We start from the raw sequence: 108,379 nt of genomic DNA on the forward strand, positions 1-108,379 counted from the left end.
TCCCCTCTTCCTCCCTGGTTTCAGTTCCCCCTCTCTCTGCCCTGCCCTTCTCAGGTCTGGGGCCTTGACCTGCTTTGCTCAGTGACTACCCTGGGGGAGGAGGGTGTGAGTGCTGAGCTTCCTTTGTAGGTGGGTTAGTGGCACTAGGTCTGGATGAGTGGGCCCCGGGGCCTGCCCAGCCCAGCCCAGCGGTAGAAATGTGTACTCCTCCTGGCCCAGGTCTGGGAGTCATAGAGGGCTGGGGGTGAGGTGGGGGCCGGAGGAGTTCACTATCCAAGGATGTGCTGCCATTGTCACCAGCCTCTTGTGTGGAGATGCTTGCAAGGACACAGTGACATGAAGTGTAGTCTCTGCAGCCCCGTGAGGTTGCGGCACGTGTATTCACACATTCACAATCATACAGAGGTTCAAATATGGACAATGCCCCACGCAGACACAGTCGCCTCTCAGAGACACAATGGACACACACACGAACTCCTGCAGGATCCGTGACACATGGACCGGGACACCTGGTGGCACGTGACACACGCCGCCCCATCACATGCACACAGCCCAGCCTTGGAGCTTGGCTGGGACACAACGTAAGCAGAGACTTACGTAGGGACAGAGCAAGACGCAATCACACAAATACATCCTGTAGGATGTACAACCACCACACTGCGGACACAGATGCAGAGGCAGTGCCATGACAGACACATTCCTCACAGCATCGGAGCCCCGTCAGGAAATGAAACAGAGACTCCGGCCCCGACCCACCGACAGTTATACAAACATCCTCCAGGGGGTCACGGTCACAAACAGGCACCATGTGCACGCACAGGGCCTGACACGTCACAGTCCCACCCAGACACATACCACACACGGAGATCTGACACGTCAGGATCTCGCAGACCGCCAGGCGGTCGTGCCCACTCGGCCTGACATCTGCCGGCCCCACACGCTCAGGCCTGGGGAGTCCCACACGGCCCTACGGACGGTAGCCGACCCGTCATACTTAGACGCACTGTCACTCCCCGGGTCCCAGACGGAGAGTCCCGCACAGCCAGACACACCCCCGGGGCCGTGGCCCTCACACGCCCAGCTCGCGCCACGGCCCAGGACAAGTCCCGGCCGCACACCAGGCCGCGCGCTCCCGCGGTCGCCGAGCCCTGGCCGCGCCCTCGGGCCACACCCCGCCCACCCGCCCGGGCGCCGGGGGCAGGGAAAGCCGCGGGCTCAGCACCTTCCCGGCCGCGGGGGCGGCTCCTGCCCCGCCCCTCCCGGCACCTGGCCCTGCGGGAAGGCCGAGCAGAGCCCGGCCCGGGCAGCCCCGGCCCCCAGCCAACCGCAGGGGCAGGCCCGGGGGTTCGGGGCGCCCTGCTCCCCTCCCCCGCCTCTGCAGGCAGGCCGGGCGGCGAGGGAAGTCGTGGGGGGGAGCCTGGGTTCCGGCTGGAGCCCCGGCTTCCCGTCCTGCCCCCAAGGGGCAGGAAGCAGGGCCGGGGGAGGCCAGCTCAGGCCTTCCTGCCCCCTCCCCCAGACAGGCCTGGGACCTGGGACGGGGTCAGCGTGAGAGGGAGAAAGGGAGGGGGGAAGTGGGGGGGGGAGAGAAAGCCCCCTTCCCCCTAGATCTCTGGACATCCAGCGTGTTGGTGTCTTTCGTGTTTCTAATGTGAATTTGTGTGTGTGTCCCAGCAAGCTTTATGGTGTGAGTTTTGTGTGTCCAGCATAGGGGTCTCTAACACACGGCTGGGTGCCTGACGGCTGTGTTGGGTATGCACCACGGGGGATTTTCCACTCGTGTGTCTCCAGCACGGGTTCAACTCGTGTGTGTGTGTGTGTGTGTGTGTGAGACTGTGCTGCATTTGTTGTGCCTGCACCTGTGTTTTGTATTACTGCTGCACAAGCCGGTGTGCACTCTGGGTTCTGTGTCTGGACACTGTGTGACTCGGCTAGTCTGTGTGTATGAGTTGGTTTTATCTATCCCTGGGGTGTGTTGTGTCTGGATTTTTTTCTCAGCACACTTGCTCTTCTTTTCTGGGTGTAAATTTGCACATTCTTAGCATAAGTTTGATTAGAAGTGTGGGTGTTTTCCGTGTATGTTTATGGGTCTGTGAGAAAAGTGTGTTTCCAGGAGGTATTGTGTGTGTGTGTGTACGTTGTGTTTCCTACTCAGGATGTTTTTACTGCCTGTGTGTGACGGTTCCCAGTGTTTGTGTCGGTGGGTGAGTAGCTTCTGGGTTACGTTTTGTGATCAGTGTGTGCGCCGCTGGTATTCCGAGCATGTTTGTGTGTCTACGGGGTGTGTCTCCCACATGCTTGCTGTCCTCCTCCCAGTGTGTCCATCTCCGGGACTGCTGTTCTCAGCCTCTGTGGGTGTCTGTGAGCAGGTGGTGTCTGCATTTTGTGTCCCCACACGTGGGCTGATGACTTCAGTGTGTGAGCAGTCGTGTGGGTCCCTATTTTGCGCTATCACTCTTGAGTTTTCGGTGGGGTGTGTTCACGTTCACGAGCAGCTGCACGCGTGGGGCTGCATCTGTGCTGGTGTTTCCGGGGAGGGGGGGGCATCCTGTGTCCCTAGTGCAGCCGCTGGCATCCCGGGCGATGCGGCCTCCATGCTGAGTGGAGGCTGTGTCTGTGGCGCGCCCCCTTGCCGGCTGGTGCCACGTTGGCTCGGGCTGGCCGTGGCAGGCAGGGCAGGGCAGGGGCTGTGGTGGGCACTGGAACCACGCCCGGACCTCGGTATAAATATCTTGGGCTGCCGGCGGCTGTGTTTACTTGGCCCCAGCCCGGGGGCGGCAGCAGCCGGGCAGGTCTTGGGGGCGGGGGTGACCAGGCCACAGCACAGTCACTTCCTTCTGGCCAGACAGGCCGCAGCCTCCCTGCTCCCTTTCTGGGTGGGGGCGAGGTGGTGACCCCTCATTCTGGGCTCCCAGGGGCCACCAGTGAAGCCCTGACCCCGACACCCCCGCTGGGCTTCCCAGGATCTGGGAGAGAGACCAGCAGAGATGGGACAAGGGCGGTGGGCCAGGAGACAGCGGAGAGAGGGGTAGGAAAAAATGAGGGTGAAGACGAGGGGAGGAGGGGGGCCTCTGACAGAAAGGCACGGGGACGCGGAGCCGGAGAGGGAGAGGGAGGGAATGACAAGGAGGGAGAGGAGAGAAGAGGAGGCAGAGGCCCGGGCATAACGAGAAGCGATGGGGAGACGATGACGGAGAGCTGCAGAGACAGACCGAAAGGGAAGACGGAGCTAGGGGAGAGGCAGAGGAAGGAGACAGCAGCAGCAGGGAGAAGGGACAGCGAGGCAGGCGGCTGGAGGGGATGAGGAGAGAGGGGCAGGACGCAGAGAGGTGTCAGACATGGGGGATGGGGTGGCAGCCAGCAGAGCCTGCCCAGGAGACAGACAGGAGACACGGGGGTGGGGGCCGGATGCCCTCGGAGGGGCTCTCCCCTCCCTGACTCAGCCTCTCCGCCCACCCCAACCCCAGAACCAGGAGTGGAGGGGCAGGCGCCTCTCTGGGCACCTCCAGGTCTCAGCGGGTCTGAGGCTGTGATGGGGGAGTGTCTCCGGGCTCCACCTCAGTCTCTGAGACAGACGCTCCTTCTCTGCCATCTGACTAACCCTAATTCTGACTCAACTGCTGTCTCTCATCACTTAAAAAATGTATGTAACAAATTTAGGTATGGCACAGTGTATCACAAATTTAATGATCAAATGATAGACTGGTGAAAAATGTGCACGTCACCCAGGGCTGATGCCTGTATTATGAAAGACCTCTCACAACTTGAGGGCATCAATGCAAGCACCTGAGAGAAAAACATCTCTCCCAGTTGTGAGTCCAGCGGGCTGGATCGCCTTGGGCCTCCTCTGGGAGACACCCTATCAGTACTGACAGTTTATACTGCACGGGACCTCTGTGATGGTTCAGTGACTCAGGTACTAAACACTAGATGATGCCGTCCGTCTGTGCATAGGAAGGACAGTGCCTAGTGCGCCAGGAGGGCCCCAAAGGTGTTAGCTGCCGTTATCCTCAACAGCCAACTCTCCTTCAGTCGTTACCCCTGAAGAAGTCTGTGCGTCTGTCTACTCTGCATGGCCCTGAGAGCGGACAGGCAGGCCAGGAGGTGGTCTCCAGGACTTACGAGTCTACACCCGAGTTTCCATCTCTGATGGCCACGTGGCCTCGAGTATGTGACATCTCCTTTCTGGGCCTCCTGTGACCCACATACGGAATGGAGCTGAGCCCCTCGTTCGCGGGGCTGTGTGGAGGATTCAGTGCGGCATCAGGCACCTTGCTGGGACCTGGCACAGGGCAGAACTGCTCAGTAACCGGAAGTTTCCTTATTTAATAGTCTGTCTGAACATCCCTCGGCCTCTGTCTAGCTCTCACTTTCTATGTCTGGCTCTAATTCCAGTTGAGCCAGAGGGCAGAGGCGAGGCCTTGGGGTCAAAAGCTGTGGCCCCAGGAGTCCGTGGGGTCTCCCCGGCACTCTGGGCCGCATGCTGGAGGAGGCAGTTTTGAGGGTCCTTCAGGCCTGGCTCACAGGAGTGAGGGGTCCCCGGGCCCCACCTCTCCAACACATGGCCTGTGTCCTCCCCCGCTAGCAGCTGGCCCCTTCCCTGCGTATGTCTACTGGGGGAGCGTGAGCTGGGTATGGGGGCATGGGAAGGCGGGATGCCTGGGTTCCCACAGGCCAGTGGCTGAGTCACCAGGCGGCCATCTGGCTCCCATTAGCCCAGGGCGGCAGGGGGCTCCGTGGGGCCGGCTTGGGGCAGGGATGCTGGGGCCGGCTGTGTGTGTGTGTGTGTGTGTGTGTGGGATGACTCAGGACCCATGATAACAGCCTGTGCATATTTGGGAAGTGTAAACAGGAGAGGGAGAGGGAGGTGGAGGAAGTGAAGGAAGGGAAAATTGTGGCTGGGCAGAGGGGGGCTGGTGGGGCTGGGAGGGGAAAGCCCCTCCTCTCCCTCTATACACCCCCCAACCTGGCAGGCCCACGACCCCATGCTGCCCCTGCTCACCTCTCCCAAACCTGGGTCCTGAGGGAGAGGTGAGAGCCGGTGGCCACCCCCAAGGTCGCCACACTGCCCGCAGCGAGGCCCGATTACTCAGCAGTCAGGCTCTGTGGCCCACAGCAGTCAGGATGGGGGATGCTCAGGGCCTTGCGGGGGAGGGGGGGTACTGAAACCCAGAGATAAAGGCTGAGAGACAGAGAGGGACAGAGCCAGCACAGAGGCTGCGAAAGATGGACGTGTATAGGCAGGAAGAGCCATGGGCCCAGAGAGGGAGGCCGAAGGAGATGGAACGCAACAGAGGCAAGGAGGTGCGAGTGTGAGACTGAGCCTCAAGCACAGAGGGGCAGGAGAGCAGAGGCGGGGCTGCGGAGGGCGAGGCGGAGCACCGCTCTGGGTTCCACCTGGCCAGCTCCAGCGACAAAGGGCCCCACTGGCCTAGGTCAAGGGGAGGGTGTTCATCCTGCGCCCTGCTGTGGGGACAGAGGCCGGGGCACAGAGAGGAGGGGGACAGAGAAAGACAGAAGGGAAAAAGAGGGAGGTGGAGAAAGAGGGAGAGACACAGAAAGCAGGAGACAGAAAGGTGGTGAGAAAAAGACTGAGAGAGAGGAGAGAGGAGGGAGAGAGGCACCAGGGTTCAGGGGGAGAAGGAAATGGAGAGCAAGGGGGAGGGGGCCGCGGAGATGGGACCAGACCCAGCGAGGCTTGGTGGTAGAGGGCGGCCACCCCGCTGTCGCCTAGAGAAAGTCACTGAGCTGGCCTGTCATCAGCGGCCTTGCTGGGGCGGGGGACGGGGTGGGGCGGGGTGGGCAGCCGCAGCCATCAGTCCCCGTCCAGCTCTGGGCTGGGTGCGTCCTCGGGCTCCTCCTCATCGAAGTACCTCTCCTCTTCATCCCGGGCCACTATGTCCAGGTTGTCGAAGTCAGGGTTGTCGTCCACGGTGCTGCAGGGGGAGGGAGCGGTCAGGGGCCGGCTCTGCCTGCACCCCAGCCTCCCCGCTTCTGTGGAGAGGAGCTGGGGCCTGGGGCCCCCTGAAGTGAAAGGCCATACGCTGGCAGCTGTAAGTCAGAGCGAACTTACAGCTGAGTTATGTTGGATCTCTCAGGGCTTCAAACAAAAGGCAACATTTTCCAAAGCAGAGATTTTACATGAAAACTTCTGGTTTCTCTTAAAAAGCCAGAAGATGTGGTGACACATGGGCCCACATCTGGGCCCTGAGGCAGTGGTTCTCAACCAGGAAGATTCTGCCCCCCCAAGGAACATTTGTGATAACTGGAGACATTTTGGTGGTTACGAGTTGGGGGGCTGCTACTGGCATCCAGCGGGTGGGCGTCAGGGATGCTACTGAACACCCCCCCCCCCCCCACAGGAGAGTCTGCACAAAGCGTTACCCAGCCCCAGAGGCCCACAGTGCTGGAGCTGAGAAACCTTGGCCCCAGGCAACAAGTTGTGAGAGGACCCCCGGCTGTGCTCCAAACCCTACCAGGCTCCCTCACACTCTCTTTGGTGCAGGAAGCCCTCTCCAATCCAGCCCCGCCACCCCTGATGAGACCGCCTACCCCTCACCCCTCACACACCGTGCTGCTCCGCTGTGCCCCTCAAGGCTCTTGCACCTGCTGTTCCCCCGCCAGGAACGCTCTTCCCCAGGGTATTTATGTCGCTTACCCCTCACTTCCTGCAGGTCTTTGCTCCAATGTCACCTGCTCAGAGAGCCTTCCCTGGCCACCTCATCACCCTGCTCCCACCCCCAATGCCGGGACCCTGCTTTGTCTTTCTTCCTGGCCCCATCACCACTAGATGTTTCGCACCTCCAGCACCTCCATTCCGCTCCTTGCTGCCTTCCTCGCCAGAGTGGGACTCCTTCAGGGCAGGGAACCCTTCCATCGGTTTTGTTCCCTGCTTGATCCCCAGAGTCTGGACCCAGCAGCGCTGAGCACCTGGTGGCTGAATGCAGCTCAGCAGCTGCCCCGCGGAGAGGGGACAGGCTTCAGTCCCCACCACTCCCCATTCCTCACACCAGGGCCGACTTCCTCGTGGGCACCTGGCTTTATGACAGCAGTGGTGCCCTTACTGAGGGCTCCCCACAGCCCGGGGACTCTACTCGCTGCTTTGTGTGGAACACAGATCAGTCAATGTAAAAGCGGATCAGCCAGACTCGCCTCTGGAGCTGGGGATCCCGGACTGGACCAGCGATGCTCTGGTACCAGGCGCTGCTGTAGCTGTGGCGATCATGACACCACCCCCCGCGCCCCCGCCGCCATTCTACTGACGAGGCCCCGAGGCTCTGCTTGTTCATATGTCATGGGGGCTGGGTTTGAAACCACACCTGATGTTCCAGACCACAAGGCGAGGCTGCCTCCGTTGACAAACCATTTATCTTTTCCTCCGATACTTCACTCGCCTGTGTCCTTTTCCCTGATGGCAAAATCCTTTTCCAAAGCAGGTGGCCCAGGTATCTTATCCCTGGGGTTCTACTGGAGGAACGAACAACCAGCACTGCAGGGGCACCCACCACAGGCCCCTCCACGCCAGGCATCACCCTGCCAGGGATCACTTCCTGCAGCATGAGGAGTCCGGGGTCCTGGGGGACACTTAGGAAGCTTGGGGTAGTGGCATCCTACCAGGCCACCACCACCATCCACCCAAATGGGACTGTTTCAAGTGTTTTATCATCAATACGGAGCTGGATGTCAGCCCTGCTCACCCCCCTCCTTCAGGTGAGGGGACTGAGGCTCGGAGATGGACAAAGCTACTCCAAGGTCACCCACTGATCTCTGATCTGAAACCCTTAGGCTGTGTGACCCCAGAGCCCATGTCCTGTGGGGTGCCGGGCTGGGGGACTGGGGCGGGGGGCGCGGGGAGGGCACGGGAGCACCTGTAGTCAAAGTCTCCATCCTTGCCGTCCAAGAAGTGCTGGTGCATCCGGCTGGTGAACTCTTCCCGCAGGATCAGCCTCTCTTCTGAGTCGGGGACCCAGGCCTCCGAGTCTACGCCAGGCCTCTGGTCTGCAGGGGGCGACACCCAGGGTGGGGTGTGTGAGGACTGTGTTGAACACACCCCCGCAGAGAGCTGCATCCTTCGTGCTGGGCGGCACTGGGAACACAGCAGTGACCGAGACGGCCCCGTCCCTACCTTCCTGGGGCACACACCGAACACGTGACAATACAGTGCTCTGGAGGCCGCAGAGCAGGGTCGGGACCTGACGCCTGAAGGGCGGTGAAGGGAAGGCACTCCTGGCAGAGGGAACGGCATGAGCGAAGGCCTGGAGGTGAGGGACTGCTTGGTGTCTTTGAGGAGTGGGGACAGGGATGCTGGAGAGGACGGGAAGGGCCAGGGCACTCGGGCAGGCAGGGGCGGGATGTGATGTCTGCTCCCGCAGGTGGGCCCAGCCTAGTGCGATGGAGCTGAGACACGCAAGCCTGGGGCTGGGGTGTGCCGACACCGGGGCCTCCCCACTGCCGGCCCTCACCTTCCTCGTCGCTGTCCTCCTCCTCTTCCTCCTCCTCCAGGCAGGCCTCCTCCTCCTCCTGCTGCTGGAGCAGCCGCTGCTGCAGCTCCCGCTCCTGGTAGGACTGGAGCAGCAGGTCGGAGAGCGGGCAGGCGGGAGTGCCGGGGGGGCCGGGCTTGGGCGGCTGGTGGGCCGGGGTGCGGGCGCTGAGCTCCTCTAGGGTCAGGTACTGCCCGATGTACTGCTCGTACAGCAGCGGGGCCCGAAACCGCATCTGCTCGTCGCTGAAGTACTCGCCCCCTGCGCGGAGGAGACAGGGTGGGCGTGGAGTCAAGGGCCTGCCGGCGAGGCGAGGGGCTGGGCGGAGGGTGAGTGTGCCTGCGCAGACCTGTGTCCACCCAGGCGTGGGACCGCGCTGACAGGAAGCCGTAGACACACAAGTGTGAGTGTGATCGTCCACAGTCAGGAATGTACGCAAACACGCGCAAACGCCTGAGGTCGTGACCGTGAGAACTCAGGCACGTGTCGAAGCACGTGTGCGCGACCAGGCCTGTATCTACGTGTGGACTCGTGTGTCCAAACATGCAGGGTACACAGTCAGGCTGCTGGGCGTCCTGGCCTGAGGCACTGGTGGCCTAGGGCCGTGTACAACTGGGCAGGATTCACGTGTGTGTGTGTGTGTGTGTGTGTGTGTGTGTGCGCGCGCACACACACACTGCTGTGGGTCCCTGCATCTGGGAGCTGGTGTGCAGGACGTTGCGGACAGGTATACTGTGCACGGAAGCCAGTATGTAGACTGTGTGTGCCTGTCTGCTGAGCCCCGTTCTGGCTGTTGGTGCACACGCCTGGACACGCCTGCACTGCTGGGCACATAAGTGTACATCTTCATGGAGCAGACGTGTGTGTGCACAGCGTTAGGTCTGGCAGGGCATCTGCCCAGGTGTGGGTGTCCCTGTTGGTCTTCCAGACCCCAGATCTCACCTCTCCCCAGAGCGTTCCTCTCTGCAACTACCCCTTCTGTGGGCCTGGCTTCCCCACTCCCCAAACCCAGGGCCTTCATACCTCTCCTGATGTCTCTTCCTGCATAGGCAGCTCTGTCCCTCAGATAACAGTTAAGCCTGCCCAGCCCCTCCCACCGCTGGTCCTAGCCCCGCCCTCAGAGCCCAGGAATCCTGTGACCATCCCTGTCCTGCCCTCCATCTTGCCTTCTCTCTCTTACCCCCCTCTCTCTGTTCCCAATGTTTCCCACCACATTCTGTTTCTCTCCCTCCTTCTCCCTATCTTTCACTGTCACGCTCTCTCTCTGGGTCTCAGTTTCTCCCTCCCCTCCTCTGCCCCTCTGTCTCCACCCATCTCTGTCTCTCTGGCTTTCTCAGTTTCTGCCACCTAACCCCACTTCTTTCATTCACTCATCCTCCCTCCTCTCTTCATCCCTGCTCCTCATCTGTCACTGTGTTCCACTCTCTCCGGATCCCTTTCTCTACAGCCTGTGCCTTCTCCCTAACTAGAATCTTAACTCACTCTCTCCTTCATTTGCTCTCATCTTTTAACATTAGTTCTGGTGTCTTTGGTCACAAAGCTGCTTGTAATTACATCATGGTCAAAAAGGTACCAATCTTACAAAAATAATAAATAAATAAACAAATAAAAAAGAGGAAGGTACCAATGTTTTCCTTCATGCTTTTCACATGTGTTTTTTTTTCAAGAGGCCTTTGCCTGCCCTGGGTCATGAACATTCTCCCCTAGGTTTCTGTCAATGCCTCTGTGTACAGTGTGAGGTAGGGATCTAGTTTCCCTGAGGGATAACCAGCTCTCACAGTGCTGGATACTGTGTGTCCTCGGCCTGCTGGTCTGAAATGGCACTTCTGTTATCTACTAAATTCTGACCCTTCTCACTGCCTGTCCCATTCTCTTCCCGTGGGTCCCTGTTTGTCTCTCCCTATCTCACCCTGTCACCTCACATTTCTGTCTCCGTCTCTCCCCGGGTCCCTGTCTTAAAACTTATCTCCCAGGATCTCTGTCTGCGTTTCTGCTCCTGCATCCTTGTTTCTTACTTCCTCTGCTTCAGTCTCCCCTCCCACCCAACCCGGCCGCCCCCACACCTTGGATGAGCTCACGCAGGGCAGCGTAGCGGCGGTTACGCAGGCGGGTGCGCAGGGTGCGGGGTCGGGTGCTGCCTTGCCGGGCCACCTCGGCGCAGTAGAAGTCCGCGCGGTGGTCACCGCGCAAGTGGCCAAAGCAGGCCAGGTGCTCCTCCCGGAGGCCCGTGCGGAAGCGCTCCAGGAACACCAGTGGCTTCTCGTGGTACAGCTGGCCCAGGATGGCCACCTTCTCCTGCTCGGTCAGGTCGGGCTCGCCCTGCTGCTGGCTGCACACGGGCAGGCGGCTGGCAGCCACGGCGCGCAGCATGGCACTCACTGCCGCGTCCTCGACCTCTGGGGGGTCAGTGTCTAGGGCCCTTGGCGCTCCCTCTGCTGCTTCTGCCTTGTCCTGGGGTCTGGATGGGACCGGCGTCCAGCTCAGCTCCCCCCAGTGCCCAGGACTGGGCTCCGCGCAGCCTGTGGGGAGAGGGGAGATCAGTCAGTCCAGGGATGGGAGAGCGGACGCGGCAGTGGGTGAAAGGGACTGGGTGCTCACTGACTCACTCATTTCACATTTATTGAGCACCTACTATATTCTGGGCACTGTTCTAGGCCCTAGAGATACCACAGTAAGCAAGAGATTGACAGTTTAGTGGGGAATGCAGACGTGAAAACATAGTTAGAGAAAACATATAGTGCGTTAGGTGGTTCTAAGAGGTGTGTAGGAAAATAAAGAGGGAGGGAGGAGGGAATGGGGGTGAGGCTGCAATTTTAAATGGACAGTCAGAGAAGGCCTTGCCAAAAAGGTGACATTTCAGTAGAGACCTGAGGTGGTGAGGGACTGAGCCATGAGATTTCTGTGGGAACTGGCAGAGGGAACAGCCAGTGCAAAGGCCCTGAGATAGGAGTGTACTTGGTGTATTTACTTGGTCATTGACCACTTCATTTATTGATTCACTCAATTTTGCCTTTTCCCTTGCTCACAAAATGATCAATACATTCACCAACTCGTTCACTCACTCACTCATTCATTCTCTCCTACTCATTTGCATATCCATCCAACCACTCTTCAGCAACTCTAAATCTATGCCGGGCCCTGAGCTGGGCAATGCTGAGGGTCCCCGGAGGGATCCGGTTCAGCTCCCAGGGAGCACCCTGTCTGATGGGGGAAGACAGGCAAGGTCAAAGACAGCACAGGCACTGGTAACAGAAAAGCTGAGTGCTGGGCAAAACCTGGCGCAAGCTTCTTCTCAAAAGTGGTGGCAACTGGAGCAAGGCAATAAGCAAGCAGGAAATAAGTGAAGACAGGAGGTACAGACAACTCCTTTAGCTTGGCTGGGGTGGGGAAGAGAAAGAGGGTGGTGGTTATAGGCACAACGGGTTTCAGGGAGGGTTTTAATGACTGAGGCAAGAGAAGACTGGGCTGGACCAGGTAAAGGGGTTGTGGAGGAGGGGACAGGAGGGGGCCGTGGTTAAAAAGACGCTTGTGAGGCCGAGTAGGACAAGTCATTGGAATGAAGGGCTGGGAGGCGAGGGAGGTATCCAGTTAAGGTCCAGGGCTCTGGCCAGGGGACTGGTCAAACTGTCCCTGACACAGAGACATGGATGAGGAGCAAGTCTGGGGGAAGATGCTGAGGCCGGTTTGGGACATGGATGGTATGACAGGCCCAGGAGACATCCAAGGGGAGGCATTTACAAGACTGCTGGTACATGGGAGACTTCTCAGGAGAGAAGTGTTGGGCTGGGGACTGAGTTATGGGCGTCGTCAGAGCAAAGAACAGAAGTAAAGCTGAAGGAAATAAGAAGTCGTGGGGAGGGTGGGGGGAGTGTGTAAGGTATGAAAAGAGAAGAGGGGCCAAGAAACAGTCCTGACTGGATGGGGAGAAGACATGTCTGTGAAGGAGGCTGTGAGAGGCTAAAAAATGGCCCCCAAAAGATAGTCACGTCTTAATTCCTGGAACCCGTGAATGTTACCTTACGTGGTCAAAAAAAAAAACCCAAAAACAAAAAAAAAGAGGTCTTTGCATATATGATTAAATTATGGATCTTGAGATAGGGGGATTATCTTGGATTATCCAGGTGGGCCCTAAATGCCATTACCAAGTGTCCTATAAATGCCAAGTGTCCTATAAGAGGGAGATTTGACACACACAGAGGACAACACAAGGTGAAGATAGACAGAAGCAGAGATTGGAGTGATGTGGCCACAAACCAAGGAATGCCAGGAGCCACCAGAAGCTGGAAGAGGTGAGGAATGGGTTCTCCCTTAGAGCCTCTGAGGGAGCTCTCCACGGCCCTGCTGACACCTTGATTTCAACCCAGTGATACTGACTTCAGACTTCTGGCCTCCAGAACTGTGAGAGAATAAATTTCTGTTGTTTTAAGCCACCCAGTTTGTGGTCATTTGTTACAGCAGTCACAGGAAACTCATACTGGCTGAGCAGGAGGAGCCCAAGAGATAGGAAGGATATCAGAAGGAGTGGTGTCACAGAAACCAAGGGAATATTTTCAAGAAGGATGGAGGGGTCAATGGCATTGAATTCTCCAAGTAGCCTAATAAGGAAAAAACTGAACAGGGTGACTCAGTTTAACTACACAGGGAGGTCACTGTGGACCCCGATGGGTGCAGTTTCTGAAGGTAAAAGCCAGACTTTAGTGGGTGGGTAGTGAGGAAATGGAGGCAAGTGTGCATGACTCTTTGGAGAAGATAAATGGTATCTGGAAGGCAGCATGGAATCAAGGGATAGATTTTCTTTTTAGGTTAAAGCTTTTTTCTTATTATTATGGAAACTTTCAAACATGCACATAAGTAGAGAGTACAATGACCCCCTCCCCCCCCCCCCATATTCATCATCCAGCTTCAAAAATGACCAATTCTTGTCCAGTGATGTTTCAACCAACCTCTCAATCGCACCTCACCCCACACGGGATTACTCTGAAGCACCAGGATAGAATTTTAAGATGAGCAAAACAAAAGCATTTTAGGTACTGATGGGGAGGCATCAGGAGAAATAAAGAGACTGAAAATGCAAAAGAGAGAGATGGGGGAGCACAGAAATGGATTAACGACCCTGAGGAAGCAGATGGGACTGTGGACTTTCGGAGAAGGGGAATTAGAATGAAATGGGGGGAACCGTTAGTATGGTCTAAGCAGAGTTTGCATGGGACAGGAGGAAGCAAGGGAAGGAGTTAACTTGAGAAGCACGGTTGGCTGGGACAATGAGAGAGCCCAGGACAGAGAGGTTTATGCTAGCCTGAGAGCTTGGTAAGGAACTGGATTAGCCTGGGACACGGAAAGAGCCAGCTGGAACTTGGAAGAGGTTAATTTCGGGCGAGGGGATGGAGTAAAGGAGGTCAGCCTGCAACGAAAGGGGTTAATCTGGACAAGGTGGTGAAGAGGACAGGTAAGGCCGAGGGCAGGTGTTCCCTTTTAAAGAGTCCTCCTTCGCCTTCACGGGGAATCATTTCCCAGTGACACCGCAACTCCACCCTCCAGCCGCCTCCGCGTGGCCAGGACCTCACCTTCACCGGGTTCCGTCGCCGCCGTCGCAGTCGCAGTCACTGTCGCTACGGTTTCCATCCCGATTCTCTACGACTTGTTACCTGCCGTGGCAGGCCCCACACACCAAACCCGCCCCAGGTCCTCAGCGGCCACTTCCGGCCGAACACAGTCCCGTGGCCGGGTGCCCCGCGGCCCCAGAAACCAGAGTTCCGGGACGAAGTTGGATTTTCCTATGCGCATGCGTGCTTCCGCCCGGCCCCGCCCACCCCAGGCAGGAAAAGGGCGCCAGGGTCAGATAGATCCTTCCGGCACGCCGCACCCCCGCAATCTGAACAGCTACGAAATTGGACTATCAGGAGGGAAGGCTTGTTCACCCTGTGCACTGCTGTGACTCGAGCCCAGCATGCTTAATTTGGGGATGAATGGTTTGAATGACCACCCTCCAGGGCCTCTGAGGGCTTGGGCTCTGGTTTAGACCCCCGTCTTATTTCTTCACCACCTCAAGAATATTTACTAAGCCTTGTCGCTTGCTTCTGTCACCACACCCAGTCCCTGCTTAGCATGAGATAGGTGGTGAGATCAGAGACTCAACTTCCCACTTTGTGCTCCGAGGACCTGAAGAATCTTCAGGTGTGGAGAGACTTTGGTCCTGATTTGCCCTAGGTGACGGGTAGGGACTCACATTCAAGTGTTACCAGTGCCGAGTGGGCAGGGCTGATGGACCCAGAGGTCCAGCTAAGGGAGCTGCCCACCCCAGCCTGGAGGGCCCAGGGAAGGTTCTTTTCTGAGAGTAAAGGACACCCAAACTGAGACCAGAAAAATCAGGAATCAGGATAAGAGGGAGGTAGAGAAGGGTCTCATATAGGAGGATGGGCAAGGCAAACCCCCGGAGAGGAAGGCAGACATCAATAGTTCTGGTTGCTTCTGTATGGCCAGGGAATAGGAAAGGAGTTCTAACTTGAAGGTCATGATCGGGCTGCAAGGATTGGAAAACCTCACAAATCTTTATGCAAAATTCCACGTACGTATGTATTTCCAAGGCATAAGTTCATGGCATTTAGATTCTAAAAGGGATTTGTGATTCCCCTAGAACAAACTAGTGATCTTAAGTTTGAAAGGGGAGTGGTAAAAGGTAATGCCAGTGAGGTCACCAGGGGCCAGGCATGTGGAGCCTGTAAGCCATATTAAGTAGCTTGAGCTCCTTTATCCTGTGGGGAGCGAGCAGGGGGTTATCAGGGTAAGGGACTGGAGGTCAGAGAGATCTGTGAGAAGGCTGATGCAGTAACCCAGATAATAAGGCCAAAGGCAGAGGAATAACTTCCCACTTGCATTCCCAGGATAAGGGATCTGGAGGAAAGTGGCTCATTTGTCACTTGGGTTAGATGGGGACTGACTACACTTAGACATATTGCCAGGGGAGGCCAGCAGAGGGCACTGTTGCCCAACACATGGACCTGCAGGGAAGGGGACTTCCCAGCCTAGAGGGCCTGAGGCCCTCCCTCAGTAGGGAGAGGCCACTCTAGGATTCCCTTTAGCCCAACTAGCCATCAACCTTGGCTCCACCTCATGCTCAGATGCCTCGCATCTGACCTCAAAAGTAGTCAACCTTCCTCCTCCCTGTTTTGTAGCCTGTGTTCCCTTCACAAGGCTCTGAGACAGTTCCTGTGAGGGAAGAGATGGAGCTGAACTGGCCACTCCTGTGCCCCAGCCTTGTCCCTCACAAGGGGCCAGGAGCACAGCATGCCTAAGGGGATTGAAGAAATGACTCAAGTTGCTGGGGAAGGAGGATAGGCTGTGGGGATGCAATCAGAAAGTCTTTTATCCCAGCTCATTCCTATCTTTGAAAAATTTCCCTTCTCCATGAGGCCCTCACCTCAACCCCACCCCCACCCCAAGCTCTCACAGCTGACCTTGGCGCTGTCACCATTCCATGACAGGTCCGTGTTACCTCTGGACTGAGAGCCCCATGAGGGCAGGGTCCAGGACTGCCTTGGTCATGCTGTGTCCTCCTCAGCACTGTCCAGAGTGAGTGTGGGTAAGAAACAGAGCAAGTACCTAACACTTACTGGCTGGATAAAGCAGCTCCTGGAATCCCCACTAGCCTGGATCCAGGAGCACGGTCAAGAACCATCCTAAGCCCAGCACACAGGCCAGGCCTAATGTGGATGGGCAGTCACACCAAGGGATGACCCCAACAGTCCAGCCCTAGTCTCCAACCATCACCCTACCTTGCTTGCTCTCTGCCTAGGGACTTGTTCCATCCTTTTCTACTCACAAATGCCGGGAGGGATTTGGGACTGTGGGTGGACTGGAAAGGGCAGAGACCAGAGAACCACGTTAAAAATGAACTAGTGGATTTTAAACTGAGGACCCCAGGTTTAAGGGGGCATCCCCAGCACCAAAAATGGGGACAGGCACACAAATCCCACAATCAGTGTTTAATGAGTAAATAATGTCCCCTTGAAAAGGCCCCCACCCCAATTAAAGGCCAACTGCAGTAACACTTCAGGGTTGAAACCTTGCTTCCTTCCTGCTAGGAGGTGCCATGTCATTTATTGAAACAAAACAAAAACAAAACAAAACAGGGCAAACACATTTCTTAATAAGTGCAGTTTGTTAAAGTCCTGTTAAAACATATGGGTCAAGGGGAAGTAAAAATAATCAGAGGATCACTGTAGGAAAAACCTTTAGGTCTGGCACCTGGGAGACCTTTGGAGAGGAGGCAGTGGGAGAAAATTCACGTTCTGAAAGGAAGGAGCCCCCCAACTCCCTTCTTCCCTCTCACCCGATTAATCCCACCAGAAACTACCAAGACGCCCGGAATAAAAGGTTTCAAGTTCAATAGTCACACTCTCTCCAAATACAAAAGGCAGGTACAATTCAACGCAACACAGAAGCTTGTGTGCAAAGTTACGGGAAACTGAGACATTGTATAAAAAGTTAGGTTAAAGATGATTCTGTGGTTTTGTTTTGTGTGTGTTTTGTTTTGAGGGTGTGGCTCTTCCTCGGTCACCTGAACTCAGCAAAGAAATGGTTATCCTGATGAAGTATCAACAGCCGACCCACAGTAAAAAGGGACAAATTCTAAAAATTAAAAAAAAAAGCATAATTACCAAAAAAATATGTCGCTTCTTCCTCCTTCTGCATTTTGCTTTTTTAAACTTGTGTGTGTTTTTAAGTTTTTGATTTTTTTTTTTAAATCCTGAAAAGCAGACAGTTAAAACAGCTCCTGGAAGAATTTACAACCAACTGCATGAGAATCTGGGAAGCTGAGGGGCTGGAGCAGGGCTGGGACCAGAGGACAGGAAGGGCCCCTCCCCACAGCCCTGTAGCCTCACTGTATGACCAAGGGAGGGGGGGTCTTTAGTCAAAAAGGAGGAAGGGAGGAAGAGGAAGAGGAGGGGGGTGGCGGGACAAACAAAATAAATGGTCATTGTTGCCTGTTTGAATCCGGAGGAAAATGCCCGGCCCTGTGTGGGGGAAGAGCCCCTTGGAGGGGAGGCAGCCCTGGGAGGACCCGTCCCCCAGCACCACGTGACCCGGTGGGGGTGGACAAGGGGGGCCAAGGTGGGCGCTGGTGGAGGAAGCCGGCAGGGGCCTCCAGGACACACTGGCTACTGTGTGCTTGTGCCCCCCTGAGTGTTCCCGGAGTAGCCCCCGTAGTCGTAGTTCCCGTAGTACGGCGGCCACTGGCCCTGGTTCTGATAGTACTGGTTCCACTGCTGGGCATACTGGGGAGAGAGAAACCAAGAGCACCAGGTTGTCGTTCATCCAGACCCACATCTGGCTTCTCCCCTGACGCGACCCTCACCCATGGTGGAGATGGGTACGGTGATGACAGTCAACACATAGGTCTGACAGAGAAATCAAGGTACCTTGGGAGGATAAGTGAATGAGCTGATGTCACATGGGTGGGCAGTTAGAGACTGAAGCCCAGGTCTCCTGGCTTGCCAACCTAATGCCCTTTCAGGTATAGCTAGATACCATGTTCAAAATACTCAAAAACAGGTATGGGGCCAGCATCAACCAATCAGAATGGACACTGGCCATGGCGCTGAAGCAGGGTTTGAGGCCCCCGCTGAGCACTCCGCTTGCTGCACTGGGGAGAGGAACTAGGACGGCAGTTACTTAGCAGCCAGTGTAGAAGTGTTCAACAAACGGCATGGCTATACTGTACTAGGTGCACACCAGCCCAAGGCCGGAGGGCTGCCCAACCTTTTAGGGATAAGCAGGGACACGGGTCTGGGAATACACATCCCTGTGGGGCCCCTACAAGTCTCCCCATTCTCCCCCCCTCCGCTTCTGGCACTCACCTGTTGGTACTGGTTATAGCTGGGCTGAGGGTAGGTCTGTGCGGTGGGGGGCGGCGGAGGGGTGTAAGGGGCTGGGTTGTAGCCGCCGTAGCTCCCATAGTTGTAGGCAGGTGGTGGCGGAGGTGGAGGTGGTGGAGCTGTGTAGCCCTGGCTGTAACCTCCCTGGTTGTAGGGAGGTGGCTGGCTGTAACTCGGCTGGAAAGTGGAGGGAAAAAAAACAGGTCTCTGTGAAATAGCCAGCTCAGCTGGGATGGAGGAAGGGCCTTTGTGAGCAGTGGGTCCACAAAGGAACTTCCCTGGTGGAGGCTGTTTCAGGGCTGAGAAGGAGGTGGGTCAGCTCTGTGACATGGCAGGACAGGGTAGGATCAAGAGCTACATTCTGGACTCTAATCCCAGCTCTGAGACCCTGGGGGAGCAAGGCACACAGCATCTCTTGAAATCCCAGGGTTTTTTTTTTTTTCTGTAAAATGAGAATTACAACGGACCCACCCCTTTGGATTGCCTTGCGTATTCATGAAGCTTACGTGCACCATCCACTGGGCACAATAAATGGTGGTATTTGTTACAGGAAGACCTGCTAAGAAAAACAGTAGTGGCAATTTCCTAAGTGCTTCCCACATCCAGACTGGATCCTTAACTCCCCTAATCCCCCCATCAACTCTCTGAGGCAGGCTCCATTGGCTTCGTTTTACAGAGAAGGAAGGTGAGGCTCAGGGAGGTGAAGTCACTAGGCCCAAGCCACACAGGTAAAGTGGCAGAGCTGTGACTTGCCCCCAGGTCCGCCTAGTTCCAGAGCCTTACCTGCAAAGCTATGATGTCATCTTCCCCTCACAACAAACCCTGGAAGTGAGTTCTACTACTAACTCTAGTCCTTTATGAGGAAAACGAGGTCCCAAGAGGTGAAGCTGTTTGTCCAAGGTCACAAAACCAGAACGCTGTGGGGCTGGGGTTTGAATTTGTGTCTGCCCAACTCCTGTTCTAGGAAATATTCTGGTTAGACCAGGACTAGAACCGTTCATCTGTGTCTCCTGGCAGCTGCCTCCAGGCCTGGAGCGTGGAAGGTGCACAGCAAATGGGGACTGCTCTGTTTAAGGGGCCTGTGCGTACCAGAGCTGAGCACTGGCTCTCTGAGAACTCAAACCGAGCCTGGAGCTGCTCCGCAGTGAAGCTCTCAGGGCAGAGGTCAAGTCCTCATCAACCTCAGAGTCTGTCCCTACATCCCGAAGACAAGGGGATCAGCCCCTTCAAGCCTAGGTTGAAGGGGTAACTCCAATTGAGTGCTTTCTTGGGGATTCAGCGAGGCCAGTGACACAGCCCAGAGAACGCAGCCAAGAGAAATGTACTTGCTTGTGGGACCAACACATACAGCCCGCCCTGAGAGGGACGACAGAACAGGTAGGTCCCCGATTTACTCTGGGTCTGGAAGGCATCTGGGAATATCTAGGGTCTGTCTAAGCCAAAAGCACTGGCAGGGAAGGCAGAAAGGGCAGGGCTGGAGGTAAGAGTGAAGACCTGTGGCTGGAGCACCTGTTGGTGATCTCCCTGGACCCACCTCCTCTCACCTGTTCACACACACATGCACGCACGCACGCTTATCCTCTCACCTGTGGAGGGCTGTAGCTGCTGACAGGAGGGGTGCTGGTACTGGCGCTCGAGCCAGGGAGGCTGCTGCTCTTCGTGTAGCTGCCGGCCCCCGGGGGGTTGCGAGCAGGGCTGTAGCTGGGTGGCGGTGGAGGCTGCTGCGGCGGCGGCTGCGGGGGCGGCGGCTGCGGCGGCGGCTGTTGCTGGGGAGCCCGGTTGTAGCTGCCTCGGGTGTTGGAGTTGTTGTTATCCCGGCTGTTGTTACCCCAGCGGTTCTGGTTGTAGCCACCACCTCCACTGCGGTTGAAACCTGCATTGGAGAAGCAGGTGAGAGGCCCCGCTGTTCTCAGTTTGGGACCCTGAGGAGCCGGGCTGTCTTGGGGACTGCTGTAGCTCCAGTGTGACCAGGCACAGAGCAGGAGCCCGGTCCCAGTGGACGAGTAAAGCACCCCCTCCGGCCTTCCCCAGAGTCCTGGGAGCACTCCCCCATGCCGCCCTGGTAACACTCAGTTGTCACGGCCTGCTGACAGGTTTGTCTTGCCCATTGGACTGAGCCTGGGACCAGGACTGTCTTAATTTCTACTGTGTCCCCAACATCTGAGCACTGGGGACAGTCCTTTTCAGGCTTGGCCAAATGGGCTGGCCTCTTCTGAGCCTTTGTGCAGTTTTCGTGAGCCCAGAACCCTTCCCCCAGCCAATTCCTACTGGCTCCTGGACCTCAGCTTAGACATCAGCACTTCAGGAGGCCTTTCCTGAGCCCTGCTCCCCTGCAGGCTGGATCAGGTATCACTGGAGCTCAAAGTACCCCTGGGCTGTGCCATTCAGCCCAGAATCCTTCTGCACCGTCACTACAGGGTGATATAGTGCCTGGGTCAAGGCTCTGTCCCCAAAACCACCCAGCACAAGACTGAAGCAGAGTAGGGCATGCTTATTAAATCATGATCACACACTTCAGAGATAGCATAACTTAGTAAGAACCTGGGCTCTGGATCCATCATCACTTGATCCCAACTATGGATTCAGCTGGGTGAATCCTGGGCAAATTAACCTCTCCAAGCCTGTTTCTCCATGTGTTTTAGAAGCAAAACCAGTCCTAATATTTGCCCTGTGCCAGGTCCTGAGGTGGGATCCAGGACTGGCAGTAAACTCGGTCTGGCCCCTCTTCTCAAGTAGCTCATGGTCAGATGAGGGGTGGGAAAGATTCATAAAAATAATAGCGATGCAACATACAAATGGGCAAGGGCTTCAGGAGCAATGTCCAGGGGGAGCATGACAGTGGGAGAGTTTCCCTGAGGCCCCAGACTCTGATTTATCTTAGTTCTCTACCAGAGTTCAGCCCACAGCGGTGACAGGGAAGCGTCATCTGCGGACTGAGGAAGCAGTCACAGAACGCAACCCTGAACCAGGAACCAAAGGCAGGGACAGCTCAGTGTGCGATGACTCACCTCCTCGGTAGCCGCCTCCTCCGCTGCCTCCTCCGCGATTCTGGAAGCCTCCTCGGTTGCCCCCGGGGGGACCTCGGTTGTCATAGCGCTGGAAACCGCCGCCACCCCCACGGCCCCGGAAGCCGCCACCGCCTCGGTTGTCAAAGCGCTTTTCAGGGGGTGGCCCAGCCTTGCGGCCTTCCTCATTGTATTGCCTCACCAGCTTGTCTGCTTCCTCTCGCTGCAGCTCAATGAACAGCACCTCGTCCAGGAAGTCCCCAACATCTGGCAACGTGAAGTTGGCTAGGAGGAAGGGAGGGAGGGCCCCAGAGGGAACAAGAAGAGGTGGTCAGCACCTTCTGAGGTCTGGTCTCCTTCACCCCCAGGACACTGGCCTGCCAGAAGGGAGGAGCAGGAGGGGACTGCAGTATGAGCGACAGAGGAGAGACAGGATCCCAAGCTCGGCCTCCCTGACAACAGTAAGGGGCTAACAAAGACCCTCTCCTCCCTTTCCTGAAGAGGTGGCTAAGCCCCACCAAACCGATGTTTTATATATAACCCAGGGAGTGAGCCTGGCAGGTGGAATCATCATCCTTATTTTTACACAGAAGCAAACTGAGGCTTGCTCAGCCAGCCCGCCCAGTGGGTGCCAGAGGCAGACGACCAACCGTGCAGGTCTCTCGGCACCTGTTCCCACACATCCTCTCCCTCATCCTGCCCCAGCCCCATCTAGTCTGAAAACCCTGCCCCAGGAGGGATACAGGCAGCTTTTCCATTCACAGCTGTACTAGACAGAGAAGGGACAAAGCAGAAGCACAGAAAGAAAGAACAAGATAAAAAAAAGAATAATCAAGGAGCTGGGAAGGGAAAAACCGTGCGAGACCCTTTTTCTCTTAAGGACCCTGCTGCGATGTTCCTCTGGGAACTGCTCATCTCCTACCTTTCATTTCTAAGACCGCGTGATCTGGGACATCCTTCCCTTCTTCGTCGGTTCGCTTTATTGTTCGGTCTTTTAGGTCCTCATCAGTGGGACAAATTACAATAGCTTTGCGCTGGAAGCCTTCAAATGGTCTCATTTTTCGTCTCTGGGCTGACCCATAAACATTTGTCTAGGGGTAGGTAACAGAAGAGGCAAGAGATGGTCATTACAAGTTGGTTTTTTCCTCTGTGGGGTATTATGTAGGCCAGGGACTGAGAAAGGGATACTAGTTCTCCTAAGCAGAGAAACTCAGGAAACTGCTCCTCTTCACTTTTAAGATTCTTGAGACTACCCTCAGAAAATGAACTGACTTGGGAAGTGGCTGCTGACAGTGACAGGACAAGGGATTCCTAAAGTTTGGGCTTTGCTTTTGTAATCCTATTTGTTCGTGGTATTGTGCATTACAGCCCCCTCGGCCCCCATTCTAAAAGTAACACATGCTCACAGTAAAAAAAATTCAGAGTACAAGCTGTAAAGTTCAGAGTAAGAATCCTTTCATCCACTACTGCCACTCCTACTTCCCAGAGATGACCTGTATTGAATTTCTTATGTATTTCTAGAAATATCTGTGTGATTTTTAACACTAATGGAATCAAACAACACACACTCTTCTGAAGCCTTTTTTTCACTTAATGTTTCTCTGTCATTTTTCTGTGCTGGTGTTCTCCTTTTTTTCCTTTTGGGCCGCACCACGCAGCTTGCGGGATCTTAGTTCCGACCAGGGATTGAACCTGTGCCCTCGGCAGTGGAAGTGCGGAGTCTTAACCACTGGACCGCCAGGGAATTCCGTGGTATTCTCCTTTAATAATATTTATAGAATGGATGCCATAATTAACCAGCCCCTTTGACAGTTGTATAGATCGTTTTCATCAACACTGTGGTTCTTTTATTCCCTTAGTCCTGCTCTGAAACACCAGACTCACCCACAAGCTTCTAACCAGGGAGCTTGACAAGGCAATAACCTGTGCTTTTAGCAAGTGCAGTTTTGCTACTAACTTCCTCTTCCCTTCTTCTAGGTGATGGTTAGGTGCTTCCTGGGCTGGTGCTGGCATAGAGCAGTGCTCTACGACACATCTGATTGAGAGCCGTAGTAAAGACAGCTTCCGTTCACTGAATACCTCCCACATGCTGGGCCCTTTGGGACTGGTGCCCAGATCTGTCAAACCCCACTGCTCCACGGACTCAGCCTGTGTACCTGAATCACTCGGACGCTACTGAAAAAGAGAGTGGCTCAAACCCCACCAGAGTATTCCCCAACCCCAGTCTCTGGAGGTGGGACCCAGGCACCTGTATGGGTATCTTTTCCCATTCAGACACTCAACAGAACTGGAGTAATAAGTAATGTTGCATTTAAACAACTTTTAGTAGCTCTGAAAGGTACTCAAGGGAGAAGCCACAGAGGGGAAGAGATGTGTAAAGGGGCATGCACAAACAGACAAAAAGTGTTGTATTTCGCAGCTGCAGCCTGGCGGGTGGAAAAGCCCAGCATCAAGGCCTAGTGTGGCCACTCACTCACCGTGGCCAGTCCTGGTAGTTGCTTCACCTGTTAAAATGGAGGGAAAAAAGCCTCCCTCCTGGGCCTGGTGAGGACTGAGCGGGAAAAGGACCACAAAGCAACTGACCAAGTGTGAGGAACTCCTGGAGTGGGGGCTACATTGTGGCCTCCAGGGCGGAAGCTGCCTGGACAGAGGCAGGTAGCGCAGGGGCGATGGCTCAGCACATCCTGGCTCTAAGATGACTTGGTCAAGTCAAACTGTGTGGCCCTGAGTGAGTGACTTCCACTCAGAGCCTCAGTCTGCATACCTACTAAGTCTCAAGCCCTGAAAGGGGAAAACAATAGGAAGTTCATATGGTCACTATTAAGACTGAAGGAGCTCATGTGAGTAAAAAGCCCTTGGTTAGCCCAGGGTCTGGCTCACAGCCAACACTCAACAAATGGAGGTCACGGTTGATATGATGTGGCGTCACTGGGTGGGGTGCACTGGATCTTCTTACTGTAAGGTTGAGTTGAAGCAACTCAGACCAAGGGAACGTCAAGCTATAGTGACTTCCCATCAGAAAGGCAGGGACGGTGAGACAGGGTGGAAAGAACACAGGCTCTGGGAACAGGCTCGAGGTTGAAATCGCAGCTGTGCCCTCTACTATTTGTGAGGCTGTAGACAAGTCACCTAATTAGTCTGAGTCTCAAATTTCTACATCTGAAAGACAGAGATCCTATCACCCTCCTCCTGGTTCTGGTGAGGATTTACAGATGTGAAAATGGCAGGGAAAGAAGTCTGCAAATATGACCAACAGGACTGACACTGTCCTAGGAGAGGCTTCCCAATGGAAAGGACCAAGGAAAGTTAAGTTTGAGGAAAGGATGAGGCACAAGACAGCCTATTCCAAAACACAAGGAACAGGAAGCTGGGTTATGGGTCAGCCAGAGGCCAGGGACGCCAGTGCACACCTGTTGGGTGATGTGGGCTGTGGGTACACCTGTTTTCTAAACCAACCCAACCCTGTGGCCCTGACACACACAGCAGGCAAAGATGGTCTTCCCTGCTCCCCAGGGAAAGTGTCTCAACATTAACTGGGGGTGGGGGCCCGCAAAGTGGGTATGTGTGGTGGGCATACACGTGTTATCTGTGCCTTGAGCACTGGCCCAAGGAGAGGCCTTGAGCCACAAATGGTTGAAAAGCACACAAGTTACAAAGGAAAAGTCAAGTCCTTCTCCTCACTGCTCTTCCTAGACTCCATTCCTAAAAGCAAATCAGGTGGCATCTGGTCACAGGAAGACAGAATTTGCTTTCCTCTAGCTAAATAATGAGGTTTTCTCCTGGCACAAAACCCAGAATAGGCGGGTGCCAGGGGTGACTGTGGCCCCAGCCACTCTGTGGACAATCCATTCCACTGTTTGCTTGCCCATAAGAAGCGATCCTATTTTGATTCCTTTGAACCCCAAGGACATGGATAAACACCTCTTGGTGGTCTTCTATGGATGAGACCTACCCCGTCAATGTCCTGATGAGGGGACAGAGAAGAGAAGCATCACTGCCAAGAGGGCTAGTCCCTGCAGCTTCACAACGGGAGGAATGGGGGCAGAGCAGACAGCACTCATCAACAGCTGGCCTCTGTCCTGGGAAGTGGCTAGACTCTGAGGAATGGCTCCTCAGACATTCTGGAACTGAGGTGCTGAGAACCCTCTTGGTGACAATTTTCAAGACCGCGCCTCCCTCCCCTCCCTCCTCGGCTTGAGGAAGGAAAGAAGAGCATCTAGGCCAGCCAGCAGAAATGCAAATGCTTGGCTTCCCTGGAGGAAAGGGAGTTAGCTGTCGGTGCTGTTGCCACAGCAAACACAGTGAGGTCAGAGCCCCTGGGCTGGCCCGGCGCTGCTGTGGTCACTGGGGGCTGCTGGGGGCCGCTGCTAAGAGACCAGCACAACAGCAGGTCGGCTCTTCCGGCTGTGCAGGTGCCCTCTGCCTAGCTCCTGCTTCTCCCAGTCCCACGCTGCTTGAAGATGCTGACCCTGAGGAGGTCTGGGGCCGCCTGTGTTCCCTGGGCCCAGGCTACTTCCATTCCCCAGTGATGTGGGCCAAAGGACAGGGGCTGGGTTTCTCAGAGCAGCCGTGGGGGTAGTTTTGGTGTGTGACAGTCTGGGGGAGTAGGGAGGAACACAGCAGGCCGCTCACAGCCTGAGGTCTCTAAGAGCCCCTCTGTCCCCTGTCAACTCTTGTCCCCCACCCACAACTCAACAAGGTCAGGCTGGCAGCAGGAGAAACAGGGTTGGATCCCAGGGGAGCAAACTTAAAGCTGGTGACGCAAGAGTTCACTCTAGGCTCAGCGTGAGGTGAACCCAGTAGAACGAACCACTTGTGAGGGAAGAGACTTCGCCAGAGTGTCAACAATGGAATGGGCTGAGGCTCTGGGGGTGGGGAGGAGAGAGGAAAGAAACATCCTCTTCTCCAACGCCTGCCAACAAGAGGCAGTTTACTTTGGGTCTCCACTGTAGCCCCGGGTTTCTGTTTCAGGCAAAGGCGTGGCTCTTGCTAAAAGGGATGCAAAGCAGGACTACAACCCTTTGTTCTGAGGGCGAGGCAAGGTCGCATGTTGTCATATCCAGCCCTGCCTCTGAGCACTGCCTGGCCTAGCTCTGGGCTGTTAGACTCCTAAGAGAACTCCTAGGCTGCAGACCTCAACCCTGGGGGTGGTTTGGGCCCTCACATATGGCCCTGCAGGGGCCTTCTCAGAAGCCTCCAGGAAGGCAAGTTTGCTGCCTCACAGAGGCCAGCTCCTACTCTGCACCTTGGTAGGCAAGGGACAGGCCAGGCAGCGTTTCATTCCAGAGGATTTCCACTGGCAACAGAGCCACGTGAAGCAATGTGGCCTACCTCTTCTTTCTTTTCTTTTTCTCCTCGGCTGTTCCACTGCTCTAACACCCACATGATCTGAAGAGGGTACTCAGGTCACCATGGAACGTAGGTAAAAGCCCCAACTACACGGTTCACTTGGCCTAGCTTGGCTTCTGAAGCTACGTTCTCCTCCCCTCTCAAGGAGGGGCATTTCTGAGGTCAAACTACCAACAGGAGACCCAGAAGAGCCGAATGTGAGGAGGTCTGACCACCCAGGAAAAACCAGAGAAGAAAAAAGATGGTGCTGGGCTGAGATGCAGGGGCCGCAGGGACTTTGCCTGTAGTACCAGTTTCTGCTCTGGGAACCCCGTGTAACTCAGGAGACAGCTGAGCATCAACTTACCCTCGCTGCCAAGGCTGCTGGGGTAGGAAATGCCAGGGTCTGGCCTGGGGCCTGCTCTGTATCTCCTACACACACGCTCACCCACCCAGGGTTTTCTGGAACACACTTTTTGGGGTTTAAGCCAAAACAGGTCGAACCACTGGCTTCAGACCGCTTCCCAGGCCTCAGCAGTCTCTAGTTTCGGGCCCCAAGTCAATCCTCCAATCTGTGGCTAACCAGAGAGCCCTGCTCCCCCACCTTCAGAGTTTAGGTTCTTTGGCCTCGCTGTTGGCCTAGAACACTTGCCCTGACCTGCATGTTCCTCCACCAGGAGGCCAGCAGCCCTGAAGACCGCAGGTGCACCTGGAACAGCCCTGGACCCTGTCCCTGAGCAAGGCAGCGTAAGCTGAGAGGGCCAATGCCAAGTCTTCACTGTGCTCAACTGTTCTGTGCCTGGCTGAGGGGCTGGGGCCCTGACCTCTAGAGAAAGCCCACTTTGAAACGCTGGACAGAGATGTTAAGACAATTATAACCCCTAGGATTATAAACTTTCTCCACGGGCCACATATTTGAAATGGGTTTCACAGCTGATTTAACTAGTAAACTGAGAAAAAGACAGGCAGGGAAGACTTGCTGGGGTATCCAAAAAAGGAATTCTCAAGGTATTAAAACACCACTGCTCTCTCTTTCAGGACAGAATCCCACTGGGGCCAAGCTGGACCAGAACTCCAAAATGCCCTGACAAGAAAAACGGGGCACAGGGAGGCCAGGGCTAACAAACAAACGAACAAACAAAGTCTTCAACGGCGGAGAAGGCTGGCTGTATGCGTTACGGACGGGGCTGAGCTGGGGCAGCAGCCCTGAGTAGCTCTTGGACTACCCTGTGCCCAACCGTCCCCTTCCCCCATAAATATATTCTAAACTTTAGCCCAGTTAGTAGTTTTTTAATCAAAATTTACTATTATGGGATCATGTCCTGTCTTCTTCACAAATGTGAGTCTTCAGGGTTCAATCCCATGGTTGCGGCATTGGTCACTGGATAAAAGTAGTACACCTTTTCACGTCTACTTTCCAGAAAAGCAGAACCCAGAGTAAATCTCACATCTCCACCATCACAGAAGAATGCCAATTGTATTGCATAGCCTTGGCCAACTGAGCATAACTGTCTCATCAGCAAACCAGATTTCTACTCTCAGTACCTAACTGCTTGGCAAGATCATTTAATTTGTCTGTCATAAAGAACTATCACCAGCCAGCAGCCATTTTTTGTCTTTAAGAATAAGTTCTTACTATGTACTCCTTTCAAAGGCTGGATATCGAGGCATCAATTTTTCAACTCTAAACACTAGATTACCAGTATATTATAAAAGGATATAATGCAGGAGCAGCCAGATGGAACAGACGCAAAGGGCAAGCTATGCGGGAAGCGGCACAGAACTTCCATGTTCCCTGAAGGTGCCACCCTCCCCAAATCTCCACTTGTTCACCAACCCAGAAGCTCCTGCTTAATTGTTTAATTGTTTTGTGTAAGATGCTCACTCCTATGCAAAACCACCTTGATCCCCTGGAGTTTTCAACCACTTTTCTTTCTTCCTTTTTTTTTTTTTTTTTAAAAAAAAGGTTGGAAGTTGGCTTTAATTTAATTTACTTATTTATTTTTGGCCTCTCCATGCGGCCTGTGGGATCCTAGTTCCCTGACCAGGGATCGAACCTGGGCCCCCTGCAGTGGGAGCGTGGAGTCCTAACCACTGGACCGCCAGGGAAGTCCCTCCAACCACCTTTCTGATCAGTCAACCACTAAAGCCAGCTCCACCCTCATCAGAAGCCCTTTGAACTCATGGTAACCAAGTACCCAGGACCACACATACGGAAGGCACTCCAGTTAAGGCTGCCAGGCTGGGGGTGCTACTTAGTTTACATATTTGCACACTTACAGGTTTTTAAGAAAACATAAATACAAGGCTGAGGGGGAACAGAGGCTTGTTTGTACATCCTCAAATACAAAATCTGCTACTTGAGAAAGCCCTCAGGACAAACGTCAAGGAGGTCTCATAGGTGGTAAACATGAAGCACTCATTACTCTGAGACAGGGATCTTTACCCATGTTTGGGTCACTCATACTTTTGAGAATGCCGAAAGCCATGGACGATCTTCCTATCCCAACTCAAAACTTTTTAGTTAAAAAAAGAACATATCTGGGACTTCCCTGGTGGTCCAGTGGTTAAAACTCCACGCTTCCAATGCAGGGGGCATGGGATCCCTGGTCAGGGAACTAAGATCCCACACGCCATGCAGTGAGGCCAAAAAACAAAACAAACATATCTGCATCTTCATACAAAATTCTGTGTTTAATTTCAAAAGTTCCCAAATTGCCTAATGTTAAGAACCTTGCTCTTCATTGAAATGCAGGTAAAAAATACATGACATAGAGGTACCTGACAGTCATAAAACATGCTAAGGGAAGCTGGGACACACCTATTCTGTAGGTTAACAACCACCTCCAGCTACTATGTGCCAGTCCCCATGTTAGGTGTGTGGGCACCATTTTGAGCTGTGTTTTACAGACCAGGAGACTCAGAGCATAAAGTCAGCTGCCCACAGGCACGCAGCTAGGAGGCGGCAGAGCTGGGATTCAAGCCCAGGTCTGTCTGGCTCAGAAATCCATGCTTTTCCACTTCACAAAATTTGCTCTCACAAAATGTTCTTTTGTGCTGCTTGGGGCCTGAGCTAGGTCTGGATTGCTGCTCCAGACCCCTGCTTGCAGACCAGACTCAGAAAGCTGTGTTAAGAGTCTGGGACTGTGCCATCATGTGTGGCTGACCTCTAACCAGTACTGCAGTCCAAGAGCATTATGGGGAAAAAAATACAAGGACCAGAGAGGAATTCCCAGGCACCCAATGGCCCCCTCCCTCTCCTGGGGCGTGACAGTCACCAGTAAGTACCTGATCTAGGATATAGTTGCGTTTCTTCCGGGCAGCGATCTGGATGAGGCGGTTGAGGCACTGGGTGGCCTGCTGGATCAGGACGTCCCAGCGGCCGGCGTAGTTCCTCTGACGGCGTAGGCCCATCACCTGTGGGCAGGGGGTGGTGAGGGGTGGGTGCTCCTGTTTGCTGAGCAGTATTCAGGGAGTGGGAGGTGGATAAGGAGAGACCAGGGGCTATCCTTACCCGCATCTTATCCATGATGGCATTGGTACCCAGGATGTTGTACTTCTTGGAGGGGTTGGAGGCTGCATGTTTGATGGCCCATGTGGTCTTACCAGCGGCAGGCAGGCCCACCATCATCAGAATCTATAACAACAGGCCCAGGAGGGACACTGTGAACCAGGAACAGTGTGTGGCATGGCAGCCTGGCATCACCCTGACTTGACGGTGACCGTGAGGGTGACTCTAAACCTCATGGCCACCTCTGGGAAATGGAAGCAATAAGAGCGTCTACCTCATAGTACTGTTGTTGGGATTCAAAGAGATGAGGGTTGTCAGACTCTCAGCAGAGGGCCTGCTCTTATGAGTATTTACATTTGTTTAGGCAGGATTCAGGGGCCTCTGAAAGGGAAAGGCCCACGGAATAGGCACAAGGAGTGGTACAACCTTCCTGGAGTCTCAGATGGGGACAGACTGTATGCATAAGGACGAGAATCATTTCTAATCAGTACGTTTACAATTTGGCAAACACTGGATGTAACCAAAATGCCCAAAAAGAGGAAAATAGTGAGGCTAATAACAATGAGTTTCAAAAGAGGTGTTCATATGGTGGGACAAAGCTCACAAAATAACATTAAGTGAAAGGGCAGGATATCAAAATGCTTATACCATAAGATCTCAACTGTAAGTGTGTGTGTATAAATGGCACCTAGCACAGCAAAAGGCATAGGATAAGCTCCAAAACTTTCAAAGGAAACTTATTTGTGGATGGTGGAATTAAAGGAAACTTTAATTTTCTTTATATTTCTTAATTTTCTAGAATAAACACAAAATCACATATATCAGAAAGAAACATTATTTGAGGACAAAGACCACCAGTACAGCTTCTGCAGCCAAATCAGCTCTAAGTCCAGTTGCCATTTTTGTCCTCGGAGAGCCTTGGATGGGAGCGTGGAGCTGCACAACCTCCTCCAAGAACTCGCTCACCAGGAAGTGCCTTCACACCCTCTTCCGCTGGGAGGAAAGACTCCTTTTCCAAGATTCTGACCACACCCGAGGAGCAGTGTGGCAACTTCCTTTTGGAATCTTTCTGACATTTAGGTGTCTTGCTTTGGTCCCTCCCTCTTTGGACTAAGCCGCACACCCACAGCCCTCACCTCACTCTCACAGCAGCGTTCACCACACTCGGCTGCTGAATGTCTCCCCTCTGTCTTGGCAGCAACATGGCTCTGGAGAGGCGGCCACCAATTCAGGCTTCCGGGCCCACTCACCTCACACTCTGCCTTGCTCTTTGGTCCGACAGTGCCCCGGACTCGCTCACTCAGGGGAAGGCGCTGGATGAAGGTGAAGCCTGGCAGGACAGAACAGTAGGGCTCCGCCCTCTGCCCGAAGTTGAACTCCACTGCACAATTCTTCACCAGGACATGAGGGTAGAGGGCCTGACCCCCTAAGGCTTCCTTCTGGATTCGGAAGGCAATACCCATCCACTTCCCATTTTTGGTGAAGGAAAGTTCCACGTCATTTCCACATTCAAAGTCCTAGGAAAAAAAGCCAGAGAAAGATAACTGCCAATGTTCTGCTTAAGGCACTGGGAGGCACAAGTCAGAGCAGATGCAGGGAATGAAAACAAAGCTGGCGTCCCAGATTCAAGTGCGTCCCTCCTCAATGTACAGATGCATCGGGAAGCACCAGGGAACAGCTCAGACAACATGCAGCCCAAAGCCCTCCCTGCCCAAGACCCAAAAAGCTGGTGGATGTGAAGTGTGTAATTTTAGGAAGCTCCAAGTATTTGAGTCTTGTGCCTAGCCTGAGATGGAGAGGAAGGCAAAAGCGGTCCTGTCCATTCTCATCCCCAGCAAGATAACAGATGGAAAGAAAGCCACAGCAGGGCCTTTTAAGTCAGGCCCAGCTCTACACGTGCATTCATTTATATGCTCTTCTTGATGCTTATGTCTACAGTGATCCGGGCCTGACACAGCTCAGAGCCTAGTGGGGAATTAGACAAGGACACCATCCTAATTCAGTAAGAGCACCTACACAGGAGCAAGATTCTCTGAGGAGGAAGTCAAGTCCTGAACAATAAACGGGAATGAGCCAAGTCTGGGGTGAGAGGAGAGAGTCCTAAAGAGAAGTGTTGTTTGTGCACAAATCTGGCAGTGAGAGAACGTAGGGTCAGACTGGCTGAAGCATACAGGATTGGGGGTTGGGGGTTGGGGAGTAATTTCAGGTACAGCTGGAGAGCCAGGAAGGGACCATACTCATTAATTCAACAATTTACTGAGTCCTTACTGATCAGCTTAGTGGTTAAGATCCTGTTTTGGAAGGCAGGCTGCTTCAGCTCTACCATTTACTCCATCTTCAGTTTCCTTATCAAAAAAGAAGGGCCAGGGACTTCCCTAGTGGTCCAGTGGCTAAGACTCCAAGCTCCCAAAGCAGGGGGCCTGGGTTCGATCCCTGGTCAGGGAACTAGATCCCGCACACCGCAACTAAGAGCCCTCACGCGGCAACGAAGATCCCGTGTGCCACAACTAAGACCCGGCACAGCCAAATAAATAAATAAATATTTTTTAAAAAATTATTAAAAAAAAAAAGAGGGGCCATGATAAGATTCTACACTGCATAGAGTTGTTCTGAGGATTTAACAGGTGAACGTGCTTACTACGGAGTGAGTGCATAATGAATGCGTGCTCTCATTCCAAGATGCCAGGCACTGCTCTGGGCTAAAGTGGTGGGGAGGAGACATGGTCCCTGCTCTCAGCGAGGGAGGGGCTCTCTGTTACCTGAGAAGTTTGGATTCGTGCTGACAGCAGCAGAGCAGAGCCCCTGACTTGTTTCAAATAGGGGAATGGCCTGGTCAAACTGTGTTTCAGAAAGATCACTTTGGCTGCAGGGTAAAGGTTAACAATTACGGGAGACTCAAAACTTGGGATCATACAGGAGATGGAAGCAAAGGTCGGGTTCCTGATAGAAAAGTACAAGATGTGGTATTCCCTCCCTTTTGCATGCAGAGACCACCTTGCGACTTGCCCTTTGAGAAGCTGTGGAAGCCCCTTCCCCCAAGGGGCCTCCTCACCACCCTCCTCAGTGCTCACAGGACACAGTTCTACACAGTCCTTTATATCTGTAAGTGTCCGTAAGCGCCCACACAGGTCGAGACCACGCAGGGCAGACACACAAACATCTGTTGGACTAAATCCTGCCTCGATCCTCACAGCACGGTCCCTGCCATGTCTTCTCACCTGAGCAAGAGTGGCCCAGGTCACCTTTGCTCTACTGCGGAAATGAACATCGTGGGGGTTAGCCTTCCTTACGTCCACCAGCTTCACTATAGGAACTTACCATGTTGTACACAAACCAGCACCCGCAACTGACAAACCCACCACCGACAGCGCCAACTGTCAAAGAGGCAAGGGTAGCTGTGTCACTTCTGCAAAACCATTCCTGAGTGCCACACCAGGGCCTAAGGACCCAAAGTCCTTAAGCCTGGCATTATTCAAAGTGTGCCACTTCTGTAGCCTTACCTTTCACATCTCCTAGTGTCGTCCCTGAGGTTCCAAGTATTTTACTCCTTATGGTTTGCTTAAGTGAGTTATACTGTTCTCTCTACCTGGAAGGCCGTTTTGTCCTTTCTGTTTTGTGAATGTTGAGAACTCAAGTTCTGACACAAACGTCCTCCCCACCAGTTCCTTCAGGTCACTGATTTTTCACACCCCTTCTAACCCTTCACTCTGAGTCTTTTAAAGTGATGGCATTCTTTAAACAAAGGAAACTGAACATAGAATCTTAAAAGTAGAAGTAAAAATGAACAGGCTGAAGCAAGAGTCAGGCCTAAAGTTCCAAACTACCACACACTCACAGAACCTCACGCTCAGATGGGACAGAGTCTGGGGAACCCAGTCACATGCTGATGAAACATTAAATTGCTACAACCTCCCTGGAGTACAGTCTTGATGGTAGCTATCAAAAATTAAAAATACACCTTTGACTCAGAAGTTATACTTTCAGAGGTAAATGTTACAACCATATTCCCACAAGAATGCAAAGATGTGCAAATTGCTCATGCCAACACTGCTAAATGTGCTCCAAAGGGAAAGTGGACGAGACTAAATCACACAGGATATCCATGTATGGGAACACGAAAAGCCCTCCAAGATACTCTGGTAAGTGGGAAAAAGATAAGCTGTCACTGCAGCACTGACTTCCAGCAAATAATTTCCAGGTCCACCAGGGGAAACTGACACCTGCATCAGAATACTAGGCAGCTACTAAGTAAAAAGGTGAGAAACTAACCAAATGTCCGTTAATAGTTTATGTCCGTTAATATAAATATGGTAGATCAACACAATGACTACAGACTATATAAAAGAACGAAGAAGTCCTCTGTGTAGCGATATATTAAAAAAAATAACTCTAAGATATATAGTTAAACAAAAAAAGATACAAAATAACATGTATGATATGCTACCTTTTGTGTAAAAGAAGAAAAATAACAATCATCTTTCTTGTATTTTGATAAAGAAATCCTGAGTACCAGTGGGCTTACGTGTAGGGGAGGTCATATGTGAACCATGGGTGGAGGGGGAAGGTCTGAAGAAGACTTTATACTGCATACCTTTCTGTATTTCTGGATATTTGTGGATACCACAGGAATTTATTAACTATTCAACAATGGTTTAAATTGAGCTAGATCTATACTCTCTGTGCATACAGGGAAAGATAGCTGAGATTTACTGTGAAATGGAAAAAAATGCAAGGTCTGGAACAATGTGCAGAATATAAACATGGTTAATTTTTGTTTAAGAAAACATGCTTTTTATTAAAAAGATAATGAGGTTGTGAAAGACAAAGGAAGACTGAGAAACTGTTTCAGACTAAATAGACATGACAATAGAATGCAATTCGTGATCCTGAACTAGAAACCAAATTGCTCTAAAGGATGTTGTTGGGACAGCTGACAAAATTTAAATGTGGACTATGGAGTGGGTAATAGCACTAAATCAATGTTAAATTTGATAACTGTACTGTGGTTAAAATAATAGCTCTATTCTTAAGAAATGCAGGCTAAAGTATTAAGGACTAAAGACACAATGTAGGCAACCTACTCTCAAACAGGTCAGATAAAAATCATATACATACATGTACATATATTTGGGAAAAAAGGTAAAGCAAATGTCAGAATCTGGACAGGGCTCTATGAGAATTCCATGGCTTTTCCTTAAGTTTGAAATTATTTCAAAGAGGGGAAAAAAAAGAGTGCCTGTGTACCAATATGAGGACGGAGAGGGAACAAAACCAAGAAGAAGCATCCACCTGGGTAGCCACTCCTCCCTGGGGCGTCATGGCACATTTTACAAACATTTAACTTCTAGTGATAATAGTGTTAAGTAGTATTTACTGAGCATTTATTATGTGCCAGACCTTGTTGTAAGTGCTTCTAATGGGTTAACTTAATGACTTCACGTGAAATTCTAGGGTAGATGCAAAGATTCTCATCGAGAGGAAACTGACATACAGGGAGGGCAGTCCGGGGCTGTGAATGGAAGAGCAGGGACTGGGTCTGGGTCTAGGGATTCTGGCCCCAGAGGCAACAGCCACACTCCACAGCGCTGCGCGAGCTGGCCACTGCTCTCGGGGACTGAACTTCAGCAGCAGTTCAGGCACCCTCTGTCTCGTTCTGCTTCGCATCCATCCCCACCGTCCTCAAAGGCAACGCACTATTGGAAGCCTGGCTTAACCAATGTGAGGTGAAGGAAGGAAGAAGTTTTGGGATGAGATGATGTTAAAGTGGGACAAGAGCCAACATCACTGCCTTTGAGAACAGAGACAGGCTATTCTGTAGCAAAGGAAGATAAGAAATTCCTCAGTCTATTTAGAAAATGTAACTCTGGTATCTAAGAAGGGAGGAAGGTTGTGCACACCTGACATCCCCAAACTTCTTCAGGGTGCCACCTGACGGCTTTGCACAAAAGACCTGAAGGGGTAGAATGGCAGAATTTCGCACAAAATGACTGCAAACATTCCAGTGCATCAAAGAGAGAGAAAGAGGTATGGCGAGAGTGGTTGGACACAGGGCAGACAATGGACAGAGGTATTCTGAAAAAGAAGTCTGCAGGTTGACCTGACAGGACCAACATTCGGTTCTGCCAACTCCCACAGGCTGCCAGCACTCACCGCAAAGCAGCCAATCACATCATTCTCTGCAAACTTGTCTCCGTAGTTTTCAAACCGGCTACTGGTGGACTTCTTCCCAGTGCCTCCATAGCCATAGGAGAAAGGCTCTTCGCCTGATGGAAGAAACAGGCAAAGGCAGGTTAAACCTGCGATGGTTACAACAGCCTTTATGGCTGTCATGTAGTTTTAAATAAAAAAATCATTTTCTTTACTAGTTTTACTAATCAGATGCTTTTGGCAGGGAAGGTAAGAAAGGTTCCGTTGAAAGGAAGCCCCTCGTTATGCAGAACTTCTGAGGGCTTGATGGCTTTAGATGTTAAGTCTGGGAGTAGGAGCTGAACTGAACTGCTTTGCACAGAAAGGGAGAATTTGGAAAAAAAAAAAGGGAGGAGGGAAGAGAGGAGCTGGGATGGAGGAAGGTTGTATACTGTGATGCATCCCTTCGCTGTGACATTCAATATTCAGTTAAGTCTCCTAATGGCGTCAACTTTTGGTCAGAAATCAGTAAAAGGATTTTGCTTCTGCAGACCATGAGGTCTAACCCCTAGGAAAGGTACTGGATTGCCTTAGGCTACAGAACTGGGTGCCGATGCAATATGACTGAGACCCCAAGGGCCCTGGCTGACATCTGGGTTATAGAGAGATCCTAGGCCAGGAACCCAAGGAGCATCCTGCCAGTAAAGCAGGAGCCAACAGCATGAATTCCAGGCCCAGTTCTAGTATGAATCAGCTGTGTAACCTTGGACATCTGCTCCACTGTTCTGGGCTTTGTATCTTTACCTGTATCAACTACTTTCCACTTATTCCTCAAAACTGAAAGAAAGATAAAAGGAGATGACACATGGATCTTAAATAAAAACTGCTAATACGTATCAAAATGAAAAGTGCTCACTGTTTTTAACCTAGCATTTCTACTTTTAAAGATCAGACTAATTACACACAAGGACAGCTCAAGTGTTTAACAGCAAAAATTTGCAATCAACTTAAATGACCTACAAAACATTGATAAATAAGTGATACAACTGTAAAGTGAAAAATTATGCAGTGGTCAAAAAAGCTATATTTATTTACAAAAATATACCCATGGATATTAAGTGGAAAAAAGCAATCAGGTTACAATAGTCCGTATAATGTGCCCCATCTGAGAAACACAAAGGACAAAGGAACTGTCTGGAAGACTACAGATGAAAATGTTAACATTGGTCGTTATCGCACAGGTTTAGAAGGATTTTCATTTTTCTCCTCTGTAATGGCCTGAATTTTCACAAGGAGCACACATCATTTTCACTTTTTTCTTTACACGTTATTTTCATAATCAGAATGTTTTTATGACCAAGGAGGAAGGTCTCAGCATTGGTCACTGAAATCAGTCACTTGGGGTCAGAAGGTCACTGAGGCCTGGGGTTCTGTGAAAATTCAAAACCTCTCAAGGCAGCCCCTGCCTCTCTCCACCAGCCAGCCCTGGCCCCACTGGTCTCTGCTTTCTCTTTCACTCTGGGTTAAGCTCTGGACAGAAAATTCCAGATAGGATTTAATGGGACTTGAGGAACTTATTACTTTCAGCTTGGTTTGAGAACAGGAGACAACTGGTCTTTTTTTTTTTTTTTTTTTTAAGAAAGGGAACAGTTTTCTAAAGAGAACTTTGGACCCTCTTCTTAAAGATGCAGGATAAATTTTTGTAGAAAAGTTGTTATATCACTGTGGTCCTTCCAACTGAATCCTGTATGTCTGAAGATGGGCAGCAGCACAAGCCTAATCCTTGTTGTCTGTTCCATCCCAGGGTAGTTCTGTTCTGGGTCCAATGCGGGAAAGAGAAACTTAGGAAGCTTGAGAATCCAGGGACAGAGGCACCTGCTCTACTCTCTGATTGTTTGGCTGACCTCCTCTTACCTAGCTGAGTGCTGCAGGAGTCCAGGGACCAACCAATACGGACAACGTGTGGGTCGGGCTCTGTAGATGGAAGGTGCTTCACAGAGATTTCCTCATTGATCTGGGAACAGAGAACGAGAGGGCTCAGAAGTGATTCTCTGGAGGCTGATGGGTTACGAGGCAATACAGGAGGGAAGTGCGCAGATGTTAAAAAAAAAACAAAACAAGAATGGCTTTTGTTGCTGGGGAAAAGGTATCCACACTGCTCTGAAGGGCCTGTTGTACTGAAACCAGGGCCTCTAAAGGGCTTAGGAGAGTTCAGGGCCACAGAGAAGGGAATTCCAGAAAGTTATTTTTTAGTTTTAACACTTGCTGCAGGGGAAGCAGGGACTCTCATAACATTTGGTGTAGAAACATAAATTGGTACAATGTCTTTGGAGTGCAAGTTAGCAGTCTTTATTAACTACAAATGCACATGCTCTATAACCAAGCAATTCAACTTCCAGTTTATCCTATAGATACATACACACAAAAATATTCAGTGAGGCAGTGTTTATGTTGAAAAGGAAGGAAGGGAGGGAGGGAGAAAGGAAGTAGAAACCACCTGTAAGGCACTGCGCACATTATGGCACATCCCTGACACAGAATATGATGCAGCGGTTAAAAAGAATGAGGCAGGGCTGATACACTGGGGTATGGAAAAATGTCCAAGATACAGTATTAAGTAAAAGCAGCAGAAAGAATAAAAGGTACCTTCTGGGGACTTCGCTGGTGGCGCAGTGGTTAAAAATCTGCCTGCCAATGCAGGGGACACAGGTTCGATCCCTGGTCCGGGAAGGTCTCACACGTCGTGGAGCAACTAAGCCCGTGCGCCACAACTACTGAGCCTGCACTCTAGATCCTGCGAGCTACAACTACTGAGCCCACGTGCCTAGAGCCCCTGCTCTGCAACAAGGGAAGCCACCGCAATGAGAAGCCCACGCACCGCAACTAAGAGTAGCCCCTGCTCGCCGCAACTAGAGAAAGCCTGAGTGCAGCAATGAAGACCCAATGCAGCCAAAAATAAATAAAAACTTAAAAAAAAAAAAAAGGTACCTTCTGACTTAACCTTTAATTAAATCAGAGGTTAGACGGTCTAATAACCAATATCTATCTGCATTAGATTGTGGCTTTCGGTAAGTTACCCTATGTCACTGACTTTTGCACACACATTTTTCACATTTTAACATCTCCAAAGTCAGGATATATCTTACAATTGATGTGTGAAAGCCCTCTGTCAGTATAATTGGGAGTGTTTCTCTACGAGTAGCACAAAACAATGTGCAACTTAGAATCAACGTCTTAGCCAAGCAAATACGATAACCCTTGGTCTTAGCTTCCACCTCTGAAAAATGGGGGACAACAGTACGTATTTCATGATGATACCGTGAGGATTAATGGAGATATCCATGAAAAGAACTTGGCACTGTATCTAGCACATGCAATGTGTTCTGTAAGTATCACCTATCATAAGTAAGTTTGGATGTGCAAAGGATACACAAGAAATTGTTAACACATAAGGTATCTCTGGAGGGTAGGATGGGGATTGGGAGGAAGTGAGTATACCTCCGGTTTTTACCCTATACTCTTTTGTGCCTTCTGAACTTTATTAAACACGAGCACATATTATTTTCATAAACATAACCGGACGTGGAACTGTGGAGAGATGATGGTAAAGGATGACCTGATGGCAGAACCTTTCTTTTTCCTGCTCTTCCCTGGCCTCCCTTTAATTGGTGATGAGCAACTCTTTCTAGCTCACTGTTCTTCCAAACAGCTCCTTTTCCCAGGTCTACAAGTACGTCATCCCTAGAATGGTTGGCTACACAATTCCTGGGTCAAACCCCATCAAGGAAAAATCTGATGAAGCAATGTATGGTCGGCCTGCTTTCCCCATACATTATTTAGCAATGACATAGTTCTGAGTTCGTTTTACTTTTTTTTTCTTTTTGCTGGGACACAGTCCATGCTCAATCAAATCTCTTTTGCAATCATGGCTCTGACCAAGGTGGTTGGTGACAGGCTATTCCAAAGGATGGACCTATTTTCTGTCCCTATCCCGTCTGGTTGCTCCCACTCACCTTCATCTCAAAGCACACACGGCCCCTTCTGACCCCATAGCTGGCACGGGCTCCTGACCACAGGTATGCAAAACCTTCAATTGTAAGTGGGTAGCCACTACTCCGGTCTCGGGCCACCTTGAAGTGGAGGTCGCAGTTATCTGTGGAAGAAAAAGCCTGTATTTGGCTGATGTTTTAATGGTCCCGAGAGGGACAGTCACAGGCAGAGGTAAGTTCCCCAAGAGTGTTAACCAGGAGTACACAAGCTGACACACTGTGGGGGCAGGTTCATGAGAAGCCAGCCGCATCCCCTAACCAGTCTCCCTTTTAGCACAAAGGCCCTGGACTACTGCAAACTGGCCTGCACAGGATGAAAGCAGCCACTCCACATAGGAACGAGGGTTCTTCACCTGGCTGAGGTCCCAGGATGGCTGTCAGGGGGGGCCCCTGGATATAATACACACATACTTCTAATGGGGATGTACACTTGCTAGGGAGAGGGTCCATATTCTTACCAGTTTCAAGGGATTTTAGAATTTAAAAAGGTTAATCCCCACTGCCATACACTTCAACCATCTCCCATGCTAACTCTATTAGTGTGGAAGCCAGACTCCTGCTGCCAACAGCTGCACAAACATCTGACCCTGATCCACACCCACCACCCAGGACCACTGTCAGGTGCACCACAGACTCCCACCTCCTCGTGTGGGCCTAGGACTCTCCCCCCTCTTCAAGTCTTTTCTGACCATCTCGTCCAGTAGGCTCTCTCCTTTCTCTAAAGGCTGAGTGCCATGGTCTGTACAACTGGCATTTGATCAGATGCTGCTTCATGGACCACCGCCACCCAATACTTTAAAAAATGTTTAGCTTTACTCTGGGTATACTGTCTTTGAGATCTTGTGATAGAAGGGACTGTGTACGAGATGTCTTTATCTCTTCCAAAGCATGTAGCCACTGGTCTATAAACATGAGCTACGTAAAGAAGTACATGAATGAACTGCTGTTAACTTTCCGCTCTGTTGAAAAGTGCAGTTCTCAGACTTGATTGGGCTTCTGGGTGTGTTTAAAAATTCGGATTCACAGGCTCTACCACTTAGAATTCGTCTTAGGAGGTCTGAGGAGGGACAGGACCTCTATATTCATTCCCCCAAGTGTTTAGATGCACAGTCAAGGGGAAAGCCACTTATCCAGAGGAAAGAAAACTGAACTGGAGGAGACCAGGGCAGGCCAGGTTAATGCCTGAGAAGACAAAACGGCATTGGTTTCACCAGGAACGTGAGCAGCTGATGGAAACTGGGGAAACGGCCGTCAAAGAGTTAAGTTTCCTCAGCAGCACTCAGGTTCCCTTCCCGCTTAAATGACAACCCTCCGTGTTTACAGGGTGCTAGGGTTTTCCAACTTGCTCTGGTATCCACTCTTTGATGAGTGTCACTCAAAGTCCTCTGAGGTATTAGGGCAGGATTATTCCTCCCTGAAGAGAAGCTCAGAGAAGTAGAATGACTTGCCCAGAATCTCAGTTAGAGCTGAGAGCAGATCTTCTGTCTCCAAACCAGCACCCTCATTCCAGAGCTCTGCTGTTTCTCACATCTGGACTAACACTGGCTCTGGATGGTGCCGGGCAGGAATTCTGTGAAGGTTAAGGCAGCCTCCCAATACTGACTGGAAGGCAGTATCAAACAGGCACTCCAAAGACTCACATGTGTCGATGGCAACAAGGGTGTCGTCAAAGTCATCTTCATCCTCTTCAGCGGGAGGCTGAGGAGAGCGGCCCCTGTGTCATATAGAGGTATTAAGTTACATGAGAACGGACGGACAAGGGAAGAAGGGAACTGAAGGTTCTGCTTGAATTTACAAGTGGCCTCCAAGCTGCTTCCTGGATTTCAAGTTCTTGCCACAGAGGTTAGCAGAAGAACTCTGGAACCTTATATCCTTGCAGTGAGAGCAATGACTGTTAACTCCTAGGGTCGGGTCAGGGACTGAAGAGGGCCTGCTCTGCTAACAAGGGCCATCAGAATCATTTAGAAAGCTTTTCCAAGAAGACTCTTCTCTCACACCCCCAGATTCTGATCCACCCCTTTACACGCTGAGAATTACCTCCATGCTGAACTGTGTTACCAGTGGGAGGCTATGGTAGCCCAAAGAGTACTGGGCTAGGAGTGGGAATCTGTAAGAATTTAGATAAACCTTTTATTACAATTTGTCCATATTCCAGGCTTCCTAAAACTCCACATCTGAAAGGATTTGAAATGACCCATTTTTTTCAGTCTCTTTCTCTTCAAAAGTGTCCTAAATTATGAACAAGAGACACTCCTACCAGAATACTAAAAGGGACTATGTGAAAATACTGGTGGTTTCCAACATATGGGAATAAGGGCAAGGGGTGGAAGCGCGGAGTCTAACGTCCAGCGTGCTGCCTGGGGCGGGCTGGACGGTCTCAGCCCACCATGCGCTCAGACCAGGTACACTGTGCCCGTCTAGCTCCCGGCACTCCCCCAGCAGCAGGCGTCCCTTGGGTGAAGTGCCCTTCTGACCCTGCCAGTCCAAGGCTAGCACAGAGCCTGGTGCGAAGAGAGATCATCACATGCTAACTCTATCCTAGGAAGCTTTCTCTGTCACCCCTGGAGGAAAGCAAGTGCTCTTCCTCTGCTCTCCATCAGCAAGTAGCTCTAGGCCTCTGTTCTATGGGGGGTAGTAGGAGAAACTCATAAGAGGTGGGTTCCATCTCCTGACTTTAGTCACAGCCATGAGACCCAGGCCCTGTCTTAAACAGTCACAAGCTAATTAGAGGATGAACTCCACCAGATAGGAAATGAAATGTGTCAGATGACCAGCTCAGATGAATAGAGAAGGAGTGATCATTCCTAATTTCCCTGAATGGAAAAGGCTTCACACAGGAGCTGAAGGAGGGAAGGAGGAAGGGGTAGGTCTGGGCCTGGGGGCAAAGGGAGGGAGAAGGCTTGTCAGGAAAGGGAAAAGGAAATGACCAGGGGGGAGGCCACTCCCACCCATGAGCTCCTGACCCTCACGCAAAACCCACTGTCCAAATCACCTGTGCCTCCAGGGTCTAGTCAAAGGGTGGTCACGTGTGAAAGCACTATGAGTGCTGATAATGAATGAATGAATGAACAGATGGATGGAAGGGGTGTGTTTTGGAGTAGATGAGGAAATAAATCTTTCTTTCAACTGAGGGATATCAAGCAACCGTTAAGAACAGAACCCTGTGCTGGACTGCAGGGCAGTGGGGCAAAGGACTGAAAAGGCATGCTGGCATCTCACATGTGTTTGAACTTTACCCTGCAAGTAATGGGAAGGGAAGAACTGAGGGAAGGACCAAATATTTAGCAAAGTTGAATCTGGTAGCGAGTGCAGGAAGAACTGGGGGAGAGTGTGAGGGCAGGGAGAACTCTGCTCTGCCCCTCCCGGCTAGTACGAAGGTGACGGGGGCACCAGGCTACAGACATAGAGACCTACTGGAAAACGGGTGACTACTGCCTCACAGACCCACCTCCTATCCTCTCGGTGCTCGAAATACCCCCGTCCCCGGTTTTCTTCGTAAGGCCTCTTGCGACTCTGGAACTGCTGTCTGTCAGGTTTGAGTTGAGATGCTTCGGGCGGGAGGAAGCTGGTGGGTGCCTCTTGCTTCATCTCTGTCTTCACTTCTACTGTCAGGACAAATCCAGGTGGTCAAGACACTCAGAAACTCCTCAGCTATCACTTTTCTGGTCCCCTTTACCTCAGGAGACACTGGCAGGATCCCGACTATGGTGATGAGGTCTGGGCACAGGCAGCTGGCTGAATTCAGCGGAAGCCTGCTGAGGGAGCCACGACGGCCGTCCTGGGTAACAGGGCTGGAATAAAGCGAGGCTGGGGATGGCCATCCAGGCACATCAGCACCAGCAGTTGATGGGGTAACAGATGTCAGTCAGATAACCCTCAGGCTTCGTGGGGAGGGAGCGGGGACTTCAGCACTAAACAAGGACAAGCTCGCTGAGGGCCTACCCAAAGGTGAATGACTGCCTTGGCTACCTTGCCAAAGGCCCCAGGAAAGTTGGCAGCTACCTTGGCCTGCACCAAGTGGGAGGGAGCCCCAAAGACTTCTAAGATTCCACAGTTCCACATTCTCTAATTTCTCCTCCCAAAGAATCTCTTCACTTCAGTTCTTACAAAGTTTCTTCAGTCTAGCAATGGAGGGGAGAAAGTCAATTCAACAGTGTTGTGGTCCCACAGCTAACTCTACCGGCTTTAATCACTCTATTACAAAGCCCAGAATCATTCCAGAAGGGAGGGTCTGCAGTTAAGCCAGCCCACAGGTGTGATGGTCTCATTAAGTCACACCACAAATAGGAAGTCAGGATGGGATAACATGCTGTGGACCACAGGAAAATCCCAGTCTCAGGCAGACTCCAAGAATCCGTGCCTACCGAGAGAAACCCGTGGACGCAGCCCGCCTCGTCTCTCTCACAGCACCTCTGGATGCTGTGGATCACTCACACCCACACGTTTCAGCATTCAGCTCAAGACCACTTGGGTCACTCCCTGGCTTTGGCATGCAGACCAAATCTCTCAGAGAAGGCTCCTCGTTTGCTAGGGCAGAGATGGTGCTCACTCACCTGAAGAGAACTTCCATGGTTCCCAGCACAGCGCTGGGCTCACAGGAGCCCTTCATAAATGTCTGCACGGAAAATACTCTCCTTGGGCCGAATGATCCCACAAGTCTCACAGAGCCTGACACAAATCTACGGTTTAACCTACATTCATTAAAATCCTGAGCCACCCACAAGAAATGTCGGGGGATTTCACTTTGTGGATGAACCAGAATGGAATCAGATAGAACCAGCAAGATTCACTAAGAAAAGGCACTAGGGCCACAGCACAGTGAAAGGAGCACAAGACTGGGAGCCAGTCCTGGCTCTGTCATTACTCAGCGGTAGGACCCTGCTTCCCCAATACTAGGACACTACTGGTGAGGAGTGCTGCTTACTGACCAAGAGCAATGGCCCAGAAGCCAGTTTCCTGGTTCCAACCCCGGCCCTGCCACCTCCCCCATCCGTAAAATGGGGAGACAGCTACATTACAATTGTGTTTCCCAAAGTGGCACTACAGGGAACTTTGTTCTACAAAGACACATTTACATGCTTGGGAAATCCTGGGTTTAAACAATGTGACACAGAGTTTTTCCCGATCCAGGACTTCTCAGCATCTTTAATGCTCTAATGAGCACAGTGACTCTCCCAGAGGTGGTATAGAATACGCTGCATTTTTCAGATGCGTTTGTCCAAGGAAACTTTTTCTGAGAAGTCCCTAATAACATCTCCTGGAATGATACTCTTCAGAACGTGGGAAACACTGGACTAGATTTAGAAGGTCCTTTCTGGCTTCCACATTCTAAGATTCTAAGACTCAAATATTGGCCTCCAGGTCTCAACTCTCTAGGGTGTTGGTACTAACATCTGAAAACATACCTTGAAGACTCCCCTCTCCTAACACTTGGGAGTGGGACTAAGTTCTTTCCTTCAAAAAGACCTTGCCAGAGTGACAAAGCCCAAGTGGAATGCCCGAGAGAAAGATGCAAAGTCTCTGGGAAGATAGGCACTAGGCAGAAGGTAAGGGCCACCACACATAGATTCCATTTCCTTCAAGAGAGACAGATGACGGGCGTTTTCCCACCTGGGCGATAGGCCGGCTGCTGCTGATCCATCTCCAGCGCTCTCCTCTCGTAGCCTGACTCGTTCTCTTTCTTGATGACCTGCGCCTCATAGAATTGGTTCTGCATGGTAATATTGTCCATGACATCTTAAAACAAAAAATGGCCAGTTAGAAGGGTGTTTCTTGGGACTAGAGGTAGCTTTTTAATGCAAAACGACACCATCCCCACTGGGGACAATTAGTCTGCCAGAGGCTAAAAGGTGTGATAACAACCTCAGATGGAAACCCACCTGGGCAATCAGGGGCCCCAGCTGCCTGAGGACATGCTCTCTTGCCCTTCAAAAGGTTGGAGATCTATCTGTGATTGGGTTCTACAGAATCCCAACATACAAAACCAAATGAAGCAGAACTGCTCTGGTTGAAGCAAGGAGATGGGAGAGTCAGAGAAGGGGTCCAGCTTGAGCGCGCCCTCTAAGCCCCCACTAGGGTGGGGGGTAACTCCACGGACACCTGGGATTCCATGGAGCACAGTTTAAAAATTACCAGCCTAGCTGTCCTCTGATGTGGTATAATGCTTGGAGAGTTACCTTTAGGGTACAACCTTAAAAACTGTTCAGAGCACAAACCAGTCCTCTGTCCCACCCAATTCACTATTCCCACCTGCATAGCCACCCCTCTTTAAGAATCTCTTCCACCCTGCAACAGCTGTAAAGATCAGGGGTAACCATCTCAGTTGAAGAGGAAATGGGGGAGGAAGGAAAGGAACTGTTAAGAAAACAGGAGTCATGATAATAGTGGCCTTCAGACTCATTAGGGATAAATCCTAAAATATTTGGAGTTAGGTGGGAAGGGTTTCAGGAAGGTGTCTTGTGGGTCCAGGAAGAACTCAACTGAAGGGTGGCAAGAATAACAATATCAGGGAATTCCCTGGAGGTCCAGTGGTTAGGACTCAGCACTTTCACTGCCAGGGCCTGGGTTCAATCCCTGGTTGGGGAATTAAGATCCCGCAAACTATGCGGCATGGCCAAAAAAACAATAAAGAAAGAAAGAAAGGAAGGAAAAGGAATAATAACATCAACTATTTATGGAGTACATACTACATACCAGATGCTGGGATACAGCTGAGAATAAGCTTGCCTCACTAAAACCTTCAGTTTAGTAAGACAGACACACGTTAAACAAATACGTAAGCACAAAAATTATGATTGGGTTAAGGGCTATGAAGAAGTACCAGGGGCTAAGATCAGGGACCCAGAAAGTAAGAGATAAGCCTTTACTCAAAGGATACATAGGTGATGATAATTCAGTGACGAGAATGGAGAAAACATTCCTGGGCTTGGGATGACACATGTGAGAGCTCAGAGGTGGGACTAAAACCTGAAACTCCCTCAAGAACCTTGTAGGCAAACCCAGAGAGAACTCTGGAAACCTAGGGTTAGTAGTAAGCAGGTTCTCCACCCCAGGGGCAAGCTTTGCTAGGTGCCTCCAGAGCCCTACTAGTGGCTGTGCCAGGACTAGTGAGGCAGAACCACAGGGAAGGGCAGACTATTCTGCTGCTTGCTAACTGATTGGATCCTTTCTCAGAGGACAAATATATCTGGGCGCAAACCAGGTGCGGCCAAAGGGAGGAAAGTCACAGATCACGTGGTCTGCTACAGGTCTGTTTACCAGGGTTGAAGGAAGGGTTGGAGGGGGGCATAAAAAGGGACCCAAAGGATTTTGTTGTAAGGAGTAGGGGAGAAAGGAAGACACAAAATAACTCCTTAATTAGAACACAGGGGACCCTTTCAAACCATTTTCTTTCTTCCAGGCTCCAAGCACAGTGTTCTTCTCGCCACGGAAGCCTCACACCTCTCTTTCTGAGAATCTCCTGTGCTCACAGAGGAAGCTGTGCTCAGAGAACCTAGGGTTCTGGGGCCCTTCTCCACTCTCTGAAACATCCACTTCCTAATAATAGACAGGTCCAGTGCGAAGCCCCTTATGAACATAATCTCATTCATAACAACCCTGGGGGTGGTGGGGACACTATTATTATCCCAATTTTACACACAACGGAACCAGGGCTCACAGAGGTGAAGCGACTTGCCCAAGACAAAATCTGAGTCTAGAGCCTATGCTCTAAAGCACATCACTTTTCTTTGGAGCCGCCTCCAGCCATTGGCCCTTCTTCCTAGGCATTCCTGCCAGGGTCTCGCCTGCCCTAGGCAGGCACACTGGGCCACTCCTTCCTTCCTTCACAGGTCTCTGCAATGGGAAGTACTTTTCCCAGCATCTGAGTCCTAGACAATCGCTCTCCACCCCAAACCTACCCTCAGATTGCCCTGCTCCAGGAGATTCCATCTCTCTTCAACAAGTAAATACCCAATGCCAACCCCAAATCCAGTCTCTTCTCTGACCCCCTTGCTCTCCCCATTTCCTTAGCCCTATGGCTGAGGATACCCTCTTTTCAGAGAAACAACACAAACTCTGAATGCCAAAGTCCTTTCTACTTACTCTTCAACCTCTCCGATCCCTGTCCTGCTAGAAAGCCACCCTTTTCTAACTCCAGATTTAGTCCCTCCCATACCGGGGTCGCCTCCCTTCAGAAAGTAACAGATCTACTCCATCCCCTCTCCTTCAGAGTCACACCTTCTGGCTGATGCACAGGTTCACAGCTACCCCTTGAGGCCCCCTCCAATCCCTGGGCACAAAAACAACTGCTTCTGGGGACCAAGGAGCCCTCTTGTGGAGATGCTCAGCCCCAGAAACACTTCCCCCTACTCCACCCTGAGGTCCCCAGCCAAGTCAACAGGTTTTCTTTCACCCTCCACATCCTACACACTCTCCCCTCCCCTATATTTGACAGACCAGCTACACACTCCTGTGCTAGACACAAGGATCCTCTATCCCCTAGATACTCCATCGAGTATCTACTTGTTATCTACCGCCCCCCCCACCCCCGCCAGCTACCCTTGTTCTCCAAACATCCCATACTGTTAATCTAAGACCATTCAGCAGTAGCCACTGCGTTATCTGTTCTCAGAGCCTTCCCAGTTCTAGACCTCCAGGTCTCTCACCCAGTGAAGCATCCTTCTCTCCCCCACCAGCTTCTGGACACCAAGGTTCCATATACCTCCTCTACAAGTCAACCAGAAGGTCCCCAGATTGCCAGCATCAAATGCCCAGGTTGCCCCTGCCTCAAGGTTGGCCTTTCAGCCCCGGATCTGAGTCCCCCAGGCCATCCTCAGTCAGATGGGAGTCCCCCCCTAGTACAATCACGTGGTGGTCTCCCACATCCCCTAAGTGCTCCCCAGTCAAACACCAGAACACACAGTCCATCAGACCCTCCCCGGCCAGACACCAGCACTCCATTTTAACCAACCCATAAGAATTCTCGGTACCACATCCAGCAGCAAACTCCAGGATCCTCCATCCTCAAAACTCTCCCAGCCCTGAAAACACGGCTCCCAACGCCCAGCCCATAGACTGGGCTAGCATGGCTCCCAAGCCTACCCAGCTGCAAACCCTAAGATCACCATTTCCAAGATCCTCCTCGGTCCCCCGATAGAAAACCTCCTGTTCTTCCGACTGTCTCCGGCTCCAGAAACCACGGCTTCCGGTTTCCGAGCCCTAGGCTCCGGAATCCTCTACACCCCCGGACCTTCCTCATCTCCGAAACCGAGAGCCCCCACTCCAGTATCTCCCCTGCACCGAACACCAGGATCCACCCCCTGGTCGTCCCAAGGGCCTTGTCCCCAGATCCTTTTCAGCGGCGGATGGCGCGATCCCCCGATCCTCAGATCGTCTCCCCGACCTCAGGCGCCGGGATCCCGCGTCCCACAGCCCTTCCTCGGCCCGGACTCCGGGCCCCCCGGCCCCCGCCCCGCGCACTCTCACAATGTCCGTCCGGCCCCGAGTAGCCGCAGGGCTCCGGGTGCGGCTGCAGCCCGGGCGGCGGTGGCTGCGCGGTCCCCTCCAGCTCGGAGCCCCCCTCGGTCTCGACCTCCTCGTTGTTGTGCCCAGGTCGCCCCGGTTCGTCGTCGGCCTCGAGCTCCCGCTCGTCGTCGGGCTCCTCGGCCTCCAGCGCCGCCTGCAGCCGCTCAGCAAGCTCGGCCTTGAGGCCGCGAGTGTCCAGGCCGCGGCGCTGCAGCTCCTCGCGAAGTTCGTTCACCTTCAGACGGCGCACATCCATGGCCCGGGCCCCCGGGGCGGCCCCCGAGCCCGGCCCGGCCTCCCAGGGCTCAGTCCCCCTTAAACCTTTCCTGTCAGGAGGCGAAGGGGGAAAGGGGGGGGCCCCCCACTCCAATGGCGGCGGCGGCGGCTCAAAATGGCCGCCGCCACCGCCTCCCCCCTCCTCCGTGGCCCCGTGCGATGCAACACGGGTGCCAATTGGCCATCGCATGCGGGCAACGGGCGCGAACCCCGGGGCTCAGCCAATCAGAGCGCGTCTTTCAAAAGAACGTCAAAGAAAGGGCTTAGGAGCTGCCGGGGAGGAAGCGTTGGCCTACGTCGGTGCCGGGGCCGAAGCGGGAGGGCGGGAAAAGGAGGGAGGAGGAGCGCGCGGTGATTGGGTAGTGCCCGCGCGCCCGCTCACGTAGGGTCAAATGAGGGAAAGGGAGTAAAGATTTGGACCAATCAGTGATGAGATCTCAGAATGAGCGTTTCTCCCCCCACCCACGGCCTTTCCTGTGCGGTCCTTTCATCAAACTAGTGTCTCTGTAACACATATCTTGATTGGTCTAAATCTCCCGCCCCTAGAGGAGTACAAGCGGGTAAAACCACTAGAAACCAATCAAATGGAGGGTCGGCAGACACCCCCGCCCCCATTTCACGATTGCCTTTAGGAAACCGGAAAGAGATGAATTCACTAAGGACCTGCCCCTTGCCGTTAGGGCGGTTTCAAAACAGTCTGTCCACCAATCTCAGTTACTGTCTTATCTCACTAAAGCTAGTACAGTTGCATCGTTTTAGGAAAACCTACCCGGATTGGCCGTTCTGGTTACGGTCGGCCTTACGAATATTGCTGTAGAGGGAAGTATACGAAATCGAGATTAAGTAGATAAATTATTCTTAATCTGGAAGAAACTCAGTTGCCTTTATGAAAAGCAACCCTTTGACTTAAGAGAATCCTGAAGGTTTGAAAATAGAGGCTAGACTAACAGCGGGAGAAAAGTTGTAAAGGGAATCGCACTCTCTCCCCTTTGATAGTACATCTCACGGGGCGCCTCTTTATAGCTGCGCTACCGTCTTCCTCTATGGTTGGTATCATACGTGGAATGGGCACTCTGCACGCGATCATAGAGCCTTGCCCTCCGGAAAGACCTCCACAGTTTCAGGGGTCTCTACCCCACATCCTCTAAACTGCTGTTCAGTAGATCCGCCTGTTCGGTGTCTATATTGACAAGCTCAAACACACAGGTCCGTAGTTAAGCCTCACTCTACTAAACTCCACAGAGTTTCACAATGTCTAACACTGCACCACCTGTCGCCTCTAACTCAAAAGACACAAAGCTTCTGTAAGGTACACTACCGAGATACACAATGCAAACGCCCGCTGCCCACTGAGCCGTACCTAAAGCCCACAAAAGCCACACAAAACCTCTACTTAGACAAAGGCGCACACACAACACAGATAAACAAATGGCGTGTGTGGGATCAGAAGCATCAATTCAGGGGATAATACACCAAACTTCGGTATAGATGAGCCCACTAAGGTCGCCACAGGCAGGCAGCTTCAAATGATAAAGACACACAGGACAGTTACACTACAAGCTTACACCACGGCAACATAGACACACAGCACCCACTCAGAAGCGGGACAGACACTCACGTGGGCCCGTAGGTTCCAGTCCAGACACCCCGCCCCTCGCCCACGTCCGACTTCCTCTCTCCTCCCAGCTTTCCACAATGATTTGTTCTAAAAAAGTTTGTGGCCCGGATTGAACCGGTCTCGGTTCGCAGGAGCCACCACCTGGGGGCGTCCGGGCGCTGCCAAGGATTCCTCCATCTGCTGCTGGACACACCCAGGAACTTGTGCCTGCGATGCTTGCAAAACACAGTGGGCTTGTCTTGGCAGGAGTCCCTTTGCGGGCTCGTGATGATTGGAGGTGCTCTGTGCCTGTGTTTCTATGTGAATCTGAACGTTTGGGTGTGTGAGTGTCCTCTACGTACTCAATATTTCTGAGTATTTGTGTATGTATCTGTTACTCTAGTTTCTTCCTATTCCTGGTGACTGCCTGCCTGTGCATGTTTGTAAACATGTTTGTATCTGTGTAATTTTGTGTTTCTCTGTGTCTGAATTTGTGTCTCTGTATTTGTGACCAGGTGTGCTTGAGTATGTCCATTAATTCATGGGTCTGTTACTTTGGAGAGGGGTAGGGTCTCTGTGTGACCCTGTGAATATCTATGTGCCTATTCCTCACTAGGGGTTTCAGTGAGTCTGCTTTTGTTTGCCTGTCTTTTTGTCTATGTATATGTTCATTTCTACCCTCTTGAGTGAGGGGAGAACTCCAAGACCCCACCAAACCCTCCTTTTTACTGGGGAAACTGAGTTGCCAGGGAGAGGGGCCATATGACAGCTAAGTGGAGACAAGAGGAGACAGAAGCATGGTTACAAAGTTTTATGTGATCTGAGCCCCTCTGGAGGTTTCAGAGTCCACACTCTGTTCAGGGGGCATAAGGGACTGGCTCAGGGGGGCAGCATGGTCCCAGAGGAGGGAGTTTGTCCTTTGGGGAAAGGAGGCATCCTTAATGCATTGCACAGGCTTGAGGGTGCACACCCCACATAAGGGGAAGAGGAAGCAGAGGTGGCTAAGAAGGGAAGGATAAAACTATCCCACAAAGGATAAAACTATAAGTTTAAAACCTTGGAATTGTATCTTAGAATTCTAGACCTGTAGACTTTTAGAATCTTACAACATGTGAATCTTAGAACTATAGTGCCTAGAATCTTAAGACTTAGAACTGTGAATTCTTGGCCCCTTAACTAAAATCCTAGAAAGACAGAATGCAGCATAGAAATTAAAGGTGTCCAAAATTAAAAATGATTAAAACTTTGGCATCTGGTTAGTCACCACCAACTGTAGAGTCTTATACCATAGATGCTGAGGATCCAGAATCTTGGACCAATAGAATCTAGAGTGCCTTGGAACACAGAACAGAACAACATTAGAATCTTAGAGTTTAATAATCTAGAATCTTGAAGCATATGATCCGGAATCTTAGACATAGAGAATCTAGGTTCTTAGACTAGGTCTTGGAACATTGCATCTTAGAACATTAGACCTTAGAACCTCCATCTTTAAACTCTTAGAACTTTCTAATTGCAGATTCTAGCATTTTAGATCTTTAGGATCCAGAATCTCATAACAAAAGTTTCGAGGACCATAAAGCCTTAGAACCTATAACTGACCAGCATTAGAATCTTAGAACTTGAGAAGATCAAATCTTGAAGCTTTATGATCTAGAGTTTTACAGTCAGAGAAATTATACTCTATGAGGCTTGGAACATCAAATTTTAGAACATCAGACCTTAGAACCTCCATGTCTAGAATTGTAGAATTTTTACAATTGTAGAATCTTACACTCTAGGGATTCAGAACCCTAGAAAAATAAAATCTAGAATCATAGAGCCTTAGATCCTAGAATTAGAATCTTAGGGCTTTAGAACCTAAAATCTTGTGGGCTTTATCAAGAATCTTAGAACCAGAAAAGTCTAGAGCCATAGAATCTCACAGCCTTAGAATATAGGCCTTAGAACTTCCATGTCTAGAACCTTAGCACTTTAGAATTAGAGACTTTGGAATTTCAGGTCCTTAGAATCAGACTCATCTTTGAAACTTAGAACCTCTGAATCTAGACTCTTTAAACCTTAGAATCTAGAATCTTGGAATGTTAGACCTGGGAGGACCCTTAGGGATTGCAGTCCAATCCCTTCCTTTTACACATGGGGACACTAAGGTGTGGAAAAGGGAGAGGATCTGTCTGGGATGGAAGTGGAATGGGTAGGAGGAGAGGGCTAAGGTTGGGGGTAAAGCCTGGAGTGGGAAAGTGAGGGGGGGGTTCCCCCAGTGGCAGTGCCTAGCTTGGGTCCTGAGAGGGAGTCCCAGGTGGAGGGTTGTCTCAGGCGCCATCCTCCTGCCCTGGGGGTGCTGGGGAGCTCCTGTCAGCAGGCAGGGCGGGGCCAGGAGCTGTAGAAGGGCAGAGGACATAGCGTCCAGCAGGATGGACCTCAGCGGCGGTGAGGCAGCTGCAGGAATCCTTAGGGTCAGGCTGAGTTAGGGGGTCAGCTCCTCCAGCAGCTCCAAGTGGTTCAGGATGACCCCCACCCTCATCCATGTTGACATAGAGGATTTCGTCTGGCTCCTGGGCAGGGGGCAGGGCCTTCAGCGTATTCTCCAGATCTTCCCGAAGCTCTGCAAAACTCGGCCGGTCTCGGGGGTTTAGCTCCCAGCACTGGGACATCAGGGCATACCTAGGGTAGCAAAATGAGGAGTGGGAGACTGAACAGGGGAGCATTCTGGGAGTTTGGGGGTATTTTAGGACACTCAGAGGACTGAGGGTATTACAAGGGAGTGGAGGAAACTGTAGCAGTTCGGGGGGCATCTATGGGGACTTGGAAATTCTCAAGAGTTTCTGAGGTGGGTCCTGGGACAGACACACTCAGGAACTGGAAAAAGTCTTGGGAAATCTCTCTGGGTAGGGGGTGATGTTCTAGTGAGGGTTTGCTAGAGTAAAGCTTCCCAGTGTGGTTCCCCAGAACAGACTCTAGCATCAAAGCTTTGCAAGCTGTATTGGTTTAAAATATGTACTCAGGGACTTCCCTGGCGGTCCAGTGGTTAAGACTCTGTGCTCTCACTGCAGGGGGCACGGGTTCGGCCCCTGGTCTGGGAACTAAGATCCCGCATGCCACACGGCGTGGCCATAAATAAATAAATAAATAAATAAATAAATAAAATTAAATATGTACTCAAATTCTTTGACATTCCTCCCTTCAAAAGATGGAGGCTACCTTCCCTCCCCTTGAGTGTGGGCTGGATTTAGTCACTGGATTCTGACTCGGCAGCAATGATAGTGTGTGTGATTCTGAGACTAAATTGAAAAGGTATTGTGGATTCCTCCTTGTTCTTTCTCTTGGAATGCTCATCTGGGGGAGGCCAGCCACCATGTCATGAGGAAACTCAAGCAGCGCTATAGAGGGGTCCACGTGGCAAGGGACTGAGGCCTTCTGCCACAGCCATGTGAGTGAGCCACCTTGCAAGAGATCTTCCAGTCTCAAACTTCAGATGGCTTCAGCCCCAGCTGACATCTTGACTGTAACCTCATTAGAAACCCTGATCCAGAATTACCCTGCTAAGCTGTTCCCAGACTCCTGACCTTCAGAAACCATGCGAGGTAATAAATGCCTGTTGTTTTAAGCTACTGGATTTTGGGGATATAGATAACTAATACACCAGCTATGCAGCCTTTGGCAAATGATTTTCCCTTGACGTGGGCCTCAGTTGCGCATCAGCTGCCTATGGGAATAATAAGGGTGCCAACCCACTTCATATGGCTGTAGTGAGGACCAAATGACTTAATGCACGCGGAACACTTAAAACCATACCTTCTAGTAAATTGTATAGAAATGTTAGCTATTCTTCCTGCCCTCAGCTCTTGGAGCACCCAAGGAGGACCTGGAGAGTCTGAAGCCCCAGGCTCTCCCCTCCTGACCCAAGGAACATCTTCTCTTTACCCCCAAAGTGCTCTCCTCTGTGTGTTCCATGGGATGGCAAAGTTTGATAAGCACCACCCTGAAGGATTCTGAGAACATCTCACAGGAGCCTGGAGAGTTTGGAGAAGCTCATTATAAGGGTTTGGCAGAGGGCTCTGGGTGTTGAAGAGCACGTGGAGGGGGGGGGTAGTGTGGGTGCTCAGGAGCCTGGGAGGAATTAGAATTCTTTGCGAGCGGGGACGTGTCATTATTCACTGCCCACGGATACCTGGCCGGGGTAGGGGTGCTGCTCCAGCCTGCGTTCCACACACAAAGCAAAGGAGGAAAGGGCACCTTTTGCTAATTCATGCCTCATGGGCTAATAGTGGTTCCGTGGAGCATGGGTGAGGGGGCAGGTGGGTTCCTCAACAGTCTGAGGGATCCTGTGGTTTTAGAGGGTCCTGGATATGTCAGGGCCATGCGGGGTGCTCAGGGTTTTGGGGTAAAATCTGAGATGGGGGGAGGGGATACTAAGGGTCCTCACAGTCCGTCCAGACAGTCCACAGGCTGCTTCAGGCGGTTTCCCTGGCGCAGGTAGTCATAAATCTCGCTGTTCTCCACTCCTGGATATGGGGTCTGGCCTCGAGTGGCAATCTCCCACATTGTCACCCCAAAGGACCACTGTGGTGGGGCAGAAGGGAGAGAATTTAGGGGGGGTCTCCTGCACAGACACCCTCACCCAACATACAGATTCATGGGTATCCCCACACTTACGTGGACACAGCTATCTTTGTGGGTGCATCACAGCTATTCACAGAAACACTTTGGTACAGGTACACAGTTACAGAGGCAACTTGTGTGCACACATAGACCTGCCCACCCGTGCAAACAATTATACGATCCATGGACACGTGGTCTCGGGTCACCCTCCACACCCTGGCTATACACATGTATACACTTACCACTGCCCCTCCCAACCTAAACTGTCTACATATCCCATGTAGCAACCTGTCACCATGCACCCATGGGCCTGTGCATACCCCCGGCATGTCCACACCACCGTTCACAGATGCCCACCACACGTGGTCCATGTGGCGGACCCCTGCGCAGGGAAGCCCTCACGTCCCTGTGAGCCCAGGTCTGGTGTGAGATGATCAGGCCACGCCCTCCCCCTGCTCCCCACTCCTGCCAGGGGTGCACGTACCACATCGCTCTTGCTAGTGTAGACGCGGTCAGCCAGGCTCTCGATGGCGATCCACTTGACTGGCATCTTGGCGATGCGTCCCTGGCGGTAGTAGTCCCCGTTGTAGATCTTCTTGGAGAGCCCAAAGTCCGCCACACACACCGACATGTTCTCGTTCAGCCTACCAGATTGGGGAGAGGAATGGGGTCACGGCATCAGCCCCCTCCACCAGGAAGCCTGCCCTCACTCTCAGACACGTCTCCATCTCTTGCCCTGGCTGTCCTGCTTGGGGCTGGGGATCAGTCTCCCCGCCTTGCCCCAGACTGGGAGGGAACTGTGTTACTTCTTATACCCTCTGTAAAAGGTGGGTGGGAAAAGGGCTGCTATGGACCTTCCCAGCTCTGGCTTTTTGCCAGATTCTAAGGTCCTTCCTAGGCTCCTTGGGTTGGAGTCTGATTTTTTTTTAACTGTGTTTTTGAAGTATACTATATACACAGAAACATGCACAAATCTTAAATGAAGAGCTCACTGAATTTTTTTTTTTTAATAAATTTATTTATTTATTTATTTATTTTTGGCTGAGTTGGATCTTTGTTGCTGCACGCGGGCTTTCTCTAGCTGCAGTGAGCAGGGGCTACTCTTTGTTGTGGTGCATGGGCTTCTCATTGCAGTGGCTTCTCTTGTTGAGGAGCATGGGCTCTAGGCGCACAGGCTTCAGCAGTTTGACTCATGGGCTCCAGAGTGCAGCCTCAGTAGTTGTGGCGCACGGGCTTAGTTGCTCTGTGGCACGTGGGATCTTCCCGGACCAGGGCTTGAACCCGTGTCCCCTGCATTGGCAGGCGGATCCTTAACCACTGCGCCACAGGGAAGCCCGAGCTCACTGAATTTTCATAAACACACCCAGGTAACCAGAAACCAGATTAAGAAACAGAACATCGTGGGGCATCTGTGCAATGGAATACCACACAGCAAAGAAAAAGAACTACTGATACGTACAATGACATGGACTAATCTCAAAACTTCATGCTGAGCAAAATAAGCCAGACACAAAGGAGTCAAAATTGCGATTCCACTTACATGACATTTAAGAAGAGGTGACAGAAGTTGATGGGGACAAAAGTACAGAATAGTGGTTACCCCTTGGGGGCAGTGACTGGGAAGGGCAGGAGAGAGCCTGCCAAGGGCCTAGAAATGTTCTTTATCTTGATCTAGCGGTGGTTGTTTCCATGGGTCTATAGACACGTAAACATTCATTGAACTGCATGCATAAAATGTGCATATTTTAGTGTATGTAGAATAGACATCGATTTTTTAAAATGAGAAAGAAAGATTACTGGTCCTTCCTTCCTAGCGTATAATTACCCCTCCTAGGGTGATTAAGATCTTCACTTCTAGCAGCATGGATTACTTGTGCTTGTTTTTGTGCTTTATATAAATAGAAGATTCCCTGATTCTTGCATCTGAGTTTCTGGGATTCTGTTTTTTTAAGAATTGATGATTTCGGGGACTTCCCTGCTGGCTCAGTGGTCAAGAATCCACCTGCCAATGCAGGAGACACGGGTTCGGGCCCTGGTCTGGGAAGATCCCACATGCCGCAGATCAACTAAGCCCATGCACCACAACTACTGAGCTTGCGCTCTAGAACCCGCAAGCCACAACTACCGAGCCCGTGTGCCACAACTACTGAAGCCCACGTGCCTAGAGCCCGTGCTCCACAACGAGAGAGGCCACCGCAATGAGAGGCTCACGTGCAGCAACGAAGACCCAATGCAGCCAAAAATAAATATTAATTAATTAATTAATTAAAAAAAAAGAATTGATGATTTCTACCCAGGGTGATGGACTTGGGTAATGACCAACCAGAACAGACCCTGGAGGCCCCTAGTATGCTAGGAGTTAACCTTTAACTGCTGTGTCTGGGGGGAGGGGGGTGGAGATGGGTGATATACAGGCATCTAAGCTGGCGGCTGTGGAGCACATGGGAAGCTTGGGGAAGTGGCCAGTTGCCAACTGGTAAGGAAGTATTTTAATATTTTAACAACTTAACAGAAAACGTGACAGGTGCACAACAATTGATTGTCCGCTCTGATTTTTGGTGTCACTGTTACATTGTGGGCTTGACTAGGATCAGCCCACGTTACAGAAATAAAAGAACTTCCATTTTGACTGAGTCTATTCATGCCTTTAGACCTCCTTTCCAGTTTATAGGAAATAAAGGGAACACAGGAACAAGGCAAATGCCACCACAAGGAAACAGACACAACTTATACATGGGACATCCTACAAGAAAACTGGCCTGATCTCTTCCAAAAGAATATGCCGCAAAACTATACACAGGTAGTGGTGGTGGAGGGTAATTCTAGATTAAAAGGGACCAAAGGGGTACAACAACCAAACGCAATCTGGGAACTTTGCGTAGATCCTGGTTTTGGGGGAAAAAATATCCCAAAAAGACATTTTGGAGGACAATCGGAGGAACTGGAACATGGATATGATAGTAGGTTGTGTTACAGAATTAGTGTTAATCTTCTTTGGTGTGATAACAGAATTGTGATTGTTTAAGCATAAGTCCTGATTTTAGGAGATACCTACTGAAGATTTAGGGGTGGAATGTCACATCTTGGCAACTTACTTTCAAATGGTTGAGGGGAGAGAGAGAAAGAGAAGAGAGGACAAATGTGGCAACATCTCAACAAAGAGGAGATATGGGTGTTCATTGCACAATTCTTTCAACTTTTCTGCAGATTTGGAATTTTTCACAGGAAAAAGTTGGGGTGGGGGGTGGAATTCCCTGGCGGTCCAGTGGTTAGGACTCTGCACTTCCACTGCAGGGGGCACGGGTTTGATCCCTGGTCCGGGAACTAAGATCCCACATGCCCTCGCGGTACGGCCAAAAAAAAAAAAAAAAACTGGGGGGTGGTGCGGGGGGGAATAAAGACATTTGTGAACATTTGCATGTCTTATAGAAGATTCTCTGATTCTCTTTTTTTTTTTTTGGCCGTGCTGCGTGGTTTGTGGGATCTTAGCTCCCCGACCAGGGATCGGACCTGGGTCCTCAGCAGTGAAAGTGTAGAGTCCTAACTACTGGACCACCAGGGACTTCCCAAAGATTCTCTGGTTCTCCAGCTCCTATTTCTGAGTCCAGGAGTGTAATGAGACTAACATTCTAAGCCTGTGTGTACACACACACACCTCGCCCTCACTTTAGCCCTGGTTCTGGCCTATTTTCTGCTTGTCCCTTGGCAGGGGGTGTGGTCTCTTTATCCAGTGTGGCCCCTCCCCAAGGGTAGCCCCAGGTAAGACACTCAGCATGGAGGGGGACAAAGATGAAGCTTAAATGTCACCACCCTCATCGGTCACCTCTGCCCTTTTGTTCACCACATGCTACCCACCGAGCCCTCCCTCTTGTCACTTTTCTTCACATCCCAGTACTCCTTCAGGATCTCGGTTCAGGGCCCACCTCCTCCAGAAAGCCGGCCCCAGCCTCCTTGCTCACCTCTCTATTCCACGCCTGAGCTCTGACCTGCCTAAAGGCTGTGTGTGTCTAGCGCCCTCTTCCATCCTGGGGAGGAGGGCGGGGCGGGGGGCGGTGTCCCGGAAGGAGGGGGGATTCCTGGAAGGGTGGAAACTCACATGCAGTTCCTGGCGGCCAAGTCCCGGTGTATGAATCTCTTGGTACTCAGATACTCCATGCCACTGGCAATGTCTGCCATGAACTTCACCAGCATCTGAGTGGGCAGGAACTGGGGGGGCCGGGGCAGGAGGGAGTAGAGGTCAGCAGAGTCCCCGAGATCTATCCCTCTTCCCTTCCTCCGTCCTAGCTCTGCCCTGCGATGCTTTCCCAGGGCTCCAGGAATTAAATCCCACCCCTTTCTAACACGGCCTTATGTCATCCCCTCCTGCCTTCCTCTCTGTCTTGATCTCCTATTGTTCTTGCCCTTGACATATGCTCCAGCAGGGAGCCCCCTTTCTGGTCTTTAAACAAGCCATGCTTGTTCCCACCTCTGAGCCTTTGCACATGCTGTGCCCTCTGCTGGGACTGCTTTCTCCCAGATCTCCCCACCTCCCACCAGCTGGCTCCTCCTTCAAGTTCCCCTCCTCAGTGAGACCTTCCCTGTGCACCCAAATTAATTGCCTGGCCTCCCTGTCACTCATCCGGCTCTATTTCCTTCCTAGCACTTAAATTATCTTGCTTATTTATTTAACTTATTTATTGTCTGGTCCCCCCACTGGCAGACAGCTCCATCAAGCAGGCTCCTGGTCACCTTGGCCTTCCCAGTGTCTGAGCAGCGCTGGGCACCTGCTAGGTGCTCCATTAACACTTGTGGGCCAGACAATAAAATGCTCTCACCACTGGCTGGTCCCCAAGCCGGGAATAGAGAAGGAAACTGTGTAGGTCTCCGTGTTTCATGAAAGGTAAGATGACCACGGGTGCCGGGAAGCCCTCTCGTTCAGAACCCTGGAAGCAGACGCCTGAGTGTCCCCAGGCAGCCCTGTCACTGGAGTTGGGCAGAAGGGGAAGCCACCCCCTCTCCCACCTTCTGTCTCTCCCTCCCTCTCAAGTCTGGCCTCCACATTGTTGAGGAGGGGGGTGATGGACCAAGCTTCAGAGAAGCCATTTCCAGCACTGTTCCCAGGGTTGTTTCTCCAGCCCTCCTGGGGACCTCAGCTATTTCTGGGAAAGGTCAGATGTCACATTCCAAGCTGAGGGAGAGAGGAAGGGGGGAACTTGCTGACTCTCAGGGAGCGGGGAGGAGGAAGCCTGGAGGTTTGATTTTCTCAGTGCCCAAGGGAGGGGTCTTCCCTCTGCTGCAGCCTCCACGGGGCCTGTCGACCCCCTAAATCTGCCCTCCCTCACCAATGAGCCTCATGACGTTGGGGTGGTCGAATTCTTTCATGCAGACGGCTTCACTCAGGAAATCCTCCAGCTCTGACCTTGTGCAGATGGCAACTTGGGGGGGAGAGGAAGGTGGATGAGGAGGAGGGGTGGGGAGGGAGGACTCTTTCCCTCCTCCTCCTCGGCCTCATCACCACCATCATCCTCTTCTTCTTTATCAGACGTGATTTGTAAGTACCAGGTGCTGTATTCAGCGCTTTACATCTATTAACTCATTTAATCCTCTGAGGAGCTTCTATTACTTTCCCCATTTTAAAGATGGGGAGGGGCTTCCCTGGTGGCGCAGCGGATCCGCCTGCCAGTGTAGGGGACATGGGTTCGAGCCCCGGTCCGGGAAGATCTCACTTGCTGCGGAGCAACTAGGGCCGTGCACCACAACTACTGAGCCTGTGCTCTAGAGCCCGACAGCCACAACTACTGAGTCAGCGTGCCGCAACTACTGAAGCCCACGTGCCTAGAGCCCGTGCTCCGCCACAAGAGAAGCCACCGCAATGAGAAGCCCGCGCACCGCTATGAAGAGTAGCCCCCGCTCGCCACAACTAGAGAAAGCCCGCGCGCAGCAACGAAGACCCAACGCAGCCAAAAATAAATAAAATAAAAATAAATAAATTAAAAAAAAGAAAAAAGATGGGGGAGACCAAGGTACAGAATGGTTAAGAAACCTGCCTAAGGGCACACACAGCTAGCAAGAGGACTAGGCAGAGCTCAAACGCAGGCAGTCTGGCTCCGGGGTCCATGTGCAGCTCTGTGCTAGGCTGCTTCCCAGCACAGTTGCAGCAGCCCTGGGAGCCCTACCTTTGTCCCTGTTTTGCAACTCAGGACACTGGCTCATAGAGGCAAAGTGACTTGCTCAGCGTCACACAGCTGGGATTCAAACCCAGGTCAGGAACATAACCTGGTGTGCAAGAGGCACTCAGTAATGAATGAGGGAATGCGTGATAACTCCATAACCCAAGCTTTTAGCCGCTGTGACTCTGAAAGGATCATTTCTCCCTCACCTCCAGTCCGACCCTCTAAGCTTCATCCCTATGTGGAAAGGACTTGGCCCTGGACTTCCTGTGCTGTGTGAACCTGGACTGGCTCCCACCCTCTCGGATGATGTAAATAATACGGTTTTAGTCCACATTAATTGTGAGTTCAATGTGCCAACCCCAGCATTAAGTGCTTTGCCACACAACACCCTAGGAGGTAGGGACGTTATGATCCTTTTCTCCAGATGAGGAATGGGAGGCTCCGAGAGGGATAGTCACTAACCTGAGATCACACAGCGAGTAAATGATGAAGCCAGGTGTGCCTCATTCTCGACCTTCCCCTGCCCTGCTATGCATCACAGGGGGCTGGGCCCTCTGAAAACTACATTTCCCAGGCTCCCTTCCCTGCTGTTTCCTGTTGGAGTCTGCCAATGGGAAGCACTGATGGGAGATTGACAGGTGGGCGAGTGGAGGGGAGAAGTCAGGGCATTTCATCCTCTCTCTTTCTGCTTCCAGTATTGCCTTGGTGGTGGCTGTGTCTCCTTTGTGTTTCGAGCCCCCACAAGGTAGCCCCTAACTCTGTGATTCCTAAATCCCATCAGGGAGCTCTGGCTGTGGGCTCTGGTAACACCACTTCCTGCCTCTGCCCTTCGGGCCTGGGGGTGGAAGTGACATAGTTCTGCTGCTAATTGTCTCACTGCTCCCAGCTGTTCCTTCAGTTTTCCCTACACCTTTGTAGTAATCTCCCTGTATTAAGTTCCCTCTGTTGAAGGACCTGGCAGGGACTCCATTTCCTGTCCGGAAACACTGACGTTCTGTGGTTGGGCTAAACTGCTGTTACCTTTCCAGTTCTTCTGCTTCCTTAGGGGAACAGGGAAGGGACCTGAGATTAAGGGATGGGGATCCCGCATGTGTGCACATGCATGTACAGACTCACTCTTCATCGTCTTCACAGCCACCTTGAGGATGGAGTCATCCTGGTTGAGCTGGCCTTCCATCACAGCTCCAAACTCTCCTGTGGGGGACCAGAGAGAGATGCTGACCTCAGGGGGGCGCCGTAGGGACTGCATTTCCTGTGGTTGGGCGGGGGTGGGGAGGACTTCATGGTTCAGGGAGATATGTGTGTGTGTGTGTGTGTGTGTGTTATGGGGGGACTCACCTTCTCCCAGGGTCTTCCCCAGGGCCACCTTATGCCGGTCCACCATCACATCCCGCAGCTTCTCCTTCAGCTCTTCACTGATGCCCAGGCTGTTCACTGCATGGGAGGTAGGGGTAGACAGAGAGCCATGGAGCAGGGCTGACATCCAGACGCCACTCGCCAATAGGGATACAGGCGTGCTCATTTTATTGCGCTTTGCTTTATTGCACTTTGCAGATATTGTGTTTTTTACACATTGAAGACCCGTGGCAACCTTGTGTCGAGCGAGTCGATAGGCGCCGTTTTCCCAATAGCATTTGGTTGCTTCGTGTCCCCGTGTCACATTTTGGTAATTCTCGCAATATTTCAAAACTTTTCATTATTTTTATATTTGTTATGATGACCTGTGATCAGTGATCTTTGATGTTACTACTACAATTCACCGAAGGCTCAGATGGTGGTTGGCATTTTTCAGGAATAAAGCTACTTAAAATTAAGGTATGTACATTGTTTTTAAAGATATAATGCACACTTAGTAGACTGCAGTATAGTGTAAACATAACTTTTATATGCACTGGGAAACCCCAAAATGCGTGTGACTCGCTTTATTGCGTTATTTGCTTTATCGTGGTGGTCTGGAATCAAACCCACCATATCTCTGAGGGTATGCCTGTATACCCATTGTTAAAATGCTGAAATACTTCTGCATTCATTCAAAATTAGCTAATGCCCAGAGCACCCCCCCAGCCCCACCCTAGCTTCTCCTCTAAACCCCCTGAATCTTCCCCCAGAGCAGCAACTAAAGGGTTAGAGCCTGGCACATAATCTTGCACCAGTGGGCACCCTGATTGGTTAGCGTCCTGCCGTACCAGACGTTTCTTAACTGTTTATTGAAGTATAAACTGCAAAAATCATAAGTGAGCAGCTCAATGGATTTTCACAAACCAAACACAGCAGTGTAACTAGCACCCAGGTCAAGAACAGACCATGACCTGCCCTCTCAGGAGAGTCCACTTCCCTGACTTTTCTTAGTCTTTTAGTCTTTTCTGTTTTGGGATGATTAGTCTTTTCTGTTTTGGGATGTTATAAACATGGAGTCACATAATATGTTCTCTTTTGTGTCTGGCTTCTTTCACTCAACACAACGTCTATGAGATCATTGTAATGTAGTTGTTGTGTGTAGTTGGATTTATTATTTTCACTGCTGTGTAGCAATCATTTTCCAACTTATTGGCCTCAGGACCCCTTCACATTCTTAAAGTTATTGAGGCCTGAAAAGAGCTTTCTTTTATGTGGGTCATCTATACACCAGTATTTATTGTGTTCAAAATGAAAACGGAAAGATTTTCTTTTTCTTTTTCTTTTTTTTTTTTTTTTTGGCCTCGTGGCACAGCATACAGGATCTTAGTTCCCCGACCAGGAATCAAACCCACACCCCCTGCAGTGGGAGCACGGAGTCTTAACCACTGGACCGCCACTGCCAGGGAAGTCCCATGGGTAGATTTCCAAAACACAAGGATACACAAGCACGTGTTCAATCAATCAACAGGACGATGACATCATCACATATTAGGAAGCCTCTGGAAAGCTCCATGGAGTGCTTGCAAGGGAATGAGAGTGCGAAAGGGCAAAAGATGTCTTGGTGTTAATATGAAAATAATTTTGACCTTGTGGACCTCCTGCGAAGGTCTTGGGTACTCCCGGGGACTCAGGTCACACTTCGAGAACTGCTGCTGCACGTTATTCCATTAGATTGCTGTGACCTCCTCAATTCCTCTTTCTTCTCCTTTTCAATAAATGTCTTTCCCAGCCCCTTCTGGTGTCTCCCTGGGGCCCTGGCAGTCTTCTCACTGTGTGCCAGGAAGATACCTAACTCTGTCCCTTTTCTTTCTGGATCTGTTTCCCCAACTGGAGAGATTAAGAGATTGGACTGGATGGCGTCTGAGGTCCCTCCTTAGCTGGGACCCTCCACAATGCTACAATCCTCTGAGTGTCTATAGTTCTAAGATTCTATGATTTTTAAGATCCTAAGGGTCTATAGCCCTGGATTATAATTTTTTAGGCCAAGATCTATTCTACCTCTCTCACATTCTTTAATTCCAAGAGGCAGTTAAGAGGATGGACTTGAGAGCGAAACTGCCTGGGTTTGAATCCCAACTCTCCAGCTCACAAGCTGTGTGGCCTCCAGCAAGTTACTTAACCTCTCTGTGCTGCAGCCTCCTCATCTCTGAAGTGGGGCGGGGGGATAACGTACCTAACTCATTGGGTTGTTGTGAGGATTAAATTAAGTGACGTGTAGAGCACTTAGAACAGCACCTGTCACAGAGGAAGCGCTAGGGTTGGCTGTTATCATCAGCATCATAATCATTTCATCAGCAGCATCTTCTTCATTGTCATCTTCATCATCTTTATCATTATCATCATTATTACGTTGTTCTAAGATCCTATGGCTCTAAGTTTGGTCTTTCTAAGATTTACTATGTCTAAGATTCAATTATTCTAAGGTTGTGTGTGGTTCCACAATTCTGTTGCTCTTAGGGTCTGTGGTTCCAACATCCTAGTATTCCAAGGCCTTCAGAAACTTTTGGTTCATGCATCTGCAGAAGCCCAGCAGGCCCAAAGCTCTATACTTCTTATCCCAAACCCAGGCAGGGAGGCATGGGGTTCACTTACAGGTGGCTTCAGTGGTCCGACGGCTGTAGGACTTGCGAACACGGTACCTGACCACCAGCTCGCCCCTCTCCATTGTTGGTTCGAACACCTCTCTGGGGGGAACAGAGAGGAGATGAGGGCAGGGCAGAACCATGTGGAACCCCCTCCTTCCACCAACAGTGAGAGCGAGCGCCATCCCCCCACCCCAGGCCTGCCCGCCCTCTCCTCCAGTGTTTGCTGAGCAAGTCTTGGACGGCTACCTTCTGCCTTCCATTCACTCCCCAGAGCCTTGCCCTCATTCTGATTCTTGGTAACCTCTCCTCCTGCACCAGCCTCCTCACGGTCTCCCCACCTCCGGCCCCTCCATGCCAGTCCATGCTGGCCTTCCGACCCACGTGGCTCCAACTCACCCGTAGCGGGTCTCTTTCTTCCGCCGGTGGACGAGGAACAGGGCCAGGATGAGGACACAGGCAGCAGCCACCACTGCTCCCAGCAGTACGTACCACCAGGGCCACGAGAAGGCAGGGACTGGGGGTTCACTCACTGTCAGGGGGTACACAGGACAGGTCATGGTTGAGGTCTTGGTTCCAGCTCCCTGGGCCCCAAGGGGGTGATGTTGAAAGGAGGCAGGTGTGGATATATTTGATGAGGCATGTGACAGGTGCCTTCCCCTATCTGGGGAGACTGGGCTGGGCTGGACAGGACATGCAGTGGATACGATCGGAGTGGATGTTAAAGGAAGAGCGTGAAACTTGTAGGATGAGTACGGTGAGTTAAGAGTGGGATGGACAGGGACTTCCCTGGTGGCGCAGTGGCTAAGACTCCGTGCTCCCAATGCAGGTCGCCCGGGCTCGATCCCCGGTCAGGGAACTAGATCCCACATGCATGCCACAACTAAGAGAGTCCGCATGCCGCAACTAAAAAGCCCACACGCCTCAACTAAAGATCCCGCGTGCCGCAACTAAGACCTGGCGCAGCCAAGATAAAAAAATAAATAATAATAAATAAATAAATATTAACGAAAAGAATGGGATGGACACTGGGGGATTGTGTGATGCGTGTGGAAGGAGTGTGGGATGGGAGTGAGAAGCCTGTGCAGGGTGGGCTGTGCAATGTAATGTGAGCACGGGATGGTTGTGAGTAAACCTCAAGTGGTGTATGGGTGTGTGATACGTGTGATGATCGTGCAAGGAGGGGGGACTTGGGTGTGGAAAACAGATGAGTAGGGAGAGAACGCATACAGTGTAGGACTGGTGCACGAGGCATGTGCAATGAATATGCAAGGAGTTTGAGGCTCCAGGGACCAATGGCCAAGGAATATTTTTGAGGAGTGTGTGATGGCTATGGACGGGTTTTATTTTTATTTTTATTTTTGGCCGCCCTGCACCTTCTGAGATCTTAGTTTCCCGATCAGAGATCGAACCCAGGCCCTTGGGAGTGAAAGCGCCGAGTCTTAACCACTGGACCGCCAGGGAATTCCCTGGAAGGGTTTTTGTAAAGCAAGGGATGAGAGTAAAATAAATGTGTAAAGGGGCATAGTGTGCAAAGGAGTGTGTAAAGAGTGTCAGGTGAGTACTGGAGGAACTGGGATATGTGAGGATTCAAGGAGTATTCAAGGAGTTTTAGATACAAGGAGGAGCGGTATTCATAAGGATGTAACTTTGGTGTGAGAGGAGTGTGGAACAAGCGCGCAAAGGACATGGGAAGGGAAGACGAGAAGCATGGGATGAATGGAAAGGGGGTGTAAAAAGGTGGGAGTGAGTGTGTAAGGAATGGAGGATGGGTATGTGCTGAGTGTACCAGGAGTTTGTTGTGGGTGTGTGCAGAAAGCAGGCATGGGTTAGGATCGGCTTGGAGTGAGGGAATAATGTGTAAGGAGTGTCGAGTGAGTGTGCAAGGAGAGTCGCAGAATGTGGGATCGTGTGGACTGAAAGTTTTACAGTGCTTGCAATGTTGGAGGTAGGGTGAGTGTGTAAAAAGTATGCAGAGTGTGTGAATGAGAAGTGTGGGTGTGCATTGGGTTTGGGAGGCACGTGTGAGGAATGAAGGGTTATAATGGGACGAACGTGAAAGGAGGGTGGGATTAGTGTGGAAAGGTATGCAAAGAAATGCAGGAAGGCATGTAAGGATATTTAAGGATAGTGGGTTGAGTTACAAGAGGGGCTGTAATAGTGCTAGGAGGGTACAATGGGTGTAGGAGGAATGTTTGAGAATTGTTGGAGAAATATTTGAGAAGGATGGATATGAGGGGGATAACTCACCTGTCTGTTCATTTATCCATCCATCCACCCACCTACTAATTGATTCACCCACCCAACTACCCATCAATTCATCCATCCATCCATCCATCCACCATTCACTGTGTACCTACAATGCACTGGGTCATTCCAGCCACCTCCATCAAGGACCACACAAACCCAAGAAGTAGAGGATTAGAGTGATGAGTTTGAGAAATATGAAAGGGATGTGCAAAGGGTATGTGTGGTGATGAGGTCCTCAGTGGGCAATGAGGGAAGGGAGGGAGAAGAGGCGGGTGCAAAAGTCCTTACCCAGCTGGTGGATTGGCTGTCCTTGTCCTGTGAGGAGAAAGGACAGAGGGAGGACATGCTCAGAGAGGGCAAGACTGGTAAGACACGGGTGAGGGAGTGAGGCTCTCAGTAAGGTTCCAGGTAGGAACAGAGCCTAGACTGGGGTAATGCTCAAAGGTACAGGGAGCAAGTCACGGGCATCTGGGAGAGACTAGGTCCCTGTGGGTAGGTTGAAGGGGGCTGAGCACGGCTTTGGAGTTACCTGGGCGCCAGAGCACCAGGGGCACAGGGAGGCTCCAGGGTCCATCCCCAGCGGCGGTGTAGGCTGCCACGCACACCGTCAGGTTGGGCACAGACCCGTCCCCCCGCAGCTCCAAGGTCACTTCTCGCCTTAGCCCTACGTCCATTAGCACCTAGGACGTCCAGACGTGGCATCAGAGTAGAGCTCCAGCCCCTAACGCTTAAGCCTTCACCCTCAGCCTCAACTCCCCATCTTTCTCAAAGCCCTCTCCTCTCTCCTCATCTCCAGTCCCTCATGCCCTACCTCTTCCTACCCTTCATTTCTCATCCCCCATCCCGTCCTCTCCTTTCCATTCTCCATCCCTACACCCACTAAAATAACAGCTCCACCAGGACTGGGACATCGTTTTATTCACTCCCACGTCTTCAAGTCCTAGCATGATGCGTGCAACACGGTACTTTTGTTGAAGAACTGAATTCTCATCTTTTCACCCTCATCGCTCCATCCCCTTCTAACTCCCCACCCTCTCTCCCACCCCATCTCTCCACCCCAGGGTGCTGCTGTTCATTTATCCATCCATCAGATAGTACCTTTGTGCCAATTAGGAAGAGGCACCCCTTCCTCAAGATGTTATGCCACTATCTGCTGTAAAACTGTCCTGGTAAATATAGGTCTACTGAAACGCTTTGTACATGATTCATAAATAGCCTTCCCTAATCCTCTCCCGGACCCCTTTAACCGTCCCACAGTGTGCTCTCCTAGCACAGTGTGATGGCGTCCTACCCAACCTGCTCAACTGCCCGTGTCTGCCCTGTCATCTTCTCCCCACCACTCCTCCTTCCTCCACAGCCACTCCGCCCCAACCTAGCCAGCAGCACCCACCTCGGGGGTATCCTGACCTCGATAGGCCAGTCGGTACCCTAATAGGGTACCCTGCAGGGGCGCCCTTGGCTCCTGCCAATGCACGAGGGCTTGGCTCCCATTCCGCATGGCGCTAACGTTCTCAGGAGGGCCCAGGGGCACTGGAGGACAGGGAAGAGGGGAAGCTGGCATCCCCACCTCTTCCTGACCCCCACCCCTGTTCCCAGGAAGTAGGGGCAGGGTACAGAGGGCACGCACGTGGGCAACTCGTGCAGGCCTCCCACGAGCAGAAGCAGAGGGAAGAGGTCCGGGAGAGATGCCAGTGCGCCACGCTGAGGAGTCGGGGACCAGGCAGGAAGGAGATCGAAGCCACATGGGTTAAATGGGTGAGAGGAGATGCCGGGGATCATACTGATGTGTGCAAGGGTCAGTGGGGCAGTGAGCGACGTCTCCTAGCCACCAGCCCCTTCTTACCTCCCTCCGGTGTCTCCACAGGAAGCCAGTGGGTCCAGGGTGAGGGGCCCTGGCTACTGACACATGCCACCCGGATGTGGTAAGGGGTGTGAGGATGGAGTTTGCCCAGCCGCAGTTGGTGAGGCGGAACAGATGCTTGTAAGGTGAGGGGTTCCTCTGGGGGGTCTGGCTCTCCCAGCCAGGTGCCCACCCCATCGTCTGACAGCACAGCCTGGGGAGAGAGGTGCACGTGAGGACAGGTGGCCACGCAATCACTGGAGGTGCTCACACAACTCTCAGTGGTGGTGATCCTGCTGTGACGACACAACTTTGCAAGGATGTGTGTGGGTGTCACAACTCCATGTTAGTGCAACATGGGCACCTGCGTTTGCAAAGCGAGGAGACCACCCAGCTGCACAATGTGGCCCTGCCATCACTTGCAAATGCCACTTCTGACAAGACTTTCCCTCTCTGAGCCTCAGTTTCCTCATCTGGAAAATGGGGGCTTAGAGGAGCAAATGCCTTCCAGGGTTGCTTAAAGATTCAATGTAGGACAGTTGCACAGTGCATGGCAGGCGGTCAGCATCAACAATAATGACAATGACATTCAACCACAGGCAAAAGCAATGTCCCACAATAGAAATCAGAAGAGGGAATTCCCTGGTGGTCCAGTGGTTAGGACTCCGTGCTTTCACTACCATGGGCCCGGGTTCAATCCCTGGTGAGGGAACTAAGATCCCGCAAGCCAAGCGGCTCAGCCAAAAATAAAAAAGTCAGGAGAGTGGGCATCTCTAGGGGCTGAGGGAGCCTTCAAGGGAGCTGAGAAGTGTCTGCATCTTGATTCAGAGGGAGGTCACATAGGCTAAACAATCTAGGTGTACACCAAAGATTATGCACATTATGTATGTTATACCTTAATTTTAAAAAAGAAAAGCCTTGGGACTTCCCTGGTGGCACAGTGGTTAAGACTCCATGCTCCCAATGCAGGGGGCCTGGATTCGATCCCTGGTCAGGGAACTAGATCCCACATGCATGCCGCAACTAAGAGTTCACATGCCACAATTAAGGAGCCGGCGAGCCGCAACTAACACCCGGTGTAACCAAATAAATAAATAAGAAAAGCCTTTTACAAATCTGAACTCATTTGATCCTCACCTCAGCTTTGCGTTGTAAGTATGTGCTGTGTTTATGCCCATTATATGGATGAGGACACTGAGGCTCAGAGAGATGGAATCACTGGCCCAAGGACACCAGCTTGTCACTGATGAAGTTGGGACCTGAACCCCATCCTGTCTTCAAAACCTTTGCCCTACTGACAACAAGAACGTCCATTTAAGAGCATCAGTAATAGTAATAATACTTCTCTTCTGTTCAGAGAGGCAATGCAGCTTAGTGCTGAAGAGCACGGATACTGCATCTGGTATTCAAATCCAGCCTCTACCACTCCCTAGCTCTGCACCTCAGTTTCCTCATCTGTAAAATGGGATAACAACAGTGTTTCCCTACTTCGCAGGGTTAACTGAATTGACTCCCGTAAGTGTGTAGAAGAGTGTTTGTGCATATCGAGAGTTTGTCATTATTATTTTGTGTGTGTGAGGTTGTCTGGCCATGAGTGTCAAACTCTGCACATTCTGCACAGTGGCACAGGCTGCTACATCCACCTGGTCGCCACGAGTGGCACAATCAGGATGGCAGGGGCCACGGTTGGGGAAGACGTCTGTACAGCCCTTCCCCACAGAACCACAACCCGCCACAGCCACACAACCCACAGCCACACAGCTCAGGCGTGCTGCCTTCACCCTGGGGAGCAATCAGGCGATGTAACCATGTCACACAGTGTGTTGGGAAGCTTACTGCTTAAGGCCAGATTCCTTTGGGTCCAAATCTTGGCTTGGATATTATTTGCTGTGTGATTTAGAGTGAGTGTCTTAACCTCCCTGGGTCTCAGTTCCTGTCTCTGGAAAATGGGCTTCCAAGAGTCCCTCTCTGTCAAGGTGTGAGGTTTAATGAAATGATGCACGTGAACTGGCTTGCACGTCCTGTCAACAGCTAACATTTTTTGAGTGCCAGCTGTGTCCCAAGCACCTTGCCAAGCACATTCCTGGATGAGCAAATTGTCTTCTTACCACCACCCTATGGGGTCAATTTCTTTTTTCATTCCCATTTTACAGATGAGGAAACAGAGGCCCAGAGAGATTCAGCAGCTTGCCCAAAGTCACACAGCCCCCGTGTGGGGAGACAACAGCATTGCAAGGCCTGGGGAGGAGATGAGCAGATGGTGGGTAGCAGGATGGGGGGAGTAGGTCTCCATGCCTGATCTCTGACCCACAGTGACTGACCAGAAGGGGAACCTCTGCTGGGACAAAGGGGACGTGGGTGCAGACAGTCAGGCTCCCCCTGCCCACTCCTACTTCTCTTTTCCCTGGGATGACTGTGACCTCCCACTTGAACCCTTAGCCCATGCACAGCAGGAAGTGAGACCTGGAGAGGGAAGAGGGCACACTTCTGCTTTCTTGGGGACACTGGATGGATGTGGGTTGCGGGTACAGTTGGTGTCTGACCTGACATTTGAGGTCTTCCCAAATCAGCCCGGCCTCTGGGATTGAAACGGTTTTATCCTTTTTAGCCATTGGGGAAGGCAGGTCACTTCCCCTCTCTGGGCCTCAGTTTCTTATCTTGAAAATGGGAAGATGAACAGCCACTACTTTCTGGGGTTAAAATGTCAAGTGAATGTGAGGTTGTCTCCAGGGCCAGGGTCTTTCTTATAAGAAAGGCAGCTCCCGTTTAATCAAGCACTGGCTCTAAATGGTCTTTAGGAGGTCAGGAGTGCCCTTTGGGTTTGGCGAGACAAGGGTTCGAATCCCACGTCTGCCACTTCCTGTCTGTGACCTTGGGCAAGTTGCTTAACTACCCTGAGCCTTAGTTACTTCATCTGGAAAATGGGTGTATCCATAGACCCTACTTCACAAACACTCGAGGGGCTGTGTGAAAAGCTGTAACGCAAGGCGCAGCACATAGGTGACATTCAATAAAAGTTGGTCGTTTTCCATTATTGTCATCTCCCATCACACACACTGTCCCATCCTCACTTAAACTTAAAATCTCAGAGGACTTCAGGCCAGAACTGGATCTCATATTCAGAGATGTGTGTTGGTTTGTTTTTCTTATTCTAGAGTAGGAGCAACTTCAGTGCAGAAGGCTGGGTCTAGCTCATCTGAGTTGTTAGGTATTCTTCCAGCAAACATTCCCTAGTTGATGTCTGGCCCTGCGCTGGGCAATAATAGGGACCCAGTGGTGGCTAAACCAGGCCAGCCCTGCCCTCCCAGAGCTCATGGTCCAGGGGGAGACAGACTCACCCCCAGACAGTGAAAACCCAGGGTGGTCAGGGCTGGGACAGGAGAAGTACAGGGCTGTGGGTACCCAGTGATGACTCTGGGCCCTGCTGTCTCGGGGTTCCCATTCCAGCTAGAGTCAATATCACTAATACTAAAAAAATGAAAACAGCCAATAGTGTTTTTTGTTTTTTTTTTGGCAGTGCCACATGGCTTGCGGGATCTTAGTTCCCCAACCAGGGGCTGAACCCACGCCCTCGGCAGTGAAAGTGCAGAGTCCTAACCACTGGACCACCAGGGAATTCCCAAAAGCAGCCAATAGTTTATTACACATTTCCAAAGTTCCAGATACTATTTTAAGTTTGTTAATTGCATTCACTCATTGAATCCCCACAGCCAGCCTATCAGGTAGGTACCACCATTATGCCCATTTTATAGATGAAAGAACTGAGACCCAGGGAGGCTGTGTCACCTGCCCAAGCTCATGCGGCCAGCAGCTGGTGGAGTCAGAATTTGAACCCAGGACATCTGGCTTAACCCAAGGCTTTAGTGCTTCTCAACACAAGAATGGGTGGGAAGGGCTGGTTTCCCAGGGAGAGGATGAGGGCCTGTGGCTGTGGACGGAAGGAGGGCTGAGATGGAGGTGAGGAAAGCCTGAGGTCTCACCTGCAGGGTGCAGTGGGTGAGGGGATAAATGCCGCTCAGGCCTGGGGTCCAAGCCACCTCCAGCTCTGTCGGCTGGCTGGAAACCAAGTGGAGGTCGCGGGGCCGCTGGGGGAGCACTGTGGACAGAAGAGGGGAGGAGCTGACCCCTTGCCCAAAGCTCCCCACCCTGCCCTCAACCCCAGCTCTGACCTTTGACCCAAACCCCCCACCCTCTGACACCCAACCCTCCAGCTCCTTTCCTGTCACCTGTGATGGTGGCTGTGCGGGATGTGGTGACCCCCTTGGCGTTATGGGCTTCACAGGAGAAAGAAGCAGTCTTGTTCAGGCCTGGGGAGTCATATGAGGGAGGGGCCCAGTCAGAAAGGGGAAGGAGGGGCTCCCGGGCCACACTGAGCACCCCCTCCACCACGCCCTACCCGACAGGGTCAGTCTAGCACCCAGGGGCGCCTGCTTGAAGGGAGATTGTGGGAAAGGGAGATAATGCACTGGGAACAGAGGCCTCCATCCCCAAACACAAGGCCAGCTAACATCCGACCCCACAGACACCCACACCCACACAGATGGAGACACATGCACACGTACACACACAGACACATACACTCAGAACCACATACCTAGACACACACAGGCACACACGCTCACACACACGCTCATGCACAGAGATACACATACATACACAGGCGCACAGAAACACTCATACTCACATAGACACACCAGACGCACGCACCAGCACGCACAGTTATACACACAGACGCACACAGAAGCACACACTCACATACAGAAACGCACATACTCGGGGACTTCCCTGGTGGCGCAGTGGTTAAGAATCCGCCTGCCAATGCAGGGGACATGGGTTCGATCCCTGGCCTGGGAAGATCCCACATGCCGCAGAGCAACTAAGCCCGGGCGCCACATTTACTGAGCCTGCGCTCTAGAGCCCGCGAGCCACAACTACTAAAGCCTGCATGCCATAACTATTGAAGCCTGCGCACCTAGAGCCTGTGCTCCGCAACAAGAGAAGCCACCGCAGTGAGAAGCCCGCTCACCGCATCGAGGAGTAGCCCCCGCTCTCTGCAACTAGAGAAAGCCTGAGCGCAACAACGAAGACCCAACGCAGCCAAACATAAATAAATAAACAATAAATTAATTTAAAAAAAAGAAACAAGGTAATCAAAAAAAAAAAAAAGGAAACGCACATACTCATACCTAGACACACACAAACACACAGATGTACACACACTCACATATACACACAAGATTAGACAAAATCACACTGAGCCACACAGACACCTGTCTCGAGGCATACACATCTAATAGATACACACTTAAGAAACAGGCCCTCATGGGGGTGTGGAAACGTAGAGGTGTTTGCTCATTGACAAGCTTGGCTGCTACCAATCCCTCTCCCCCGCACTCACTCTAGCTCCACTGGCCTCCTGATGTTTCTAGAAGGTACTATGCACACTCCCACCTCGGGAAATCTGCACTTCCGTTCCCTCTGCTTGGAACAGCATTCCCACAGACATCCGCGTGGCTCCCTCCCGCCCTCCTTCACATTTGTCACTCAGATTCCACCTTCCAGTCGCCTCTGTCCCCAACCACCTTGTTGAAAACTGGAACCTCCCCTCCACAACTAGCCTCTTCCCTGCTTTACTTTCTCTTTGATTCTTCTCATCACAGCATCCTTTACACAGTCCTGTGTATCCTGTTCACTGTGTGTTGACCCCACTAGCATGTCAGCCCAGGAGGGTACGGGTTTCTGTCTGTTTTGCCCCCTGCTGTATCCCCCCTGGGGCCTAAGATGGCCTGGCACACACTAGGTTCTCCATAAATGTTTGTTGAATGAGTGGATGAATTTATGTGAATACATTTATGTACTTATGAGCACTTCCGGGTGTGTACGTAGCAATGTGAGCATGTGTAATTCCGTGGGTGAGTTCGTGTGTTTTTGAGTGTCTGGGGGTGGATTGCCTCCCCTTTCCCAGTGTGGTGGTGGTGGGAACACAGGCAGATACACACCCATGTACACACACAAAGGCACATACAAGTACACAGACAAACACAAGAGATGCAGACACACAAACACAGAGAGATACACAACACACAGAGCTATACAACATACACAGATTCACACACACGGCAACAGAGACATGCACACCCACAATGTCTGGGTGACAGGATGTAAGGAGGACCAAGTCTTCAGTCTATGTGTGACTGCAGATCTGTATCTGCCTGTGTTCCTCTGCGTGTCTGTGGATGCTATACGCGTGCGTGTGTCTCCTGCGTTTGTTCTGCGCTGTGCTGTGTTCCCACCACCACCAGCTACCCGCAGACACAAAGTTTCCTTTTCTCAGTTAGCAGAGGGAGTGGAAGGAGGGAAAGGCGGCGAGGCCGGAAGGGGGTGGGCAGGGAAGCTCCTCAGCTCCGCTGCCCAGGCCGCAGTTCCCAGCCAAGGTCAGGTGTCCGGGCCCGCAGCCTCCGCTGCCCCGGGGAGGGACAGGACAGCCCCGGGCGAGCTGCCCGAGGGGGCGGGGAACCTGGGTCCCGTCCAGCCACCTGGCACGTGGGGGCCCGCCAGGGTCACCGCGCGGGAGCCCGCGCTGCCCGCCGCCGTTGGAGCCCTGGGGCGGGAGGGGGGTCTGGAGCCCGGTCCAGTTCCGACCGCAGCATTCCTGCCCCCGCGTGAGTCACCGGGGCGCCCCCCCACCCCCGGCACTTCCGGCCGTACTGGGATCCCCCTTCCCGGGCCCCAGCGGCCCGCACCTTGAGGGAGGGGGAGACAGGGGCGAAAGGGCCTGGGACCCCCTCCCCTCCGGCGGGCTCTCCCTCTACGACCAGCTCCAGATGTGCTTTCCAGATGTACCGTCCCTTTCCTCCCTCTCCCCCTCGGCGCCCCGCGCCACCCTCCCCCACCCCAGAGCGCATTTTGCTTTTTCCGAGGGAATTGGAGGGATGGAAGGAGAGAGGGGGCACGCCCTGAGTCAGATCCAGGGACAGACACACACAAACGGACGAAATTCCTTGATACAGCACACACCACGAATTCCTACACACACACAATGAATCACACTTAACGTACAGGGGCCTACAGGGCACGTTACTGGCCTTAAAACAGAAAACAGCAGCACTGGTTAACTACACAGGAGGACGCTGTCGCAAACAGGCAGTGACACAAAAGCATACTCTATGACTGACATGTATACACAAGGGGCTGACACTGACGCACATACACAAAGAGAGACACACACATACACAAACACAAACACGCAATCGAACGAGCACACACTGACTACACACACCTAGCAACACAATACACACCTAGGCTGAAGCTGACAGACACACACACCTCCCCGCAGTTCGAGATACACCCACCAAGCAACAAACATACATTGAGGTTGAAGTGGACAAACGGATACACAACAGGACACAAATCAGGTTGATGTTGACTGGCTCACACAGAAACACAGCCAAGCCTTCAAAACAGAGCTGGACACACTCAGGTTGCTTCAGACACATTCCTCAAGATGCAGGCTGATACGGAAACACACACTTGCATCGACACACAGAGTTGCTGCAGACACACAAGCGTGGAGAGTGGCACAGACACATATATACACACTGGCTGGTGAGTACCTCAAGTTCCTCCACCAAGAGGCAGTCAGGGCTGTGACTGACATACCAGGAGAGCAGACAGAAGCAGAAGGGTGTTGTTACTACCTGCTGTGAATCACACACACACACACACACACACACACACACACATGTCTATAGGGGTCCATGGGACAGAGTCACATACCAACATGCTCACCCTGTGACATATACACAGATATCACAGAGCCATCCATACACAGCCACAGGCAGTGGAACCACACCAAGAAACACACCAAGTTGTCCAAGGACACATCCTGAGTCCACAAAGAAACAGAAGCTCCCACTAAGACACACTGACACCTAGAGGCACACGCCTGTAAGCTGGCATCGTCACCTCTATACAGGGAGGTATGGAAAATAGCCACAAGACACACTGCCGTCCATCACTCTGCCATCTCTCTTCACACACACGTACGCACTCCACCCTCTCACAGTGAGTCACAGCTGTGAACACACAAACACAAAGAAGGACAGATAGCAGGCCGACACTGGGATACTTAGTCACACACACACACACACACACACACACACACACTGACAGCCCCTGAGAAACTTACAGAAACATGCCATAAAGACCCAAACACAGTGGGACAGACACCTAAGGTGACAGAAACATAGCTAGTCTCACACACACACACACACACACACACACACACTCACACTCTGAGACATCCACAGAAGCTGGCCCTCACTAAGGCACACCTTCATACAAACAGGTAGATGCACTGAGACACAGATCCAGAGGGACAGGGACACACCCAGACCTCCCACCCCGCCCCACACACAGAGACACACACAGAGATCCCCACCTGGCAGCTCCCTCACACGCTGATACACACACAGATCCTCTCACACCTGTGCCCTCCATTTCTCCTTCTTCCTGGGATGGGGTGGGGGAACCATCCCCCTCTCCCTCCCTTTTGCCCGGGTCCTGCCAGGCTGACTCAGGCCCCAGAGCTGTGGGCCTGAGTCACCCCTCTGGAGGCCGGCATGCTCACCCCTGCTTCCTCGTACACTCAGGGCCCCCGGAATGCTGGGAATGTGGGCACCTCCTTCCACCCTAAGAGACCCTCCGTCAGGAGTCCCCTCCCCACACCAGCAGATGGAAGCAGCAGGTTGGGGATGCTGGAAGCCGATGCCCTCCAAGGTCCAGCCGCCTCCCTCTGACTGACTCAGCCTCCCCCATCTGTGTTCCTCTGCCTCTCATTCCTCAGTGAGGGGAACCCCCTGTGCTCAGGGTCCCCCAACTCTGGCTGACTGCTGTGTGACCCCAAGCTAGGTTCTGCCCCATCTGTGAGGTGTGGAAGGGGATGGTCACCCTGAGGCTGGGAGGGTTTCTCCTGTCACTCAGACCTGTCGTGTCTCTCTCCATCTTGGGTTACTTCTGTAAGGAGCTAGAGGAGAGGAAGTCCCAGTTGATTCCGGTGCCCTGCTTGGGGTCAAGGGCTGACACAAGGGGCATCAGACCCCCACACACTTGGCCATGGAGCAGCTCAGAGGAAACCCAGGACAAAGAATTCTCTGCAGAGAGGCTGGCATGAATGGAGGGGGAAAGAGCAGAGAGACAGGGAGACAGACACACAGAGCAACAGAGAGAGATGGAGAACAGAGAGACAGAGAGAAAACATACAGAGGGAAACGAGATAGATGGGGACAGAAATGCAGAGACAGAGATACTCAGAGACAAAGAGAAAAAACTAGAGGGAGACTCAGAGACAGAGACAGACAGAGAAGGACAGAGGGACGAGCAGACCCTCACACAGAGGCATGAAGGGCTCCCCACTTCCATCCTGCCTGGCCCTCTGCGCTGAGCTGACCGCATCCCTGGACTCACCTGGAACACGGAGTGTGTGCTGGGCACTGTGGTCCACGGTCGCAGCTAGGGAGACAGCATCCTGGAGCCAGAGTAGGTCCACGGGCTCTGGGGGTCCCTGGGCCTGGCAGCTCAGGTTGAAGGGAGTATTGGCAGCCACAGTCCTGTCCTCAGGCTCCTCCAGGAAGTAAGGCAGGCCTGGGCGGGGGTGGGCAGTGGTGAAGGCTGGGGTCCCTCTGAGCCCCCTAGGTGTCTGACTCACCACTAGGATGTTGTAGGGTGCAGGGTCTTTGACCCCTATGTCTGACCCCTCAGGACACCTCTACCCCCAGGAAACATGATCCCAATATCTGACTCTCCCCACCAATGTCTGAGCCTCTCATGTCTCTTTTCCAGAATGTCTTACTCCTGTTCTTCATGCCACTTTACCTATGAGGAAAGTGAGGCCCCCGGGGGGTGGGGGAGAGGGTTCAGTTGTGCCTCAGATCCTTGATCTGATCCCCGAATGTCCTGCCCCAACCACGTCTGACCCCAGGACAGCTGACAGCCCCAAAGATATCTCCCCCACTGCCCAAAACATATAATCTTGCGCAGGCCTGCCCCCAATAATTTATAGACCCCTCCAGCTGCCTGACCCCCCAAGATCTCTGACATTCCTAGGTTGTACGGCCCCAATGCACGCCGTGAATCCTCCAGCACCTCTGACCCCTCAGGATTCTTGGTCTCCCACGACCTCTGAGCCCAGGGCTCACCCTCCAGCCCGACGTAGCCAGGCTGGGACACGAAGGTCTTTCTGCCCAGGACCACGGCACACTGGTACCATCCAGCGTCTGAGAGCTGCAGGGACGAGATTCTGACAGGGCAAGAGGAGGGATAGAGAGGTTCAGGGTCAAAGCTGCACCCGGGGAGGGGGTCCTCAGAGCTGAAAGAGGAGAGTCTGGGCTGGAAACTCGTAAGACCGAACAGGTGGGTACTATTATTAACTCATTTTACAGAAGAGGAAAGTGAAAGCCAGGGTTAGTTATGTCACATGCTCAAAGCCACGCAGCCAGCGAGTGGCCACGCTGGGGTCCAACCCAGGTGGGGCTCCTGCGAGTGACTTTGCACGCACTGTGTGATGGAGGTGGGGACACAGGGGTCGGGAGGGATGCGGGTCGTGTCTGGTTAGGGGAGGCCGGGCACCTGAGTTGGCTGACCACTTTCCAGTCATCCTGCCCGTCTTCGCCCAGGGGCACCTGGGTCTGGGTGCTGTCTGCCAGCTCTAGGACCTGTCCATCCCGAAGCCAGGTCACCTCGGGGGGCTCCCCCTGAACCTGGAGCTCACACCGAAGGGCCCCCATGAGTCCTCGGGCACCAGTGATGTTCCCTGGACTCCCCACGAAGGGGTGCCCCGCAGCCTGTGGGCCTGCAGGGAGATGGGGAAGAATTCGCTCAGGAAACCCTGCTCCCCGCCGACTCCTCGGTTCCACCCCTGCCGGCCTGCCTACTGCCAGGACCCCGCCAGGCCCTTAGGCCCACATAGTTGCAGAGTGACCTCAGCAGGGGGGGTGGAGGGTGGAGGCTTTGAGGGGAAGATGGGAGCCTTCCCAGGGGACTGGGGTCCGGCCTCCATCCTCCGTCCGTTGGGAGTAGGCCGGGGATCTGGCAGCCTCCCACGCCCTGACTGCTTGGCTGGCCTGCCCTCCCTTAGGGTCTCTAGAGACTTGACAGCTTAGGCTGGTGGACGGTGGGGAAGAAAAGGGGATGGGAGGGAGAGGAGAGAGAGAGAAAAACAGGGAAGGAGAGTCAGAGAGAGGAACCCCAGAGAAAGTCAGGCAGACAGAGACGGACAGACACCCGGAGTGACAGAGGATAAGAGATGGAGAGAGACACCCCCAGAGGGGAAAAAGTGGTCGGAGAGACACACAGAGGGAAACGGACAGAAAGAGACAAAAACAGACTGACAGAGACAGTGACAGAGACACCTAGGGCACAGGGAGAGATAAAGACAGAGACGGGAGAGAGAGAGAGAAATGGAGACCCACAGAGATGGTAGGATTGGAGGCAGAGCCCCTGGCCCCAGAGGTGGAAGGCGCAGACAAACAGCCGTGGGGTAAGGAGAAGTGGGGGGTGACAGTGACGCGGGATTTCCCCCAGGGCTCTGGAGCCTCCTCATCCCGCTGCCTGACTTAGAGGTCCTTTCTGGAAGATTCCTTTCCGGGCAGCCCCCAGCTCAGCCCCTCTCCCCAAGGTCCCCAACTCAAGTCCAGCCCCTCCCCTTGCCCGCAACTTCTCCTGTCTGTCTGTCTGTCTGTCTGTGTCCATCTCTTCCCGTCTCTGACCCTCTTAGTTTCTGTTTCTTGTCCTTTTGCTCCTCTCTCAAGAGTCCCTTTTCCTTTCCCTCTCTTGGTTTGTCTCTGTGTACACCCTCCCCCTCTGTTGTCCCAAGGAAACTCCCTGAGCCAGACCAGGACTCCCGACTCACCCCCCTCAAACACCTGCCATCCATCCCTCTCCTCTCCCTCCTCCCCCAGCCCCCCCCCATCACTCACCCTTGGGAGCCACGCACCCCCAGCAGCACAGCACCCAGCACCAGGCCGGCAGGACCCTGCCCATCCTCGGGGCACCACGCAATCAATGCCAAACTTTCCTCAGAAGTTGCTGAGCACCCCGCGGGGGAGGGGGCAGGGCCGGGTTGTGCCCGGCCCTCCCCCCAGCTCCGGGCTCCCCGGATTTGGCACTGCCCGCCTGGCACAGCGGGGCGGGGGGCGCCCTCACCCGGCTCTGCTCAGCGGTGCCTTCCCAGCTCCCCTGCCTCCTTCTCTCCCTCCCAGATTTCGGGCAAAGCTTTCCCCGCCCCTGGCTCCCCCCTTGCCTCCGCCCACCGGCCGGAGCCCAAGGGGCCACCAGGACCTCGAGGGGTTAACGCGGAGAGAAGAGGACCAGCTCTGTCTTAAAGGGGCCCTGGAGGGAGGCTGAGGAGGGGGAAGGGGGCCCCAGGTGGCTACGCCCCTAATCGTGGGCCAGCGAGGCAGGGAAGCTGTGCGTCTCCCTATCCCGGCTCTGTCCCTCTGGGCTCTGTCCCTCTGGGCTCTGTCCCTCTGGGCTCTCTCCGCGTCTGGTAAACATTCCTCCAGAACTCTGCTCCCCTCTGCGACGCCCCCCTCCCCTGCCTCCACCCCCAGCCCAGCCCAGCCAGGCACTCCCCCTCTCACTCACAGCTCCTCAGACAAGGACACACACACACACACACACACACACACACACACACACACTCACAGATGTCATCCAGACACAGAGGCTGGGACAGGAGGAGACACGCAGGGGCATGCCACCGGCTCACACTCAGACAAGCCAGGTCAGGAGCTCCTCCATTCCTGGAGAAACCTCAGAAACCAGAAATGGGAGGACACTGCTGCGTGGGCATCCCTGGGGGAAGACTTGGGGAGACGTGGATCCTCATACAAAAGAGATCCACGTGGGCACGGAAACAGGACATCAGTGGATGGGCACTCACAGGGGTGCCCAAAGACCTGGGTGGGAATCCCGCCTCTACCACTAACTCTGTGACCTTACAAGTGACTGGCCTCCCTGAGCCTCGGTTTGTCCATCTGTAAGGTGGGAATAACAATAGAACCCACTTAGTAGGCTACGGGGAAGCTGTCCTGGGACAGTGCACACGTGCAGTTTTTTGCACGTGGTGAAGACAGCTGACAAGGTGCCCTTGATTTTTTGCATCTCATCTGTATGTCTCTCTGTGCACTTGCATTGCTGTCTCCCTCTGGTGGATTGTGTATCCTGATCCTTGTAGATCCAGGGCCTGTGTGTTGGTTCTCCTGCTTGTCCATTTACTTCCCACTATGTGTTTTCCACATGGTGGAGGCGGGGGGTCTCTGCAAGCCTGAGTGTCTGTGTAGGAGGGGGCTGGGCACCCATCTCTCTCTGCTCTTGGCTGTTCTGTTTGTGTATTGGTATCCCTACAGCTCCTTATAAACTCCTCTCCTTTCAGCCTCCCGATGTCTCTCCCACCTGCCTCTTCTCACTCCGAGGAGTCCAGCCCCATCCTTTCCCACCAGGACCCTGCCTTGGCCTCCTCCCTGGCCTCCCCCCAGGCCTCCTTGCCTCCACTCTTACTCCCTCCAACCCATCTCCCATTCATAAGCAGAGGGATGTTTCTGAAACTCAAATCTGACCCTGTCCCCTCCCTGCTTAACCTTGGCTCCCCACTGCCCTCAGGGCGAGCTCCCGGCTCCACAACCTGGCACTCAGGGCTCTTCCCCATCAGCTTTCCTGAGCTGTGTCATTTGTGTCCCATTTCAGTGACAGCCTCAACATCTATTCTGCCACCCAAGCCCGACCCTCAGGGTCCTCTTGGACACCCCCCACTCTCAATAAGTTTCCAAGTGCCAAGGAGGATTCGATTTAGCTCCACAAACCTTTCTCCTGCCTGGTCTTGCTGTTCTCCCCATGGTCTCACCCTGGTCCAGCCCCATCTTCTCCCACCTGGACCCCTGCTCTGGCCTCCTCCCTGGTCTCCTGGCCTCCACTCTCCCTCCCTCTAACCTGTCAACAGCAAGAAGAATGTCTCTCAATCCCAAATCAAACCCTTTTCCACCTTTGCCCTAAACCTTCCAAGATAAACCCCCAAACTGCTTGCCTCGTGACCCCTCATGTCCACCTGGCTCCGTTCTCTTGTTCACAAGCTTTAGGGCCTCCTCCTGCAGCTCTATGCCCCCAACTCCTACACACCCCTCAGCCCCATCTCAATTGTCCCTTCTCCTTGGCATCACTGCCTGGTCCTTCCCAGTCAACTCTAGGTCCCCGTGTTGTTCACTCCTAACACTTTGTCCTTTTCTTTGGCTTGGGTTGTCACAATATATTTATTGGTGTGACTGTGTGTCTCATGGTCTGTGGGCTCTGGGAGTGTAGGCACTGGGTATATCTTTGGTACCACTGTGTCCCCACCACCCTGTAAAAGATCTTTCATAAAGGGGCCAATTAATTATTGTGGCATTTTGGAGGGATGCAAATATGTGCAAAGATCTGCCCACTTGTTTGAATATGTTGGGTAGCCCTACACACCTAGGACACGTGTGGACCCAGCTGTGTGCGTGGCCAACTTGAATCTGTGTTCGTTCTTTCAAGAACTATTTGCTGAGTATCAAATATGTGTTTGCAGTTGGCTTTCAAATGCATTTTATTTATTTATTTTTTTATACATAGTATTTTAATTTTATTTTTTATTTTATTATGGTCCCGCTGTGCGGCATGTGAGATCTTATTTCCCCCACCAGGGATGGAACCCTAGTCCTACAGTGGAAGCGCGGAGTCTTTTAAACCACTGGACCACCAGGGAAGTCCCTCAAATGCATTTTTTTTTATTTAAATTTTTTATTTTTAATTTATCCCTGGACCCCCTCCACCTCCCCACGTTGGCTTTTTATTTATCTATCTATTTATTTATGTATTTTTGGCTGAGTTGGGTCTTCGTTGCTGTGTGCGGGCTTTCTCTAGTTGCGGTGAGTGGGGGCTGCTCTTCGTTGTGGTGCGTGGGCTTCTCATTGCAGTGGCTTCTCTTGTTGCAGAGCACGGGCTCGAGGTGCAAGGGCTTCAGTAGTTGTGGCTCGCGGGTTGTAGAGCGCAGGCTCAGTAGTTGTGGCACACGGGCTTAGTTGCGCCGCGGCATGTGGGATCTTCCCGGACCAGGGCTCGAACCTGTGTCCCCTGCATTGGCAGGTGGATTCTTAACCACTGTGCCACCAGGGAAGCCCCTCAAATGCATTTTTAAAATGAGATGGGGGAATTCCCTGGCGGTCCAGTGGTTAGGACCCGGTGCTTTCATTGCTGAACTACTGAAGGTGCAGGTTCCGATCCCTGGTCGGGGAACTAAGATCCTGAAAGTTGTGAGGCGCGGCCAAAAAAAAAAAAAAAAGGTGAGATGGACAGGTGGATAGAAATGTTCCCTGTGGCAGAGGCGGAGACTCCACAGTGAGCAAGACTGCCCTCATGGAGCTCCTATTCCAAGTGGAAGAGGGAAAACAGGCAGAGAAATGTTTATCAGATTGCAACATGGTCAGTGAAGAAAAATAAAGCTGGGGAAGGGATAGCAAGGGGAGGGGGGAGTGCCATTTTAGAGAAAGTAGTCAGGGAAGTCCTCTCTGAGGTTATGATCAAGATCTGAAGTAAATTAGCAAGTGAGTCATATAGGAAAGGGCATTCCAGGCTGAGGGAACAGCCAGTGCAAAGGCCTGGGGGCAGGCTTGCAGAGAACTTCAAGGAGAAGACGTGCGGCTGGAATGGATGGGGGTCAGGGAGGAGGTGAGGTCAGGGAGGGCATTGGCCTGGGAAGGAGGACTTTGGCTTTTATTCTAAATATGACAGAATGCACTAAGGGGCTATTCCCCCCACCCAGCTTTACCGAGGGATAATTGGCCAAAATGTATAAATTTAATGGGGAATTCTCCGGCGGTCCAGTGGTTAGGACTTGGCCCTTTCACTGCTGAGGGCCCAGGTTCGATCCCTGGTTGGGGAATTGGGGAACTAAGATCCCACAAGCCATGCGGCACGCCAAAATAAATAAATAAATAAATAAATAAATAAATAAATAAATAAATAAATAAATTTAAGGTGTACAACATGATTTACTACATGTATATATTGCAAAGGGATTACCACAATAAAGTTAATTAATCCATCCATTACTTCACATAGTTACCATTTTTTGGTGTGTACGGTGAGAACATTTAAGATCTACTCTCTTAGTAAATTTCAAGTATACAATACAATATTAGCTATAGTCACCATGCTGTACATTAGGTCCCCAGAACTTATTCATCTTGTAACTGAAAATCTGTACCCTTTGATCAACATCTCCCCATTTCTCCCCCACCCCCAGCCTTTGGCAACCACAATTCTTTTACTTAATTAAGTAATTAATTAATTTTTATTGAGAGACAATTGACATATAACACTATATTAGTTTCAGATGTACACAGAGATTCAATATTTGTATACGTTGTGAAATGGTCACCACAGTAAGTCTAGCTAACATCCATCACTACGCAGTTACAATTTTTTTTCGTTATGAAACTTTTAAGATGTACTCTCTTAGCAACTTTCAAATGTATAATACAGTATTATTAACTATAGTCACCATGCTACATGACATCTCTCTGTTTCTATGAATTCAGCTTTTTTAGATTCCACATATAAGTGAGATCATACTGTATTTGTCTTTCTCTGTCTGATTTATTTCATTTAGCATAATGACTTCAAGGTCCATCCATGTTTGTCACAAATGGCAGGATTTCCTTCTTTTTTATGGCTGAATAATATTCTGTTATATCACATTTTCTTGTTTAAAAATTTTTTTTTTTTTGTAATTTTGGCTGCGTTGGGTCTTCGTTGCTGCGCGCGGGCTTTCTCTAGTTGCGGTGAGCGGGGGCTACTCTCTGTTGTGGTGCGCAGGCTTCTCATTGCAGTGGCTTCTCTTGTTGGGCGGAGCATGGGCTCTAGGCACGTGGGCTTCAGTAGCTGAGGCTCGTGGGCTCTAGAGCGCAGGCTCAGTAGTTGTGGCGCAGGGGCTTAGCTGCTCCGTGGCATGTGGGATCTTCCCAGACCAGGGCTCGAACCCATGTCACCTGCATTGGCAGGAGGATTCCTAACCACTGTACCACCAGGGAAGCCTGTCACATTTTCTTTATCCACTCATCATCTGACACTTAGATTGCTTCTGTATCTTGGCTATCGTGAATAATGCTGCCATGGACACAGGGGTGCAGATATCTCTTTTGGGATACTGATTTTGTTTCCTTTGGATATATACCAAGAAGTGGGACTGCTGGATCCTATGACAATTGTATTTTTAGTTTTTTGAGGAACCTCCATATTGTTTTCCATAGTGGCTGCACCAATTTACATTCCCACCAACGGTGCACAAGCGTTCCCCACTGGGGGGCAGAGCAGGGGAGAGACCTGATTTGGTTTGGTTTTAAAGGCCAGTAAGTGAAAAGTTGATGGGAAACTTTCTAACAGAGGGATCAGGACCTGGACACACTATATGGGACCATTTATTATTGAGATGTGATGCGCCTGGAAGGGGCCCAGCCCACCCAGTGAGGAGCTCTTGGGCCAGAATGAGCCCAAATCTGATCTAACTCCCAGTTTACAGAGAATTCCTGGCAATGGAAAGACTTCTTGAGTAGCACCCCAAAGATGCCATCAGCCAAATCTGGGATGTGAAAAATGGCACAGGGCAAATGACCCAGTTTCTTTAAGAAATTAGTGGCATTACCAAAGGGGAAAGGCGGGGAGGGATAAATTAGCAGTTTGGGCTTAAAATATACACCCTACTATATATAAAATAGATAACCAGCAAGGACCTACTGTATAGCACAGGGAACTACTCAATATCTTGTAATAACCTATAATGGAAGAGAATATTAAAAAAAGAATTATATATATTTATGTATATGTATAATTGAATCCCTGTGCTGTACATCTGAAACTAACACAACATTGTAAATCAACTATATTTCAATAAAAATTAAAAAAATAAGTGGCATACAAAATGTTGGGGAATGGTTACAACTTTAGAAGACCTAAGCATCCGAATGAAGGCACTGCATGATAAGCCTTTGGATGTTGATTTGAACAAACACGCCTATGAAGTACATCTCTGCAACCATCAGGGAAACGTGAACACTAACACAGCAAAATTGCTAACTGTGATAGGTGTGAAAATGGGTGTCTTGGTTGTGACTCTTAAAAAGTGGATTTTAGGGAATTCCCTGGTGGTCCAGTGGTTAGGACTCCACACTTCCACTGGTGTGGGCCTGGGTTCAGTCAGGGAACTAAGATCCTGCAAGCCGTGTGGCCAAAAAAAAAAAAAAAGAGTGGATTTTAAAGGGGAGTTATTTTCTTAATAAGTTAGGAGTCTTTGTTGGGCATAATGGAAGTTTTAGGTATAGATAGTGTGATGGTTATACATTGCGAATATATTTAATGCCACTGAATCGTACACTTACAAGTGGTGAAAATGATAAATATTATGTTACGTATATTTTACCCACCCCCCCCCCCAAAAAAAACAAACTGAACACCACACTGATTGTAAATACTTTTACTTTGGGGTCCAATAATTATTGTTTAAGACATTTTGAGTTTATGTTTTTCTTTTGCTTGCTACTGGAATCATCCTAATTCGTGTCAACTTTCATATTGATGCAGTGCAAGGTCCATCCTTCCTCAAATAAATGAATTTGCTGGTATTTCTGATCCCAAAGTTCCCTGAATGTGAATTTTGAGTGCAAAGGAAAGCAAGTCATTGCCTTAATTTAAAAGGAGGAAACCTCAAACCTCATTCATTCCTTTTCATATCACACTGACATAAAAAGTAGTAATAATAAATCCAAGAACTTAGCATGTATTTCGTTCCTATTAAGTTCCAGAATTTTTCACATCTCTTCTTTTAAATTTGGCAAATCTTTTAGATGCTAAATCCTCAGTGAAGGTGCCATCAACTAGAAAGTGGCAAAGTTAGGATCTGATCCCCATCGCATCTTTCTATTTTCCATCATATCACTGTTTTGTGCTACCTCTGTAGAATTTAAGCCAAAAAATAAAGTGATAACATCATGGAAAATTTTTTTTTTAAAAAAGGAAACTTTAGCTAACGATCTATGCATTGCTGAAGCATTCAGAGGTCGATGTCTGCAATTTATTTTTTTGTTTGTTTTCGGCCATGCGGCATGGCACGCGGGATCTTAGTTCCCTGATCAGAGATCGAACCTGCGCCTCCACAGTGGAAGTGCGGAGTCCTAACCATTGGACCACCAGGGAATTCCCTGCAATTTTTTCTGAAATGCCTAAAAATATGAGCTGGCTGGGCAGGTGGAAAGAAATGTGTTAATGCAGCATGGCAACCGAAGTGGGAGAGCCTAGGCAGTAGCCCATGGGTATCCCCGTATAATCCCCTCAGCTTTGCTGCATGTTTGAAAATTGTCATAATAAAATGTTGGGGGGAAAAATGTCCTTTACTATTAGAAATGTGTATTCAATTATTTTCTGAGATTTGCTTTAAAATCACTGTAAGAGAGTGATAGATGAAATAAAAATAGCCGAAAGTTGATGATTATCGAATGAGGCCCGGTCATGGGCCCACGGGTTCATTGTACTATTCTCTCTACTGTTGTGTGTTTGAAAACTTCCTTATTAGATAATTGACAAAGAAAAAGATGCTTCTGGCTCTCTAGTGAAGAGAAGGGAGGAGGGAAAGGGTGGCAGGAGAGGCCAGAGTGAGGGTAGGGTTTGTGTTTCGGCGTCTGCTTTCAGTTTGGGAGGGTGCCCAGGGTGGGAAGCGGTCACCTTCGGTTTTTCCCTGAGGCCTCCCAACTCCCCTACCCGCACACCTCCCACCCCCTGCCCTAGGCCCGCAGTTCTGCCCACCCCCCAACATCAGCCTCACCGGAAGCGAGGCCCAGGACAGCTCCCTCCCCACCGCCCTCCACCACCTCCACATCTGCTACTGATGTCAACAGCCAGGGTAGGCGGGGGCCATGTTTTTCGGTTCCCGCCTAGCCTCCAGGGAGGGGTGGACCCCCCCATCCCCGCTCCATACTCACAATGATGGACACTGTCACACACATACTAGGCCCTGCCCTGGGCCAGAGACAAACTTTTATTGCAAAATGGGGACCTTCGAGGCACAAGGACGTCAGACCTGGCCTCTTCCCTGAAACGGGGAGTTGGAATCTGGCTCCATCCACTGGGTCTAACTGGAGGCGGGTGGGGGGAACAGGGGAGGTGTTCAACATGGTTATATAAGCTGGAGTGTGTGTGTGTGTGTGTGTGTGTGTGTGTGTGTGTGTGTGTTCCCCTGATCTGAGTTTCCACGTATGTCCAAGTTTACTTTGTCCCCAGGCTTGTGCACAACTGCACACTGGGGTGTGTCTGTATTTGGGAGCATCTGGGGGATCAGGCTGCCTGGAAAGGGGTACCCTTGAGGGCTGAAGGTGAGGAGGAGGCCAGGACTGGGCCTCCGTGGGAGTCGTATATCTTAGCGGGAAGATACCCCGGAGGTGGGCGGGTGTCCCACATGGGCTGGCTGTGTGGTTCAGTGGTTGGGGGCATGTGGATGTCGACAGTCTTAGGCCTGGATAGCGGTACGGTCACTCGAGGGCTGAGGACAGAGATGGTCTCTGTGTGGTGACATGACCTGGCGTGGGGCATGTTTTCTGCTCTAGGCTTCCAGAGACGGTGGCCCTGGTAAGTTTGATGAGTTAAGAAGGCACGTGGGCTGCAGACACTGTGGCTGTTTCCGTGGCTTGTGAAGGTGGCAGCTGAATCCCCATGCGTGGGTTGTGGGTCCAGGGGAGCTGTGCTGTGTATGAGTTGGTGGGTTATCCGGGCATGTGGTTGTGATTCCAGATGGACTAAATTTATGTCAGTAGAAAGCTGCGTGGCCGAGTTGCCTTGTGGCCCTCGTGGGTGTGTCTGGGTGTGTGGTTGTATGGGCTGATGACCCTGTGGATGTGTAGGCTGAATATATGTGTGACCGACTCTAGAAAGCAGCTACAGGTGTGCGAATGTGGCTGCCTGTGGTGTAGACGTGTGGCTCAGGAGACACAGCCATGTCCATGGCAACCGCCAAGGCTACCACCTCCCAAGTTTCCCTTCTTCATCCGGTCCACACAGTGGGGTGGGGTGGAGGTCAGCGGGGCTGGAATTGCAGCTGGAAGGCTTGAGGGATGTTGAAAAGGCCACTGACGGCTGGCTGGAGGCTCAAGGCACCCGGTGGGCATGGGTTCCCCAGCGAGAAGGCCTGTAGGATGGCGGTGAACAGGAGGAAGAGCTCGGTCCGAGCCAGGCCCTCCCCGAGGCAGACACGCTTACCTGGAGGGGAGACAGATGGCGCTGGGCCAGCCGTCCTCACACCCAGGCCTGTGGGAGGACCAGTGGGTAGACAGGGGCGGACCCAGCAGATACCTAAGGAGAAGGGCAGGAAGGCCTCGTGCTTTTTGAACTTTCCGTCTGCATCCAGGAATCGTCCTGGGTTGAACTCCTCAGGCTGTTTGAAGACCTCGGGGTCATGCAGGATGGAGCCAAGGAGGGGGAAGACCTCCGTGCCCTGAGGGGAGATCATAACAAAACTACAAACATCCCTCACCCCCCAGGCCTTCAGTTCCCGAGGGCAGAGCACAAGAGTCTGGTGTGTTGGGGAAACCGGTTCACAAAACACAGCGGCATCAATGTTTATCGAGTGCTTATTATGTGTCAGGCACTTTATTAAGCATTATATATGTATTGCCTCATATGTAATAGGTACATGTATTATACTTACACACACACACTCACAAACATACACACAAACTCACTAAATCTTTTTAACAAGTCTAGGGAACATTTAGTAATATGATCCCATTTTAAAGATGGGGGAGGGACCTCCCTGGTGGTCCAGTGGCTAAGACTGCGCTCCCAATGCAGGGGGCCCAGGTTGGATCCCTGGCCAGGGAACTAGATCCCACATGCATGCCACAACTAAGAGTTCGCATGCCACAACTAAGGAGCCCTCTTGCCGCAACTAAGACCCGGCACAACCAAATAAATAAATAAATAAAATATTTAACAAAAACAAACCAACGAAAGATAATGTCTTACAGGCTGCTTATAGGGTGGGGAAGATAACTGTCCACTGGTTAAACAGGGTGCTAGGAACAGTCAGGTCTGTAACTCGGTAGTAAAAATGGATTAAAGGATAGGGCTAACACTGATGCAACAGTGTGGAATATTAAAAAAAAAAAAAAAAAAAAGATGGAGGACTTCCCTGGTGGTCCAGTGGTTAAGACTCTGTGCTCCCACTACAGGGGGCACGGGTTCGATCCCTGGTCAGGGAACTAAGATTCTGCAAGTCGCGTGGTGCAGCCAAAACAAACAAACAAACAAAAAGTGGGAAAACAGAGGCCCAGAGAATTTAAGCAACTTGCCCAAAGCAACATTTGGACATGGCAGAGCTTGTTATTTTTACATTTGTTTTTAAACTTTGGGGCTACGTTGTGATTCAGCTGTGGCTGTCCTAAGGCACTTGGCTAAGAGCCTAGCTTTCTGCCACTATGATCTTCTGGAGGTGAAGGGTGGGTGGATGGGGGCTGCCCATGAAAGCTTCCCCCACCCAGGTTCGGGGAGAGGGGCCGCCCCTTCCGCTGAGATCAGAGTCCCCACGTTCCCAGGACTGTGGTGGAGGGTGAAGGAAGGTAGGGAGTACGAGGAGAGGACAAGGGATCTCCTTTGTTAGGGACTCTGGCTAATGGGGCTCTGAATTAGGAAGGTGAGTGAGGCTTCAGGAAAAGGCCACGCTAATGTTGTTAAAATAAGAGAGAGGCAGATAGCAGTGGTTAAAGCATAGGCTCTGGGTTCAAATCCTGCCCCTACCGCTTGTAGGCTGGGAGAGCTTGCCAAGTCTTCTAACCTTTCAAGGCCTCAGTTTCCTCATTTGTAAAATGGGTGTGATAATGATGTAGTGTTGCTCTGAAGATTAAATAAGGTAATACATGTAAAGCATTTAGAATAATACCTGGCACAGAGCAGATCCTCGATCACAGATGCCTGTTATTGCTATTATCATTATCAGTAGTTGCTGTAGTTGCAAGAGTCATTGCTTTAGCAATAGTCGCTGCTGTGGTGTACATAGGAGCCCCACCCCCTGCACAGAGTTCATTCGGTGTTTTACAAGCATCATTTCACAGATTCCTTACAATCCCAAGATGATACTATTATTATTCCCAATTTAGAAGAGGAGGGACTTCTCCGGTGGCACAGTGGTTAAGAAACCACCTGCCAATGCAGGGGACATTGGTTCGAGCCCTGGTCCGGGAAGATCCCACATGCCGCGGAGCAACTAAGCCCGTGAGCCACAACTACTGAGCCTGCGTGCCACAACTACTGAAGCCCGCGCGCCTAGAGCCCGGGCTCCGCAACAAGAGAAGCCACCGCAATGAGAAGCCCGCGCACCGCAACAAAGAGTAGCCCCTGCTCGCTGCAACTAGAGAAAGCCCGCGCGCAACGGAGACCCAACGCGGCCAAAAATATATAAATTACTTAATTCATTTAAAAGGAAAAAAAAAAAAAAAAGGAGTAGATGGAGGTTCACAGGGTGAAGTGATTTGCCCAAGGTCTCAGCTAGAAAACAGCAGGACTGGATTCCAACTTCTATGAACTGGATTCTACAATGAAGCTCAAGAAGGGAGCAGCTTGCCCGGAAGTCACCTTCGGTTTCCAGGGAGAGGTCGCCCCCTGGTGGTGCTGCTTCTGAGTTGCTCTGTAATGAAGGGGCAGGAACTGAGTGAGAGAGAGAGAGAGAGAGAGAGAGAGAGAGAGTGTGTGTGTGTGTGTGTGTGTGTGTGTGTAGGGAAGGAGGGAGAGCCTGATCGTGTTTGCAGCCGGGTGGAGGGTGAGGGCCTCCGTCGGCCCTCAGTTCTCAAATTGCCTGTCACGTTATCTGATTGTCCCCACCACGATTGGAAGGAGGTAGAATTAGGATCCATTGGACACACGGGGGAAACCAAGGCTCAGAGACAGAGTCAAAAGGCAAGAAAAATGTACACAGAAAGAAACAAAGAGAGATGCAGAGACAGGGACACAGAGAAAGAGAGGAAGATGTCAGCCAGAGAGGAGAGAGAAAGAGGAAGAAGATGCAGAGAGAGAGACAAACTAACCAAGATCCAGAAGAAGAGACAAAGATAGCAACGGACTCAGGCCCTCAGGCCCGGGACAGAGACAGCCGCTGGGCCTGGCTGACCCGCGCACCCACCTGGGGCAGGGTGTACCCCCGGAAGCGGGTGGTCTTGACGAGGGCTCGGGGCAGTCCCATGGGTACCAGCGCCAGCAGCCGCTGCGCCTCATGCAGAACCGCGTCCGTGTAGGGGAGGCGGGCTCGGTCCCACAGGCTTGGCGCCTGGCCGGGCCCCAGCTCCCGGGTCAGCTCCTCCTGCACACGCTCTGCACCCAAGAAGAGGAGAGTTGGAGGTCAGAGGTGGGGCGGGGCCCTGCGATCCTTCCCTCCGACGCCCCATCTTCTTTATTTTTAAAGGTTTATTTATTTATTTATTTGGCCATGCCACACGGATCTTAGTTCCCCAAGCAGGGATTGAACCCGGGCCCTCGGCAGTGAAAGTGCGGAGTCCCAGCCACTGGGCCGCCAGGGAGTTAATTCCCGGATACTCCCTCTTCCTGAGCAGCTGTGGTTAGGGGTGAGGCTGGCGGGCAGGGAGGAAGAGTCCTCCAGCCCTCTGCAGCCCGGGTCCCACACACCCCATGTGGTGGGCATCACATCTCTCCTCTTTCAATTCCCACAGCAATCCTGTGAGGTGGGGGACCATAATCTAGCCCCATTTCCCAGATAAGGACACTGAGGCCTAGTGAGCTGAAATCGCAGCTGACTCGTTGATTCCACCAAGGCACCCAGGTCCCATCTTCCAGGTCAGCCCACCCCACTGGCTCGACAGCACCGGATGCAGTTGCGCGACCCTGAAATGCTGGAGTTCCTTGGGGCACATTCCCAGCCCTGCCTCACCCACTTACCCTCCCTCACCAACACAGCTTCAGGTCTTGCCTGTGCCCTGATAACCCCAATTTGTTTCTTATCTCCAGTCCTGATCCAGGTGTCTCGTGGCCTTCTGGATGCCTCTCCCTGGTGGCTTCAGGTCCCTCACACTCAAATTGTCCCCAAATGGCTTCAGCATCTCCCCTGAAATAGCCCCTTATCCCTTCTCAGGGTGGCCTCATGGTCCCCCGGTCCCCTGGCCAGAGCCCTGGGCCTGTCCCTGGATGCCTCCCTCCCTTGTCATTCTCCACCACCTGCCTACTTGGACCCCTCTCTCCTCCCCACAGCTTGGCCCAGCCCTGTTTGTTCTCTCCGGCCTAGGTCCCTACCTTGTCCTCTGCCTTGGGCTCCTGGCATCCTCTTTCAGACCCTACAACCTACCTCTTCATGACAGACCAAAGGATTTTTCTAAAATGCTCATTTGTCCCTGCCCTCCCCTGCTCAACGACCTTCCATGGCTCCCCATGGCTCAGGATTAGGTGCACAATGTAGCACCAAGGCAGCGAGGCCGGAGACGCCTCCTGCCTCATTTCTCATTTTGCTGGACCTCTCACTGCAGCCGGCAGTCGGCAGACGTCTTGCTCTTCAGATGCCCCAGATGCCAGCTCATTCTCGCCTCCAGGCACTGGCTCAGGCTGTCCACTCCCCTAAACATTCTTCCTCTCGAGCCCTCCCTCCTGTTCCCAGGGCCTGGCTGGTGGAGAAGCTGCCTACCTTGGACCTGAGGATATTTCAGCAGGAGCAGGAGAGTGTAGCGAATCGTGGTGCTGACTGTCACCGTCCCGGCGAACAACAGGTAAACGACCGTCATCAGCAAGTTCTTGTCAGTGAATTCTGTGTTTGGGTCTTGCTTCTCCTGGGGGAAACCAGGCAGAGGGGCTCAGAGAACACAGGCTGCGGGGAGTAGAGAGCCAGCACAGCCAGGTTTGGGGTGTAGCACAGCAAGTTATAACTTTGTCAGGGAGTTTAAATAAATGTGTGGGAAAGTTGGGAAGTGGGCTCTTGATATTAGTTCTCTCGGGGTGAAATGTTTTAAAAATGAAAGAGAGTGGCCACTATAAAACAAACAAACAAACAAACAAACAGAAAATGACAAGTGTTGGTGGAGACGTGGAGAAACTGGAACCCCTGTCGCCAAGGGGGTATAAAAAAGGGTGCAGCTGTTACGGCAAATGGTGCAGCGGTTCCTCAAAAAAGTAAAATAGATTTACCATGTGATCCAGCAGTTCCACTTCTGGGGATTTATCCAGAAGAGTAGAAAGCAGGATCTTGACGAACATTTGTATGCCTATGTTCATAGCAGCATTATTCATAATAGCCAAAAGGTGAAAGCAACTCCAAGTGTCCACTGATAGATGAATGGATAAAGAAAATGTGCTATATCCACACAATGGAATATGATTCAGCCTTAAAAAGGAAGGAAATCTTGTCACACGCTACAATGTGAATGAAACCTGACGACATTATGCTAAGTGAGATAAGCCACAAAAGGACAAATACTGTGTGATCCCACTTATATGAGGTCCCTAGAGTAGGCAAGTTCATAGAATAAGGAAGTAGGAGGGTGGGGGATGAGGGCTGGGGGAGGGAAGGATGGGGATCTGTTGTTTAATGGGCATAGAATTTCAGTTTTGCAAGTTGAAAGTGTTCTGGAGATGGATGGTGGCCGTGTGAATATCTAACACCACTGAACTGTACACTTGAAAATGGCTAAGTTGGTAAGTTTTATGTTATGTGTATTTTACTATAATTAAATTAAAAAAAAATTTTTTTTTGGCCATGCCACACGGCTTGTGGGATCCTAGTTTCCTGACCAGAGATCGAACCCGGGCCTCCTGCAGTGGAAACACGGAGTCCTAACCCCTGGACCGCCAGGGAATTCCCATTCCCTTTCATTTCTTAAATTAAAAAGATTTAATTATATTTGAGATTAACAGAAACACACTACTATATATAAAATAGATAAACAACAAGGACCTACTGTACAGCACAGGGAACTATATTTAATGTCTTACAATAACCTATAATGGAAAAGAATCTGAAAAAGAATATATATATGATTCAGTTTCATATATATATATATAAAACCGAATCACTCTGCGGTATACTTGAAACATTATAAATCAACTATAAAATAAAAATTAAAAAAATTCAGGGGACTTCCCTGGTGGCACAGTGGTTAAGAATCCGCCTGCCAACGCAGGGGACACAGGTTCGAGCCCTGGTCCGGGAAGATCCCACGTGCCGCGGAGCAACTAAGCCCATGCGCCACAACTACTGAGCCTGCGCTCTAGAGCCCGCAAGCCACAACTACTGAGCCCGTGTGCCACAACTAATGAAGCCCACGCGCCTAGAGCCCATGCTCCGCAACAAGAGAAGCCACCCCAATGAGAAGCCCGCGCACCGCAACGAAGAGTAGCCTCCACTTGCTGCAACTAGAGAAAGCCTGCTCACAGCAACGAAGACCCAACGCAGCCAAAAATAAATAAATAAAAATAAATAAATTTATAAAAAAAAAGAATTCGGGAATTCTCTGGCTGTCCAGTGGTAGGTCTCCGTGCTTTCACTGCCGAGGGCCCAGGTTCAATCTCTGGTGGGGAACTAAGATCCCATAAGCCACATGGTAGCCGCCCCCCCCCCAAAAAAGGACCACAGAGTTAAGAAAAAAATCTCTCTCTCCATGAACAGGGCGGCTGCATTTATTCAAAGGATGTGGCCCTGAATATCTCCCATAATTGCAAAGTATGTACAATTCAAAACTAGTTATTTTCACAGGGGTCATCTTAATTCTAATTTTCTCATATGATAATAGTTCTCACATAATTAGTAAAGAGGACTTTATTAGTCTAATTAGACATTGCAAGGTTTCCTAAGTAAACGATTGTAATTCATAGGAACTTTCCTGTGTGGGTTGGGGGAAGTCATGGTGGGGATTGCCAGCGGCAGGTCACTGGGCATGAGGCCTGGGCAGGGGGTTGAGGTTGGAGGGAGGAGAAAGAGGTGACTCAGAAGTGACTCAGACACACATTCACAGAGCGACGTGCAGAGAGAAAGAAGGAGGGTGACAGAGTGTCCCAGCTATACCCGGGCGTAGGGGCTGGCCCGGAGGCCCCCCAACCCTAAGCTTCCCCCACCTTTGCCATCTTCAGCAAAAAGGCATCCACAAGGTCGCGTGCGGGGCCTGAGGTGTCCAGGCTCCTCTGGTGCCGCTGTATCTGCTGGACGGCGAAGGCAGCCACCGTGCGCACTTGGCCGAAGAGCTGCGTGTAGGGGCCCGGGAGGTGCTGCAGGAGCCGGGAGAACATCTCGTAGGTCTGCGGGGGGACGGGCAGCCGTTTTCACGGGGGCCTGGCCCTGCACCAGGGCGGAGGGGAGGGTGGGCAGGGCGCTCTGGGGTTACCTGAAAGAGGTGGGCAGGAGCCTTTGGGGAGAGAGGGGTCCCACCCCCTTACCTGGGCCCACGGGGAGCTGACCCCCACGACGATGCCACCAGCCGCCCGGACCATGGCCTTGAACTCCTCATTGTCATAGGGGAAGCGGAGGCGGAAGACGAGGGAGCAGATAATGTTGGAGGTGGCCTGGGCCAGCAGCAGTGAGGGCTCAAAAGGCGATCCTGCGGAGGAGGGGACAGGGAGGGGGGTTGTGATGGAGACGGGCAGAGGGGCGCTGATGTAGGGCGGAGCCGGTCCACGAAGGTGGAGTGGGGGCCAGACCCAACTGGAAAGAGACAGGCACAGAGAGTGAGACAGAGACAGACAGACAGGGAAAGAGAGAGTTAGACACAGAGACAGAGAAAGACAGAGGCAGACTTACAGGAGAGAAAAACAGAAAAATAGGGACTTCCCTGGCGATCCAGTGGTTAAGACTCCGCACTTCCAATGCAGGGGGCGTGGGTTTGATCCCTGGTGGGGGAACTAAGATCCCACATGCTGCACAGCGAATAAAAAAGAGAAGAGGCAGAGGAGTGACGTGACAGTACGAGGGACACAGAGACCCTCAGGGAGACAGCAGGACAGAGGCAGAGGTGGAGGAGGGGAGGGTTGAGTGACTAGAGTTCCCAGCCCAGTCCGCGAGGGAAGGCCCTACCCCACTCGGGCGCCCTGCTGACCTCTGGTCCTCCGGAGCGCCTCCACCAGACACCGGGCCTCCGCCTGGATCAGCTCCTCTCCTTCTCGTTTCCCCATGCCCAAGTCCCGCAGGGCCAGCGTGGTGAACTTCCTCAGCTGCCTCCATCGCTCCCCATTAGAGAATAAAACCCCTGCACAGAAGGCTAGACTCAAGGAGGGACCAGCCCTCCCCCCTTCCCCAGGATTCCTCCCTTCCTCCCAGTGAGGTGCCCTGTCCTGAGTCCATATGAGCTAGCCCAAGGAGGAGAACTCACGAGGTGCTCAATAATTGCCTAACCTTGCATCTGAGGGTGACCTTCTCCTGAGGAGGTGGTAACTGGGATTATCCAGGCTCCTTGTGTTCTGTGATTCACCAGCGTGAGTGAAGATTTCATCCTTCCTTCTGGCTATCCATCTTTTTATTCCTCTATTCACCCACCCATCCATTTATCATTCCTTCCTCTTTCCTCTTTCTCCCTCCCTCCCACCCTTCTATCCATCCAACCATCCATCCATACCAACATTTATGGAGTATTATTGGGTCCCATGCCCCATGCCATTTGGGAGGTTGAAAACGGAGGGAGGAGGATGGAATTGCACTGTTTTCCTCCTTATCCAAGAGGCCTGGAGAATCCCTTCCCTGGTCTGAGCTATTTCCACTTGTAGAATGCCAGTCTATAGAGGGCTTCTGGATGCCTCCTCCAGGATGTCCCCTGCCCACCCATCCCTCCACTGTGTCCCAAACTGGCCTCAGCATCTTTCTTCCTTATCTCAGCCGCTGACCATCCCATCTCCTGGCTAGAGCCCTGCATTCCTCTCCCAACCACCTCCCCTCCCCACTCAACAGCCCCAGCCCTGGTCCAGCCCAGTCCCCTCGCTGGGCTCCCACACAGCAACCAGAGGATCTTTCTAACGCTGACTCTACCCTTTCCCAGAAACACCCAAAGTCCAGACTCTGGCTTGACTCGAGCCCTGCATGATCAGGCTCCGAAGACTTCTCCAGCTTTGCTACTAATTCAATTGCACTGGCCTTTTCTCACTTCCTCAAAGGTGCCAGGATACCCCCTCTAGGCCTTTGCACCGACTGTTCCCTCTGCCTGGATCACTCACCTCTTCATCCTCACTGAACTAACTCCACTCAGCCTTCAGGTCTCGGTTCAAATGTCACCTCCGCTAGGAAGCCTTCTCTGATTCCTCCCATTCTCCCCTCCAAATCCCTCTGCTCCCCCGGCCAGTAAAGGCCCCCAGTGTCCTTCTCATTTTAGAAATCTAGTCTCTCCCTCCATTGTCTTATTGCAAAGCCCACATCTCCCACAGTAAGACATGTCACCACATCTGTCACCTCTGTGTCCCCAGTACCAAGCCAGGTGTAATGAAAATTTGTCAGTTGATGAGTGAATGCTTCTTCCCTCACCTCCATGCTTTTGTACGTACTGATCTCTCTCCCTGGAACACCCTTCCCACTCATCCTATGAGTCTCAGCTCAGACATCCTGTCTTTTAGGAGGACGTCCTGGACAACCTCCACCCGACAGGCTGGGCCAGGCGCCTCCTCCAATTCCTCTCTGGACTGTCTGGTGACAGGTCTGTTTCTTCCTGGCCCATGCGCTCTGGGAGCAGGATTGAGGCTGTTTATTCAAGGCTGTGTTCCCTGGAGCGCCCAGCACCGGCCTCCAGCTTTCAGTCTTAACAGAGAATAGTTTGTACATTTTGAGTGTTTGCCCATTAATTCCCAGTGCCTCAAATGCTCTCCCTCTTCCTCCCAGCCCTGGGGCTTCGCCTGGAACATTAATAGCACTACTACCACCAGGTAACTAATGAGTGCTTACTTCGTGCCATCCTCAGTACAATCCTATGCAATAGGCACTGTTATCTTCCCATTTTAGATGAGAAAACAGAGGCCCAGAGACACTGAACCGCATGGAAGGTCACATACCAGTAAGTGGTGGCAGGCTCTGAGTGAAGGACCCAGCAGCCTCCTGCTCCCCTTTTGACTCACCATGGCCATCAAAGGTTCCGTTCAGTGTTGCCACCAAACCCCGTCCGCTGAACGCCTCGGCCTGACCTCCCAGGGCCTCCTGCACAGCCTCGCGCCCAACCAGGACCACCACGCGCCGCCAGGGTCCCAGGTACACGGTGAACACTGGTCCGTACTTCTTACTCAGCTGGGAGCAGGGAGCGAGAAGGGGTGAGTGACGCGGGGAAGGCTGCTGCCTTTTAAAGTCTTGTGTCCATCGTGGCCCCTGTCGCTGGATGAGCCACCTAAGAGGACCCCCTCCTGCCTCACCCCAAACTGAAGCAGTCCCTTTGGAAGATTCAGTTCTTGTTTTGCACTAAGCTCCCAGCATTTCACCCGCCCCGCCCCCCCGCCCCAAGAGTCCTCCTTCCCCAAACTCCCTCACCCAGCACACTCTCTGGTTCCCATTCCCTTACCCCATGCAGAGCCCTAACTTCTGACACTGGGACAACCCAGAACTCACCCCTGCTCCCACAGCACAGACCTATAGCAGCAAAAATGGGCAGCTGCAGCTGTGGCCTCCCATAATCCCTCATCTCCCCACCCCCCCCAAAAAAAACCCCAAAAGACTAACTACCCCTTTCAATCACTGCTAAATCCTCAAATTCTGGGGCATATACCACAGAGCACTGGTACCATCTCTCCCCAAGATCGCTACCCCCTCCTTGCCATGTCTGGAGGACTCCGGAATGGGGAACCTCTGGCCTCTTTTCACTACCCGCACCCCCACCCCGCCCCCAAGCCAAAAGTTTGGGGACTGCCTCAGCCTTCTTTCTCTCTCTCCTTCCTTTCTCTGTCCCAGGAACTTCCAGCTCCCTCCCTCCTAGCTGAGCTCCGCCTATCCCCCCCTCCCCCAGCCCCCCAGCCCCATCGGTCTCTGCAGACGGATTCCTGGAGTCCTACAGCCTCTGCCTCCAACTCCCCCGGGGACACCCTCTCTTCTTTATTCTCTGCCCCCTCCTCAGGATGCTCACGTGTATCTCCCCACTACCTCTCCCTCTGGGTCAAGCCACCACCATCACACCATCAGTTTCTCTTCTGCTTGAGGACTCGTCTCTCTCACCTTTGGTTCCCTGCCCCCCCACCCCCCACCTTCCCAGGATTCTGCCAGTCTCTCTAACCCGGGACCCCTGGCCCTCTGGATCCTGCTTTCCAGCTCTCACGCCCTCTCCAGGATTCAGGGGGCAGGATTCTTCTCCTCCTAGCCCGGGTGCCCCACCCCCGCTCCCCGCGACTCCCCCAACTCTCTCAGCTCTGCCCTGGGACCCTTCATCCGCATCCCCTAGGATACCTAAGGGCCTCTCTGCGTGGTGTGTCTTCCTGGGGTCCCCTCCCTCTCCTGGCCCTGGCACCCTCCCTCCCCCTCCTAGCCAGGGCGTCGGCGCGGCCCCTCACCCGTAAGAGCCCCAGGTACAGCGCCCCAGGCCGGAGCTGCAGGAGGTTCCCCAGCAGCGGCAGCGGCGTGGGCCCGGGGGGCAGGTGGCCTCGCGTCCGGGTCCCAGGCAGCGCCAGCTTTAGCACCAGTAGCAGCAGCACCAGAAGCAGCGCCCAGGTGCCCGCCGCCTCCATCTCGGCAGGTTGGCTGCTTCTCGGGCTCCCAGACGCCCCACGCGGCTGGGCCAGTTGGGGGCGGGTGCCGGGCGGCTCTTTCCCCGAAGAAATCTGGCGGAGGGAGGCGGGGCAGCTAGCCTTTCCCCCTGCCTCCCGGCAGGATTCTCTCCCCGCCGCCGGATTTCTTTCTCCCAGACCACCGCCGCCGCCAGGTGTCCGGGACACACTCTCGAACGCTAGTCTCCCTCGTCACCCAGGTTCGAGGGGGCGGAGACAGCTCTTTGCGCCACAGGTAGGGCGTGGGCAGGCGGGAAGAGCCTGGAAACCAGAGACTTTGGCCGCCTCCAGGAAGCCACACCCCGTGCCTGGTGGTGACCCCGCACCGTCCTCCCCGACTCCTACCTCCCTCCTCACTGTTATCCGGGTGTGCATTCGCGTGTGCGTGCGTGTGGGGGGTCTTTAAGCCAATTTCCTCCAGCATCTTACATCTTCACCACGAGCTAGGAGGAGGGACGTGACCTTGAACCATACATAAAGTAGCTAACCCACAAGGACTTACTGTACAGCCCAGGGAACTATACTCGATAGCTTGTAATAACCTGTAATGGAAAAGAATCTGAAAAGGAATACATATCTCGGACTTCCCTGCTGGTGCAGTGATTAAGAATCCGCCTGCCAATGCAGGGGACACGGTTGGAGCCCTGGTGTGGGAAGATCCCACATGCCACGGAGCAACAAAGCCCGTGGGCCAGCCTGCGCTCTGGGGCCCACGAGCCACAACTACTGAGCCCGCGTGCCACAACTGCTGAAGCCTGCTCGCCTAGAGCCCGTGGTCCGCAGCAAGAGAAGCCACCGCAATGAGAAGCTCACGCACCGCAATGAAGAGTAGCTCCCGCTCGCTGCAACTAAGGAAAGCCCCCGCACAGCAACGAAAACCCAACGCAGCCAAAAATAAATTAATTAATTTTAAAAAAGAATATATATATGTATGTATAGCTGACTCACTGTGCTGTACCTGAAACTAACACGACATTGTAAATCAACCATACTTCAATAACAATTAATTAATTAATTAACAAACAAAAAAACAATAAAGGATCTGAGGTTCAGAGAGTCTTAGGCCACACAGCTAACAAAGCGGCACAGTTGGGATTTGAATTCAGACCGGTCTGAATGATTGACTAAATCATTCATTCACTTAGCAGTATAGTATAGTGGTTAGAAACGTGATGTCTGAAGCCAGACCACTTGAGTTCACAGCCTAGCTTCTCTGTGACTCTGTTAATTCTTCTGTAAGAATGGGAATCTGTTTCAGAATTAAATAGTTACGTGTGGGAATTCCTTGGCTGTCCAGTTGTTAGGACTCCGGGCTCTAACTGCTGAGGGCCCGGGTTCAATCCCTGATCCGGGAATTAAGATCCCACAAGCCGTGCAGCCAAAAAAAAAAAAAAAAAAAAAGATAGGTACACGTGTACATAACTTAAAACAGGGCCAGGTGCATATATAATAAGCATTAAATAAATGCAAAGCTAATATTCTTCCAATTAATTGTTATTGAGGTCTAGTTGTAATAGAGAGAAGGACCTTGCCCTCTCAGAGCACTTGTCCCCATGCAAATGAACTTGTAAATTAAGATAATTTCAGGAAGTGCAAAGGCCTGCCAGGGGAATGGGCTTGTTGAGGCAGAAGATGGTTACAATGTCAGATCCATGCTGTAGCCCCAGCATCTAGAGCAGTGCCTGACACACAGTAGATGCTCAATAAATATCTGTTGCATCAAAGATTGAATGTAGGCGATGATGCTATCGAGGTCAGCAGGGACGTCGTGGAAAAGATTTGGCATTTTATTTCTAGTGCAAAGGGAAGCAGCTGAAGGGTTTCTAGCAGGAAGTTACTTGGTCTGCTTTGCATTCTCATTTAACATTTTGTTAGGAAAACTTTAAAACATACAAAAGACACCTATATATTCACCATCTAGCTTCCACCAATAACATTTTAACTATCCTTGCTTTGTTATGTATCTATTCATCTTGTCTCAGTTCATCTTTTTTTTTTTTTTTTGATGCGTTTCAAAGACAGTTGCAGGGCTCTCCTGGTGGGACAGTGGTTAAGAATCTGCCTGCCAATGCAGGGGACACGGGTTCGAGCCCTGATCCAGGAAGATCCCACATGCTGCGGAGTGGCTGGGCCCGCGCGCCACAACTACTGAGCCTGCCAGCATAGAGCCCGTGCTCTGCAACAAGAGAAGCCACCGCAATGAGAAGCCCGCGCACTGCAACGAAGAGTAGCCCCCGCTCACCGGAACTAGAGAGAGCCCGCACGCAGCAACGAAGACCCAGCGCAGCCAAAAAAACCCTAAAAATAAACAAAGACAGTTGCAGACACCAGTACCCTTCACTCCTAAACACATCAGCATGCATATCATTTGCTAGAGTTAATATTGGTGTACAGGTCATTCCTTGCCACCTCCCAGGTAAATTTACACACGATGAAATGCACAGATTTCGACACATAGGTACATCCTCCGTGTGACCCAAACTCCTATAAGGATACAGAGAGTTACCATCATCCCAGACACCTCCCTCCTGACCTCTCCCGTCAATTCCTCCACTCCCACCACTGTACTGATCAATGCCGCCCCCGCCCCCCACCAAAGATTCGTATTCTCTTTGCATTTTTTTTTTTTTGTTTTCAGCTGCGCGGCTTGTGGGATCTTCGTTCCCCTGAGCAGGCATCAAACCTGGGCCCTTGGCAGTGAAAAGTGCAGAGTCGTAACCACTAGACCTCCAGGAAACTCCCCTCTCTTTGCATTTAAAAAGATCCTTCTGGCTGCCTTCTGAAGAAGGAACTGCGGGGAATGGGGAGCAGGGGAAGAAAAAGCTGGGAACCTAGTGCAAGCAAGGTCCAGGCAAGTGATGACAATGGCTAGGAGCAGAGTGGGTAGCAGTGGGGAGAGAAAGAAATGGATACATTTGGGATTTATTTGGAGGTAGAGCCAGTAGGATTTGCTGACAAATTGAGTTTGAAGGCAAAGGAAGGAACCCGGGTTTTTTTCTGTCGAATACAAGTAATTCTGGTATGAGGTAAGGAGAGACTGTATTACAAAAGACTATTTCAGGGGCTTCCCTGGTGGCGCAGTGGTTTAGAATCTGCCTGCCAGTGAAGGGGTCATGGTTCGATCCCTGGTCCGGGAAGATCCCACATGCCGCGGAGCAACTAAGCCTGTGGGCCACAACTACTGAGCCTGTGCTCTAGAGCCCGTGAGCCACAGCTACTGAAGCCCGCGCGCCTAGAGCCGGTGCTCTGCAACAAGAGAAGCCACCGCAATGAGAAGCCCGCGCACCGCAACGAAGAGTAGCCCCCACTCTCTCGCCACAACTAGAGAAAGCCTGTGCGCAGCAAAGAAGACCCAACACAGCCAAAAATAAAATAAGTAAATAAATTTATGAAAAAAACAAAACAAGATACTATTGCAGTAGAGGGACAGAGACCATTGCAAAGACAATGAACAACACCAGAGTGTGATAACCCAGAAGGATGTATTTTCTAGTGAAACAAATGTTTTCCCTAATCCTAGATTGCTTTTGTCCTCAGCAGGTGGGAGGGAGATGGGGACCAACAGGGGTGAAAAACTGGTGAAGCAGGTTTTACAGGAGGGATCGGAATCAGGAATTCTCTTTTGGCCTGAAGAAGTTGGAGACGCCTGTTAGCTATCCCAGGAGAAGAGCTGAGTGGACAGACAGGTTAGAGGTTGGACTTGGGACCTCCCAAGACCCTCCAGAAGGCAAAGGAGAAACTAAGAACTGGCACCCACTTCATGGCAACAAACTGTAGGCCAGCCTCCCCCCATCTCTCTCCGGTTTCAGGAGACACCCCTGGGTTGTCAGAGGCTAGAATCAAGGCCCGAGGAGACTGCAGAGAACATTCTGGCCATGTTTTGAGAGAAAGGGTTTTGGCCTAGAATAGAAATTTCAAGATTGCAAAGGTCTATGTGTCTACTGTTTTAAGATGAACTTGCTTGCAAAATCCTACAGATAAGAAAATGTAAAAGTTCCCAAGACTCTAAAGATTCCAAGACAAGACTGCCCACTACCGTGGTAATAAAATTCAAGTCCCTCATGGTGGCCTACAGGGCCCTTTTTGGGGATCTGTCCACTGGCTGCTGAGTTTGACATCATCTTGGCCCACTCTATTCTCTGCTCATGATAGTCCACTCATGCTAGCCTTCTTTCAGGTTTTTGAACACCAAGGTGGCCTCAGGGCCTTTGCACCAGCTCTCTGCCTGAAATGCTTGGCCTGGAGATTGAGATTGGCTCATTTTCTGTTCTCAGCTTAAAGGCCGGTCTCCTCCAGAAGAGACTTTTCCAGATGAAACAAGCTGAATTAACTCCCTCCCCAATCCCAGACCCTGCTTTAATTTATTAAATAAGGTATTTAATAAATATTAAATGAATTAATATTTTCTAAGAACTTACAATAATAGTGCCTGGCATATAGTCGGCTTTGAATGTGTTTGTTAAATACATACAGAATTTTCTTCATAACCTCTTATCACTACCTTGAACGCATCTTATATATTGATTTACATTTTCATTCTGCCTTTCCCCACCAAAATATTCTCTCCATGATGGCAGGGACTTCTGTCTGGTTTACTGTTGTGTCCCCAGTGCCTGGCATACAGTAGGTACTCAATAAATATTTTGTTGAATGAGTGATTTGAATACAGTTTGCTAGTCTCTCAAATTCATCTAAAGAGCAATCAAGGTTCCCAAATTCTCAGTCTAAAGAGCAAAGATTCAGAGATTCCTATCATAGATTTTGCAGCAACTGAGTTATCTGTGGTGGATCCTGGCCTCTCCTCCCCTGGACTGGGAGATGCTCATACATCTTGTTCTGTGGCTGACAGCTGACCCCTCACCAGCTACTTCCCATCAGACCCCCTCTGATCTGGACTGGGTGAGAACCTGGGTGACTTTTAATTTATTTATTTTATTAATATTTTGGCCATGCTGTGTGACTTGCGGGATCTTAGTTCCTAGATCAGGGATCAAACCTGGGCCCTGGCAGTGAGAATGTGGAGTCCTAACCACTGGACTGCCAGGGAATTCCCCCC

The 108,379-nt window shown here is 51.7% G+C and overlaps 4 protein-coding genes and 1 long non-coding RNA gene across 10 annotated transcripts; 1 reads left to right on the forward strand and 4 right to left on the reverse strand.

Moving 5' to 3' along the window:
• Positions 1-3,658: 3,658 nt before the first annotated feature.
• Positions 3,659-14,227, reverse strand: CCDC97 (coiled-coil domain containing 97). The gene is made up of 5 exons (XM_059905006.1): positions 14,042-14,227; positions 10,541-10,996; positions 8,460-8,738; positions 7,866-7,995; positions 3,659-5,933 (listed from the first exon to the last, which is right to left on the reverse strand). Exons 1-5 carry the CDS (start codon positions 14,097-14,099, stop codon positions 5,813-5,815), a joined length of 1,044 nt encoding a protein of 347 aa, XP_059760989.1. The 5' UTR covers positions 14,100-14,227; the 3' UTR covers positions 3,659-5,812.
• Positions 14,228-16,525: 2,298 nt separating this feature from the next.
• On the reverse strand, positions 16,526-51,849 carry HNRNPUL1 (heterogeneous nuclear ribonucleoprotein U like 1). 4 transcript variants are annotated; one of them, XM_059906107.1, is made up of 15 exons: positions 51,770-51,849; positions 45,982-46,107; positions 43,820-43,976; positions 42,012-42,085; positions 40,336-40,475; positions 38,237-38,336; positions 36,347-36,459; positions 31,447-31,713; positions 30,200-30,322; positions 29,974-30,102; positions 22,280-22,448; positions 21,361-21,642; positions 19,939-20,225; positions 18,335-18,529; positions 16,526-17,752 (listed from the first exon to the last, which is right to left on the reverse strand). In XM_059906107.1, exons 2-15 carry the CDS (start codon positions 46,100-46,102, stop codon positions 17,636-17,638), a joined length of 2,274 nt encoding a protein of 757 aa, XP_059762090.1. In that variant the 5' UTR covers positions 46,103-46,107; positions 51,770-51,849; the 3' UTR covers positions 16,526-17,635. The 4 variants fall into 4 exon arrangements, with proteins under 4 accessions (XP_059762090.1, XP_059762087.1, XP_059762088.1 ...); XM_059906104.1 differs by lacking the exon at positions 51,770-51,849 and adding an exon at positions 49,837-50,279; XM_059906105.1 differs by lacking the exon at positions 51,770-51,849 and adding an exon at positions 49,837-50,278 and having other exon boundaries at positions 43,820-43,973.
• Positions 51,850-52,544: 695 nt separating this feature from the next.
• AXL (AXL receptor tyrosine kinase) lies at positions 52,545-83,103 on the reverse strand. 2 transcript variants are annotated; one of them, XM_059903523.1, is made up of 20 exons: positions 82,548-83,103; positions 81,199-81,421; positions 80,769-80,869; positions 80,038-80,214; positions 74,799-74,879; positions 74,553-74,668; positions 70,576-70,786; positions 70,123-70,262; positions 69,262-69,412; positions 69,021-69,047; positions 66,882-67,014; positions 66,493-66,584; positions 63,841-63,936; positions 63,619-63,696; positions 61,672-61,764; positions 61,165-61,286; positions 60,447-60,556; positions 56,835-56,994; positions 56,175-56,311; positions 52,545-54,412 (listed from the first exon to the last, which is right to left on the reverse strand). In XM_059903523.1, the coding sequence occupies exons 1-20, from the start codon at positions 82,609-82,611 to the stop codon at positions 54,061-54,063; spliced, it is 2,664 nt and encodes an 887-aa protein (XP_059759506.1). In that variant the 5' UTR covers positions 82,612-83,103; the 3' UTR covers positions 52,545-54,060. The 2 variants fall into 2 exon arrangements, with proteins under 2 accessions (XP_059759506.1, XP_059759507.1); XM_059903524.1 differs by lacking the exons at positions 80,769-80,869; positions 81,199-81,421.
• On the forward strand, positions 81,799-98,064 carry LOC132352841 (uncharacterized). The gene is made up of 3 exons (XR_009498891.1): positions 81,799-82,108; positions 96,281-96,389; positions 97,797-98,064. It is a non-coding gene; the product is annotated as an uncharacterized LOC132352841 (long non-coding RNA).
• On the reverse strand, positions 90,641-103,506 carry LOC132352840 (cytochrome P450 2S1). Of its 2 annotated transcripts, none has more exons than XM_059903525.1 (9): positions 103,111-103,506; positions 101,698-101,863; positions 99,702-99,851; positions 99,046-99,206; positions 98,728-98,907; positions 96,308-96,449; positions 94,802-94,989; positions 91,981-92,122; positions 90,641-91,816 (listed from the first exon to the last, which is right to left on the reverse strand). In XM_059903525.1, the coding sequence occupies exons 1-9, from the start codon at positions 103,282-103,284 to the stop codon at positions 91,611-91,613; spliced, it is 1,509 nt and encodes a 502-aa protein (XP_059759508.1). In that variant the 5' UTR covers positions 103,285-103,506; the 3' UTR covers positions 90,641-91,610. The 2 variants fall into 2 exon arrangements, with proteins under 2 accessions (XP_059759508.1, XP_059759509.1); XM_059903526.1 differs by having other exon boundaries at positions 91,629-91,887.
• Positions 103,507-108,379: the final 4,873 nt, after the last annotated feature.

Source organism: Balaenoptera ricei, chromosome 19 (assembly GCF_028023285.1).
Source record: "Balaenoptera ricei isolate mBalRic1 chromosome 19, mBalRic1.hap2, whole genome shotgun sequence".
NCBI lineage: Eukaryota > Metazoa > Chordata > Mammalia > Artiodactyla > Balaenopteridae > Balaenoptera > Balaenoptera ricei.

Excerpts from the sequence above, each read along its gene's own strand:
- CCDC97 (XM_059905006.1), bottom strand. The coding sequence starts at position 14,099 with ATGGAAACCGTAGCGACAGTGACTGCGACTGCGACGGCGGCGACGGAA. Across the intron at positions 10,997-14,041 it reads GGCGACGGAACCCGGTGAAG|GCTGCGCGGAGCCCAGTCCT; the intron begins GTGAGGTCCTGG and ends CTCTCCCCACAG. Across the intron at positions 8,739-10,540 it reads CCTGCGTGAGCTCATCCAAG|GGGGCGAGTACTTCAGCGAC; the intron begins GTGTGGGGGCGG and ends TCCTCCGCGCAG.
- HNRNPUL1 (XM_059906104.1), bottom strand. The coding sequence starts at position 50,131 with ATGGATGTGCGCCGTCTGAAGGTGAACGAACTTCGCGAGGAGCTGCAG. Across the intron at positions 31,714-36,346 it reads ATGTGATTGGCTGCTTTGCG|GACTTTGAATGTGGAAATGA; the intron begins GTGAGTGCTGGC and ends TTTTTTTCCTAG. Across the intron at positions 20,226-21,360 it reads AGGAGGCGGCTACCGAGGAG|GTTTCAACCGCAGTGGAGGT; the intron begins GTGAGTCATCGC and ends TCTCCAATGCAG.
- AXL (XM_059903523.1), bottom strand. The coding sequence starts at position 82,611 with ATGGGCAGGGTCCTGCCGGCCTGGTGCTGGGTGCTGTGCTGCTGGGGG. Across the intron at positions 74,669-74,798 it reads CCGCACAGCCACCATCACAG|TGCTCCCCCAGCGGCCCCGC; the intron begins GTGACAGGAAAG and ends TTCTGTCCACAG. Across the intron at positions 66,585-66,881 it reads AAGAAAGAGACCCGCTACGG|AGAGGTGTTCGAACCAACAA; the intron begins GTGAGTTGGAGC and ends TGTTCCCCCCAG.
- LOC132352840 (XM_059903525.1), bottom strand. The coding sequence starts at position 103,284 with ATGGAGGCGGCGGGCACCTGGGCGCTGCTTCTGGTGCTGCTGCTACTG. Across the intron at positions 99,852-101,697 it reads CGGAACCTTTGATGGCCATG|GGGTTTTATTCTCTAATGGG; the intron begins GTGAGTCAAAAG and ends CCTTCTGTGCAG. Across the intron at positions 92,123-94,801 it reads GGGGGTACACCCTGCCCCAG|GGCACGGAGGTCTTCCCCCT; the intron begins GTGGGTGCGCGG and ends ATCTCCCCTCAG.